Source organism: Ornithodoros turicata, chromosome 5 (assembly GCF_037126465.1).
Source record: "Ornithodoros turicata isolate Travis chromosome 5, ASM3712646v1, whole genome shotgun sequence".
Taxonomy (NCBI): domain Eukaryota; kingdom Metazoa; phylum Arthropoda; class Arachnida; order Ixodida; family Argasidae; genus Ornithodoros; species Ornithodoros turicata.
Window position 1 is genome coordinate 68,981,614 of NC_088205.1, and position 143,097 is coordinate 69,124,710.

At 45.1% G+C, this 143,097-nt stretch overlaps 9 protein-coding genes and 1 non-coding gene across 13 annotated transcripts; 5 read left to right on the forward strand and 5 right to left on the reverse strand.

The window, feature by feature from the left end:
- Nucleotides 1-3,157: 3,157 nt before the first annotated feature.
- LOC135394656 (uncharacterized) lies at nt 3,158-9,143 on the reverse strand. 2 transcript variants are annotated; one of them, XM_064625506.1, is made up of 2 exons: nt 8,771-9,143; nt 3,158-7,387 (listed from the first exon to the last, which is right to left on the reverse strand). In XM_064625506.1, the coding sequence occupies exon 2, from the start codon at nt 7,378-7,380 to the stop codon at nt 3,544-3,546; it is 3,837 nt and encodes a 1,278-aa protein (XP_064481576.1). In that variant the 5' UTR covers nt 7,381-7,387; nt 8,771-9,143; the 3' UTR covers nt 3,158-3,543. The 2 variants fall into 2 exon arrangements, with proteins under 2 accessions (XP_064481576.1, XP_064481575.1); XM_064625505.1 differs by having other exon boundaries at nt 3,158-7,390.
- Nucleotides 9,022-17,822, forward strand: LOC135394657 (N-acetylgalactosamine kinase-like). 2 transcript variants are annotated; one of them, XM_064625507.1, is made up of 7 exons: nt 9,022-9,187; nt 10,205-10,714; nt 10,868-10,977; nt 12,495-12,652; nt 12,734-12,958; nt 14,394-14,632; nt 14,708-17,822. In XM_064625507.1, the coding sequence occupies exons 1-7, from the start codon at nt 9,174-9,176 to the stop codon at nt 14,868-14,870; spliced, it is 1,419 nt and encodes a 472-aa protein (XP_064481577.1). In that variant the 5' UTR covers nt 9,022-9,173; the 3' UTR covers nt 14,871-17,822. The 2 variants fall into 2 exon arrangements, with proteins under 2 accessions (XP_064481577.1, XP_064481578.1); XM_064625508.1 differs by having other exon boundaries at nt 10,246-10,714.
- LOC135394658 (splicing factor YJU2-like) lies at nt 16,148-22,328 on the reverse strand. The gene is made up of 7 exons (XM_064625509.1): nt 22,170-22,328; nt 21,984-22,084; nt 21,766-21,910; nt 21,510-21,644; nt 20,753-20,934; nt 20,513-20,648; nt 16,148-18,374 (listed from the first exon to the last, which is right to left on the reverse strand). Exons 1-7 carry the CDS (start codon nt 22,191-22,193, stop codon nt 18,123-18,125), a joined length of 975 nt encoding a protein of 324 aa, XP_064481579.1. The 5' UTR covers nt 22,194-22,328; the 3' UTR covers nt 16,148-18,122.
- Nucleotides 22,329-22,543: 215 nt separating this feature from the next.
- Nucleotides 22,544-24,228, forward strand: LOC135396167 (small ubiquitin-related modifier 3-like). Its single transcript, XM_064627198.1, has 3 exons — nt 22,544-22,652; nt 22,960-23,085; nt 23,788-24,228. The coding sequence occupies exons 1-3, from the start codon at nt 22,635-22,637 to the stop codon at nt 23,938-23,940; spliced, it is 297 nt and encodes a 98-aa protein (XP_064483268.1). The 5' UTR covers nt 22,544-22,634; the 3' UTR covers nt 23,941-24,228.
- Nucleotides 24,229-27,150: 2,922 nt separating this feature from the next.
- On the reverse strand, nt 27,151-31,117 carry LOC135394659 (WW domain-binding protein 4-like). The gene is made up of 8 exons (XM_064625510.1): nt 30,971-31,117; nt 30,581-30,653; nt 30,447-30,509; nt 30,313-30,384; nt 30,046-30,253; nt 29,284-29,354; nt 29,112-29,200; nt 27,151-27,934 (listed from the first exon to the last, which is right to left on the reverse strand). Coding segments are annotated over exons 1-8 (789 nt in total). The 5' UTR covers nt 30,973-31,117; the 3' UTR covers nt 27,151-27,723.
- A 1,134-nt stretch (nt 31,118-32,251) lies between these two features.
- LOC135394663 (U3 small nucleolar RNA-associated protein 18 homolog) lies at nt 32,252-40,531 on the reverse strand. 2 transcript variants are annotated; one of them, XM_064625513.1, is made up of 14 exons: nt 40,402-40,531; nt 40,060-40,255; nt 39,802-39,998; nt 39,348-39,437; nt 39,221-39,279; nt 39,022-39,140; nt 37,504-37,587; nt 37,256-37,430; nt 35,428-35,528; nt 34,521-34,608; nt 34,323-34,446; nt 33,421-33,595; nt 32,428-32,564; nt 32,252-32,348 (listed from the first exon to the last, which is right to left on the reverse strand). In XM_064625513.1, exons 2-14 carry the CDS (start codon nt 40,243-40,245, stop codon nt 32,324-32,326), a joined length of 1,560 nt encoding a protein of 519 aa, XP_064481583.1. In that variant the 5' UTR covers nt 40,246-40,255; nt 40,402-40,531; the 3' UTR covers nt 32,252-32,323. The 2 variants fall into 2 exon arrangements, with proteins under 2 accessions (XP_064481583.1, XP_064481584.1); XM_064625514.1 differs by having other exon boundaries at nt 40,060-40,266.
- On the forward strand, nt 32,399-62,240 carry LOC135394664 (nuclear pore complex protein Nup58-like). The gene is made up of 3 exons (XM_064625516.1): nt 32,399-32,705; nt 60,546-61,436; nt 62,177-62,240. The coding sequence occupies exon 2, from the start codon at nt 60,547-60,549 to the stop codon at nt 61,429-61,431; it is 885 nt and encodes a 294-aa protein (XP_064481586.1). The 5' UTR covers nt 32,399-32,705; nt 60,546; the 3' UTR covers nt 61,432-61,436; nt 62,177-62,240.
- Nucleotides 40,682-42,163, forward strand: LOC135394662 (COMM domain-containing protein 4-like). The gene has a single exon (XM_064625512.1). It carries the CDS (start codon nt 40,810-40,812, stop codon nt 41,410-41,412), a length of 603 nt encoding a protein of 200 aa, XP_064481582.1. The 5' UTR covers nt 40,682-40,809; the 3' UTR covers nt 41,413-42,163.
- Nucleotides 43,763-50,584, reverse strand: LOC135394660 (zinc finger C3HC-type protein 1-like). The gene is made up of 9 exons (XM_064625511.1): nt 50,386-50,584; nt 50,120-50,235; nt 49,891-50,041; nt 49,725-49,808; nt 48,347-48,474; nt 48,166-48,269; nt 46,802-47,033; nt 45,676-45,822; nt 43,763-43,909 (listed from the first exon to the last, which is right to left on the reverse strand). Exons 1-9 carry the CDS (start codon nt 50,432-50,434, stop codon nt 43,859-43,861), a joined length of 1,062 nt encoding a protein of 353 aa, XP_064481581.1. The 5' UTR covers nt 50,435-50,584; the 3' UTR covers nt 43,763-43,858.
- On the forward strand, nt 61,919-61,991 carry Trnat-ggu (transfer RNA threonine (anticodon GGU)). Its single transcript has one exon. It is a non-coding gene; the product is annotated as a tRNA-Thr (tRNA).
- Nucleotides 62,241-143,097: the final 80,857 nt, after the last annotated feature.

Consider the following 143,097-nt stretch of genomic DNA (forward strand, 5'->3'; position numbering starts at 1 on the left):
AAAGGTGTAAAATAGGTGTATTAACAAAGATCACACTCCTTTCACACCCTATAACTTTGTTTTGGAAGTTCCTGAGGGTGTAACAATGGTGTACTACACCCTCAGGTGAAATGTGGTGATAGTGTGTCGCCAGGGTGTAGAAAGGGAGTATATTTGTTTTCGTTCACATGAACAAAAGTAAATATATACAGGGAACAGGAAGTTACATTACAAAAGTGCATGCCCTGGATTTACAACACGTCTACAATCTGGTAATGCATGCAGATTTAGAAGATCTGTTGAGAGAGTGCTTAAATTTCTTAAAACACGTTGCTCCTCATTGCAAGACAGAACAAATACATGATAGTGCTCATCATACTCAACTGTAGTTAATGTTTGTATGAGAAAAATGGTATCAGAGTTAATAACATGTATGCCTGCAATCTCAATGAACACGGGTAAGTCCTACTCGGAAGATTCTTTGGCAAGCCAACAGCAAATGTGTTATCATTATCAACTGCACTTTTCACATAGACTATAGATTCTGCGTGAATATCACGGTCATGAATGTAACTCTGAATTGCTTCTGGGGCATGTTGAAGTAGTATCTCCTTGGAACCATCAGTAGATGTGGCATTTCTCATGAAGGGCTGCGACCACACATGCATTTGATAAAATTGATGCCTTCTTGCTAATGAAAGTGTTATGTTCTTAAAATGTCAATTTTTTCTAGCAATATCTTTAAAATGCTGGTGTTTCCCTTCGAAACGCGTACAACCATACAGATAGGAAAGGACCAAACATCCTGATGAGTCGCGAATAATGAACAACGTAATGCATTTTACAAGGGTTAGATATTTGTGGGTACAACACTGTAAAGCCTTGAAGAAGCGAATAAATGCAGCGTTCTAAGTAATGAACACGCATAGGGGGGAGGTGCCTGCTCATGAGAAGGTCTACAGTTTCACGAAAAGCTATATACAGCTGTCATGCTTCACTGCCATGCACAGCTGCCACGCCATACATGATTGTCTGTATGTCGGCTGTGCATGTTTACACACATATTTAATCACCTTGATGTGCATACATATATGGACCTCAATGTGATTATACGCAATATGCTGGTAATTGTGAAAACACAGTTACCAGCATATTGCCAGAAACCCAACAGTTTCATTCGGCATTACACCCTGTACACCCCAATTGCCATGAGGGTGTTAAAATACACCTTAAAAGGTGTGCACCATGAACATTTTGATTTACACCCTTTAAGGTGTAAAACAATTTAGAGTGTATCATCATCACGTGCCTATATCATGGATTTCATAAATTTTCACCTAGCAGTGAGACGACGACGTATAGTAAGTATACTTTCAGCGTCTTTTTAACATGTTGAAGCGCAGTTGTCCTTGTGAGCGCCGCGGCTAGCGCCCCACGCACGCGGTGCGGCATCTACTCTTCAGAGAAGAGGTGCCACGCGGACGAATGAAACAGGAATGGAGTAGGCCAGTTATGTAGCTCTAGAGGACGAATATGCGATCAAATAAGCGCCCAAGATTTCCCTTTACACGTGAGCAGTACAAATTAAACAAGTCAGAAACATGAGAAGTGGAGAAGGAGCGTACGCAGAACGGTGCCTGTTTGATTGGTCGTGGCTTGAAAAGTAAACGTGGTTCTGCTTATTGGTAGTGCAGTTGTGTCGTGACATATTGCCTTTGTGTTGTGGATTAACTAGTACACTGCTGTGAGCTCGGACAGAGTAAGGCTGGCAGGCTTATTTTCGACATGCTTCAGTACGGTTTCAGATCGATTCACGTTGCGAAGGCAGTGTGCCGGCTAGTACTGTCGTCTATGTTACGCTGTCCATCTTATTAGGCTTCCTTTAAGTGTATCTTGCTGGCACTGTGCGTGTGAAAAAAAGATTTTGGGAACAGAAAGTAGCAGGACTACACCGCTTCAACAGCGTGGACTCTATTTGCAATAAGTGTTCATCCATTCCTCATTTCTCTCGCTAAAGGGCTACCTCACCGCTAGAGACGTCAATGCAGACAACAACAGTAAGCTATTAGCCACGCATGTCCTGACAAAAGCAGTTTTATGGAACATATAAAACGGAAGCGTTGAACCGGTTCGCGAACCGGTTCGGGGCTGCAAACCGGTTTGCGAACCGGTTCGATTCTTGGCGTGACCGAACCGGAACCGATCCGGAACGAAATCAAAACAACGCGAACCCGAACCGTACCCGTATTTTTTGCGGTTCGACACCCTGCTTGCGTCACATAGTGACGTGTGTGGTGGCGCTCATCACGTGCCTATCGTGAAGGCGAAGGAGGGTGTTTCGCGCACGGGAGGTTCGGGGAGCTATTGCAGGCGTCCCAATTTAGCTACGGTTGCACTAATTGTGGGAAAACTGTTTTCGGCCGCCTAACATTCCATACTGACCAAAAACAGAAAAAAGTTGTGGGCCTCTAGACTGCTCCTTTACTATTGAGAGTTGAAACTACATATCAATATTCAAACGAGTGGCCGTCTCAACCATCTGCCATCGATAGTATGATTGATAGTGTTTCGACAACTATCACTAAAAACTGCCGCTATCAGCCCACCCCACGTGACTCGTCTTTCAACGCCCTCTCCCACTTCTCCGCTCTTCCTTCCTCACCAACTTTACGGGCTTTTTCAGAGGTACCGTGGCAAGAGTTAACTCTTGCTTGAAATGTGGTGTGCCCGTAAAATTTGCGAAAATTAGGGGCTCGCGAAATGAATTTTACAGATTTAATTTTTGATTTGCGGACTTCTTTTGCAATATACTTAGAAGTACGGAAAAATGACAACAGTGCTTGTTTGGGGAGCTGGCACCGCTGCAGTCTCCAGAAAACAGATTGAGCCAATAAACGTGAGGAAATAGCATTGGAAAGGCAGACTTAGTTGCCATTTCTGTAGCTTCCCCATAAGCGTGCTTTCGCTATAGAGAGTGGGAGATTCGCACAGAAATCACAAACACATTTCCTTGCACATGAGATATGCTGATATTTTGTTTGCGTACGTTCATGACAAGGATTCGCACCTTTTTGCGCCAAACTGGTGCACATATGGCATGGTCCAGCCTAGACAATACTTGTTTTCAATATAGAATTTCACACGGATATCCAAGTAGATTGGAATGAGAACGCAAATGTCCGTTTCTCCTTGCCACATTTAACTACACCCATTTACTGCTCCAAATGTGTACAATGCTTCAATCCCAGGCCTGCATGACATGTAGCATATCTATTTGCAACGTGAAAGCAGTGATACAGGTTTTTACATGCAGACTCACTGTACATGCAAACTCGACACAAGGTTCTGCATGCAAAGTTTCACTTTTGCTTCAAAAAGTTTGTTTTCATCAAGCATAAAAATAAACATATTAAAACGGCAAAATCAATTTCAAATCAAGTGCAAAAATAATTACAGAAGGCACTCTTAACACCTGTTCTCGGTGGCTTCCATCTATTACTCATCTAGAACTGAAGGCAAACGGAAGAGGTACTGCCATCATAAGACACTCCCCGTACTGCCAAATCACGATATGAGACACTTGTCTGCACATTTCTTGCATTCGTGCCTTAGTGGATTACCCTGATTGTGTGCACAGGGCAATGAGCACCTGTGTCTGCACTTAGCAATAATATTAGAACACCGCATCTGGCAACTGCTGTTGTCTGAGCACCTCCTAGAAACAGAATGGCCGCATTCTAGCTGTTTCACCACAACCACACTGCACGAGGCGCTTCTCAACTCTGCACCACAATCCATCCACAATTGGTGACCGCAAGCAAGCGTTCTCTCAACACGTTCCTTGCAAGGCAAATCGCACGAAGAGCACGCCCGACGAACTAAATGCCCACAGGGCATACGTTTCTCCACAATTTGTTGGCACGGAAACTTCTTTCTCATGCAGCAAACAACCTCTGCCTTGTGGCCGCAGTCAAGTGTGGCGCCAAGTTCTCTGCACTGGTAATTCAGGCGATCAGTTGATACGGACGAGCAAGGAAACTCCACGTGGTGTTCACAGTCTGGAAGCTTAGTGCGCACTCTTACGTTACAGGACTTTGATTTCCAATAGTTGGAAGTTGCCATCCAGCACTCAAGCACCACGGTGTGGCCACAGGGAAGTTCTTTCTCTACCTCCAGGGTACACATGGATGTATCGCAACAAGTTCTGGTAACACGATGGCCACAAGGGAGTGTCTGGGTAACACGCTGCTGACACAAAAATCTTTTCTGCTCGTGACAGAGGATGGAAGCTGAATGCCCGCAGCTTAGAGTGGACACACGCTCCATGCACTGGTAAGTCAAGCGATCCCTGTCCTTTGAAAAGCAGGGGAACTCTGCATGGTGTTCACAGTTTGGAAGCGTCGCTCGAACCATTACATTACATGGAGGAAGGCGTAGGCTCCTATTTAGATGCAGCAAGGGGTCGGCAGCAGCGTACAATGCTGCATCGCTGCAGCACGCCATTCCTGAGTGTCCGCAAGAGAGGGTGACACTAACTTGTTCTTCGCACCGCTGAATGTGTGCTCCCGTGTGGCATCCACCAGAGCAGGTGTGACCACAATGTAGCGTTTTGCCGCATCGTTCTCTGCAGCTGCCGTTGTCGCTGAACTTTGTCGTAAAGTCTCGAGGGCTTGATATAAAGACAGGCTTCCCTGGGTGCCTGATGCATTCTAAGGTCAGGGGACCCAGTGAGATGTGCCTTGATGCGTTCACAATGTTCTGGAACTCTTCGTCCTCAGGAGGGACATCACCGAAGGCATAAACGGCGCACAGACTACGACTTATTGCAGCAGCAAACATTTTTCCACTAGACTTTGCACTAGCATAGATAACGCTTATCACAGTGCAACGTGGGTACCATGAATGGATGGAAGTGGCCTTAATGTTGACTCCTTTAGCATCCAGAACTGACTGCAAACGATGTAGTGTGTCTCCGTCGGAGTCCAGGGTTAAAACGGCAAGACTACCGTTTCCATATCCATGACTTACAAAGTGAGCTGCAAGCCGAACGAGCATTAACAAGGCCATGTCCCTTTGCTTTATGTTGAAGAACCTTATGGGCTCTTTCACACCCCTTAAAGACAGATCCGTAGAAATGCGTGATACCATGCTTTCACCAGTGCATGCACTTAATACTGTGCAGATGTTCTGTGGCAATACATACTGCATGTTCAGCTCATAGTGCCCAGTAGTACCACCGCTATGATGAACCCGGTGCCACAAAGGGCCATTCACTTGTGCTGCATCAAAGTTGTTTCCAATAAGCACTACTTGCTCGATGCTAGGAAACATGATACCTGGGAGCAGAAAGTCTCCAACCCGTTGGGCTCCAAGTACCATCAGAATCCGTGGGCAGAGTGCCTGTAGTAAAAATCTGTGCTCTACAGCAGCATGGGGGCTTACCACAACAACTGGCTTGCCAACAACTTGAGTTGTCGTGGATTCTTTTGAAAGCCTGTTGTACACTTGACTTTCGCGGGTGACTTGCTCTTGTGCCATGCACAGTTGACGATGGTTAGAACTTCTGAAACGTGATACCCACAAGTTGTACAGAATCCACTTGTCTCTAATGTCGAGGGAGTAGATATCCTTGACGTGCGCCAAATCAGGAAGACACTCGCTTTGAGTGTTGGGAAGCCTCTTCCATAGGTAAATGTTTTTCATGTACACATTCTGCAGGAAGTGCCCTTGCTGCCCTCGCTGCAACTCCATTCTGCCTTGGACCACCCGTTTCCCAAACTTCCTGTTGGAGTTTTCATCATGTTTCAAAATGTCCCAGTAGCGTTTACACACTGCATCATAATTCATTGCTTCAGCATTAGCAACACGCTCGACTTCTTCAGGATTCGTCCCATAAAAGAGCCACTCCCGTACATAATTTCTCTCTTGCCCCAACTTGTGAGAAAATGATCTTGTGAAGTCCTTCAATTCATCTTGATGCAGGACGCGAAGTTCCGGGGCCATAAGGACAGACGCAATGTTGACAACTCTTGCAAGAGCTTCGTCAAGTTGACGTTTCGCATGAACAACATCGGGAGTAGCCGTTGCGGTTTCCCCTAAGGACTTAGGATGCTGAACCACAACGAGATGTTTACCAAGCGTGAAGACTTGCGAGTCAGGGACGCAAGCATTGAAGGGAGAGACGTCTTCTGTGACAATCAATGCCGGCTGCTTTTTTCCGTACCAGACACGTGAGTTGTCCAAAAGCATTCTCACAATGCAGGATGCAAGACGAGTCCCTCCACTTCCAGGCGGTGCATGCACCGTGGTTATGGCGTTCGTAATGGCAGAACGAAGAGCACCGTACTGCCGTTCGTCCAGTGTACTTACGTCGTCTGGCCAGTGACGTCCCGAATGTCCGAGGCTTTCAAAGCGGAGTGGTATCTGGTGCAAAAATATTGAAGATGCCGGAACAGCAGCTGTATACCCACTCAAAATATCGAAGTGTGCTCTCACGGGCTGCTCGCTAAGGGCTGTGGTTAATGCCCAGAAAAAAGAAGCACTCATCCCAGCATCTGCAATCTCCAACTTACTGGCACAGTTCGTGGCAAGCTCAGAATTATACAAAACAGCGAGCACTTCCTTGTTGTGCCTGACCACTTCCCCGTAATAGATCTGCCTCTTTTCGGTGTCTTTTAAGAGTATTACTCTCCCACTGGAGACCTGCGGCTGCGGTTCTAGTGCCCAGCCAAGGCCACGACCTGGTACGAACCTCCGCTCTTTCAAGCAGAAGAAACCAATGGATGTTGCTCCAGTGAGGCACGACCTCAAATGTTCATTAAATGCTCTCAATGACCTGCTGTGCATACCTGTGCCATCAGAGTCTGCACTACGGAGAATTAGTTGCTCATAGGTAGGCAGAAGGAGAGTTGTTCGTTCAGTGTTATTCAGTCTTCCGGGCTCCAAAGTGTCTTGTCCCAAAGTTGATACTTCCAATCCCCGTGAGCGAACGGTTTTTGGTATGGCACCTGCAGAGGTATCCCTCTTACTTGTTCCTGAACCTCCATTTCCTTCGATATCCTCTTCTTGATTTCGATGAAGAGGGCCCCGGCTTCGGCAGGCCGATCCTTGCACTTGAGTCTGTTCAACTGTGGCATCTAGGATGGACGGTGCAGGGCCATCTTCTTGCTGACCACGTTGATAGCTGAAGAGCAATGTGGTATTGGAAGCAGAAGGAATACTAGGTTGGTTTTGAGCTCGGCCTCCGTGCGCCCGTCTCCTCCGTCGTCCTGGCCCGATTTGCTGGTGCTGAAGTGATGTTGCATCATCCCCGGAAGAGCGTTGCTGACCAGAGGTGTGTGCCGCCCTATGTCTGCCGCGGCCACAGCCGCGACCCCGGCCACGTTCGCTGGCAGCAGACATCTATCAGCTGCTGTGGGCAGAGAAAGAACACATTAAAGGATCAAGCAACTGTCATTTAGGACTGCCCGAAACCCTGCTTAGTTCACAGTGCTGCCTGCCACGTAAGATATTTTTATGAATGTTAAGAAATAATTTAATTAAATTAATTAAGCATTATTAATTTAATTAATCAAAATAAATAAAATTAAATATATGAGATATTGTTGATGAATAATGTTTTATCACTGCGAAATCAATCGACCAATCAATCAAATAGAGTTCACTGTTGATCAAAGAAAAATACATAGTGAATATACAGATGGGGGTCCTACAGTTAAAAACCAGTTTCCAATCCAAAAAGTAGTTCCAATCCAACTGAAAAAAACAAACGCTCTGAAAAATTAACATTGTGCTGAGCAGCGAAACCTTGGAGGCAAGGTAGGGAATGACATGGGATGGGCTGGCCCGTAGGCACAGCACAAGCCTATACAGGCTTCTCACAGCTTTTGACCTGGGGATAAGGGACAGCACTTGATCCACTTTATGAGCCTTTATTAGGACTCCCTTTGCTACACCCAAGAACAGAATATGACTGATGACTAAAAAGTCTCCTCGATAGCCTACTAACATCACATAGCCTCCATCTGCTCTCAATGTTCAAAGATGATGAGAGAGTGACCGTGCACCTGGCTGCTTAAGACATGCTGCTGTCTAAAACCAGGCGCTGTGGCTGCCCTCATGAACTAGGCGAGGGCCCAGACCCCGAGGTGGGTTCACGTCCCGTGTGGATTCCCAGCGCCTGGGGGCTAAGCAAGTATCGTGCCCCCAAACAAGACACGTAACAGGAATGCATCAGAACCGCCTCCCTCCAATCCAGCAGACCCCCCAATTCATGGACTTTGCGCTTCAGTTAGCTTCACTTTGGGGCGCCTAGAAAATCGTTCCAACAGCGCCCAACGTTAAAAAGTTGAGATTATTCTTAATTGATAAACAGCTTGACTGTTTTTATTTCCAACTTTCTTTTGTCTCTGTCAATTTGCGCCCAAAAAAAATCTTGGGCTCGGGGTGACCGCCCCTACGGCCCCCCTCACGCTAGCCACTGGTTCTTTGCAAGGCCTACAGTCACTTTATATGAGACCTCTTCACCATTTGCTTCGTGTAGTGTCTGCCTAACTACGCAAATGCGCACAAGAAAAGTTATAGCACAGTTTTCCGTGATACGTGATACTGATTTTTTTTTTAAAATTCCGTATGCAAGGCTCTTTCTCTTCCATGTATTATTTCACTTGTGAACGGGTTCACGAACTTTTTAAAGCCGTAAGCTACACTACACCACACTTGCACCAGTCCATGCACGTGCATGTGCAAAACAAGGTGGCAAAGCAAAGTACTTCAAACATTGTGATCTCACCTGACTTGTGTAAATAGTAATCATATGTGTACAGCGACAAGTTTACTAGGCACCATGCGTGGTGAATACACGAAAGCAACTTGATCGAACTTAGACTGGACCGCTTGGACTTTGACCACTTAGTCACTTGACTTGATTTTCCCACGTTGCCAGCTCTATAGTTTCGGAATAGTTGTCGTGAGACAGCCCTGTTCAGAATCCACAACCCACAACCATGGAGGAACGTCGCCGAGCAACGCAGTAACGCCAGATCGTGTTTTCCTGTCCCTAAGTGACTTCCGGGCGGGAATATCACCGTATCACGTGGAAAGCGCCTGCTGCTCCTGTTTGTGGTGTCAGGGCGTCAACATTCAGATTCAGTTGCTGGTATTTGACTCCGAAGAAGCACTTGAACTGCACAGATATGGGAGAGCCGCAGTGAGCACTTTTTCCTGATGTTATTTAGTTAAACACATCGCAACGCCCACTGAAACATTAGCGTGTAGATGCACACCGTAGGTTGCCAGTTTACGTGTTCGCTTTTTTATGATGGCTTTTGAGCGTGATCGCGTGATGTGCTGGCCTGTAGTGAAAGATCACATTCTACAACAATTCATCGTGTGTCTGTAGTGTATGGCATGCACATAAACGCAAAGATATTCCGAAAGCCGGGACTAGACATAATGATCTAGAAAAGAAATTACACCGACTTCTCATAACAAGCTAACCATTTACTGAAACAGACGTTTCATCTCCCGTCCAGGAGACATCACAACGTGCGTTATAACACGTTACGTTATCAGCCATTGCCCCATTCTCCAGTCCTCAATTGATATGTTGTGAACATATAAAAGCGGTAAAACTTAAGTGCAGAGACAACACGAACCACTGGACTAACAACCACCCTCTACTCGGATTGGCTAATTCTGCAGGAGAATTCTTTAAATCCTCCAGGCATCCTATCGTTTGAGAAAAAACTTGCCACGAAATCTGACATAGATGTTGATGAATGACTTAAAAGTTAATAAAGAAAAACTGACAACGTCAAGTCAAACACGAAAACAAGCTTGCGGAGATCTAGATGTCTCAACTTAAGGATAAAGGAGCACCAGAATCCTCAGGCTTGTGGGTTACAGCAGATTGGCTGAGCACCTCAGACACTGTCATGGATGCATGGCTAAGTTTAAAGAAACAGAAACCCTGTTTAAAAGCAAAAAAAAAGTAGGTGCGCTATCTTTTAAAGAGTGCACTGTCAGTTGTCTTACCTAAAAAAATTGAGCAATTCGTAGTGGAGAGTCTGGTCCGATAGGGATATAAAAATTCACAAAAATAGGGAAAATTGCGACTACGCGTTAGTAACTGCAGTATCCGCCAATTCAAATGGAGGGTGTGGTTTTGGCCATGCTATGTAAGCTGTACGTTTGTTCAGCAGAACTTTTTTTTTCTTGTCTGCAGCGTATCTGACTTCCCTCCTGAAGTTCAACTTCCTTCTGCAGAGAGCAAATATGAGAGCCGAATTTCCGCAGCTCGTTCAGCTTTCCGCAAGGCTTATGGACAGGACCCACTTTTCTTCACTCATGCCCCTGGAAGGGTGAACTTGATTGGGGAACACGTAGACTACTGCGGCTATGCTGTTCTTCCAATGGCCCTGCAGCAGAACATCGTTGTGGCCTGTGCCCCAAATGGCTCCAACACGTTAAACCTTGTCAACGTTGAAGACGGACGTTACCCCAGTCACTCTGAGAAGATGGACTTGTTGAAAATCGACGACATTGCACCGCAGTGGTATCACTATTTTCTTTGCGGCGTCAAAGGAGTCGTAGAAGATGAGGAGGCTGGTGATAGGCCGAGTCGAGTGACTGGGATGGATGTGGTGGCGCATGGCACTGTGCCTCCGTCTGCTGGGCTTTCGAGCTCCAGTGCAGTCGTATGTGTTGCTGCTTTGGCTACACTTTGGTTACAAGGGTAAGTGTGACATGTTCAATGCAGCGCAGATAAAACTACCGCACAGTGTGGATGAGAGTTGCTGTGTTCTCGACAGAGATTGTAATGCTAGAAGCAGTTTGGCTCACTTTTGTAGTGTCGTACTTTATGCTTTTTCTCCTGAAATCCCTCTAGCACCAGAATGAGCAAGATGAGGCTGGCTACGCTGTGCGCAAAAAACGAACGATACATTGGCACTCAAGGGGGAGGCATGGATCAGGCTATTGCATTTTTGGCTGAGCAAGGTTGGTAGAATTTGCCATCTTCACGGGGCAGTGTAATGTTGTCTGTATCCAACCCCATCTAGTAGTGTGCTAGCCAGATTTTTTTTTTGGGGGGGGGGGGGAGGGAGGTTTCTATGGGGACTTTAAATGGGGAAGGAGGATTCTGCCCTTGTTTCCCTCTCCCAAATTTCCTACCGATATGGGGGGGGGGGGTTGAATGCCCTAAACCACCCCTGCTACACCCCTGCCATATCTAGGTAAACAAGACCTGATCACTCGAAAGACGTGACATATGCTGTCTTCGATTGGGGCTGCACTTTTTTGAACTAGTGCAAACTGTGCAAGTTCCTGCATTCGATTCAGTGGTGGTGCAGCCTTTGCGTTACACTTTATTACTCAATTGGAAAAAGTGCAGCTGTAGTGCAGCACGGGTTCACGAAAATGCTGCACCGTCTCCGACGTCCATGCAACGTGGAGCAGACGACATGAAGTACTGTCGTTTTTGGCGATGTTTTGTCACCGATATGGAGCATACTGTCGATAAATGTTTGTTGAGATGGGCCTGTTTTTACTCCTTGAGTCAATTTATAGACAATAATCACTCAGAAAATTGCGATGCAGTGCAGACGTCTGTGAGAAACTATCTGAGGCTTACACTTTTCTATTCGAAAGGGCTCAGCGTACTTTGCACGACAGCAGCACCTGTCGTGCACTTCGTTTGCACTCCTTTGCACTGTCTCTTGCACTTTTTTCGCGTATCGAAGACAGCTATAGTCATTGGGACTCTGTCAATCATGACTGCAGCCGTAGCTATGGAGACAAGCCACTACGAGCTGCACGAACAGCCACCAGTAGCCACAGACAGGCTGAATTTTGAAAACATCAGCGGCAGCGGACCGTCCAGGTAGTCCATGAGCAGTGACAGGAGGCATTAAGCAGGCTTTCTGTATCTAGGCCATGACCTACACGAACTACTAGATTATAACGACCATGTCATAGGAACCCTTCCCAAGTGCCGCATTTGGAGGGTAGCGGTGGCGCTACTCATCGACCCGGTTATTGCTTCCTTAATTTCTGTAATACTTTGTATTTCAGCTCACCTTAGTATTTTTGTACACGCGGTGCACGTCCCACAGGAAATGTTTTCTTGAAAAGTTGATTATCATCATCATTCTACTACGCGTTTTCATAGGAGTGTCCATAGGAGATGTTGCTGTCGTCTGCTTCTGCGTGTTCCAACTTCAATTGTCCAATCATGATGTAGACCTCACGGGCCGATGAGTAGCGCCCCCTAGCGATCCTGCGGATGAGCTTCTCATAGGGGTTCCTGATTATGACATGGTCGTTATCATCTAGTAGGTGGTGTTGGCTGAGCCCATGCATGTTTCCTCTCAGTCTGTAGTGGACAAAGTGTCATGTGTGGTATAGAAGGGCCCCACTTCTGAGGGAGATGGTGGACTGCTGGTCCATTAATTCCAAGTTTTGTATCATTCTTCAATGCAACACTGGTGCTCTAATTTTAAGTTGATACGTTACAGGAAGCGCAAAGCTAATCCAGTTCAACCCCCTAAAAACAACCAACGTTCCCTTACCAAGTGGGGCAACCTTCGTTGTAGCCAATAGCTGCGTCGAAATGAACAAAGCTGCTACCTCCCACTTCAACACTCGTGTTGTCGAGTGCCACCTTGCAGCTAAGGTAACCCATCGAATGAAGCTTTTATGGTTTGAGAATGCTTTCTTTATACTGTAAAATGCTTTTCTCTCCTTTTCCATCCAGCTAATTGCCAAGTCTCAAGGCCTCAATTACGAGAAAAAGCTTCAACTAGCCGATGTTCAGGCAATGCTAAAGACACCTTTGGAAGAAATGGTGGCCTTGGTACAGAACGTGCTGCATCCAGAGCCCTATAAGAGATCAGAGTTGTGCCAACTACTTCAAATGAATGATGCAGAGTTTGAAGCGTTGGTGCTTGGAAAGAACACAAAGCATCTTCAAGAGTTTAAGGCAAGATGTGACAGTAATCTATAGCCTAAACAACTTTCTCAAATCATGGATGGACGTTGTGGTAGTAAAGTACTCCCCTTAGTGCAATGTTTAGGGGTGTGCGAATCCGAATATTTTAAGTCGAATATCGAATCGAACGGGGGGAAAAATTCTGAATACCGAATCGAATATTCGTGCAAAATTTACAATATGTGACTTTCGCACTAAAAGTTTCCATTTTGTGGCCCATGGCTTTAGTGTAATTTTTCTCGCATTAACTGTCACACAAGAGAGACATGCAATTCTTCTGTTTAAAGCCCCTACTCTTTAATTTTACATCAGAGTGCTTCCTGCTTTTCAGGTGAGCATACACTTACTAGAGTGGTTACCTTCATTTCAAAATTTTATGTCAGGCAGTAGCATGTTATACGGATGAGGCTGTAGTTGTTTCAGATGACCACTGGCCATTTGTGAAACAAACGAATTGGCATCCTGCCTCAGCTTTGCCATGAACACCGTTTAGTGTCTTTGCTCTCACCTGAGGAAGTTGCACTGCTGAAATTTTAGACATAAAGGACATCTTTAAAACACCGTTCTTGTTTGTGGGCTGTAGTCATTATTCAAGAGTCCTAACTTTTTAAAGGCAACCTCACAAACATCAAATCAATTGTCTCCCGTCTGCACCGCTAAACTGCACGTGGGAGGGGCGCCACCCCTTCCACAGATGATGTCTACAAAACTAAGTTTGGATACCGTTATCTTAAACTAAACACCGTCTCGCCTGTGTTGGTCCTGCAGCAAGGGCAATTTCGTAAAGCAGGCATCACCTCATGCACGGAAGCATCAGGTGAAGCCTACTTTCGGGTTGTGTCGTTCATATTCGTGGAATAGTCGAATATTCGAAAAATCGAATATTGGATATTCGATTCACGAATCGAATAGTTCGAGCGTGTGATGTTCGATTCGAATTCGAGAACTCGAATATTCGCACACCCCTAGCAATGTTACATTCTTCCATAAAGAAAAAAAAAAAGAAAAAAAACTTGTTGTGATTCGAAGCTATTGGCTGCCACGTGAGTCGCTTGCCATACTACACAGTCCGCTATGACACAATGGGTTAAACTACTGCCACATCACAACATACGTCTGCTTAAATTCTACCTAGTGCTGTGATAGTCTAGTTAGTGAAATTGTTGCTTGCTATTTACTTCAAAAGCATATACGAAGAGGGGAGTCAAGTCCTGTAGATCACATAAACAAAATACAGAAGCTGACACTGAAGATTTTTGTTTAAGTTTAATTTGTACAAGCTTTCGCGTGGAGGTCCACGCGAAAGCTTGTACAAATTAAACTTAAACAAAAATCTTCAGTGTCGGCTTCTGTATTTTGTTTATATTTACTTCAAACTGAAAATACATCTGCCAAGGCTAAAGCAATCAACTGAATTAACTTGCAGCTATACCAGCGAGCGTTGCACGTATACAGTGAAGCAAACCGTGTCTGGCAGTTCAAGGATGTTTGTGACAGGACAGAAACCCTGTCAGAAAATGAGATCCTGACCTCACTGGGCAAGCTCATGAACGAAAGCCACAACAGCTGCCGAGACCTCTACGAATGCAGCCACCCTGATCTAGACCTCTTGGTTCAAACGTCTCTGAGGGCTGGTGCCTTGGGGTCAAGGCTGACAGGCGCAGGGTAAGAATACGTTCGTGGATGAGAGTGCTGCGACAACTAATTGGCGTGCACGTTACTCTTACGCACTATTTTCAGGTGGGGAGGATGTACCGTCACGTTGGTGCCTTCGGAAAAAGTACCCGCGTTTCTGGACCAAGTGAAACAGGAGTTCTACAGAGATAGAGGGATACACGATGCTTTGGACTCCCTAATTTTTGTGACTCAGCCCGGCGAAGGGGCAGCGGTGATTCTTCCCTAGTCTCGAGGGCTCTAATGCTATCTCATACTTTTAAAGGGCATTCCATGTCGAGTCATATAATGTGTGATCATTTTTATTATACACGTTTGTTCTTGAACTTATATCTTGGGGCATTACATACACATCAGTGAGCCTTCAGCAACAATTGCAGAGTGCACAGCCGAAATTCTGTATACAAGACATCCCACTAGGAATGGTATGAAAAGGCAGTCTTTAGTAATATCTAGAGGGTACTTTTACTGCAGATTTTAGAAGGATCAGGGAGCAATTCCTACACAGTGAGGATTTGTGTAAAAGAAACATAAGATTTCAGTACAACTCTGACATGACTCTGAAGTAACAGGCACTTTATGTGTTGGCCCTTAATGTTTTTTTTTTCTTTTTTTTTATCGGGTGGCAAAAAGGTTGGGTTTTATTTCGCGAGCTGTAAAACAGGGTAAAATTGGGTGACACAAGGTGGACAAGAAACAAATTTTCAGGTGAAGGTGCTTCTTGTATTTCAGATGAACATGATCAACACTTCTGAACTGAAATTGAAATGAATAGTGCTTAGCATTCTCCGATGCCCCCATATTGGTGGCTTAATTTGCATTTTTCAAATTTGTATTCGGGGCTTTTTGGGTTTTACCCAGACTGACAGTGGTGCAAATAGGGGTAAAAACGATTTTACTGGGTCAAGCGTTGGAACGCAAAGGCCTATACGTGTGTAATCAAACCCATTTGGGCTAGCACGAGTCCATGTAGATGATCTCAGTGTAGCTTATGCTGTATTCTACAGAAAGGATGGTAGGGTATCCTCACGGAGCATTACAGTAAGTATTTGGTTAATGAGACTCCATAGCAGTCGTCAAGAAAAATGATAAAGGAAGAATGAACCACGAAGTCAGAGTAACTATTTAATACGTAAGCTTTCGGGCAGAGCATGCCATTCTTCAGGTCTGAAGGGAAGAAGGGTCTTCATTCTTTCGTTATTATTATTCTTGACGTCTCAACAAGCAAGCTGGACTGTGTATTACTTTACCCTCTTGATCTCTCCATAGCAGTCAAAGAAAGTACGATATAAACAGTGAGCATGAAGAGTTCCGTGCATGTGAAACATGGACTCTTAATTCTTCCAAAAATAATTTGCACATATAAATTGTATTGAATGAATGGTGCTGGTGCTTTCACACTTAACACGTGTCACGTTGATATAGTCCGTCCCTCTTGTCAGCGAGCCCCACTGGAGGGAGAGCTTAATATCAGCGTGCTGGGGAAAAAACAAAAACTATGCAAACTGCAGCTGTACTGCACAATTTTTATTTTCATCCCAGAGTACATAATTCGAAAATCTCTCAGCCTTGCAATTCAAGTGGACAGTGCTGTACAAAAGTTTACGGAACACTAGCAGCAAACTGGACCATACGGAGTTGCAAGCAGGTAACTGGGTTACCTAGGCACATGTCTGTAAGTCCGTACGGTCCCATTTGCTGCTATTCTGAGTCGAAAGAATGCGTCAGGGATTGTTCTGTAGAATTTTGTCCACCACTGTACAATGCAATGAAACACGGTCAGGTGAATGTGCAGTACCAGTTACATGTTACATTGTCATGCGTTAGTCTGCACGTGTTAGTGTCTTCCTTTAGTGGGGTTCTTTGTCTGGAGTCAACTATGATCATTATCGTTACACTACAAGTTTTTGTGGAGGTAGAGGATGTTGTTAACAAACTCCTCCCAATCCCTACCCCTCTTACCAAGCTTTGCGAATGTGATCGTGAAAGATATGCAAGTATATGTACATGAATGACACAGGCACGCGATGATATAAATGAATAGTCCTGCATTGTGTGAAATTAGGTCTGTGACCCAGCCGAGCCAGACCCTCAGAAACATGCTTATCGGCCCAGGTACGGCCCACAGTGCGGCGTATTTTGTCGGCCTGGAGCACACAGCCAATAAGAAGCCCGGACCAGGCCCGGAGCGCACAGCCAATAAGAAGCCCGGCAGGCCAGGTCAGGCCCGTGCAGGGCTCTAGTTCAGATTTAACAAAGAGACCTCCCATTTGGCGGTTTGTCTCCTCTTTCTGTCCAACGCACCACATTCTTGTTGAAGTTCGTAAGGGATCACTTGACACTGTTCTGCTGACTATCATTATATAGCTTGAACCGATGCAAGAATGAAAACTTTTGCGTGATATGACCCCTGCTGGATGTCTGTTTGACTGCAGTCAGTTTTTGTCAGTGAATAACATTTCAGCAGATAAATTAAGTCTTTAGTGTTAATTAATGTCTGCATGATTTTGTGAGTGCATTTGAAAACTGGTGGTGCAATAGCATGAAAAGGAACATTCCAACTGATCTCGAGCAGATATCGAAGTGTTCTAGCACCATTAGCATGCACTCAGTCCAAATGTGAGACAGGAGATGCTCCATTGCTTGAGTACGACCTTCAAGGCACCTACCTTCAGCTTAGTTTCTGACTGAGCAAAAAGTCTGCGAACAAATTCAGTACCTACCCTCACTACACGATGGCAGCTCCTGTCGTACCACTAAAACCTTCCATGCTAAAACAGCCCCAGTAGGAACAAAAAATCTGTTTGACAACAAGTTTTATGAAAAGCAAGAGCGAGCTATGGGAAGCACTACAGAGATCAAATTAACAAACCAGGAACGAAAGCAAAGTTGCAGATTGGAAAACTAAGTCTTTCTCTGTGGGCATATGAATGGTCTTCTTTGGTTCTGGAATGTTTCCTTGTCCCATATTGTGCATATGAAAGTGAACTTTTCAGGGATTCCCACAAGATCATTAAAAATGGCATACGTGTCTACAAATTCAGTAAAGACTTCCTACTCTGTCAGCCAGAGCATGACGTGCGAAGAGTTTCTTACTAGTCCACCCTTTTTGGTTTTGTGACGTCTTTGAAATTATCTTTCAAATGAGGTTCCAAAAATAAAAATTCAGTGTACATGTTTACTTCTGTTTCTTTGCTCTCAGCTTCATTCCACTATTTTATTCGTTGGCTGTCCCGAAAAATGTGTTGTGGAGAGAGACATATTTGTATTTCTCCTTATCAATTTCCTAACAGCTAGCACATTTGGCAGGAATTAACCTAAAAAAAATACATGAGCATTTTTGGCCTTGGTTTATGAATGGTTTAACCTACATGGGGCAAGGTAAATGTGCTATAGTACTGTTACAGAAAGATAACACTTCTTCTGATAACGAGGCATTCTAAAAATTATATACACAACTATGCAAGATTTTCTCAGGATTTCATTCACTGTCATCACTCCCAGAGTAAGAGCACAAAAGACTGAGACTACTTGTAGACTCCACCTTGGTTATCGCATCACTGCGTACACTATTAGATGTAGCGGGGCAGGGTTCCTCTGGCTTTACCGTCGCTGCAGGCTTAACCTTTACTAGCCCTGCAAGTAACGACTTTGAAGACAGTTTTTTCTTTGAGGCAGTTCCCACAGGTGTTGAAGGAACACCTGGTTCTTGCTTCACTGTAGCTGGGGAACCCTGGAAGAGAAGGTTCGTCAGATTTTGCGGTAGAGCATAGGACAAACTTGTTGCACACACGCAGACCCTGGTGCTTTTGTAAAGCTGTAAAACAGGGTAAAATAATCTGATATCATGTGAAAGAGTAGATCTCCAAGTGAAAAATAATAATAATAATAATTGGGTGTTTACGTCGCGAGACAACTGAGATCATGAGCGACGCCAAGTGAAAAAGGAACAAAAAATGTGGCAAGAAGCAGAGTCCGTGATTAGTGTTCATTCGAGCCTGTATAAGTTCCCACGTTTGCACTTTGTTAGGCTCTCTCGGTTTTCCTGGCTGAACTCAAAGTGACGATGCAAACCGAGGAATAAAAACTGGTTTTACTGGGTCTAACCAACCCTCAAACACGAAGCTCTATGCTCAAATACAGTTGCTGACCGATTTTTCAGACTGCAATTTTTTAGAACAACCACGCAAGCACTATCCAACTCTCCATAGAACCAATCTATTCTTACATTCCGTGTTTTGGAAAACTTCTCTGAGGAACAGCTCAATTTTTCGTATGCTTCGTATGCATGATGATTCTGAGCACACGTCTCCCACAACCGGAGAGAGCCACAACAAGCAGTGTATCTCGAATCATGATACTACATCAAGCAGCTTCAGCAGTTGTTGTGATGCAGTGTGTGTGGCTAATCTTCTTGGTAGTCTGCTGTAACTAACATGCGTGTGCTCAACTGTTCCACTTCAAATGGGTCAAGCTAGTGGGTTTTGGAATGTGAACAATGTAGGTTAATATACGGTCGTGCCCGATTAAAATGGACGCTTTGCCAAAACTGTCCATAAAGCGAGTTATATTAATATCGAATCAACAAGCAATTACAACAAATTAATTGCCACAAAAAATGCGTAGTCGGGGCTTACTCATACATGCAGTGGTGTGCACGATTTGAAGTCGACAAAATGTCAGAATGCCCTCAGAGAAACAGCACGGTTACTAGTAGGCAGGTTGAACCACTGGATCTGTCCCGAACACCTATTTATGTATTTCAGGCATACCGTTAAGACCTGTAGGGCTCTAACAGAAGTTGGTGGGATACAAGGCAAAATGAAAAATAACACGATACAGCTTATGACGTCATGGTGCCCATTGTAGAATCGTTGTTTGCACGTGTCCCCAAACAACACCCTCTCTCTGACCTGACAAAAGAGAGAACCTGAAAGCAAAGGCCTTTCTTGTCCCCCGATAAGATGGAATCCAGACTGTCCTATTTTCTTGTTCTATGCTGGGAAATACTTGCTCAAAGATGACCGAGGCTCCGTCCTTACCGGTGCTGTTCACGATAGCGAGACGGAAACACATTGAACATTTTTTGAACTGCAAAGGTCAAGGTTCTTCAGGTTCAATGGTACGATGAACCTTCAAACTCTTTGACCTATTCGAGCAGGTTCACACACTTCAACACCATTTCAGGGCAATGTGTTTACGGAGATACAGGGCACACATCGGGCGTAAACAAGAAGGCAAACAGGCACGTACCGAATTATTGCATAGCAGTCTGTAGGTAATGATTTAAAAAAAGGGGGGGGGGGACCACATTAACGTTGTAAAGGCATTTTCCGACTTGTCATGGCAATCCTGACAACACCTATCACTATATATATATATATATATAGCTTCAAAAAAGGTAGACTCACAAAGATTTGCCATACGAGTTTTCTCATGTTAATTCACAGTGGAACAGACACAGAAGCGTGTCCGGAAAATGCGTCGGTGACTGTACAGCTAAAACTGAGACTGGGCGCCTCTAAATCTATACGTACTAAATCGTGCCACTCTAATCAGAATCACAGATTAATGCTGCTTAAGTATTTCAGTATACCGCCATGACTCTGCACAGGAGAGAGGGAACTTGAGAAAAACCATGTGACAAAGTGTCTGTCCACTCACAAGGCAGCAATAACGAAGTAAGGGCAATGGTCCACAGCAGTAGCCACATGCACCTCACGTTGAAATGTTGCCCCCCCCCCCCTTTTTTTTTGTGAGAGGGACCAACACGGTCACTCCACGGGTAATAGGGGAAAGAGGGAAACTGGGGAGCTGTGCACACAGCCTGACCTACTTGCATAATGCATCGAGAGTATTAAATTAACGTACCGATATCAATATGTCTGTTGGCTTTTCAAATGGTGCAGCCCACCTTGGCTTTTTGGATACCTCCTCGTCACTTGCATCGTCGTCTTCATCCTTGATTCGTTTCACAATTCCTTCTTCACCTTTTCCAAATACTGATCTTTTGTGAAACGATAGCAATGAAATTAATTCGCTTCTGTTTAGATATTAGGGTCATGTAGCCGTTGTTGCTGCAGATGGAGAGAAAACTGACACACTGTATACCTGACAAATTCTTCATCCTCTTCTTCCTGCCTCTGAAGCATGGTCACCTTATCCTCTCCATATTTCTCGAGCATAGCATCAAAGTTGACGTTTGCCTGCCTCCGGTTGAGGTCCTTCAAATCTTCCAGAGCTTCAATAAGGTCCATTTCTTGCTTGGACATCTCGGTTCTTTTTTCCAACAACTGTGAAGCATACGAGCTGCATAATGTAACTCACGAGACATGGGACTATACACTGACATAGCATATGTTGTCAAAATTAGCATACAATATACATGGGTCAGCGGCGCAGCTAGAAAAATATTTTGGGAGGTGTTCTACGGGGACTTCACATGAGAGAGGAGGATTTCTCTCTCGTTTACCTCTCCCAAATGCACTACCAAAGGTACCATTTTGGGGTATTGCATTGGCAATACCCCAGATGTATATTGTATCCCCCCCCCCGGGTATGTCAGTGCATAGGGTTATGTCATAGATAAAAAAAGGAGGGAAGTGGAAACAGCGTGCTATATTTTGAGCAAAAAATCTGGGAGATATAGATATAGATAGTGAATTCAATTTTGTTTTCCTTTCTTTTTGAAAATGGACGGAACAACCAATAAAGAGAAGCGATAGACGACATATTTACACAACCCACTTCCGCAACTGAAGGGGTACCCACGTAGGAATGTAGCTTCCACAGCCCATATTTTTTTTTTTTTTTTTTTACAAATTCTGAAAAATATGGGGTTCATGGGGTCCATTCGTGTCTCTACTACCTTCATAGGATTGTTCTTTTCTTCTTCCTCTTCTTCTTTCGCCTCTCGCTCGGCTTGCTCCTCTGCCAGCTTCAAAGCCTGGAAGTTTCTGGTTGCACCATGTTCCACGATATAGTCAGCATTTTCAGGATCAGTCTGCAAGACAAGCAAGATCTTCTGTTATGCGGTGTTCCACTGACGTATTGTAATGTAGCACATTCATTAGCATGTAAACTTAAAACGAACACTTACAAAAACGATTACAATGGGGTCAAACCTTGAATGTGATCTCAGCAAGACACCGTGGGCACTTTATGTAAAACCGAAAGATCTTGATGCCGAGGTACTCTTCGTTTTGTACTGTTTCTTTCCTCGAGTTGAACTTCTTCCCTTTGTAAATGTATTCACCGCATGTTGTGCATCTGTTCAAATGAAAGACAATCAAATCACGACTGTTCAGCCCTGTTACAGTAGCTATGGTGCTGAAAATTTTACCGCATATTGCACGGTGCCATTAGACGAACTGTGTACTGCCTGTCCTTTGGAAGTCGAAGCCTCGGGATTTTTCGAGGGTCGAAATCAGGCGGATAATATTTCTGAAATGAGTGAGATGCTCTTACATGTTGAGGTAGCTACCTGATGATTGTCATGGGTCATCAGGCCTTAAAATGTGTCACTTACGTTCAGCACTTTTCTCTCCGACATTGCGCAGTGTTATGCTTAGCTATGCACACGACTACAGAAAGTATTCTTTTGCTTACAACAGTTGTCACAAAACCACAGAACACAAACGGCGATTTTCTAGAACGGCTTGGCTTGGCTAAACAGGCGTTGATGACACATGGTTGGTACCCCATATCGATGTTCTGCCAATGCTCACTCTTGCCAACAGAAAAGAATATATATTTTAAGTGGTTCTTAACAGTACAGTGGTACTTGTGGTAATCTTGCACTTCTTCTTTCGTCATTATCTTTATTTTTATTATTTTGTAATGCTGCAATAATGATATTTTTGCATACATTTTTACTTGGACTGTTAACGACCAATCGCAGCAGCTTTCGTAAATGAGTAAAAGCTGTCACAGTGGTGGTTTGTGATTGTGGAGTTTGATTATCGCAGGTTCACATAATTTATATTACCCGAAAATGTCAGACGATAAAAAGGTAGGGTAGTACATGGACGCTTGCACGCTTTACCGATTTTACCACGTCGTTGAACGTTGTAAATAACACGCACTTCCCGCGCTTCTCCCGGTGCTTTGTGATCGACGTTTGTTAGGCTTAACTACCGCTACTTGAATTTGCTTATTAACAACTATGTTCAGCTCGTTTATGTGATTCTCATGCGGCACAGAGTCCATGCCTTTACTTGTGCTATGCGATTCCACCGTGTCAGCGGTTTGGTAGCAATGGTAGCAGGAGCTTTGTTTACATGCTTCTCACGGTTCCCGGTTTTTCTCGTTTTTTGCAGGACGTCAAACCAGATAACGAACAAATTAACTTGAAAGTCGTAGGTCAAGACGGAAGCGTTGTCCACTTCAAGATCAAGAAGCATACCCCTCTACGGAAACTTATGACAACGTACTGCGACAGAGCTGTAAGTTTTTTTTTTTTTTTTTTATTGCTGGTTCCGTAATTTCTAGCTGTACAATTGTGCACTAATATTGCATGCACCTCAGAGCGGATTTCGCATTGTTGGGTAACTCGGCATGTATCGCGATATCGCATCAGTTAAGTAAAATGTTTCGTTTCGCGCCGAGGAGCGAAATCACTGTCGGGAACATGAACTAGCCATGTCAGCAGAAACATAGCTTTCGTCTGTTCGTATGAGATATGTATGCTACTGGGATAACTTAAAAGTGCTGCATTATTCATATTTCATACCTAGTAGCACTGGAGCTGGATCTCAAAATTTAGTCAGAAATTTCCCAGCAGCAGAAATGAATATGCAACTGTGTGGACGCAAAATATACCCAGAAGCGTAATAAACATTATTCAAAATGGAATATACGATATGGAAGTTTATCCTGCAGTTCCAGCGCAGGTTTACAGTCTCACAAACCTGTAGGACATGGGGCCGCAAAGTGCTGTCGTATTAGAAGTCCTTCAAAGAAAGCGCAACCTCGGGAAGTTCTATAGAAGTCCATGTTACCGTCGTCTGCAATGAGTGTTGTTTTTTGTCACCTTGCAGCTGGACATTTCTGCAGTTAGACCAGACCAGAGCAGTGAAGTAACATTGAACTTGCACTTGCAAGTTCAGTGAAGCATTTGTGGCTGACAGAGCTCCCATCTTTTTCAGGGCCTGAGCGTGCAGAACGTGAGGTTTCGCTTCGATGGTCAACCTATCAATGAAACTGACACACCGGCCGGCTTAGAAATGGAAGACGACGACACAATTGACGTCTTCCAACAACAGACAGGTGGGACACAGCGACCAAACCGTACAATGTGACTGTCGCGCAGCACTTCTCCTCTCAAGGTGTACCATGGGAGAGAACAATTGTAAATATAGGAACACCAAAAGTCTACTGCTTGTTCTGCCTTTCTTTTATACTTCCCACTTGCGAGGGTCGGCATACCTGCCCGAAGGCGGAGTATTCCGACCCGTGTACAGCTTTACCTTGAAAGACATGTCACTGGTGTTAAAGTTGCAGAAAGCCAGGAGCAGTGTGTTGCGTTTTAAAAGTTTTTCGATGTGATGTCGGCCGAAACTGAAAATAAATGTGTCCTGTTGTGTCAACTGGCAGTTGTTCTTTGCACCAGAGGGACATTTACACATTGCAAGTGCATCTAAAATATGTATCTTAAAAACAATTATGTCCAAATCCAGCGCATTAATTTTTTCTTAGGTTTATTTCCCAAGGAGACGGGAAGTAAAAAAAAAAAAAAACTAAAGCATTCAATTATTTCAATTCATTATATTTTTATTGATTAAATTTTTCACAGCAAAATGTGGAAAATCTGTCGAACTCAATGCTGTGTACCAGAAAACTATTGGATACTGTGCTGGTCCTGGAAAAGTAATGCATTGGCTTACGCGTACATTTTTTGCAGGTCTACGCATTTTGCTCTGTTCATGATGCAATGTTTCAATGCGTGTTGCGCCGCACTTGCATATGTGTGCATATCTGGCACTCGTAATAAGACTCAACTTCTCAGTCACTCATAGCAACAAGCCTCTGGACATCAAATTCACACAGTTCTTTTTGCATGTCTCGCCTTTCAGCGGCCACCATTACGCCCAGTTATTTGCAGTCTGCAATAACTAAAAGCAACTTTTGGTTAAGAAAGGCGTCTCATACATCATATTGACTCAGACTATGTATGTCCTGACCCCCCCCCCCCCCCCCCCTCAATTCGAGACTTGAACATAGGGTTCAATGGACCAGTCCCAGCATGCACCTGGCACTTGTCCATAGTGGACCCCCCCCCCCCCCTCGGAAAAATCCTAGATCCGCCCCTGCTCTCCAACTCCTAATAACGAGCTTGTCTCACTCATGAGTGCACACTACTTCGTGATGATGAGCATCTTAATCCACTGGAAAGCGCGACAGTCATAATGATAATCGCACAATTGTTCATAGACCTTTGACATAGTCACAGAGCTCTGCAAACAACACTGGGTTATAGCGAACGCCATATGAGCACGCCTTGTGATTCTTCACACCAAGAAAGTGTGCTCTTGAACTTTTGCAAATGCCCATCTGAACAACTTGTGTATGTCAATATTTCTTGATGTGTCTCAAAGTTTTGGAAATAACCAACTTCTGGAGACGCTACACTTCTAACGGATATTTTGTTTTTGTTAAAACCCACATGTAACACACATGTTCCTCAGACAATCTGAGGAGGAACCCAAAAATGGCAGTTGCTTGGTAACTACTTGTCCATGTTCCACAACACGTGCTATGTGACCCTCCTCCAGCTGATGATCCTTGCTTTGCCTTTCCTTCATTCTCAATCCCCCCTCCCTTGTTCACTCGAACCCAACGTTTGTAAACGAAGCGTGATGACGGAAACTTTCTGCATACTTGAAGTACTTGACTGCTAGTACTGGTAGTACAGCACAGTACGAGATGACCCGCAACCAAAATTATTTCCGCTTTCATGGAGCATCTTAATTTGTGCGTATTAAAAGCCGAAACAGGATGAACATCATGCGCCCAACACCACAGTCCCTGTGCTCAGTAGGCCTGTTTTTGTCCTCCATCTTGGAAGCACAGAGCGCCACCTAGGGTTGCCACCAGGCCGGTATTATGCCGGCACGGGCGGTTATTTGCTCTCTCTGCCGGTTGCTAGTAGGAAGGTGATACCAGCAGCCTTTTGCCGGTATTTGTGGATCAACACCGTTCATAGGGGCTTTTACGGGGTTTTCCTTTCAACATTCCACTGCAACTTGAATAAATCTGGAGCACAGATCCAACTCCGTAGTCACCAGTCGTTTTCTTAGTTATTCATTATTATTATCATTGTTGTCTTGAGCCAGTACGCTCGTTCTTTCTCTCTCTCTCTCTGTATACTGTCCACCCCTCACTTACTTTCCCGCGAATGTTTCCTCCTTTCCCTCTATTCCACCTCCTCTCCCTCAGCCGGTATTTTTCACTACGAAAGGTGGCAACCCTAGCGCCACCTGTGGTTCGTTGCAGTCGGCAGTACGCTGCAACTACGCCTTTGGGCGGGGGAGATGCAGCAAAGTTTGGGGATACTACATGACAGAGTGTCCGTCCACTCACAATGCAGCAATAAGGGGGTATTTGTAGACTGGCGTGGATCTCCGCATGGGCGCGCAGAAGAAGCCATGTGCGCCTCGTGACCTTGAGCTCTTTTGCTCTTGCACACTTCTTTTGGAGTGGGACCTCCAGGAACAACAGGGGAGAGTGGGAAACTGGGGAGCTGTGCATACGACTGACCTACCTCCATTTACGCATGCCCCTAGCGCAGCTCAAGCGGGTATAAGCAGCGCGTGAGCCGAGAAGAAACAAAGAAAGAAAGTTGCAGGGACCTGAAGGCATCATGCAAGGAACCCTGGTATTGTGCAATTTTTACGTGGCTGCTGTTTGTAAATTTGATTGCACAGTGACAATGCACCACACAGTGAAAACATTTTTTTGCATGGTGACTCCCAACGAATAAGCGATGACAACGGTGACGTTAAATGTCAAAGGTGACGTTAAATGTCACCTCACTGCTGGTTTATAAGTACAGCCCGAAGTTTTTGGGAATTGTTTTTTTTTTGTAAATTTGGGGGTTTAAAATTGGGTAAATAAACATGCGCTCTAAATTCATGCGAATTCGGGTAGAAGAACTTCCAATATGCTAAATACGGGGAGAAATCGGGCTCGGTTACTGAAGCTAACTGTACTGGTTTGGTAGAAACGGTGATGTAACTGCATTTGCTGCCAAACGAGTTAGTGTGCATTCCTACAGATGTCTCAGTGAGGGTAATTTGCTGGGTAAAAATCGGGTTTCACCCCAAAGAGGCAACCTTCAATTCGGGGTGCAAATACGGGGAAGAATCGGGCTAAACCATAAAAATTCAGGCGTTATTTATAAGTGTTGTGTTTGTCTCTTACTGCCTCTGCTGCTATGTTATTCGAACATGTACAGTTTGAAAAAGGCAGTCCTACTTGTCTCTGTATTAAAATATCCAAATATGCACACACCCATAAAAATGATTTTTATGTGAGTACCTGAAGGCACGCCACTGCTTGTTAACTACAAGGTCGTATTCACGACGATACGTGTGAACAATAAATAGGGCAAGCTCACAATGCAAACTAAATTTTACAATTTACGCAGCAATTGGGTGTAAATTAGTACACATCCACAAAACCTTTGGACCCCCGTCCCCCAAGGGCTGCTACTCATGCAAAGTGGATAGGCATGTTTTATGGCAAGTGTTCCCTGCTTAAAGCGGTGGTCAGGTGTCGTTGACTGATACTGAGCTTAGACATGTATTTAACTGTGAGTTATGTGTAGATCACATGTGCAAAATTTTATCCAGAGGAGCATTGCATGTTTTGCAATAAACACGAAAAACCTTTCACATCCCATTTCGGTTTTTACAATTACCTAACTGTGAGCTTCTGCTGCGGGGGCCACGAGGCTGTGTGACCAAGATAAAAGTGATTTAAGATTTTGAAGTGAGAATGATATTTACTGTACAATGATGACAACTACAGCTTCGAAGGAAGTTTGTGTTGTTGCCAAAGCTCAGTCAAAACGGGCACAGCTCTCAGTCCGAGTCTGTTCGCTGCCTGACGTTCCTTTTGCCACTTCCGATGAATTTCCTCTTCTTGAACGTTGTCTCCCCATCGCTAGGTAAGCTGAGGCTGTCCACCTTTTTTTCCGTGAACCTTGCCTTGGGCTCATCCTTGGGGACAGTGATCGTCACTTCCTCAACCTCGGGCTTTGATGGAAGCTGCAAGTCCACTTTACGAGGTGCTCTGGAAAGAAACGAGTGTGTGGACAATATCAACGTAATATTCTGACACGGACCACAGCTGTGTGTTCTAGAAAGTCGTCCACATGAAACACAGAAAGGAAAATTTAATTGTTTCTCACGTAGATGTACATGAAAGACTGTAGATTACATCTTCTGCAAAAGAAAACCGAAAGCTAAGGTGTGGAACAGTCTATGGGGAATGGTGCCTTTAGAGCTCAACATAATACCTTTCTGACCTTTCTTTGTTGAATGTGGTAACAGCAGAGAGAATTCACGCTTTTCATGTGCAGAACAAATAACTGCGCAGGTTAGGGCAGAAGAATTCGAAATGCAGAGCTTACTATAGTATGAAACTGCTGCAATATTTCCATTGCGAGAGGGATCATTGCTTGTCATCCTCATTGTCATTTGCATAGTTTTTTGGGTTTTTTTGCCGCCTCGCTCTCGCGCAGCACCATGGTTCCCACTGAATTTTGGAACAAAAATTCAAGGGTCTTTCAAAGACCTTTTAAGGCTCAGCCACCATCTTGCCTGGGATGTAAAACACAGTTTATGGCTTCATTTCACTAAAATATTTATAAGCTACAGTTATCACACGAGCAAATACATGGGAACTGCACATAGTGATCCGTTCACAAACGTGATTGATGACTTCTGAACATTAAAGAACATAGGATAGAAAGGAAGGGGGGGGGGGGATATACTTTTATTATATAGAAAGGAAGGTTGATGAATACAACCATTCATTTCATGCACTTCTGGTTTCTGCTGCTGATTCCTATTGCAATGAGTGTTAACACCTGTGGTTTTGAAGCTTATTACGTCCTGAAGTAACGACTCTGGAAAAGTGCTATTTGCGCCCGCAGCTCCACGAGAATAAGAAAAAGATGCGGTAATCGAGGGTTTTCAAGAACTGCGGGAAAACTCCCGGGTTTTCCAGACCTCGAAAATGGTATTTTCATATTCGAGGGTATTTGAGGGTTTCACGGATCAGTGGGAACCACAAGGAAATGTTAAGCTACTGGCCTGCTCAGACTGCCCTCTATCTGTACTAATTTCTGCTTAACATTGCTGTTATATTTGATCCCCCTTCCCTACTCACAACAAAATTCATCTTGAGTATTGTCTACACTCGAGAATTAATTTATCTGGCAGGATATTGCAAAGAGGGTGTATACTTGGTTTCAACGGTCCTCCACTCTCCGTAGGGATTTCCTCGTGGCTGAGGACCGAAAGTTTCTTCTGTATCTTCAGGCTTTGTGCTCTCCTACAAAGTAAAGTGTGTCCAATATGACTCGGGGTGGAGTGCCACAGTGCTCCGGCAAGCAAATGCGACCGATGCTTCCTTACCTCTGGCACTGCAGTTGGATGCTGTTCCGACAGAGGTATGTACCCCGATGCAGGTACTTCCCAGCTTGATGCTGCAATAGCATTGCACCTTCAATGCTCAACTGCGCCCACTTTTTAGGGTAACCAAAGAAATGATCCGCAAGTTAAACTGGGGTGCTGCTCCTAAAGGATGAGCTTACAGTTTCTGTGCCCTATTACTGAATGTCCTCTAGATTTTGATTGTGATGGTTTTGAATTATGAATGTTTGTTATGCGCTCTGAACACATCTTGGAAACACATCGGATACAACTGCACGTACACGTACGGAGAGCACAGGGAACATTCAACAATGTGTACTATAATTATGGCTGTATTAATCTACAGAAGAGTCTTAATCAATAACTAAACCTTTGATGCACTAGTCACAGTACTTCATTAAAACCTTACTCAAACAATAAATCAGATTTTGCTGGCAGGCATTTTTGGTAAATAGCACTTTCTCATGAAAATACTGGCTTATTTGAAATCTTCATCTTGTATAGACGGCTAAAATAGTTATGTTGCCAGCTTAGTGCTTTCATTAGTCTTCTTAGGCATCCACATTACCCAAGCTTAACCTTAACCTTACGTTACTGGGGACCAGCGATTCTCAGAACAGTTAAATTCGGTAACAACAGGGTCTGGAGTCCATAGCACAATGCCCCTCTGACCAAGATGTATGGAACCAACATCTATAGCTATACATTCTGATGCTTGCTTAAATGTCCATGTTTGACGCTTACTTCCGGTCTCTGAGTTCCAGTAGTATGTCTGCCCCTCTGTAGTCATGGCCTCAAACCATGTCTTGATATTGATGCTCTCTCGCTGGGCCTGCTCTTCAAATTTCTGTGCCCTCCGCTCTTTCAGCTTGCTTGCTTCCTCTAGAAGCTGCATCTTGCCAACGGCTGATCCAGAACTTTCAACGTCTTTGCTGTAGGCATATAATGCAGCCTAAGACGGTATACACAGGGTATTCAAATGCTTTTGGAATTATGTTGGCCATAACACACCTCATTGATTTTGTCCATAATGTTTTCATGCTTTTGTTGGGCCTTCCACATTTTTTGCCCTTTTTTGGAGACCTAGAAGGAAAGAGAAGCTTTCGTTGTCTCCGGGATGGCTTTAATGTGCCATCAACATTTACCTCTCTGATGCGCCGCTGAACATTTGCCTGGTGATTTTTTCCCTTTTCATGAAAGTCGATGCTCTGTCGAAAAGCAATTAGTAATGTTCGTGAGGGTACTGAATAAAACCTTCAGTTAGATTAGCACTGCATACCGATTTGTTGTCTGCGAACCAGCATTTACAGGCTTCGCAGTACTTCCGGGGCTGTGATTTCCAAAAGTCCGCCCTAAAAACAGAGGAAAATAGGCAGGGAAGGCAGTCAAACATCATGCGAGTGCTTTAGCGGTGAATAGAAAGGATCCATCCAGAAAGACTAAAGATCATATTAGACGACCCACAGACACGCACACAAACACCACACAAAAGCGAGTGTGTGCGTGCGGGGGAGGGGGGGGGGTCGTCAAATGATTTTAAGCGCTTTTAAAGGATGTGATGATGTGTGTCGGCGGTCCATACGGCCGGTTTTCGCGGTGTGCGAGAGATCCCGCTTGACAAGCTCGTCAACAGCCAAAACATATGTATACTTAATGTACGTATACTTACATGGCAAACAAACTAGGTGACTATATGAAGGCAACGCAAACTTGATATCACGTAAAATTAGCTTGTTTTCACTCCTTTTCACTCATATTTGCACAAGCAGCAGACAGCGCACCAGCGGACTACCGACTACTGAACGATACGGCTATGGATAGCATTGGATTACGGACACGGTGAATACGGATTAGACTGGCCACTGGCTGTTCCAACCACTCGAAGCGGGGTTGAAATGTTGAAATGCTCTCCCCCACGTAAAGTTTCTGTAGAACCCCTTCCAAAATATTTTTCTGGCAACGTTACGGAGCCAAGTAGGCACTGGCACTTTGCAAGAAAAATAGGAGGATTTCCCCCTCGTTTCCTTCTCACGAATGCACAATCAAAGGTAGGATTTCGGGGGCGAGGATGAATCCCCGAAAAACGAAAGTGGTGACAATGATGTCTTCTGGAAGACCACTAAACCGTGTCGATCCAGGAAAAACATACAACAAGGGCACAATCCGATCATGGTAGAACACTAGAACTGACCTCCTTTGTTCTACACCAAGCCGACCTGGGAATACGGACCACAGGGTTTATGGTGGTTTATGGCGGTTTATGGCCTCAGTCGCGTCGTGTTGCCCGCGGCTTATCTGCCCGAAAATCTTGAAAACGTTCCTAAAAACGGGTCCTGCGGCTTATCTGCGGGGCAGCTTATACGCGTGGAATTAGGGTACTAATAAAACTTTCTCAGTGCTCGGTGAATGCATTGTGCCATGTGGGAATTCTTTTCCTTCATAGACATTCTTTGAAACGTGCGTGACTGAGTTCAGGTAACTGTTTGTGAATAATGCTATGCATCATACAGATCAGTATCATATCAGCATTGCTGCTACTTGCTGAGGAAAATCAATACACACACCTATAATTCTATAAATAAATCAAGATCAATAAATAAATCTATAATACATTTGTCATCTGTTAAAACTGCTGCAGCAGTCATGTTGAAAAACCACTTGGGAGTCACCCTGGCTTCACAAAAATTCCTGTTGACGCTTGTTATTCTTGGGACACAGGACAGATGAGGATCACATGTCTACCCAGGCAGAGTAAACAAACAAAACATGCACTATGGCACTTTTAGTGTTGTTGAATTTCTTTCGAGTTGCAACATCTCAGGCTTTGTGTGTGTGTGTATTGCTGAAAAATATTCAGTTGTGAGCAATGCAATATCGCCATACGAAATGTCCACGATTAGAATGTATTCTTACTACTTTCTAAGAGCATGAAGACACCCAAGAAGCAGTATGACAATGTGAAAATAACTTTATTTTACAAATATTTATCAAACATTGAATAGCTGCATTATCTGTTGGCTTCTCAGAAATTAGAGTAATGCTTCACCCTGTTGGAAAAGGGAAAAAGGTTCACACATACATTTGTACTGATCACCTTTTTGCGACATTAAAGAGTGTGTATCGTACCTGAAAAGATATGCAGTTCCAACATTGTTCCCAACAGCTAGGTACCCACTGTGTGGGGAGATATCAATGCAGTTCGGAAACTTCAAGTCATGCCTACCCGGGAAGTTTGAGAAAGTGGTCATGCTTGGAAAGTGTACCTGGAACAGCAACACAATATCCTGAATTCAGCTGCCAGGAAATGCTTGCACTTCATACAGAGAAAGAAGGTGCCCACTGAATGGAAGCAACGTAAATCTCAGAATCAAAACTTCTCAACACAATCACGGTTTCTTTGAAATGTAAGTTAGTTTTGACTCTTCCCTTATATACCTTCCGCATGATCATAAACACAAATCTTGGTATCAAGATGAGAGATGCAAAATTTCTGGATTTTTTTTATTGCTGAAAAACTTTCTTTTTTTTTTGGCAGGGGGGAATATTTGAAACAACAAAATTCTCACTCTAGTACGATTCACATTTATTAGCAAACATCAGAGGACAACTCACATTGTAATGTAAATTACAAACAGACTATTTGTTTAGCGTGCAGATATAAAATACAGGGTTGCGTGTTACACATTGTGGGTATGATTTATCTGCACACGGCCTGCATAATGAGTTTAGGTCAATGTAATCATTAGTGCAAGGCTCGACTAGAACTAGCAAATGCATAAAGTTGCTGCACGGAGGTACAAAATTATTACATGGAGGTTCCAATATTTCGCAGAACTTTTACGTTGTCGAAGAAAAGAGAGCTTGCGAATTTCGAGAAAATTAGTTCCTCGCAGGAATGACCACTTATAGAATAATTAAAACTGGAAATTTCGGGCTATTTTTCCGAAGCGGAGCAAAGAAACTGTTCCCATCCCAATCTTTCTTTCTTATTTTTTTTAAAGACGCCTCACATGTCTAGTCAAGATACACGGTTTGATCAAATGCTGAGCACAACCACGGTGGCATTAGGCAGCTCTCCCAAGTAGCACTGAAGTAGCACCATTACATCACACTACTCACCAGCTTGGTACCGCTCCGTTTGTGAGATGAGTTCATGACAAGCAGCTCCGAAGTAGAGTTAAATTTGAGTTGGGTCACCTCTGTCGTTAGGTTCATCACTGCTTTCAATGGATTAGGACTTCGGGATTTGAGCAAGTCACCCGTTTCATAGATATTCACAACTCCGCTATCAGATCTGAAAGAGAGACAGATAATGTAATATAATAAAACAACAAAACTGCTCTCTCACTGAACTGCCTGTTATGCTCAAAGTTACAATAAAATCTGGATGGATATATATATCCTCTATTGCCTGATAAACGAGAGTTGAGCTTTAAATAATTCGCATTTTATAATTTGCACGGTTTTGTAAAGCAGTATCTGCCTTAGCACAATGTGTTTCCCAGCATAGCTTCGGCACATCTAGACTAACACGGCTATAAACTACAGCATGCAAACTTTTCCCCTGCGATTTTCCTATCACTTACAATTAGAGCCTGAAGTTTTCGGGAAGTATTTTTTTCTAAATTCGGGGAATAAAAATCGGTAAATAAACATGTGCACTAGATTCATGTGAATTCGGGTGAAAAAACTTCCAGTATGCTAAATTCGGGGTGAAATCGGGCTCAGTTACTCAACTAACTGTAGTGGTTTGGCACAAATAGTGATGTAACTGAATTTTTCTGCCAGACAGGTAAATTAATGCGTTCCTACAGACATCCCAGTGAGGGCAATTTGCCAGGTAAAAATCGGGTTTCACCCTAAAGAGGCAACCTTCGATTCGGGGTGCAAATTCGGTGAAGAATCGGGTAAAACCCTAAAACTTCAGGCTTTACTTACAATCTTATTCTACCAATGCTGGCGACCGTCAATTCAGATACCAGGACATAAACTGTCTACTGTCATGTGATCACTGTACTGACCCTGTTGCCAAGAACTGTCCATTGGGGGAGGTGGCCAAAGCAGTTCCCAGGATGCAACCGTGATCGTAAAACCTGTGCAGACACTGGCGAGCCTTCATGTCCCAAACGTAAACTTCGGATCCACCTTGAACAGCAAACACACACTGCTGTAACTTTCAAATATGATCTCTTGCAGAGTCAGTCACAAGGAGGGCTTACCATGAGTGTACATAACTGAGCCGTCTTCGTTGAATGCAATCGCTCGGACATCCCCATTCATTTTTAGCGTTCCTATGCATTCCTTGGACTGAATAAAATTAAGAATGAGGTAAACAAGGGCTGCTTGACATGTACAAAGTCTTTAAAGGGACTATCACATCCGTCCCGGTTGATTCCGAAACTATAGTGCTGTGTTACTTCATTTCTAACGTTTAACTTCTTTTAACTTCGTTTAACTTACGTTCATAAGCGATATAATGCCAAAAATCAGACGCGAACTGGTGGCTTTGTTCCTGCACAGTTTGATGCCATGGCATGAGCAGACGACGAATATTGAGAGTATTCCGGGTTTCCCTCTCTGGAAACGTCACGCGGACAAGGCCAATCAGTGAGTGGCCTTTGGCACGGATGAGACCAATAAGGGAGCAGCTGGAGGGACATTAGTTGCTTTGGCGACCGCTTGATACTAGGGGACGGCGTCTGCTCTGTGGTGGGTTTGCGGAATGTTGTTTCTGGTTAGCGTCGGACGTGTTCGTACAGCCATGAGCGTAACACCGTGTTTCACGCAACATAGTCACGTCAGAACTCACATTGGTAAGCGAAATGTCAGCATATTCGACGAGGACTTTTCACTTAGTATATTGCAATGCGAACACCAAGCAGACGACCTCGGAGACAATCACCTGCCCTGCGCTTCCATTCGTGTGCCTGGCTCATGTCATCATGGTATTAGCTGCAGAAGGAATGCGAATCTTAAAAACTTATTTATTTAATATGTAAGCTGTTTTCGGAAGAGAAACTTGGCCAAGTTGACCGTGAAGCGGTGACGAACATTGCCGTATCGGTCTCACAGATATGTTCCCGGATGCGATAGTCCTCTTAAGTAGTAATAACACTGCTGGTTCACCTTGCTTGCCAGTATGTGAACTTCACCGAATCTGCCACACAGCAACAAGTGCTTGCCGTCTGGTGACACGTAGAACCGCTTCGTGGTACTCACGTTCAGCCCTTCATGAGAGAGGATTAAACGTTCAAATATCAGAATGATCCAAATTCCAGACCGTATGTCTGTTATCATATGGTTCATGTAAAGATTACAAGCCACAAAATTAGTCCGCATTAAAATTTTTTTCACAATTAACTTAAATTAATTTAACTGATTTTAACTAATTAATTTAATTTAAATTTAATTTTATTTAATTTACATTTATTTAATTTAAATTTAATTTTATTTAATTTACATTTATTTAATTTAAATTTAATATTATTTAATTTAAATTTAAGTAATTTAATTTAAATTATTAAAACTGAAAGACTTATTTCAAAAACCTTCACTCCGAATATTAAAAGTGACTTCAAAAAATAATACGGACGTGTCTGTTTCGCTGCATGCACACGCAGCAACACATTGCGGTGCATTTCGGCAGGTGCGTCATCAATGTAGTCACCACAGCAAGGATTGCTATCATGAAGAGAGTGCATCAACGACATCCTCGTTGCTGACGTCGTTTCTATCTTTTTTTATGTTGTCGATGCCGAAGACGTCGTTGACGCTAATGCTGCTGAAGTGTCAAACGGCGACGTCACGTTAGCCTCAATCGTTGATCAATTTATGCCTTCGCCTCTATTAAACACGCCTATCGTAGTAACATCATCGACATCCTCACCTCAAGAGGAGGTTGGCATTTCACTACTTCCGATACCCGTAGTCGAAAGCACACGCGTTTGAAGATAAGGTCTTGCAACGCGTCTGAAGCGGAGCATTCGGTTTCGGTCGTGCGCTGCACTTCTACGCATGCCTCACGTCGGGAATGGCGAATGGCCTTTGTGTCGTGAAAGCAGTACGAAACATTGGGGCACAGGAGTAGATTTTACTGGGACTTCTAAGATGGTAAATCCCAAAAACATGAAGGTTTGAAGCGAGGTGAGTACGAATAATCAAGAACGTCCTCCGAGGAATTGGCCCGAATTATTTGACGTGGAAATACATCGGCTCTATGGGCATTTGTTTGATGGTGCCCACAGTTTTGTCCAAAAAATTTGAAAGTGCGAATGTTTGGAGTCCAACTTATCAATCGACGACCATATATTTCTCTAGTTTTATTTCATGGCCTAGCTTCGCTAACATAATGATAATAAATACATAGAGCCTGAAGTTTTCGGGAAATACCTTTTTCTAAATTCGGGGGTAAAGATCGAGTAAATAAACATGTGCTATAAATTCATGCGAATTCGGGTGGAAAAACTTCCAGTATGCTAAATTCGGGAATAAATCGGGATCAGTTACTCAAATGAGCTGTACTGGTTTGGTACAAACGGTGGTGTGAGTGCATTTGCTGCCAAACAAGTGAGTGTGCATTCCTATAGACGTCTCAGCGAGGGCAGTTTGCCGGTTAAGAATTGGGTTTCACCCTACAGAGGGAACCTTCCATTCGGAGTGCAAATTCGGGGAATAATCATGTAAAACCCTAAGACTTCAGGCTCTATTCATTGGGGTGTAAAAGCGGGTTTCTCCCAGTTTAACCCCCAAACACAAGGCTCTCTGAATACTACATGAACACATTGAAAGCATCAACCTACTTTGCAGTTTGGGGACGCTAACGTACGAGGACAGAAGGAACCACACAGGACAGGATTCCTGTGTGGTTCCTTCTGTTCACGTCCGTTAGCGTCCCCAAATTGCAGAGTATGCATTTCCACCAACTAGCCCAACTTTCTGCACTTGTTCAACCTACTTTTTGGGAACCTCGTTTGCATGGTCGTACCGACCATCATGTCGTAGGTGTTGAGGTGGCTGTATTCTGTGGAGCCTACCAGCAGCTCCTCCCCGTTGTGAGAAAAATGAGCGCAGTGAATTGGAAAGTTTTGGAAGTGTACAGACTGGATCTTGGGATTCGTCTTTTCGTCCACCTGCGTGCGTTGAAAAGAACAAGGGGCTGTCATACACCTTCCTCTTTTTCCTCCCAATAGAAGTGGCACAAACCTGAAAAATTGTAGCGGTGGAAGACACGCCAGCAACCACAGCCACTTGAGACTTGGGATGAAACTCGACTGCTTTGAGTATCGCCTGAAAGGTGGTCAGACAAATCTTTATTGCATATTTGTATAGCATAGGTACATGCTTGAACAAGCTCGAAATAAGTGCATTTACTAAAAAGCCGACGCACTTCTTTTATGCAAACAGATTGTGTGATAGAGAAAGTGCATGAAATACACACACAAAAGAAAGTGTATAATATATATAGGGAGTGACTTTTTCGGGTTAAACCTGATTCCGCCCGGTTATCCCCCCCCCCCTTCGAACTGACCTCCGACCAATTCGGGTTAAACACAATTACTCCCCGAGTTCCAGTCACTATGAAATCCTCAAGTGACGTTTCTACTGAAGACGAACAAAGGTCGCCACGTGCAACACATGCAAGAATGGGTCACTTACGTTCCCAGCAATGCGTACACCCATGTGTGTCAGCACAGTCTATGACTTCGCGGAATAGTAGGTAAAGGAGTAGGTAGGTGTGCCTTCGCGCTGGTAGGTAAAAAACAACAAAAAAGACTAAGACAAATAGACAAGAGGAGAAACAAAAGCACCCGGTAACACCAGAAGGCACAATTATCGCCCGATTTCTCCCCAAATTACAGGTTTAAAAATGGCGCCCGATTTTTACCCCCCCAATCTGAGAAAGGCATTTAACCCGAAAAAGACACTCCCTAAATTTATATATTATATTGTATTAATTATATTATGTATTATTGAGTATAATATTATATTATATTCAGTTTGGCTACAGCCCTGCCTGCCTCTGAAGCGGTGACCTCATACCCATTAAAGTCCCCCTACATTCCCTTATTCAATCAATCAATCAATCAATTTATTGAGCTCCCAAAAGTCCCGTACGGGCGTTACATGGGAGGAGTGGGCTACAGGAAGTGATGGAAAAGATAATACATAGAAAAAAAAAGGCAGTAAAACAGCAACAACATTATTCAGGGAAATGTATGTAGTAGTTTGTCCTTGATCTATACACATGCCATAATTTGAGAGATTATTGTTGTGGCTAACGAAGGCACGACAAGGTACCCCAATATTTGCACTACCACATCTGAGACCCACCCACGGAAAACAAGGATGGTTACTGCCTTTAGAGAAGGGATTTTTACAGTATCTTTATCGGTTATGATAGCAAAGGTACTGATCTGTGTACAAGGAATAGCTCAAAGCTTGGGTTGCTTTCTATTGCATAAATAGTTGAATTCTGCAACTACGCTCTAAATCCCTTTAATTTTGCGGCGAGTCGAGTAAGGGGTACATATTCGTGCCCACTAAATTTTGCGAATTCTGGACGCCAACATTCGTGCTATGACTGGATTACTTTATGGTGAAAATTGGTGAAAATTTGGGGCTCATGAACAACATTAAGGGTTTTACAGTGCACCATGGATCTCATCAGGGCAAATTTCATGGCTGACGAAAAAAAAAAAAAAAAAAAACTACCCACAGTACCTTTCCTTTTGCTTCTTTGTTCAAGTGCGTACGCCTGTGGATATCAATATTTGTTTGTGGCAGGCTCGTCGACTTTCCAACGAACGTTCCTATCCTTGTAAGCATTTCATCCTCTTCATCTGGAATGCCAGTACAGTGACAGAATTCTCTCGAACAGTACTGCCTTAATTAGTTGCTGCAATAGGCTGTCATTAAATACCTGATCTCTCCTCTTCCTTCTGTTCGGCCCATTTTGGAGCTCCCATTACCTTTTTGAACCTGTAACATGCACCACGATGTATTGACAATGAGTCATCATCAGCATTTGGTAAGCTGCAGCTCACTACCTCTTCTTGAGTAACTCTGAGTACTGCTCGTTTTCGCTGGCGCACATCTCCGCAGGTGGTCTCGTCATCAGGCACAGCTTATCCTTGACCCTGCAGCAGAAAGTGCATGCATCATGCTTCTCTGACACTAACCTACATCAATTATGTCAAGCACTGAAATTAAAAAGCGTTGTTTATCATCATAAATCGGCTATGGTTCACACACAAAAAATGGCCTTTCTGAAGTACAAAACTAAAATATTAACAGTAACATTACATTTATACAGTCTGCAGCTACGAAACACAATTTTGCAAAAAGCTTATTGCAAAAAGACAAACATTGGGTTTGTCCCAAATGGTATGCGACTATCAGCAAAACTAAAAGAAGCTTCATCATCTCTTTATATATTTTGGGCTACAGCTTTGTCTCCTGCAACCTCTATGTCTTATGGCATGCTTAAAAAGCCTCACTCACAATGTTTCCTCATCATCTGCATCTATCCACGCTGGTTTCTTTTTGTTAGTACTTTCCCTGCCAATAAGTTCGATATCATCATCCCGATCCGCTTCTTCATCAGCAGCCGCTCCTGGATCAACTTGAAGTTCGTCGTCCGTTTCTGCACCATCAGTTGATACGCTGGTCTGTTTTCTCCGATGCACGTCAAGCTTTCGCTGTAAAGTGATTACAAGCAATGTATAGTCACCCTGTTCTACAGTCTGTTAGGTAGATTACTTTTTTTGACGCCTTTTCTGCTGTGGCTTTCACAGTCAACTCGCCAAAAACAAGCTCTTCCAATTTAAGTTCAGCGTCATCTTTATCTGAGTCTTCGTCCTGTTCATCGTATGTGATCGCTTTATTGAAGACGAAGGAATCTTCCACGCCTGATTCAGAGTGTTTCCTTCCGCCACGTCGTTCCATGGTGTACTACCTAAGGAATAACCGAGACAAAAAGTTGGCCTATAAGCTACGATTGCGTGTAAGTACTTGTTTGCAACTGCTGTTCACGGTGTATCGTTTCACAAGAGAAGTATCCCGAAGAGAAGAAAAAGCCTGATATTTCACATCACAGTTTACCTTTATGGGGTGTTTTCCGTGTTTTTGTAATACAAACACCACAGACGGAGTGCAAACTCTATGCAATCGCAAACACATGGACAAGCACACGGTCCATGTTGCATCGACGGATGCGCCACCAACGGAATTTAACATAAACGAAATTAAAGCGAATATTTACGGAATCTGCAGATAAAATATTTTTAAAACATCAACGAGCATCGTGTTATATTTGTTAGCTACTTTATTGAACAATATTTACTATTATTTTTCGTTTATCCAACACAATCCAATCCACAGAATGTGGGTGGGTTGCAGACGTCAGTCAGATCGGCTGATGCTTTTTCAGATGCCGATGTTGTGGATGTAGTTGATCTTGTGGTTCTGGTGTTGTGTTGAGACTGAACTGGGAGACCTAAACGTATTATAATGCGGTTCAAATTTTGCGGAGACCGCGACTGTCCAGACTGGCTACTCGCTGAAATTGCATCGATGTCCAAGATGAGTTCCGTGAAGATCAAACTTCTCGGTGTGCAAATAGTCAGCTCCCTCCTCGGAACGGGCATGGATCACGACAAAATTAACAAGCTGACAGCAGACTCTAAATTCACTCACGACGACCTCAAAGGCATCATTGTAGCCCTGGAATACATCTTTCGAAACGCGACAAGATTCGCTGTCGATGAAGAGTCACTCGTGAACGAGCTGCAACAATTAGGGCTTCCCAAAGAGCACTCGACTTCGTTATCTAAAGTGTACGCCGACAAATCGCCGGACATTTTGGAAGTATTGAAGAAGAAGAGCTTGCGATTGTCCTGTCTAGAGGGTAACCCAAGTTGGAGGGTAGACTACGTGCTCGAATCTAGCGTAGCCGGAGAAGTCAATGCACCCTCCATCCAGATGAATTTACGAGTCAAAGAAGAGGACGTTGTGACACCTGTCCACTTTACTCTTCCGACTGAGAAGTGTGGCGTGCTGTTGCATGAGTTGAAGGCAGCTCATAAGTTGATGAAGGAATTGGAACAAACGTGAGACTGGTAGCAACACTGAGTGAAGTTAGTTACTGTCTATAAGAATGACTGTGTCAGCATTCCACTGTGCATGTTTTATACTGAGCGCGGGGGAAAACATTGTTGTGCGTCTTCACAAAGGTGTGCCTCGTTGCCATGGCTGCACACATAAAGATAGTGCTATTAAACATGTAGTTCTGTGTGGCCTTGAAGCAGTAGGATCCTTCTAGATTGCCAGAATTCAAGAATCCCCTTCACTGACACACAAAACGTCATGTGCGAGGACATAGAGGACTGTGCTCAGTGACATAGCTGCACGGTCATGCAATGGTCAGGGGCAATAACCCGTCTGATAAAGTACAGCTCTCGTCAATCTTAATAATAACACTGGAAAAAATATCTCGTTTCCAAACGCGATTGCAGCAAACCTTGGGGCCATAAGGGAATCTTAATTGAACAAAATTATTGTGTTAGTTTAACGCAAGGATTTTGTTCACTTAATATTCCCCCAGTGCCCTCAGGGTGGCTCGCGTTCAGAAGTGAGACCAAATTTTTTTCCAGTGTTATTATTAAGGTTGACGGGAGCTGTACAAGGGGATTGTGCCCTCCTAACAGTATGACTAGCTGTCACAGGCTGACATCACAACTGTTCCTTTCTCTTTTACATTCTAAAATTAATTCAAGGTAATCATTAGTGACTGTACAACAACCTTTTCCTGGTGTTGTTTATTGCCACTTCACTTTGTTTAAATACAAGGGTCGTTCAAGGTTGACCAAGACTCTTTCTTTCTTTAAACACAATGGTAAATTCAGGAAGCACCAAACTACGTCAGTTTTTCGAAGTATTCACCATATGCATCTAGACACCGCTATCGTCACTTTGGAACTTTCTGGAAGGCTTCATTTGTCTTTTATACAAGGTGCTCTTAAATGGCCCAAACAGATGGTAATCGCTAGGGCCCACTAGGGGGCGCTCTTGACCGCATAGCACGCAGTATGCCAATCATCATCGCGGATGATATCGCTCCGTCTCCCGATAAGCTGAGAGAGGGGGCGTGCCCGGTTCTATGTATCAACATTCCTTCCAATCGGAAGATAAAACAATATGGTTCTGAAGGTTGGTTGGCTTAGAATGATTTATCCGACGAAGAGCGCTACCTGCTAGTGCCTAAAAATCTGGGCCCTAGTAATCGCTTGGGGGTCACATTTGGGCTGTAAGGGGCATGGGGCAAAACCTCCCAGCGCATCTAGACCAAGGTTGCTGCCGTCAGGTTCGCCGTGTGAAGCCGGGCATTGTCACGAAAAATAATGACCCTTCCGGATAATGTCCCAGGCCCTTTCTTGGGAACTGCGTTTCGCACGGCACCCTTTATCAACGTGGAATAATACTGGTCATTAATCGGGACCCCTTGCAGCAAGAACGCCGCAAGGACGCCCTACATGGCCCAAAAGACAGTTCCCATGAACTTCCCAGCAGACGGCTGCATCTCGCTTTTCTTTGGTGGCGGGGAAAGCCTTATGTCGCTATTCACGGTGTTTCTTTTTGTCTCTGAGGTGAAATGATGAATCCAGGTTTCATCACGTGATGATTGATTGCAAAAATTCGTCCCCCTCGGAACGAAATCGGTTCAGCAGCTGCTCAGAGACCGCCATGCACGCTCCCTTCTGATCACAATTGAGGTGTCTGGGAAGCAACCTTGCACGTACTTTACGGAACAGTAAGTGCTCCTGAATTATTGTCACATTGCTGACACTAATATTACACTGGGCTGCAATGTCCTGAACTGTTACTCGCCGGCTCTCAAGGATGCTTTTGCAAAGCTTACGATGTTCACTAGCGTGACTGCAGTCGGACGAACGTGTCCACGTGGTCCATTCGGCACCATATCCTGTCCTTCGCCGAACTGTTTGGACAATTCATACACTCCTCCGCTTGACATCGTTTGTTCCCCATACTGTGCCTGTATGTAATCTTTGCAAAATTGAGGCTTGTTTTACATTCTCCTCCATGGGGAACTTGATCATGCATCGCTGTTCCATGGCTACAGACACACTGCTCACCTCCATGATAGCTCCTGCATGTGCACTGCTGTTGACCAGAGAAGGGTTGCATTTCGTCCTCTGAAAGTTTTTTTTCAGTTACATTTACTTGCAGATTTTTCTCGAGCGAAAGTCTCAGTCAACCTTGAACAACCCTTGTATAGAATCCGATGCTGTGCATTCACTATAAAATTCTGCAGTTGCCTTCCCTTTCCACAAGGAAAATATAGTAAGACTGCAGATGCTATGTCAGCAAGCCCTTTACACCATAAGAATTTGCAGTGTCTGAAAATGAAAACTTAAATAAACCACATGAATGCTAATAACTTCAATGCAGGTCCAAACTTGTGTGCACAACTTGCACAACGTTATACAATTTATTTGTACAAAGATGAGGTTATGATATTTGAAGGTAGCAGTATGGACCGTTACTGTGCCAGAACAGCAAGGATTTTGTGCACCTGGACATATACATCACCCTGCAACAAGAACGAGAGAATTACAATAAATATGTGACTTGCAATATGTGAGCTTCCTGCCGCTGGTACAAGTACAGTGCACCCTCGTTAATATGACCACCACCGTTCCTATGGATTTTGGCCACAAAGCCAATTTCCATGCTAACGAGAAACGCAGCTTCCGGACAGACCGCTACACAGAACAAAAGCCTACATAGTTACGAGTTATTTTCTGGAAAAAAGTCGGTTACCAATGTCTACTCGCAGCAATTATCAGTAATGAAGTTTCCTAAATGGACAACACCACCATCCATCAGCGGCGCGCTTGTTATAAATGTCCTTCTACTGCTCAAAGAATAACAGTGCGACCTTTAGTGCTTCGCTTGCCTCCTTCGCAGTGGCGTGTGGGGGCCCACTCAGCCCACCATCAGGCACCCCATCTGTAGCATGATCGGGCGACCTCTGGGTAGACCCAATAAGTCACTCTCGGCAAAGCACTCTGTGACCAGGGGCAGATCCAGACCCTCGGTTTTGGGGGGGGGGGGGGCTCTTTGTTGGAGCGTGTAGTGGGGGGGGGGGGGAGCGGAGAGAGGGAAGTCCCATGTATAAACTGACGTTTGGAGTGGGCAGCCCGTTTTAGGAACGGGTTAAACCCGAACTATTTTGATGTAAATCGAGGGGTAAAAACCGGCTTTATCGGGGTTTACCCGAAAACCGAGGGCCCTAATCATACTCACTCTGCTTAAGACTGGCCACATGACACTACGCGAACCCTCCGGTTCAGGTTCAGGTTCAGGCTCGATTCATCCCTTTTGTAGCAGGGCAGGTATCCTAATATATAGGGCACCACAAGCGAGAGACTAGACAAAACAATGTCTAGAAGGAGGGTTGAACGACAGGGTCGTTCGGGAGATGTCGCTGGTTTTCGGGTTTCCTTTTTTCGTTGGTTGATTCTGATGCGCTTGACTTGGCTGCCGGCGAAGGCATGGGCTTCAGGTCTTCATGCTTTCGCTTTAGTCATGGTTTCGGTTTCGGAATCTGGAGCTGATGTGGGCACTGTACTAGTTGATGCGGTAACGTTCTTCGAGTTGGTTGATGTAGGGTTACTGTTTCTCGTTTTCTGTTGTGTGGCTTTCTCCCAAGTTAGTAGAAGGCGTTTCGTTTTCAGGATGATCTCCTCGCTGGTTGGGTGGAAGCCGAGGAGGGGCGCGGTCGCTTTCGAAGAGGTGGTCGTATGGAGTGCCAGGCATCTTAGCAAGATAAGTTCAATATCCTCTTCTTCTCCTGTGTCGCATAGGATGCATATCGGGGGATCCTTTCCAAAAAGTTCGGAAAGCCTCTTCCTCGTTAGTAGTGAACCCGTTCGGGCCTGAAATAGCAGTCCACTGGCTCTGTCTCCTTTGTAGAATTTCTCTGGGGCTGGTGCCAGCTTGTTTGCCGCGTACTTGCTCATACTCTTCTTTTTTGCTACAGTTGAGTGCCATATGCCCTCCCTGCTGCTCCCCTACTGTTGGCGCACGCATGGTGGCGCTGCAGTATTTATCCTGGCGCGCGTTATTGTTCCGCCTTATCTCCAACAGTGTATGTAGTTGATGGACTAGATTTGTTTTCCTACTGAAGCTGAACACTACTATAGGTCAAGACTTTATTAACAAGTAGAAATTTTTTGTAAGCATTTTGCAGTTTTCGTGGCCACACTCTTGTTCTTTTTTTTCTTTGCAAAATTTGTGAAAATTAATACGTTTACAGTATGCAGACTTCTAAAGCAGCAATAGCACATTTCTCACCACTGGTAAGGAATCTCCGGATGACTTGCTGGATGCAATGTTGTGCAAGAGACTCTCCAGAAAAACTTCCCATCCTTGTTTGTTAGATGCATTTGCTCTCCTCCAGATACACCATGCAAAATGTTCACTGAGTGGATTAAACTTCTCCTAAAACAGACACTTTCGTAAGTCAGTCAAGCACGTGCATACTACTTCAATGCAGGACTAAGAGTCCAGCTTTGGTAAGAAAGTTCTACGAGAGTAACGGAGCTTGAACGGCAAAACGGAGAACGGAAAGAGTTTTGTTGCCTGGAGGTCAGCAAATCTACTTTACACTTCACTCTGATCATAAACTAGACATCAAAGAGCAATACAAGCATATAAAGTTCTCATATAGCATTCTTCATTACTCAAGAAATATATGATATTAATACATTAAGAGATAATCTTACGCTGGTCCAGTGTAGCTATTTTAGTCGCAATAACTTTTTTTTAATTCTGTGTTAACGCCACGAAGCAAGTGTGGCTATGAGCGAAGTACAGACGTGGACAGATGGAGGGAGGACAGCAGGAAGCGAGTGGAAGACAGAGGGGATTAGTATGTGTCCTGGGCCGACTTCTGGAGGAACTGTGCTGACATTCGCCTGGAAAGCCTGCCAGAAAACCTAGGGAGAACCTCAGGCAGCACAGCCAGTGGTAGGATTCGAACCCACGACCTCTTATAATCTTCAGCACGACCCTGGAGCTACAACCAGCGAGCAGATGCAGATGGCCGAGTGGATGGAAGCATCCAAGGTCGCGCTGGAGGTGGTGGGTTGGAATCCTACCACCGTCTGTGCAGTCTGAGGTTTTCCTTGGGTTTTCCAGCAGGCTTTCGAGATGGATGCCGGCACAGTTCCCTATGAACCTTTAACCGAGATTTTCCCTCTGGTTCCTTGAGTTCTGTTACTTGTATGTATTATATGAATGAGTGAAACAAAATGATTGATTGATTGATTGATAGAAGTTGGCCAAGGACACATACCAACACCCCTGTCCCTCTATCCATCTGTATGCCATTACTTACACACTGTTGCTTCGTAACACGGAATCAAAATCAATAAAGGAGACAGATAAACAAGAGAAGGGTGAGGAGAAGAGCACTTACTTCTCCATCGTGTTTCCGTTTCACTCCACCACACACTTTTTCTTTATCTGCATCTTTGCCGTCTACTATTGTGTCCTTTTGGGTGCACACTGGTGAGTCTGCTGTATCTCCTCCGCACATTCCAGCGTTTTTATCGACGCACTTGCTTTCGGTAACAGACAGGTAGAACCAGGTGCCCGTACTCCGCTGGCAGAAATCGCAGGCTATGTACTTGCGTGTTGGACACACTAAACTGTTCAAGAGAGAGAAATGGTTCACTACAACAAGCAGTATTGCAGCTGGATATACATCAGTATACTGAGCGTGAATCAGGCTTGCGTGAATAAATAAAGAGTCTGAAAAGGGGATAAGGCTTGGGGATTCAGCAGCACAAGGATATTGCAAGAGTCATTCCCCCTCCCCCCATCTCTGTGCGAACTGTACACCCTCCTATAGTTTACAACTGATACTACTTGCTATGAGAATTATTCTTTTTGTTACTTGTGGCTCCTAAATGTTTATCTAGCATCAGGTATTGCCTTTTGCAATATTGTGTTCATCTGAAATGTGAGAAACCCTTTCTACCAAAAAAATATTATTATTATTATTACAGCCTGAAGTTTTAGGACTCAGTTTAGGGTGCGATTCCTCCCCGAATTTGCACCCTGAACTGAAGGTTGCCCCTTTAGGGTGAAACACGATTTTAACCCAGCAAACTACTCTCACTGAGATATCTTTAGGAATGCACACTAACTGGTTTGGCAGCAAATGCAGTTACATCACCATTTGTACCAAACCAGTACAGTTAGTTTGAGCAGCTGAGCCCGAATTGTCCCCGAATTTAGCCTAGTGGAGGTTTTTTCACCTGAATTCTCATGAATTTAGAGCACATGTTTTTTTACCCGATTTGTACCTCCCCAAATTTAGAAAAAAAATATTTCCCAAGAACTTCAGGCTCTAAATATTATATATCACCCAATTATACCCCACTTAGAAGCTCCTGATATAAAACGCGATTTCCAGCACCCATCACCCATTCTGAACAAAAGTAAAGCCCAAAAAATTTGCACTGAAATACATAATTGACAATATTACGATGAAACAACATTATTTGTATCTAAATATTTCACCATGTGTCAACAAACTTCGAAATATTCAGAGAGCAACCATCTACCTACAGAAAGCCCCCACGTGTCAGATGTGAGAAAGCAGACTGCAATTTCTCAGCTAAAGCTAATCCATGAGGATATGTATGGATTACAGTGTAACAGACACAAAGTGAGACTCCCTAAAATGAAGCTAAAAAAAAAAAATTGTAGCAAAATGTAATATGAAGACTGTGCTCAAATGTATCGAAACAGCATTTTGAAGAACCATGACCTTACCCTGCCTTCCACCCGAGTATGGCAAGCACTGCAGCAGACCTTGATATGGCATTGTCCTCAGCGTGGCACAATGTTATCAGCTCTGTTACATACTCGGGAACAATCTGTCAAACAGCAATACCACTCAGTGCATGTCAAGTGTGAAAGCTACTACAAAACATCTACTATAAGCACACCACACCTGCTTCTCTACATTCTGCATTTCTGGTGCAGGCAACTTGTCACTGAGACGTAACAATGTTTCAAACCGTCCACGGAACTGCGACAATGCATCTTTCCGGAGTAGCTGTGGCATGATGGTGTACGATTCTGAAAAATACGGTCAAAATAATAAAATTAATAAATATAATAACAAATAAAAATAATAAATAAAAATAAAATTGTGCCAGACATCCGCATTGCCTCGTGGTGATCCACTCAACACCGAAGATATCTCAAGATATAATTTTGCGGTATTAATGATTTGCAAGTTCGCTACACAACGCACTGTGGGAATATTTCATGGGACTTTAATTTTGGATTTTGTAATTTAGCATTTTCTGTGCAGTTACACGATCTTAGCTTATCTCGATCAGAATGCAGGAAATCTGAAGGTTCGCCAGGATATCGGGAATTACTGGTGCTTCTGATACATCCGTGTGGAATCAAACTCTTCTTTGGTGTCCTTGACATTACTGATCAAGCACACCATGTTGAGTTTGGAACAACGGAGGAACAAAAAAATGATGTTCGAATGAGCATGGAATCAATTTTTATTCGGTACCGTAAGTGTTACCGAAGTGGGCTAAATGCATGCTAAAATAGTGCTACATAAACTGCACTCCGTAGGTTGGTTCGACTTCGCTAGCGATCGTCTATAGCGATCCACACTTTGCTGTTGTCAATGTTTTACGGAACTCTAAATTTGCAGAAATACAATGATCGCAAGATTTGCAAAAATTAGGTTCATGCTAAAATTACTACTTTGCAGCATTGGAATTTGTACTATATTGCAAATCTGTAAACTGGTATACAACCCCTTCTCCCAATGGAGATGGGGTCAAGCCAAGTTAAGAGAAACAATCACAAACTCTTTCCATTCATTTCAATGGATTAAATAAGTGAAACTGATTCATTCGACATTGATGTCATGTCCAGAGGCATTGATACAGACAGTGCAAATGCTCACATCATGCAACACGGTACGCCATTCAGCTCCTGTATGGTTTCTGTTTAATCATTGATACAGTTGGCTGCTAGAAGTTCCTATTTACTGCAATCTATTGCTACATCCTGCAAGAACAAGTTGTCCATAACATTGAACAAAATATACCAAAACTGGCTAGCAATTGCTTGGGGCTAGTTTTGCATTTCATTTTTAATGGCAGCCTGTGTTGCTCTTTCCTTTTCTCTCTTGTTATACAAAGCACGATGGTGTGAATGTGTTCTTTAAAAAGCTTTTAAAACCAATCGAAACATGTGAACGGTTTGAGTCGATCACCATCGAACTCCAACACTGTTTCCGAAAATATGTGAAGAAAGACTGTCAGTAAGGAATGACAACGAGACGAAAAGTTTACCTGGACACGGTGCGACCTTCCATGGACAGTGCTTAACATGGGCTTCCTTGAGTGATCGAACCAGCTCTTTTACATGCCTAGTGCCTACGTCCGAAATACAAGTGAGCGTTTAGGTTCGGATTGTGTAAAATTTCAAATCTTATTCTGACAGCAGAACGTTTCTTACGAAGTTGGTTGCTTAGCGAAGCTGAGATCTTGCAGTGAAGGTACTTTTTGCATGAACTGCACACTAACATATCTGCAGACGAACATGTCCATCCAAATTTTGCGCATTCCGGCGGAGAAAGCTCAAGAGGCTTGCAGAACCATTTTGAAAGCTGGATTTGTGGTTAGAGGCAAAAACACACGCAACATTAAAAAATAAAAACTAGCTGTGGAATGCAGGTGAAGGATACAGTGCCAAAGTTATCAGAAAATGTTGAGATCCTATGTTTGAATTCTTGGAAGTTTCTGTCATCGGCTGGCGATGCTGTAGCAAGCGTACTGTCACTCAGCTGTAAACATGAGATATCTGCAAGGAGTTTAACAATAGGTATTAAGCCATAGAAGTGGTTTGAATGTGCATAAGATGTGATAGAAACAGTCGAAACCCCCAAAAATATGTGTCCTGCCGTTCCGAAAATTATTAACCGGGAAAGAAAACTTCGCCTGAACATTGCACCTTCGTTGGTGTTCTTGGCAGGACTGGCAGAAGCTATAACGGTCGACATATTAGAGGCACGGGGATTTTCATCTGTGGTTATAAGACACCCACAGATCTACATAACGTACAATAAGACACAGTGGAATACAATTATTTTACTTCAAGCACAACGAAACGCAACTCAGCCGAATGCGCCATTTTGCCTAGCGCCACCTGCGGTTCAGGATGGGAGGCAACAGAACGCAGAAATCATGGAGGCAAAAAGGCATATGTGAACATTCACTGGTTTCGGTTTTGTTTCCCTGTTTCTAAGCATTATGAATGTTGATTTGCGCTACCTGAAGGGCACAAACATGCATTTCCAACGCTCTTGTGCAATACCTTTTAGCAGTGAAGCTACGCAGTGTCCATATGCTGTAAAACCTTGTCATTTCGCGACACAATTTTTTTTTAAATCGAGCCCAGGTAACATCGATCTAAGCGCTAAAGTTCGTGGCATGGTTGCCTCACTTTGTGATGCGCCTTAAATTGCCGTTCCTATATGTAATTAAGGCGCTATTGCACATATATCGTTTGTGGGTAAAGCAGTTGAAATGCAACCCAGCCAGAAAACACAATAACGCCCTACGGTGGTCACGGGGCCTCCACATTTGCGGGGGGGGGGGGGGGGGGAGACATCACAGTACATCCGCAGAATGCCTCAGGTCATCCTGTTTTGATTTATGTGAGGCGCTTCTGGTACCACCCTTTTGTTCTTAGTGGCTGACCTACATGTGCTGCTAGCACTACTTTTGTACAGTTAAATTTTAAACAAATAACACAAAATATTTGTTTCTCTGCGTGTGTACAAAAGTACGTGAGGATAAAGTATATGCCAGTTCGTGGGAAGAGATGTGCATGGGGCACCACATTTGCGTAGTGTATACAACTTTTCTTCGTTTTTCTCTCTTTTTTTTTAGATATCATGTTGGACAAATTAATCCACGTGTCGACCGCTGTGCCGTCCACCATGTGTATTATTGTTCCGCGACATTATATCATTACCTTTGGTTACATTATCAGCCACGAATTATAATTACCTTCGTTTGTTTCGCGTATCCCCTACAACATACAACGAGAGTGACGTAAAAAAAGAAAATAGAGAAATGCAAAAGCTCGCAAGACAACGAAGTCCAAAAAGCTCATTCAGGAAGGCTTGCCGGTTTCCGCAAATTGGAGGGTCCTGTTCGCCTGCGAGTCAAAATGATAGGTGACGTAATTCGATTACGTATAGCAACTTGTTCCGGGACACTTCATCGAAGTCCATTTCGTCGAAAATGGACGTTTCATCGATTCGGTGGCCGCCACTTTTCTTGCGACAACGTGTGAATTACGTAAAAGGCTCTCCTGACCTAACCTTAGTCAGGCGTCGATGAAACGGCGTACGACGAAAAGGCGTTCGATGAAATGGCGTTGATAAAACGGCGCCGATGAAACGGCGTTCGATGGAATGGGCGGACACCGGAAAAGGAGCTAAAAGAAAGTGATATCTTCCTAATCGAATGTGAAAAATCTGGTAAACCTGGTGTCCTCTCAAAATCAGACACTGAAAGCAAGAAGTGTGACGCTATTGAAAAAGGTGTTTAAACCGTTCACTGGTGACGTCAACGGCATAAAGAAGAGCATCATAATGTGTGTTTTCTAATGGTCAAAGTCCCATTGTCAAGAAACTTTCACAATGCAAGGTGCTGTCTTTACCGGTAAAATTCTTGTTAAAAGATCACAAGGTTGACATAACCCTTAGGGTTGTTGTAGTAAGCGAAATCGACTCATGGCAGAGAGCCATGTCAACTTTTTTGCAGAACTCCTTCACACTCCTTCGGAATGTACTCGTCTCCCACACAGCTTAGTTCTAAGAGATTCTGAAGAGCGTCTGTTCCTTGTTGATCCACTTGATGGTGCTTCTGGCCATATCATGTCTTTGGACATAAAAGGTTTGTACTACTCCCTGACCATCCATCTGCAACCTAGGCGAACTTCGGACCTTATTGAACAGTCCTTGAGTCAACGGCTATTTTTGTAAATCATAAGCTTGTAATACGAGAGGATGGCGTGTGTATATTGCTTCTAAGGTAACACCAGTGTTGTCTGAAATTTATTTGAGTACACATGATTATGCTGTCACAGAGTTTTTGTTATTGTAAATTATTTTTTATATTGTAAATTAATGGAACGCGATGTCGTTGTAAAACAGTTTGTTGTTGATATTACTATAATATCCCCTTATTCTTCTCTTGCTGATCAAATCGTTCACGTCATATAGTCCTCATCGCATGAATTTTTACAGAGCACTTGTGTGATAACATGCTTCATGTTTTGGACGTCAGATGTATACTTTCCCCATAGCAGGATTATGTCGGTACTATATGGCAAAATGAATCCAGGGCATGAAAGAACTGACGTTCTGAGTCTGGAACAACATAGAAAGGACAAATACATACAAAGCCTCAATTTGCCTAAGAAATCCAGGAATCCAGGACCAGTTCTTTGGGCAAATAATGGACACTCTAAGGTTGTCAACGCTGGTGTCATCTCGTCGCTGCTGCAGTGCACGACTAAAAAGAGTTGTTATCATAGATTGAGAAGTTACCCATCAAAAAGAACTCGTTACAAGTTAAGTTACCGTGTGTAACTAAGTTAACAGCGAAGTTCTTCAGCATGAAATGTAATTCGCAGTTACTGAGTTACTTAAAAAAAAAGAACGAGTTACTTCCAAGTTACTCCGGACACAAAATAGCATTACGCAGGTGCAGCGCGCATGAGCAGTTGAGTTAGACCTTAGTTGCCTGCGGAGGAGTGCCACACGCTTAGATCGTTTTCGTTTATGTCCAACAATAGACCTCTCCCTGTTTGTAAACAAATGACGTCATAGTGTTCGACAGCGCCAAAATTTGGTAGAATTGAACTGCGCTCGAAACTACAGGTGAACAAGGTCGCTCCCGAAAGCCACGGTCTTGCGGGGATTACGACATGGCCCCTTAAAGGGACGCGATCCTCGATCCTACTTTTCTTTTGAATGGGAGACAGCGAACAAGTGCCCGTTCGTGGAACCCAGCCCTCCTGCCTATTTGTTTCGGTTTGAGTCTGTCTACCAATGTCATAATGACGTTTCTGTGGTAGAGGTCTATTCGAACGCTTTGCATCTTAGCCCCTGTGGGCGCAAATGGTTCAGCTTCATTTGAGTGGCAGCGGTTCTTCCTTCCTAAATAAAATACTGTCATTGATTGAATATTACGTTTTATGGCCAAAAATAGTAACATAATAAATAATACAATAAAAAATAATAATAAAAGTAACTTGGAACTTAACTTAAGTCACTTTGGCAAAGTTACCTGAAAAAGGAACGAGTTCCTCTGAAAGTTACCACAGCGCAAAGGTACCGAGTAAAGTTACAAGTTACCAAAAAAATGAACTTAGTTACAGTAACGAATTACTTGCAACGAGTTACCTCGAACTCTGGTTGTTATCACTTTGTGCACAAGAGCCTCATGCCTACACTGCGGAATGCAGGCTATCGTCAAAATCAATTGTTTTCGAAACGCTACAAGATATTTGTTTCTATACTTGCGAAATCTAAGGGTAGAAGTGTGGAAGAAATGCCTGGAGTTTGCATCTCCTACCATCATGCTGTTTCCCATCTGTCTGCCCATTTCATCGAACGCCGTTTCATCGACGCCGTTTTATCGAACGCCGTTTCGTCGAACGCCGTTTCACCGGCGCCGTTTTATCGAATGCAATTTCATCTAATGCCGCTCCACTCAACGCGTTAAGACACATGCAGATATACAAGGATATATACAAGTAAGCAGGGATATATACAAGTATACAGGTAAGCAGGAAATGTTCGTGTTTCTGCACAATAACTTTGACAGTTGTCAGTCATTGCCGATTGAACTCTGTTCCTGACCGTTGCTACGATCTAGTGCAGGGTAGTCGATAGAGTAAATTACTGTGAGGCTATTTCCATATGAATGTCTTATTTACTCGTCAGTCAAACCGATTTCTAACCACACAAAAAAATGAGGAGTGGTCTTGATAAAATCATCCACTGGTGCCTATACTGGTACATGATAATTAGATCTGATCAAACTATCTATTGCCAGACTACAAAAAATATACGTGTATTTTGGAAATGAATTGAAGGCTACAGTGTAAGCAGTTGAAGAACGTTGATTATTATAAATGCTTGGGTGTCATTATTAGAAACGATCTAAAATTGGATAGCCATATTAAGCACATGTGTTCCAAAGCTACCCGACGACTTTGGATGTGAAAAAGGAAATTTGGCTTTGGAGCAACGAAACAAATTATCAACATATAAATCACTAGATGTCCTTTGGAATATATGTATCAGCAGTCTATGATCCATAAAATAGGGCGCTGTCCGAAAATATAAATAAGATACAAAGGTCTACTGCACGGTTCATATTGTCCAGGTGCAGAAGCACTTCCCCAGTAACATCTACACGGTAATTGCATTGAAATATTAAAAATGAATATTGCGAAAGCTTTGTTTCATTTGGAGAGTGCGGAGGCCCCATGGATGGCCTCTGAATATTTTAGGCTCAGCACTGCTAAAAAATGCGTCGCCAGACCTATCAACAAACAGCTGGTATCTAGGTATCATTCATTGAAGCCGTTACCCGTGAGACGGGAAAACGGATCCATACCTGTGAACGGTACGAGTATGTCAAAGACTAAAAAATTATTGGATTCATCAGCATACACCAGCAAAAAAGCAGGACTATCAATTAAATTTATTATATTTCATGAATGTTATGATACGCGTATGTCATTTCAGGCATTTTATTGCAATAAAAATATAATGTGAAATAAGCGATGTGCTCCCTGGGTTTCCGGTCGCCGCGGTTTCGATTCCGGCTCATTTGCATATAAAAATTCGGGGATGGATATTTTAACGCACCCGTGCGTGTCTCAGGTTTCTTTGAACTTTTAACGAAGATGGTTTTCTTCTTTTTCGTTCGTTCTGCTATCTGCTGTTCGTTCTGCTAAAAGATCGTTCTGCTATCTCGCTTTTGCCCGAAATCCCCTAATTAAAGAGTTAATTAGTGAATTTAGGTAACTAATCATTTTTTAGTTGCATACTTTCTTCCAGCTGATGTCCGCCTGGCTCTATGACTCAACTACAAAAAACGACATCTATGCTTTCTGTTCCCTTTCATAAAAACTCTGTAAAGGGCAAAATAAACACCCTGTATAGTAATACTCATATAATAATAACAACAACAACAAATACATGTAGAGACGACGAGGGAGGGAATTAACCCAGTATAGTAAATAGTTGACAGTTAATCGAGAAGACGTTTACATAGTTGCTAATAGTTGATCAGTTGAAGAAATACTTAACCAAACGGGTCCGAAGGGCTGAGCTGAAGAGTATTGTTGGGGACTGCAATGAAAACTTCATGTAGCACGACCGATTTATTACATGTCAGCGAGCAGTGTCCATTCATACATGAGCACTGGAATCTGGTATGCCGTCCTATGCCGTATAAACTAAGGACGGCACCTCTCAAACGTGATAACGGGAGGATAGAGAGGTAGCAAGCGAGCTGGCGGTATAGACCCATAACTTAAAAACCCGAGACTAGGGGACAAAGTCTCAAGGTCTCAAGCACAGCTGTGCTTGAGACCTTGTCTGTGTTTGTCGTTTTTAAGTTATGGAGCGATAACGGAGCCGCGCAATGGATGTCCCCCCCCATTTATGAGACCACTAGTCTCTAAGGCCCACTTATGTGTGTGCGTGTGTATTTGTTTGTTTTGTTTATCTCCTTTCCTTTTCTTTTTCCTTTTCTTTCTTCTTCTTTTTCTTTTTAAGGAATAGCAAGTCGGCGAACGCCGGTCTATCCTTTCCTCCCCTTCTTTTTTTTAAATACACATATTCCCCCCACCAGCCTGAACAGAGTCATGACTCATGAGGCATGGAACGTAGTTTTGATTGAATTTCTCAGCTCGAATATCCAGATACTTCTCGAAAGATTCAGTTTTGGGCTGTCGAAGTAAAATGTGAAAAGAAAGGGGGAAAGGAAAGAAAGAAAGGAAATAAAGAAGAAAGATGGGGAAAAAAAAAACGCATGCCGGAAACACATCTGCACTTCCTTGTTGCATGCAGGATACGTACACCCCTCCCTCCTCCCCCCCATACAATACAAGCGCAGTCAGTCGTTTTAGGGATAAGGGATAATCGTGTATAGGCGAAAGAAGAAAAAGTAGCACCTTCTCTTGGGGGTTGACCATGAATTTGGAGGGTGTGGGAGCTCGTCTTTCATGGGCACACTTAGGCAGTGGTTGTCAGAGCCGGCGGTTGTGGTATGCAGTACAGCCAAAGGGCATATTCCAAAACCACGTGTCCACAGCAATCCATAAGAGGACGACAGCTGCTACGAGCCGTCGGCGGTTCGTAAGCGTGACAAAAATGCAATGGGGAGTTGACCGCCGGAACTGGACAGAATTATAATAAAACATAACACTCGTGATATGTGTTTCTATTTTGTTTACGAACACGTTAATATATAAAAATAGCTTTTGTCGAAAAAAAAAAATACTGTAAACGTATTTTTATTCGTGATGTATTAATTTTCGCCAATTGCGCATTCAGTCCCCATGTCATCGTCATCACGTATCTCTTTCTCTCTCTCTCTTTCTCTCATTTGCGAAATTATTCGCGAGTATTTAATTTCGTGATTCCAGGGATGTTTCCTTTCGCGGGATAAACGCCAAGCTGTGTTCGCGAGTGAAAAGTTTTTGAGATTTTTTAGCGCTCGCGACATTCGCGAAAATTAATACATCGCGAATAAAAAAAACGTCTACAGTACTTGTAAGCTGAGGATAGAAGTAAACGGTAATATGAAATTCCACATGTTGACAGGGTTGTTGAGAGGGTATTTCTGTTACCCGGTTTCTTTCTTGCATAGAGCCTAAGATAGGTATTTAAAGAGATTCAAACATTTATTTTACTGAAAAACTAGCTTTCGGACGGAGTCCGTCCTTCATCGGGTGCGATACATTGAACACTTGGTAGAGATATTTATACTAAGTGTTCCATGTTCTCTACCAAGTGTTTAACGTCCGAAAGCTTGTTTTTCGGTAAAATAAATGTTTCAATCTCTTTAAATACATATCTTATTCACTGGCGAGTGCTAGACTTCTCCCATTTTTTGCCTGTTGTGTTGAGTTCATGAGAGAGAAAAAAAAGGTGTGTGTGGACAGTGTGTGTGTGACAGCGTGTGTAAGTGACTGACTGAGAGTCTTTGTCACTCATTTGTGTTTTCCTAAGTGATCTGGGGTAGCCGGCGCTCGTAATGAGTGCATATTTATCAATTTTTTGCCTGTTCGTTTGCATAGACCCTATACGAATCTCTCCAGGGTATACGGCAAGATTGGCCTGTTAGCGTGAATCATGTTGGCCTCTCCAACACAGTAAAATACTTCTGCAGATATAACGAGTCACGTAAAGGTGTATTGCTCCACCTCTCGCAACCTGATAGAAAACATTTATAATACTCATGCGATGGTTGCGGTCGTATTGTGTCGTATTTTCTATTTCAGATACTGATTGTGACACGCCCGTGCTCTATTTTGAGACTTTTTTAAATCAGAGGAGCACAGACTAAATATTGGCGGTGTTCTCCGCGTAATACTTCTTCATATATGCGTATAGCATTTGGTGCGTTGTAAGTAGAAATGAGCATAAGTGTTTTAGACCCATCAAATAACCTTGGTGCTTGTTACAAAAAGGCCGCGGTAAGATCATTTATTCGGCACAGGTTTTAACCATAGTTTATAAACTCGACTTGCGAAACACATGCGCGCCGCATCCTGCGCAGGACTTGTACCGAGATGCACGCCCGTGCTCAGAGATGTTCATGTACGGAGATGCCCGTGTACCGAGATGTCCATGTACCAAGATGCCCGTGTACCGAAAAGTCAGCGTACAGAAATGTACAGTGCGGGATAACAACAACAACAATACGGGACAACAGTGCTGGACAAAAGTTTACGGAACACGCTCCTGCGCATTCCTTCCTCAGAGTGACACACCAGCAGCGAATGGGACCGTACGGAGTTACAGACATGTGTAACCCAATCACCTGTTTGTAAGTCTGTACGGTACCATTCGCTGCTAGCACGTCACTCTGACGAAGGAATGCGCCGGAGCGAGTTCTGTAAACTTTTGTCCAGCACTGTACCAGAATGTCCTGTATCGAAACGTCCTTATACCGTAAACGAGGTAGAATGTTCGTATGCTCACTCTCCCCTCCAAAGCGAGCGACCAATATCCTTGTTATATTAAATTAAATATAATTTCTAACCTAACTACTTTACGTTTGTTACTACGAGTACCACGGATCATCTGTACTGATCAATTATCACTCATTGTGATAGCCGCCTCGTGACTCCACGATTATGATTATTGTGTACTATCGTGATTATGAATTTAATTGGTAAATTACTTTCCAAATTTATTTTTAATTAATGAAATTATTACGCATTATTAAATTAGTCTTATTTTATTTATTTTAATCGCTTTTAATTCGTTTTATAACCTTTTTATTGTTACCAGTTTGATGTACGGTGTCGGAGCTTCCTAGCCTCCATTGGCGCTGCGACAAGAAGTTCTTGCATTGTAGTAATGGTCTACTGGACGGAATCAGTAATATTTCACAGCCCTGCAGCCTTTGGACCGCTAGAATTCCGAAGAGAAGCACCTCATTTTATTCCTCCTCACGTTTCGCTTTCGTGCGTTACTATAATATGCAGAAGACAGATTGAGTGATTGATTGAAGACGAGAGCGAGAAACGCATTCCGATTTGATGGCAAGAGAAATCATTGTACAAGCTTCAGCTTTGTTTCAGCTTTGCTCCTCCGCATAACATGTTCGAATCACAGTTCGAACTACGATGCACATCTTTTGTGGTTCGGTCCCAAAGTGCCCACTAAGAGTTTGGGGGTGTACCTTGAAATAAAGTGTGGTTCCTGTCCAGCGAAAAATAGGTGTTTTTCTTTTGTTTCCGTGTTTTTAGTTTGGAAACCGGCTACGATCTTTGGTTCCAGGTATTCGAGTCCTATACGCAGGAACACAAAAGCCAAAGAAGTATTCCATGAATCTTCATTGTAACTCTAACGCGACATAGTAGATGATATATATTATTCACACAGCCGTTGTTTTCAGAAATAAAAATGCAGAAATGTATATGTACATATATATATATATATATATATATATAATTGATAAGTTTTTTTTATTTCATCCACAAAGAACCAAACTGCCCATTTAGGTGTGATTGCTTTGTGTTAAAAAATTGGGTGATAAAAAAGTGTAAAGAGCGCAAGTCCGTACGCTTGCCTTAGCAGTAACAAACATTCACAACCAGAAAGGGGTGTCTGGAGGGTCAGTCTCAAGGTTAATCGCTAAGTCGTCCCCAGGCAAGACAATTTTGAACGGAAGGGTTTGAATCTCTCCCAGACGTCCTTGGTAGAGGACCTCCCTCCTTTCCCGTGAGCTTATTTAAAAGACCACGAATGGCCTTCTGACCTTTAGTATTCGTTCTACCCCCCTGTTGTCTGCAAGCACAGGTACGTAAAGCTTCCTTGTTCTCTGGTGTTGGCTATGTCACCGACCGTGTGTTGCACCTTGTCGTGAACCTGTCCATTTCTCTAGCAACAAAAAGGTATCGGGTTTTTATGCGCAGTTGTCTTATAGTGATGCTAGTGAGTTCAATTTAGCTCGCCAACCGTATTTGTGAGATGCTGCTACCACGTTTCCTGTCACAAGCTTGAAAATGGAGACGCATTAGGTCACTGAATGCTGAGACGCAGCGCCATGTATTTTATTTTATTGTAGAGCTAGAGTACTGAAGCCTTCTTCTACCAACTTCGCTACTATAACGTACGCTTGCGATGCACAATATTATTATCGTGATTATTCAGGATATCTTATTGTTGGAGCTGTGCATTATTGATGGCTGACGAACGTTAGTATGTTTATGTCGCGTGTATGGTTGTGAGCTTTCATCTAAACTTGATGATGAACACACGTACTTCAATGCCTGCTAGTGATGTGGAGGTGACAATAAATAAATAAAATAACTTGTATTTCTTTAACAAAAAAAAACAGAATGCAGCTGGCCCGCACTGCTATCCTCTTCGTGAGCATCTGCCTCATTGGAGCACATGCCACTAACGGAGTCAACAACATCGTACGCGTCGGCGGTGCTCTCCTGGGCACTAAGCTCCTGGCAGCCAAGGCTACCGGAGGAGTCACCGCACTCGGTGCAGCCGCTGTTGCTCCTGTTCTGGTGAAGAAGCTCGTTAAGCCTCTGTTTGCACTTCCGCTGTTCAAGAAGGTCATCCCTGTCCCACTTTTGAAGCCAGTACCAATTCCGTTCCCCCTGAAGAGCTTCAAGGAAGCTTGGCCGCAGCAGAAAGTTTGGCCCGCTGCTTGGCCAACTGCTTGGCCCTCTGCCTGGCCTTCCGCAGCCTGGCCCAAGGTCACCCCAGCTCTGCCTCCAACTGAAAAGTGGTGGCCATCAGCTTCCTTCGCTGGGTCCGCTTCATTCTCTTCCTTCCCGACTTCCTTCTCCTCTCTGCCCTCAGCGGTTCCGGCTCCAGCTTACTCTCTCCCATGGTCTTCCCCATCTGCCGCTGTGTCTGCTGTTGCTCCTGCTGCTGCTCCAGTTTACAGCGCACCAGAGTCTCTCCCACCTGCGCCATCTGCTGCTGTGTCTGCTGCCGCTTCGGCCGTGCCTTCGACTCCGGTCTACAGTGCACCGGCCCCTCAGTATTCCGTGGCTTCAGCTCCAGTTGACAGCGCCGTGCAGGCTCCAGCATATTCCGGTACGGCTGCAACACACGCTTACAGTGCACCAGTAGCCTCGGCTTCCGCGCTGCAGGCTGCATGGCCAGCGACTTCCGTGTCTGTCTGGAAAGCAGTTTGGCCAGCATACGCGGGCAAGACACACGCCAGGGTTGCCGTGACAGGACCTGCAGTCAAGCTGTGGTAACGCAAGTAAGGAACATTATTTTGTATTTCATTGTATTTCATTGCAATTCAACGAAGCCAACACGTGAGCTCTCTTTCCTTTTGTGTAATGAGACGGTCCCGAAGAGCGCTTCCCTGCTTGTCCAGAGCACTATAATTGTACATGAACGAATAATTATGCGACTCATTCTGTAGCAATAATACGCTCAAACAAATTCTTTCCGCGATTACTATTATATACTGGAATTCCCTCCCGAAAACCACATTGTCGTGCTTCCAACACATGCTACTCGAAGTTTTTCCAATAACTGTTAAATTGTTTATGAGTACACGCGCTGATTTTTCATTGTATGCATAAGAGAGAAACTGATGTTCTGAGGCTGGAACAACATAGAAGGGACAGAGAGTGAGTGGCTGGTTTGTCGTCCCTTCAGATGACGCACCCCGAAAGTCGCAGGAGAGGCGTGTTAGGTGGAAAAGGTGGAAAAGAAAAAAAAAAAGAGAGGCGTGTTAGCTTAGCTCAATTGGTAGAGCCCTGGACTGGTAATCCAGAAGATGTGGGTTCAATCCCTACAGCTGGCTAACCTTTTCAGTGACTTTCATCTTTCATCATTGTATGCATGGTTTATGTTGTATACGGCATCCCACGGATGAGAGTATTATCATTAAATAAACGAATAAATAAATAATACCGGCTTCGCATGGTTGTTCATCGCGGAGGACAGCTGGGATTATTGTGTTAACGTCGCTAAATTCTCCCTTCGCAGGTACCTCAAGAGAATGCAGCCACTTTTCTGTACAAAGTTCCTCTATCGTCTCATTCACCTCTGAAGCATATCGCCGTTTATGTGTAATGGCATCCAGTTTCCTGGCTGCCCCCGTAGGCGTATCGATTGTATTGTAGTGTAACGTTTCTTCGTTACCATTACAATGCTATACTTGTTTTGGAAATAAATGTGTTCTGTGTTGCGCTATTTATGTGCTCACTTTGCTCTGAAGGCGTTTTTTTTTTTCATATCAAATGCGATTTTTAAAAGTACTTTAGGCCTGAAAAATTTATTTAACGCGTTTTCTATCGGAGGGTAGAGTATTGGTTGCCGGCATTTGGGGACTATGGAGAGCATTAGAACTTTGGCTAGGCAAGGCGTTACTATACGGCAGTGATGGCCAGTAGTTAACTACATGTAGTTAAACTACTAGTTAAACTACCTGATTGTAGTTAAAAAGTAGTTATCAACTACTTGCAGAAATGTAGTGGCAACTACTAGTTAAACTACTATTTTAAGTAGTTAACTATAGTAGTTAGGTTACTGAAGGCGCCAACTACTTCCGATTTTGCCGTAACCTTTACGGCACGATTGTGCTTCCGACTTTTACCTTGAGCTACTTGTTTGATGAGAACGGAGGTGCAGAGCAATTGTGTCGTGCATGTGTACTAAATCTTCACTTTTAATGCTTTAAAACAGGTTGCTTTAAAACAATGTTTAAAACAGGTTGTTGAACGTACACCATAGCTGATCTGTTCTGTTTCCCACCACTGTACTACCGCACATGCTTTATCTGTTGTTTTTTTGTAACGTCCGCAGTTTGATTCCAAAGCGTAAGGATTTGTGTAGTTTGTTGCAATCCTGTGAATGTGACCCTGTTGCACTTACTGAAACTTGGTTATCGCCAGATATAAGAGACAGTGAGCTGTTACCACAGTGTCCTGGCTTTACCTTCTATCGCTGTGATCGCGTAAATAGACGAGAAGGTGGTGTTTGACTCGCCGTTAAAAACTGTTTTAAATCATATGCTGTTCAATGTACACTTCCTATCGAAGTAACGTGGGTATTGATTGACTGCGTCACGTGTAGATTAGTAGTTGGTGCATGCTATCGACCTCCCTCAAGCAATGCATTCATCCCAGAATTACACAAATCACTACATCATATATTTCCCAAATTCCCAAATTCAAAGGTTATTCTTCTTGGTGATTTCAACTACCCCTCAATTAATTGGAGATCCACCTCAGCCTCTGGCAGTGAAGAACGTTCTTTCATTGATTTGTGTCATGTGTTTGACCTTCATCAGGTGGTTCATGAACCCACCCGTGTAACTCCCACCTCATCAAACATCCTAGACCTAATCCTCACTAACGACCCAGATATAGTAGGTTCTGTATTTTCTCCATGCGCCTTGAGTGATCACAAAGTACTACACTTTACAATACCTGTCCCCAGCGTGCCCCGTCGTTCCTCGTGCAAACGCATAAGATCGATAAGGGTAACTACGACCAAATAAATTCTGAATTATCCAATTACTTGGCTAAATTTCTCGCTAATTTTGAAGTACGGACAGTTGAGGAAAACTGGAATTTATACAAATCCAAGATTAATGCACTTATTGAAGCCTATATACCCTCCATTATCATCAAGACACATTGTCATGCCCCATGGTACAATAATGAAATCAAACTGCTCGCCCGTAAAAAGAAACGTCTGTACAGGCTTGCTAAGCGCTGTAAGTCTGCATCATCACTGCTAATATCAAGAGTGCGCCCGGAAATATATCTCATTGGTGACTTCTTCAAAACGCAGGTTCTATAGCGAGGGCCTCGTTAACCTCTTGAAGCACAACCCCAAAGCATTCTACAAAGTTATAAACCCAAAATCTCCATCGGTAAACATCCAACTGAAAGATCGTGATGGTAATTTTGTTAGAGATAACCAATGCTCTCTTATCTTTAATAACGCATTTGCAAGCGTGTTCACCAACGAAGACACAACTCCCCCTGCCGCGCCTCCCACATCCATCTTCAATAGCATGTCACCGATAGCGATATCTCCTGCTGGCATTGAAAAGATTATCTCTTCCATCAAGGTTTCCTCCTCTGCTGGTTTCGATTGAGTAAACAGCAAAATTCTTAAAAACACAAAGGCTCACTCGAGCAGATTTCTTGCTGCAATATTCCAACAATCACTTAATAGTTCATAGATGGGTAGAAATCCAGCGAACCGGTAGAGATGTAGGAAGGGAGTTGCCTCAGGACAGAAGCCGCCGATATTTCGAACAGAGACTGTTCTTCTTCTGGGCACCGTCCTCATCATTGGCATGATTTAAAGGGACAATTCGCATGAACCTTTGAACACGTCACACCTAACCCTTTATATACCATGCCAATGATGAGGACGGTGCCCAGAAAAAGAACAGTCTCTGTTCGAAATATCGGCGGCTCCTCTCCTGAGGCAACTCCCTTCCTACTTAATAGTTCAGTTTCTATTCCAGAAGACTGGCGTCGGGGAATGATAATACCAGTGCATAAAAGTGGTGTCACTCATTCACCGTTGAACTATAGACCAATCTCCATTACCCGCGTCCCCTGCAAAATAATAATAATAATAATAATAATAATAATTTTATTCCACCAATGACACTTGGTGGGGGGATGCAGACAAAAAGCTGCAAAAACTGCAGCTTGACGAGGTCTGACCCCCCTTTGTACACTCGACATATAAAGCAATGACAAAACAGCAAACCAGACAATGCAAAGGGAACAGCAATGACAAATAGCAAGCCAGATGAATCACGGAGTTAGACAATGGTAAATGAACACAATGCATTAAGATGCATAAAAACAAAAAAAGCTATGAGAACACACGAAATAATATGACTATCCTAGTGAACATACATGGCCTTTATTGAGCGAATTGAAAGACAGCTGATGTTAATGTTGTTTTGGATATGGGAATTAATATGTCGTGGAAGATTATATGAAACCAACTGTGTGCCATAGTTAGTTCGTGCACACGGTGTGAAGTAGGGCTCATTGTAGCGTAGTGAATAAGAGGTTAATCTCATGGTTAAATTGGCTAGGGCTAGAAAGATGTGATTATTTTGCTTTACTGAACTTGCATATGTAATGGACATACGGTACTTATAGAGATCCATAATTCTGATTATGCTAAATTTCGCGAAGAGGGATCCTGTTGGATGTAAAAAAAATCATCAACACATGGAAACAAAATCATGGAACACATTATATATTCGCAGGTAATCAACTTCCTAGAGTCAAATGCTTACTTTTCCCCCTGCCAGCATGGCTTCCGTAAAAATTTCTCACAACTATATTGCTGGTTTTATCCACGACCTCCACTCAAATATGGACAGTTCTACTCAAACAGATGCCGTGTTCCTGGACTTTGCTAAAGCCTTTGATTCTGTACCGCACGCTAGATTAATGGTTAAACTCTCACAACTAGGCCTTGATGCACATGTTCTCTCCTGGATTAATATGTTCTTAACTGACCGCCTCCAGTCCACTTTCGTGAACAACCATTCCTCGTCCTTTTGTCACGTATCAACTGGTGTCCCCCAGGGTATGGCATTTGGGGTATGTGAATAAATAAATAAATGATGCTTGTCTAGTGAAGCCTCATTTGCTGTGAAATAATTCTGCAATTTAGTTTATCGCGTAGGCACAAAAAGAATTTCGCCGCAAGCTTTGTGTTTGACGATCGTAGCAATGGCTTGAGCCAAAGTTTATCATTGCTTGTGATTCATATTTAGGTGTCCAAGAACACTACAAGGGATTGGTGTTGATGGACAACGTTAAGTAGTTATAGATGTAGTTAAACTACATTGCAGTAGTTAAAGAAGTAGTTTTAACTACTCCCCTGAAAAGTAGTTGAACTACTAGTTAAACTACTCAATCGCAAAGTAGTTAGTAGTTATAGTTAAACTACTGTAGAAGTAGTTAGTGGCCATCACTGCTATACGGCAAGGATGTTAAATGCTTTCCACATGCCATTCCTGTTGAGAACAATATATGATGCTATTACTAGTTCATAGCTATGGTGTCACACCCTCGAAATCTTTAGAGTACAGTTTATACGATCTTTGGATGTGTTTAATTCGCATTCTGAAGTTTGCTTTCAAAATTTATCAAATTTCAAGCCAGCCTGCTGTAAGGGAGATGGAAGATGGCCTCACGATCTTGGGACCGCAACCGGGGCATACGTGAAAGAGCCATTTTTGAGATTAGTCGCACGAATAGAAAATGTAAATGTAACATAACACAAAAAGTGAAGAAAACGCACAAATGTTTTTAAGTGGCTTTTTTTTTCACACTACTGCTCGGCGCCTAGTGAGAATTACGAGATCTTGGTGGACGTCAAACTGGTCATATGGGAACTATGTTGGCAACAGAACGAGGGCATGAGACGCGACGTTACTCCCATTGCTGTCTCTTCCATTTCTTTAGGCATTAGCGCGCGCAAATAAAAGATAAATTTAACATTTTAGTGTCTTTACTTAGGTATTATCTACCGTTTATTTATTTATTATATATTTACTTAGGTATTAATTATTTTTCCATAAAAAGAGAATGCGTACGCTATTATGTATAGAAATCTGTGTACCTATATGTACACCTGAGACGCCCGTGTTTCTGTGCGAGGCTTCGGTTGACGACAATGTTGCCGAACGGAATTAATAGAATGTTGACGAGAGCGCGAGTGTGGCATGTTGGTAGAACTCCTCCCGACGACCAGGTGTTGGTTCGAGTCCCGCAACCAGCATTCGCTGACTTTCGCCAACTGCATGCTGTCCTTGAGATCAGAAATGGCAGTTTATTACATATTGACGAAGTTCTCTCTTGTTCCGTTGTGCGTACTGCAGCAAACACGAACGTCACGGACTTACACTGTAACCTAGTCAGGAAGTGAAAGAAAGCATCCAAAGTTATACAAATAAGTTTCACGGCATTTTTCTTTTAATATACGGCTAGGTCAATCGCAGAATATAGTTTCGATTTCGCACAGCCTCGACATCGGTACCAGCCCTGCACACTTCTAACGTCGTACACGGCCGAAGCCAACGTTGGCCGAAGCAGTGTTTACAAGCAGAAATTGTACACTGCTTGCCATGGCAAGCGGTGCACTATATTTTACTGTATTTTAACATTCATACATTTTAATATGCTATCATAAGCCATTTCTGGTGTTAACCGGCCAAAATACAGCGGATAGCGTTGCAGACGACAGTGTAGACAAGCGGTCTAACGCAGACGACACTCTCGTCTGGTTGCAGACGACAGGTTCCTCTCTCTGTGTGCCAACGACAGGTGAGTTTCATATCCGGTTTATTGCTGTTTAAAATATTCTGTTTCGCCCATTCTTTTACTATAATTGGTCGACTGTTGGAAGGGTTACAGAAGATGTTCAATATATTAGCCGGTCCCTACCATTCTCGAGCTCTTTGCATTTAACAGGGCTCGAGTGTTTTTCGTATTTACCGCAGCTGGTATAGCCCTCTTTTGCACGTTATGTTGTCTCGCATGCGATCATGATCCCCTCATTTGCCTGCAGACTCCAGGACTAAAAAATAAAGTTCATTCTTTGTGTCCGTCTGTGCGTCTTTTAGGGTCCTCTCTTAGGTGAGTTCTGAGCTCTTTAAAGGAAAGACTCCGAAAAACGGCTATGCTAAGCGTTGGAAGCCCGACAATAACCAACATAATCTAATTGTGTCAACACTCCTGCGCGTTGTCCGGCGGCTGTTCCTATCTACAATGAGGCATCGCGACTCCATAGAGGAAGGGTAGGGGATACACGTTGAGCGGTTCCCTCCACGAGATTGTCAAAGTCAAAAGATACACTGTATCGTTCATTCTCTCAGAAGGCGCCTCGAAGTGGACAAGTGTCTGGCACCTACAGAGGTTCCCCACAGACAGTGTCGTATGGGGAGAGTTTGGCCATGGGGAGGAGCCTATTCTAAAGCGCGTCATTTGACGTCACACGACGTGTGAAAATGATAATTCCCCTACATTTTTGATGCAGAAGCCCGGGAAGCGTGTAGCCTCCTCATTGACGAAAGGACTCCATGAACGGGAACATATTGTAGTAACGTTAGCTTATGGTAATGGTTCCGGTATGATGGTTCCGGTTGTTTTCAGTCAGAAGAGAGCCGCGCATGCGCTGTGGATTCGGAGGAAAACGGTCCATTTTGGAGCGTTTTGAAATCTCCGCGTGCCGCCGCCATTCGTCTTTTCATTTTGGCGAAGTGGGCGCAGCCACGACGGGTGTAACGTCACGGCAAGCCCCATCAACGGGCGGCAAAAGACAAAAGGATTGCCCAACTCTCCCCAAAAACGGCTCTGCCTCCAAAAACCTTACAACGTCCACAAGACCCTTCCAAAGAAAGTGGTGACGTAAAGCCTTGCCCGTCGTCGGACGCCAAAAAGGGTCTACGACCAAGATGAGCATGATTGAGGACCGTATAGAGATGTCAAACGTGATCAAAAAGTTTTATCTCAAGTGGGTGGCTTGATTCCTTCGTAGAATAACGACCAGAAAAATAACTCGCAATGATGTCAGTGCAACGAAAGGGCTGGCCAGAAAACTCAATTTTAAATAATGGACATCCAATTTAATTGAAATATTTTGCATTGTGAGTCTGAGCATTATAAGAAAGCTTGTGGCAGCGCTGTTTACATTTGGTTTTAGTTGAAGGTGTTGCCTTAAAACGAACTTGGGGAAACAGCATCAGCATGTAATATTTGTAGGAGACCGATGTTCAAGTTTCGAAAGAGGAGCGTGGTCCGTGAAGTCGTAGTAGTAATTAACTGGTAAAAAAAGAAGAAAGGGGGTTCATGAAGTATTAGTAGTAGTAATTAACTGCTAAAAAATATAAAGAAAGGGGCGACATGCCGCAGGGTATGCGAGCGAACTTATTGTTTGTTTCATTTTGCTGTTGTTTAACGTCGGTTACTGGAACATACCTTGTTCGCCCATGAGTCCGATGACTGTATGGCCGCGCATGTGTACAAGCTCCAGCTTTGTGAATACGAAGCAGCCAAAACATCATCTGCTGCCATATAGTTTCGGTTTCGCACAGCCTTTCGACGCAGCTACCACTTCGTACTCTCCATTTTATGTAAGGTAACTTACATATCCAGCACCGGTATAAGTTATGAGATCTACATCATTTGAGTTAACGGAATAAAGCATAAAACTCCGCACTTTTAACCTTGCAGGAACACAACTGATCCAGTCGCAGACGACAGGCTATGCAGACAGCGGTACAATGCAGACGACATCCATGTTCGCCCGCCGATGAAATCTGATGTTCGCACACCCAAGACTCGTAACAGGTGAGGTTCACAAGTCTTTTGTGTGTGGATCTAGATGGTTTATTATCGGTATTTTTGCATAGCCGTTGTTTGGCTGACGTATCATTACGTTTCTTATTAGGTGGCCCTGGTCCCTAGTTTTCAGCATGTAAAACGGCATTTGTTATCTGTGGCTAAAGATGGGAAACCGAAAAAGCAAATTTCAAGCAAAAACACAGTGTAGTGAAAGTTTTGTTATCTCGCAGGAAGAGCACAAGATGCCAAGGCCAGAAGCATGGAAGCCCGGCACATATATAGCACTGCGCCTCCTTGTTACACTGCCTTGTGTTTATTTATGGGCTGTCTTGTATATTAATGGAGCGTTAAGCATCATTATTTCACACGTTGCTCTCCGTTGTTGTTAGTGGGCGGTGCTTGCTTCATACACTATCAATTACCTGTTTACTGTTTCTTAGATTGCTCTTGCTGGCTGGCAAGTTTTATGCATGCGTGTTTGTTGCTGTGCCTCTTGGTGTATTCATTGGTAGTGATGTGTACTAACCGAGCGTTAAGCAACATTAGTTCGCAGGTTACTCGCGGGTGTTGGTAAGTGTGCGGTACTTGCTTCACACACTATCACTTACCTGTTTACTGTTTCCTAGATTGCTCTGGATGGCTGGCAATTTTTATGATGCGTGTTTGTTGCTATGCGGTTGGGTGTATTCATTGATGGTGATGTCTACTAATCGAACGTTAAGCAACATTAATTCGCAGATTGCTCGCGGGTGTTGGTAAGTGTGCGGTACTTGCTTCACACACTATCACTTACCTGTTTACTGTTTCCTAGATTGCTCTGAATGGCTGGCAATTTTTATGATGCGTGTTTGTTGCTATGCGGTTGGGTGTATTCATTGATGGTGATGTGTACTAATCGAACGTTAAGCAACATTAATTCGCAGATTGCTCGCGGGTGTTGGTAAGTGTGCGGTACTTGCTTCACACACTATCACTTACCTGTTTACTGTTTCCTAGATTGTTCTGGATGGCTGGCAATTTTTATGATGCGTGTTTGTTGCTATGCGGTTGGGTGTATTCATTGATGGTGATGTGTACTAATCGAACGTTAAGCAACATTAATTCGCAGCTTGCTCGCGGGTGTTGGTAAGTGTGCGGTACTTGCTTCACACACTATCACTTACCTGTTTACTGTTTCCTAGATTGTTCTGGATGGCTGGCAATTTTTATGATGCGTGTTTGTTGCTATGCGGTTGGGTGTATTCATTGATGGTGATGTGTACTAATCGAACGTTAAGCAACATTAATTCGCAGATTGCTCGCGGGTATTGGTAAGTGTGCGGTACTTGCTTGACACACTATCACTTACCTGTTTACAGTTTCCTAGATTGCTCTGGATGGCTGGCAGTTTTTATGATGCGTGTTTGTTGCTATGCGGTTGGGTGTATTCATTGATGGTGATGTGTACTAATCGAACGTTAAGCAACATTAATTCGCAGATTGCTCGCGGGTGTTGGTAAGTGTGCGGTACTTGCTTCACACACTATCACTTACCTGTTTACTGTTTCCTAGATTGCTCTGGATGGCTGGCAATTTTTATGATGCGTGTTTGTTGCTATGCGGTTGGGTGTATTCATTGATGGTGATGTGTACTAATCGAACGTTAAGCAACATTAATTCGCAGATTGCTCGCGGGTATTGGTAAGTGTGCGGTACTTGCTTGACACACTATCACTTACCTGTTTACTGTTTCCTAGATTGCTCTGGATGGCTGGCAATTTTTATGATGCGTGTTTGTTGCTATGCGGTTGGGTGTATTCATTGATGGTGATGTGTACTAATCGAACGTTAAGCAACATTAATTCGCAGATTGCTCGCGGGTGTTGGTAAGTGTGCGGTACTTGCTTCACACACTATCACTTACCTGTTTACTGTTTCCTAGATTGCTCTGGATGGCTGGCAATTTTTATGATGCGTGTTTGTTGCTATGCGGTTGGGTGTATTCATTGATGGTGATGTGTACTAATCGAACGTTAAGCAACATTAATTCGCAGATTGCTCGCGAGTGTTGGTAAGTGTGCGGTACTTGCTTCACACACTATCATTTACCTGTTTACTGTTTCCTAGATTGTTCTGGATGGCTGGCAATTTTTATGATGCGTGTTTGTTGCTATGCGGTTGGGTGTATTCATTGATGGTGATGTGTACTAATCGAACGTTAAGCAACATTAATTCGCAGATTGCTCGCGGGTATTGGTAAGTGTGCGGTACTTGCTTGACACACTATCACTTACCTGTTTACTGTTTCCTAGATTGCTCTGGATGGCTGGCAATTTTTATGATGCGTGTTTGTTGCTATGCGGTTGGGTGTATTCATTGATGGTGATGTGTACTAATCGAACGTTAAGCAACATTAATTCGCAGATTGCTCGCGGGTGTTGGTAAGTGTGCGGTACTTGCTTCACACACTATCACTTACCTGTTTACTGTTTCCTAGATTGTTCTGGATGGCTGGCAATTTTTATGATGCGTGTTTGTTGCTATGCGGTTGGGTGTATTCATTGATGGTGATGTGTACTAATCGAACGTTAAGCAACATTAATTCGCAGATTGCTCGCGGGTGTTGGTAAGTGTGCGGTACTTGCTTCACACACTATCACTTACCTGTTTACTGTTTCCTAGATTGTTCTGGATGGCTGGCAATTTTTATGATGCGTGTTTGTTGCTATGCGGTTGGGTGTATTCATTGATGGTGATGTGTACTAATCGAACGTTAAGCAACATTAATTCGCAGATTGCTCGCGGGTATTGGTAAGTGTGCGGTACTTGCTTGACACACTATCACTTACCTGTTTACTGTTTCCTAGATTGCTCTGGATGGCTGGCAAGTTTTATGATGCGTGTTTGTCGCTGTGCCTCTTGTGTGCATTCATTGGTGGTCACGTGTACTAACCGAGCGTTAAGCAACATTAATTCACATGATACTGGCGGATGTCGGTAAGTGTGCGGTACTTGCTTCACATACTATCATGCAGTTACGTGATTATTGTTTCCTAGATTGCCCAGGCTGGCTGGCAATTTTTATGCATCCGTGTTTGTTGCTATGCCTCTTGTGTGTATTCATTGGTGGTGATGTGTACTAATCGAGCGTTAAGTAATATTAATTCGCAGGTTGCTCGCGAATGTTGGTAAGTGTGCAGTACTTGCTTCACACACTATCAGTTAGCTGTTTCTTGTTTCCTAGATTGCTCTGGCTGGCTGGCAATTTTTATGCATGCGTTCTTGTTGCTGTGCCTCTTGTGTGTATTCATTGGTGGTGATGTGTACAAATCGACCGTTAAGCATTCGCAGATTGCTCTCTGACGCTTGTAAGTGTGGCACTTGCTTCACACACTATCATGCAGTTACCTGATTATTGTTTCCTAGATTGCTCTGGCTGGCTGGCAATTTTTATGCATGCGTGCTTGTTGCTGTGCCTCTTGTGTGTATTCATTGGTGGTGATGTGTACAAATCGACCGTTAAGCATTCGCAGATTGCTCTCTGACGCTTGTAAGTGTGGCACTTGCTTCACACACTATCATGCAGTTACCTGATTATTGTTTCCTAGATTGCTCTGGCTGGCTGGCAATTTTTATGCATGCGTGCTTGTTGCTATGCCTCTTGTGTGTATTCATTGGTGGTGAAGTGTACTAACCGAGCGTTAAGCAACATTAGTTCGCAGGTTACTCGCGGATGTTGGTAAGTGTGCGGTACTTGCTTCACACACTATTATGCTGTTATCTAATTATTGTTTCCTAGATTGCTCTGGCTGGCTGGCAATTTTTATGCATGCGTGCTTGTTGCTATGCCTCTTGTGTGTATTCATTGGTGGTGATGTGTACTAATCGAGCGTTAAGCAATATTAATTCGCAGGTTGCTCGCGAATGTTGGTAAGTGTGCGGTACTTGCTTCACACACTATCATGCAGTTACCTGATTATTGTTTCCTAGATTGCTCTGGCTGGCTGGCAATTTTTATGCATGCGTGCTTGTTGCTATGCCTCTTGTGTGTATTCATTGGTGGTGATGTGTACTAATCGAGCGTTAAGCAATATTAATTCGCAGGTTGCTCGCGAATGTTGGTAAGTGTGCGGTACTTACTTCACACACTATCACTTACCTGTTTACTGTTTCCTAGATTGCTGTGGATGGCTGGCAATTTTTATGATGCGTGTTTGTTGCTATGCGGTTGGGTGTATTCATTGATGGTGATGTGTACTAATCGAACGTTAAGCAACATTAATTCGCAGATTGCTCGCGGGTGTTGGTAAGTGTGCGGTACTTGCTTCACACACTATCACTTACCTGTTTACTGTTTCCTAGATTGCTCTGGATGGCTGGCAATTTTTATGATGCGTGTTTGTTGCTATGCGGTTGGGTGTATTCATTGATGGTGATGTGTACTAATCGAACGTTAAGCAACATTAATCCGCAGATTGCTCGCGGGTGTTGGTAAGTGTGCGGTACTTGCTTCACACACTATCACTTACCTGCTTACTGTTTCCTAGATTGCTCTGGATGGCTGGCAATTTTTATGATGCGTGTTTGTTGCTATGCGGTTGGGTGTATTCATTGATGGTGATGCGTACTAATCGAACGTTAAGCAACATTAATTCGCAGATTGCTGGCGGGTGTTGGTAAGTGTGCGGTACTTGCTTCACGCACTATCACTTACCTGTTTACTGTTTCCTAGATTGCTCTGGATGGCTGGCAATTTTTATGATGCGTGTTTGTTGCTATGCGGTTGGGTGTATTCATTGATGGTGATGTGTACTAATCGAACGTTAAGCAACATTAATTCGCAGATTGCTCGCGGATGTTGGTAAGTGTGCGGTATTTGCTTCATACACCATCATGCATTTACCTGTTCCTAGATTGCTTGGCTGGCTGGCAAGTTTTATGATGCGTGTTTGTCGCTGTGCCTCTTGTGTGCATTCATTGGTGGTCACGTGTACTAACCGAGCATTAAGCAACATTAATTCGCATGATACTCGCGGATGTCGGTAAGTGTGCGGTACTTGCTTCACATACTATCATGCAGTTACGTGATTATTGTTTCCTAGATTGCCCTGGCTGGCTGGCAATTTTTATGCATCCGTGTTTGTTGCTATGCCTCTTGTGTGTATTCATTGGTGGTGATGTGTACTAATCGAGCGTTAAGTAATATTAATTCGCAGGTTGCTCGCGAATGTTGGTAAGTGTGCAGTACTTGCTTCACACACTATCGGTTAGCTGTTTCTTGTTTCCTAGATTGCTCTGGCTGGCTGGCAATTTTTATGCATGCGTTCTTGTTGCTATGCCTCTTGTGTGTATTCATTGGTGGTGATGTGTACAAATCGACCGTTAAGCATTCGCAGATTGCTCTCTGACGCTTGTAAGTGCGGTACTTGCTTCACACACTATCATGCAGTTACCTGATTATTGTTTCCTAGATTGCTCTGGCTGGCTGGCAATTTTTATGCATGCGTGCTTGTTGCTATGCCTCTTGTGTGTATTCATTGGTGGTGAAGTGTACTAACCGAGCGTTAAGCAACATTAGTTCGCAGGTTACTCGCGGATGTTGGTAAGTGTGCGGTACTTGCTTCACACACTATTATGCTGTTATCTAATTATTGTTTCCTAGATTGCTCTGGCTGGCTGGCAATTTTTATGCATGCGTGCTTGTTGCTATGCATCTTGTGTGTATTCATTGGTGGTGATGTGTACTAATCGAGCGTTAAGCAATATTAATTCGCAGGTTGCTCGCGAATGTTGGTAAGTGTGCGGTACTTGCTTCACACACTATCATGCAGTTACCTGATTATTGTTTCCTAGATTGCTCTGGCTGGCTGGCAATTTTTATGCATGCGTGCTTGTTGCTATGCCTCTTGTGTGTATTCATTGGTGGTGATGTGTACTAATCGAGCGTTAAGCAATGTTAATTCGCAGGTTGCTCGCGAATGTTGGTAAGTGTGCGGTACTTACTTCACACACTATCACTTACCTGTTTACTGTTTCCTAGATTGCTCTGGATGGCTGGCAATTTTTATGATGCGTGTTTGTTGCTATGCGGTTGGGTGTATTCATTGATGGTGATGTGTACTAATCGAACGTTAAGCAACATTAATTCGCAGATTGCTCGCGGGTGTTGGTAAGTGTGCGGTACTTGCTTCACACACTATCATGCAGTTACCTGATTATTGTTTCATAGATTGCTCTGGCTGGCTGGCAATTTTTATGCATGCGTGTTTTGCTATGCCTCCTGTGTGTATTCATTGGTGGTGATGTGTACTAATCGACCGTTAAGCAATATTAATTCTTAGGTTACTCGCGGATGTTGGTAAGTGTGCGGTACTTGCTTCACACGCTATCATGCAGTTACCTGATTATTGTTTCCTAGATTGCTCTGGCTGGCTGGCAATTTTTATGCATGCGTGTTTTGCTATGCCTCCTGTGTGTATTCATTGGTGGTGATGTGTACTAATCGAGCGTTAAGCAACATTAATTCTTAGGTTACTCGCGGATGTTGGTAAGTGTGCGGTACTTGCTTCACACGCTATCATGCAGTTACCTGATTATTGTTTCCTAGATTGCTCTGGCTGGCTGGCAATTTTTATGCATGCGTGTTTTGCTATGCCTCCTGTGTGTATTCATTGGTGGTGATATGTACTAATCGAGCGTTAAGCAATATTAATTCTTAGGTTACTCGCGGATGTTGGTAAGTGTGCGGTACTTGCTTCACACACTATCATGCTGTTACCTAATTATTGTTTCCCAGATTGCTCTGGCTGCAATTTTTATGCGTGCGTGATTGTTGCTGTGCCTCTTGTGTGTACTCATTGGTGGTGATGTGTACTAATCGAGCGTTAAGTAATATTAATTCGCAAGTTGCTCGCGGATGTTGGTAAGTGTGCAGTACTTGCTTCACACGCTATCATGCAGTTACCTGATTATTGTTTCCTAGATTGCTCTGGCTGTCTGGCAATTTTTATGCATGCGTGTTTTGGTATGCCTCCTGTGTGTATTCATTGGTGGTGATGTGTACTAATCGAGCGTTAAGCAATATTAATTCTTAGGTTACTCGCGGATGTTGGTAAGTGTGCGGTACTTGCTTCACACGCTATCATGCAGTTACCTGATTATTGTTTCCTAGATTGCTCTGGCTGGCTGGCAATTTTTATGCATGCGTGTTTTGCTATGCCTCCTGTGTGTATTCATTGGTGGTGATATGTACTAATCGAGCGTTAAGCAATATTAATTCTTAGGTTACTCGCGGATGTTGGTAAGTGTGCGGTACTTGCTTCACACACTATCATGCTGTTACCTAATTATTGTTTCCCAGATTGCTCTGGCTGCAATTTTTATGCGTGCGTGATTGTTGCTGTGCCTCTTGTGTGTACTCATTGGTGGTGATGTGTACTAATCGAGCGTTAAGTAATATTAATTCGCAAGTTGCTCGCGGATGTTGGTAAGTGTGCAGTACTTGCTTCACACGCTATCATGCAGTTACCTGATTATTGTTTCCTAGATTGCTCTGGCTGGCTGGCAATTTTTATGCATGCGTGTTTTGCTATGCCTCCTGTGTGTATTCATTGGTGGTGATGTGTACTAATCGAGCGTTAAGCAATATTAATTCTTAGGTTACTCGCGGATGTTGGTAAGTGTGCGGTATTTGCTTCACACACTATCATGGAGTTACCTGATTATTGTTTCCTAGATTGCTCTGGCTGGCTGGCAATTTTTATGCATGCGTGTTTTGCTATGCCTCCTGTGTGTATTCATTGGTGGTGATGTGTACTAATCGAGCGTTAAACAATATTAATTCTTAGGTTACTCGCGGATGTTGGTAAGTGTGCGGTACTTGCTTCACACACTATCATGCAGTTACCTGATTATTGTTTCCTAGATTGCTCTGGCTGGCTGGCAATTTTTATGCATGCGTGTTTTGCTATGCCTCCTGTGTGTATTCATTGGTGGTGATGTGTACTAATCGAGCGTTAAACAATATTAATTCTTAGGTTACTCGCGGATGTTGGTAAGTGTGCGGTACTTGCTTCACACACTATCATGCACTTACCCGATTATTGTTTCCTAGATTGCTCTGGCTGGCTGGCAATTTTTATGCATGCGTGTTTTGCTATGCCTCCTGTGTGTATTCATTGGTGGTGATGTGTACTAATCGAGCGTTAAGCAATATTAATTCTTAGGTTACTCGCGGATGTTGCTAAGTGTGCGGTACTTGCTTCACACACTATCATGCAGTTACCTGATTATTGTTTCCTAGATTGCTCTGGCTGGCTGGCAATTTTTATGCATGCGTGTTTTGCTATGCCTCCTGTGTGTATTCATTGGTGGTGATGTGTACTAATCGAGCGTTAAGCAATATTAATTCTTAGGTTACTCGCGGATGTTGGTAAGTGTGCGGTACTTGCTTCACACACTATCATGCAGTTACCTGATTATTGTTTCCTAGATTGCTCTGGCTATCTGGCAATTTTTATGATACGTGTTTGTTGCTATGCCTCTTGTGTGTATTCATTGGTGGTGATGTGTACTAACCGAGCGTTAAGCAACATTATTTCGCAGGTTACTCGCGGATGTTGGTAAGTGTGCGGTACTTGCTTCACACACTATCATGCAGTTACCTGATTATTGTTTCCTAGGTTGCTCTGGCTAGCTGGCAATTTTTATGATACGTGTTTGTTGCTATGCCTCTTGTGTGTATTCATTGGTGGTGATGTGTACTAATCGAGCGTTAAGCAATATTAATTCTTAGGTTACTCGCGGATGTTGGTAAGTGTGCGGTACTTGCTTCACACACTATCATGGAGTTACCTGATTATTGTTTCCTAGATTGCTCTGAGTGGCTGGCAATTTTTATGCATGCGTGTTTTGCTATGCCTCCTGTGTGTATTCATTGGTGGTGATGCGTACTAATCGAGCGTTAAACAATATTAATTCTTAGGTTACTCGCGGATGTTGGTAAGTGTGCGGTACTTGCTTCACACACTATCATGCAGTTACCCGATTATTGTTTCCTAGATTGCTCTGGCTGGCTGGCAATTTTTATGCATGCGTGTTTTGCTATGCCTCCTGTGTGTATTCATTGGTGGTGATGTGTACTAATCGAGCGTTAAGCAATATTAATTCTTAGGTTACTCGCGGATGTTGGTAAGTGTGCGGTACTTGCTTCACACACTATCATGCAGTTACCTGATTATTGTTTCCTAGATTGCTCTGGCTGGCTGGCAATTTTTATGCATGCGTGTTTTGCTATGCCTCCTGTGTGCATTCATTGGTGGTGATGTGTACTAATCGAGCGTTAAGCAATATTAATTCTTAGGTTACTCGCGGATGTTGGTAAGTGTGCGGTACTTGCTTCACACACTATCATGCAGTTACCTGATTATTGTTTCCTAGATTGCTCTGGCTGGCTGGTAATTTTTATGCATGCGTGTTTTGCTATGCCTCCTGTGTGTATTCATTGGTGGTGATGTGTACTGATCGAGCGTTAAGCAATATTAATTCTTAGGTTACTCGCGGATGTTGGTAAGTGTGCGGTACTTGCTTCACACACTATCATGCAGTTACCTGATTATTGTTTCCTAGATTGCTCTGGCTGGCTGGCAATTTTTATGCATTCGTGTTTTGCTATGCCTCCTGTGTGTATTCATTGGTGGTGATGTGTACTAATCGAGCGTTAAGCAATATTAATTCTTAGGTTACTCGCGGATGTTGGTAAGTGTGCGGTACTTGCTTCACACACTATCATGCAGTTACCTGATTATTGTTTCCTAGATTGCTCTGACTAGCTGGCAATTTTTATGATACGTGTTTGTTGCTATGCCTCGTGTGTGTATTCATTGGTGGTGATGTGTACTAACCGAGCGTTAAGCAACATTATTTCGCAGGTTACTCGCGGATGTTGGTAAGTGTGCGGTGCTTGCTTCACACACTATCATGCTGTTACCTAATTATTGTTTCCCAGATTGCTCTGGCTGCAATTTTTATGCGTGCGTGGTTGTTGCTGTGCCTCTTGTGTGTACTCAGTGGTGGTGATGTGTACTAATCGAGCGTTAAGTAATATTAATTCGCAAGTTGCTCGCGGATGTTGGTAAGTGTGCAGTACTTGCTTCACACACTATCATGCAGTTACCTGATTATTGTTTGCTATAGATTGCTCTGGCTGCCTGGCAATTTCTATGCATGCGTGTTTGTTGCTGTGCCTCTGTGTGTATTCATTGGTGGTGATGTGTACTAACCGAGCGTCAAGCAACATTATTTCGCAGGCTACTCGCGGATGTTGGTAAGTGTGCGGTACTTGCTTCACACGCTATCATGCAGTTACCTGATTATTGTTTCCTAGATTGCTCTGGCTGGCTGGCAATTTTTATGCATGCGTGTTTTGCTATGCCTCCTGTGTGTATTCATTGGTGGTGATGTGTACTAATCGAGCGTTAAGCAATATTAATTCTTAGGTTACTCGCGGATGTTGGTAAGTGTGCGGTACTTGCTTCACACACTATCATGCAGTTACCTGATTATTGTTTCCTAGATTGCTCTGGCTGGCTGGCAATTTTTATGCATTCGTGTTTTGCTATGCCTCCTGTGTGTATTCATTGGTGGTGATGTGTACTAATCGAGCGTTAAGCAATATTAATTCTTAGGTTACTCGCGGATGTTGGTAAGTGTGCGGTACTTGCTTCACACACTATCACTCAGTTACCTGATTATTGTGTCCTAGATTGCTCTGGCTGGCTGGCAATTTTTATGCATGCGTGTTTTGCTATGCCTCCTGTGTGTACTCATTGGTGGTGATGTGTACTAATCGAGCGTTAAGTAATATTAATTCGCAAGTTGCTCGCGGATGTTAGTAAGTGTGCAGTGCGTGCTTCACACACTATCATGCAGTTACCTGATTACTGTTTCCTATAGATTGCTCTGGCTGCCTGGCAATTTCTATGCATGCGTGTTTGTTGCTGTGCCTCTGTGTGTATTCATTGGTGGTGATGTGTACTAACCGAGCGTCAAGCAACATTATTTCGCAGGCTACTCGCGGATGTTGGTAAGTGTTGTGATGTTATGTGATAAGGAAAAATGGGATGTGAGTTTCGACGAACTGGCTACCTCAGTACACTTACACACAGTGCAAACAGATGAGATAATGAGAAACCAAAGAGATGCTGTCCAGAGAAGAGCCTAGATGATAATATAGTTCAACATGTAGTTCAAAAGTTTCGACCAAGTGAGAGTAAAATGTCGGAATCGCTGGGGGCACACACAGGACATATCAAACATTCAGCGTGTCATAGAATGTCCATATGCTCGGTTTATGCAGAAAGGCTTCAAGTGCCCTTAGCGCCTTGTCGGACGACGGAGGGCCTAAGAGTTTCGCGCTGTCGAAGTCTCGGGAGTCCACACGGGAGAGGCTCGTCTCTAATGCCCTTCGAGGATGAACGTATTTCTGACACCTGAGAGGGATGTGTTCTACATCCTCTACAACGCCACAATCACTACAGTTCGGGGAGTCTCGCTTTCCAAGCTTGAAGAGAAGACGTGCGCTGTACGGTACATTGAGCCGTAGCCTATGTAGGACAGTCGTCGTTTGTCGCGTGAAGGAAGGTGGTACTCGAAAGCGTAACTCTGGCTCGACCTTGTACAGAAGCGAATCCCGAGCCGATCCTGTTAACCAGGAGGTGCTGCACATTTGTTGCCTGAGCTCGTTCAGCATTTGCCCCGCGTCGCCTTGGTGAAAGTGAGCGGTAGTGCATTCAGTTAAGTTACTGACTGATACTAACTGACTTAAGGTAGTAACTGACTGCATTAACTTAAGAGGCCAGCGCCTCCAGAGACACTTTACTGTCGGTGATGATCGACCAGGCCCTGGGCGCACACGAGGAGACATGTCTCAAAGCGGCCGGTAGTGCGAATGCCTCGGCCTCAGCAGATGACATAAGAGGGAGCTTGAAGCCGTGCTCAGCTCCATCCTCTGGGATGCAGAAGGCAGCAGACGACCCAACTAAACAAACTGAAGTATCGGTGTATATTTGGGTTCGATGCCGGTGGTGACTGTAGATGTGGTACAAGGTCAGTTGGCAGGCCACAACTGTTGGCACAACCTTCTTTTTCCTAAGGCCCGGAATTGACGTTTGTACAGTGGGGTACCGAAGTGTCCACATGGGTGTCGCAAAGAAGGTCCGGGCGGAGGTTGAGGTTGAGGGGATGTTGCTTCGTAAACGGCAAATAGCTTGACCGAATGCAGATGCGGGATAACGTTGCGCAATGTCACAGAGGTAATGGGCTGGATGGCGGGCAAGATAACGTGTGTACGCGTGTAAGGCGACACTATCGCGAATAATAAGCACCGATGGCTCGCGTGCCTCCGCCAAAACAAAGGAGGTTTCCGTTGTCTTTGGCACTCCCAAACAGAGACGGAGGCTTCTGGCTTGAATATTGAGCAGCTCCAGCTCGTGAGTGTTGGAGATCCCATAAAGGACAGGCAGGCTATAGCGCATAACGCCAAGCAACAGGGAGCAGTGCACACGATGGAGGTCAGCACAGGACGGGCCCCATGTGGATCCACAGAGGTGCCGGAGCACATTACAGTAGATGCTGGCACTAGCAGAAAGGTAGTTGATCTGCCGCGACCATGTCAGTCCCCTAGCAATGATGATGCCTAGATACCGATAATGTGAGACGTATAGGGCATCAAATGTGATGTCTTATGTTTCTGTTCTCCTTTCCCGTGGGGGGCGTGGGGGTTGTCTTCACTCTCTGCGGAATGGTACAAAGTAGGGGTGTGCGAATCCGAATATTTTAAGTCGAACCGAATATCGAATCGAATGGGGGGAAAAATTCCGAATACCGAATCGAATATCGAATATTTGTGCAAAATTTACAATATGTGACTTTCGCACTAAAAGTTTCCATTTTGTAGCCCATGGCTTTAGTGCAATTTTTCTGGCATTAACTGTCACAAGATAGACACGCAATTCTTCTGTTTAAAGCCCCTACTCTTTAATTTGACATGAGAGTGCTTCCTGCTTTTCAGGTGAGCCTACACTTACTGGAGTACTGGAGTGGTTACCTTCAAAATTTTATGTCAGGCAGTGGCATGTTATACGGATGAAGCTGTAATTGTTTTAGACAACCACAGGCCATTTGTGAAACAAACGAATTGGCATCCTGCCTCAGCTTTGCCATGAACACTCCTTAGTTTCTTTGCACTCGTCCTAGGAAGTTGCACTACTGAAATTTTAGATGTGAAGGACATCTTTAAGACACCCTTCTTGTTCATGGGCTGTAGTCATTATTCAAGAGTCCTAACTTTTTAAAGGCAACCTCACAGACATCAAATCAACATCCCTCGCCGGCACCGCTAAACTGCATGTGGGAGGGGCGCCGCCCCTTCCACAGACGATGTCTACAAAACTAACTTTGGATAACGTTATCTTAAACTAAACACCGCCTGGCCTGTGTTGGTCCTGCAGCAAGGGCAGTTTCGTAAAGGAGGCTTCACCTCATGCACGGAAGCATCAGGTGAAGCCCACTTTCGGGTTGTGTCGTTCATATTCGTGGAATAGTCGAACATTCGAAAAATCGAATATTGAATATTCGATTCGCGAATCGAATAGTTCGAGCGCTTGATATTCGATTCGATTCGAGAATTCGAATATTCGCACACCCCTAGTAAAAAGCGAAAGGGGGAATGTATTGAAAGATCACAAAAATGGGTTGCAGGAAATAATGCTTGTTAAACAACTTCACATAAAATTATGCGTCAGAAATAGCCGAACGGGCAAAACATGGGATATCCATATTATTTGAGACACGCAAAAGACTTTGAAGGTCGACTTTGGAATGAAATGGAATAACAAGCATGCTTGTTCTATTCCATTCCAAAATCGACCTTCGTGGTCGCCCAAAATAGCATAAACGCAGGATAGCTGGTGGACGAAATCCACGATGAAGCATTGTGTATATTCGTCTAATTCGTGTAGCCCATGCTCAGACCTGTTTCATCACGAACAAGCATGTGAGATTACCAATACATGTGCAGCAGTAAGTCTTTCAGACCTTGCGCTGAGCGTTGTCCTTGAGCGACCTAGAAGACTATTTAAAACTTTGCAGATCACATTAACAGGAAAAGACGAAAATCTGGAGTACTTGTATCTCCAAGGGGGTTCCCATCAACGTAAGATCAGCAAACGTGATCACCTGCGTTCAACACAAAACAGGCAGGACCAAGAGCTAACTTGGTAACAAAATAGAAAAAGAAGACCGAAACAAAAAAAGAAGCAGCTAAGAATGCAGGGAGCCCATGGATCATGGAAGGGTGGGCTTCCTGAGAGGAGCTGCCCGTTAAGATTGGATGGAAAAAGTCATTAACGAATGGCTTCACGTCTTGCAAACACGTCCAATGCTCCGGTTAATTTGATGGCGGTGGCCGGATATAAATCTTGGGATGCGCTCTAAAATGGATTTGCTGTTACGTCGCCTTCTTTTTTTCTCACGGCAGAGACCTGGAAAGTTCGTGGCGATGTTGTTAAGAACATCGATCGCTTTGCAGCGTACGCTGGAATGCCATAGTGCTTACTTGTTTCGAGTTCTTACGCTGTGTTTGTTCAAAGGTGATGGCGTTGTTTTTAAAGATTAGGCTATTTATTTTTAGAGCATAAAATGTGACTGCCGTTATGAAGCTGAATTCATGTACCCCTCTTGCTGTGGGTAGTCAGATGTGATCTTTTGTTGCAATGAGCCGGTGGCGGAGATGCGATGTCTGTCGCTCACAATGGTAGTATACTTCCCGTCATGTGTCTTTGCTGTTGCTCCTCGTACTCACGGAATATGTTGCTTACGAGAAAATCAAGTTATAGTGGTAGTCAATGCAAGAAAGGCAGGTTTAAGCCCCTCCCTACGCTCTTTCCTATTGGTTATAATAGCTAGCCGCACCACTCTACTCCGCGACAAGTACTGCGCCGACACCGAAACTATAGGGATTCTATAGGAATGGTGGTGGTGGCACCTGGTGGTGGTGCAATATAATTTCACCGACGAAGAAGCCCTGTAGGGTTGACACTGTACATTTCGTGCCGGGCTTTGGTTGAACACAGGTATAGGGAATGCCTTCATATTTTTCTCAGGGGCACTCTTGGTTTGCTAAATGAAGTTTTATCTGCAGTTCTCGGAGAACAAACGTGTTAGATTAGATTAGATTAGATTAGATAAAAACTCAACAAGGTTAGTTACGTTGATACCTTAATGGAAGCAGACCGTACGACGCGTGGTACATTCCGATACTCCCTATAGGTCGAGGGGGACATTGTACCTGCAGCGACTTCGGCACTTTGCCCAGGTGCTTGTAAATACATCTGCATAGAATACCATGATTTGCCACAGTTTTGATAATTTTAAGTTCATACGGACACGTGGCAAGTGATTTCCACTAGTGATGATCATATGCTGATCTTTTGCCTACTTGCTACTCTCCACCTCCACCACCGTCCACTCTCCTTTTCATTCTCATTTCTCTAAATTATTACAAAGTAGGAGAACCAGAGAAGCCAACCCAACCTTACCGCGAATTATGCCTCTATTTTTTCTTACTGTCATTATCACTATCACTTATTGTCACTCCCAGGAAACACTATAAGGAATTGTAATTCGAGGCGACATTTTAAAGTTCCTCCTCCATCGATCAGTCTAACGCCAAAGGTTCAGGCATTGTTCTCTTCATACAACACAGTTTTGGCTGGCATTATAGCTACGATAATACGCTGTGCTCTTCAACTGCCGTTACACAGTGATGACAATGAGCGAAATGATAACACGGCGCGAGCTTCTTGTGACATCATTACGCTCTGGTAACATGAGGCACTAAAGTGGGTCGTCCTATAGGAGAACGACGTTCAACTGAGTTAAATGGACCTAGCGGGACGATAAAACTCGCGGGAAAACGTGTCACCCCCAGTGAAGCCGTGATAGGTTGCGAGCCTAAGCGATCCAGATAAAATTGATGAAGCCATAGTAAACGCGAGTGGAACGACAATATTTATGCTCGTCGTCAGGTCACAATGTTTATCCTGTGAGCTATTGAGCGAAGTATGTAAATGGAATATCATTTTTATGTCGCAGAGCGTTTAGTGTTACGGAACATACGGGTGTGCGTGCTTGGCGCGAAAATGTCTTCCATTCAGCGCTGGGCATTGCGGCGCTGCATTTGATAGGCTTGCGTGTGTTTGTTGATAACACGGTGACGCCATAATTCTTTTGAATCGCAACAACTACATTATGAATGATGATGTCATGAGGTGCTTCCCCACGTAGACTGCGGGACGCTTCCCAGTGCGTGTTGCTAAAAATGAGTTTGGTAAGTTATTAGCATTACACGCACGCGAAAACATGGCAACGGCTTGAGTTTGCCCAGTAGGCCTGTGGCGGTTAAAATTCATAAGCGATCGAAGAGCCCAGCGTTGGTGTGTAGGATTGTGCCCAAGAATCTTGGAAATACTGAACGGTCTGATGTCGATGGCTTCTAGATATAGCCTAAGTACGTGCTGTTCCCCCGTGTAGCGATGGCAGGTCATGGGGATGTTCTCAATGGTAGCTGGGATAGTGCACATTGTGCAAGCATTGTGTTGCTGACGCCCAACGTATACCGAAACAAAGGTATAGGGTGACGTTCAGCCGCAGTAGACGTACGAGGGGCGTGAAGTGACAGGGAAGGCCGCTTGGCGCGCTGAAGGAGAGCGTGGGGCCCACATTATGAACGTCGCCTTTTACGCTAAGCTTCTCACTGTGAGATTACCAAGAGATTTAGTGATACGGTACTCTGGGGGCACTGAGACTAAGCAGACAAGTGTTTGGTGTCGAGTAAGGTGAGGTGAGGTGTAGGGAAGAAAATCATGGAAATGTTGGCCCACACAATCGAGGAGCTGGCTCTTTCGAACTGCTTGAAAATAATATTGAATGTGGCCATGTTTGTATATGCATGTCTGTGCTTGTGAACGAGGAAAGCTAATTATATGTGTAAGGAGCCGCGTTGTTCACAAGAAATTTCAGTGAGGATTCGTAGCCCTAGCTCAGCAGGCCATGTTTCTAACGGCTTGTTCAGGTCGAATATTGGTAGTGGTCTGGTCTTTGTAGTGGAGCTCTAAGGTCACTTTGACAGAGACGCTATCAGGAGTAAGAAAGCAAAACACGGTTCTGTGTTTTCCGCTTCGCCGCATGCGCGATGATTTGCAGGTTCGCCTTCTCAAGTGGCTTGTAGACCAATGCGCGACCATCAGGCGCGACTAAAGGGCCATCAAGGGCGCCGAGTAAAATGATACAGATATTATAGGTAGGTTGTTGCCGCAGGTCGTTGCCATAGAACTCTCATAATACCAAGAAACCAAGCCAACGAATGGGAGCATCTCAACATGTGAGCCGCATGTGAGCAACATGATCGATACGGTAGGCCTAGCGTGTTACAAACGGTGGCTCCTACAAGTATGGGCGCTGTTCCCTACAAAATCCAAGCGCACAGGTGATGGCAGACAAAACAAACACACTCCGCACGCAGTGTGGCATGCGGAGCCCAATGGAAGCGGAAGCGACTTGCATTGGATTGGATACCATTACGCCGAATGCGCCTGGTCTTCACACGTGGAAAGGCTGCGGCCGAATCCGGCCGAATCCACAATATTAATCATGACACTTCCCGGACTTGGACATTGGGAGAGGGTATTTCCTCCGTACAACTCCTTTGCTCTTCCCCATCACTATCTCTCCCAGCTTTTCTTCTAGCCCTTCTACTTATGATTTTTATGGTTATTGGAGATTGTCAGTCTCGGAGGACAATGTGAAGAGATGCTCTCGGCAATCGTAGTCATGCACGTTACCAAATGTGATTACGTTGCAGACTGCGACAAAAGACTGCAGAGAGGGCATTTCGCTATATTTTCAAAGTCGTCTTGTTCTTGAAGTCGTCGTGTGTTTGGTGGACTATGCGCCTTGCTGCAACGGTTTGCGTTGCATGTCAGAGTCACTAATTTGAAGCAATCAACGAGTCAAGAACCTTATCATCGAACGAACGCGCACCACAAGAGATATATTTCACGCTGCACGTGATAGTGCTTTTGTCTTGGCACGGGCCCCTCGACGATGACACCATACGAGACAGAGAGGGAATAGAGTGCGCAACCGCCTTGGCGAGGCTCCAAGCTTTGATGCCAGTAGGCAACCCCCTCCTTTCTCTCTCGCACTCCTTCTGTCAAGGCAAAAACGAACCAAAGGGAACCGAAGGACCGATGAAACGCAGGTGCGCAACGCAGATTTGGTTCAAGCGGCCGTGGGACATGCACGCTCGAGCCAGTGCAACTTTTTCTGTACGAAAACAATCAACTGAATTCGCTATAAAGCCGGTTCCTTATCAGACAGCCCCAAAGTCGAGGTGCTGACACACGACGTTCCAAATTCCGCTGTCTTTCGGCCTCAATGATTTCTCTGTTGGTCTTATTCATACACCTCGTTATCACACTGTTTGGTTATGTGACTATTGTAGTATCTCTTCCGTAGGCTTGGGAAAAATTGTTGGCGGCATTACGGAACCAATAAATGCCACGGAATTTCGAAGCGTACGCGCGCAAAGGCGCTCACACCGTGTAACACACCGCTTGGATGGACGCAGCATGGCTGCATGTGTCGTCAGTGCTCTCGTTTGTCGTTCGCGGCGTGCGTTGTCAAGTGGGCTTGTGAAGACTGTGTCTGAAGAATGTTTTCATGCCGTCGTGGGATACCAGTGTTTCACGTCGACGGGACAGTGGTGGAAAAGGAGCGTCGTTGTCGTCAGATGGAGTGGTCTGTTCCCAAAAAGGTAAACTATACAAGCAAACAGAGGTTGTATACCAGACACGGACCTACTGCGCGTGTGTGTGTGTGTGGGGGGGGGTCTGGATATTTTGACCCCTCTCGATTACTGTCGTTACATAGAGTTTCGATTGAGCTTTGGTAGTGTTGTGGCATGCTGTCCAAGGCAGGATCCCCCCCCCCTCCCTCAGAAAAAAGGCTGTACTATCCGCCCCTGGGTGATCTGCGCAAAAGCTATACGTGTAGAAAACATTGCCAATGCTGTGTCGAAGCCCCCTAGGCTTGTCAGTTTTCTAGAGGAGCTGTATTAGTGTACAGTCGCATTTGCACCAAGAAGGGCCACATATTGAGTATGCGACACTAAATCGGACATTCAGGTACGCAGTTTGTGTCGTCGCATAGCAAGCCTCGCTGAGGTCCCATTAAATGAACGCGACAGAGGCGTTCTCGGATTCATATTTAATGAGTTTGTTGATAATTTCCTTGGTTTTGTCATCCAGTATTCGATATCCTTGACTAAGACGTGCATGACCAGTCGTTCAATACTGTGCTCCATCCCGTGGTGTACGGACGGAGTGACTGCTAACACCACGAACTGCGCCATGTGAGCTTGAATGTGACGTGACAGTCATAACATACTTGGCAGGGGGGGGGGGCTATTACGTTGCCGACGCGTTCGTGGGCTGTGAATCAGTGAGCACCTGTCCGATACCAGCCCCGTCTTATCGCATACTGGTAACTCCTGAGTCATGGTGGATGCCTATCACTGCAGCAGCGTTATTTGTAGGCTTTGCAATGGGAGGAACGACGCGTTTTTGGTGTGCTGCTGCGCTTCAATGCTAAAATGTACAATATATTTTCTTTTTCCAGTTGCATAACGTAAGTGCACCGCTGCATTTGCAACTCTACATGCTTCGCTCCAAGCATATCAAATAAAACTAATTACTATGATCTGAAGACGTCACATACCGGCGCACAGAGACAGCAGTCGCGTTATTTACAGACGGTTTGGCAGCCGATGATGGGCGCCGCCATTCTTATGATCACGTGTGCGCGGCTGTATGCAATGTCACGTGGCCACGACCGGTCCAGAATTCATTGGTTTTGGGGGTAAATGACGAGTACACACCACACAAGCAATTTCACATCAGGAAAGTTGTAGGAACGTAGAATCGGCAGAAACGTGCCTTCATCTTGCATAGTCCTGCTGAAATTGTGTGTTCAGCAGCTGTACTAGGGTACAACCAGACCTCCTTGCAAAGTCGCACCCACAGAGGGACGCTACCAAAGCAGTACCGTTATGCCAGGTTGAAACGGAACGGTCATAAGCACGCGTCCTCGTACTATGTCGGAGAATCTGTTGTGTGGACTACACATTTGCATGTGTTTCCAAAGAAGAGAGATTCAAGCCATGGATGCACCCTGATGATCCCATGTTGCGTTTTCCATGCTGCCGCGTGGTATCGGGGGGGGGGGGTATATGTTTATTGAAAAAAGAAGGGAGAAAAGGTCAGTCAGGCGTAGGCCGACTTGCTATTCTCTAAAAAAAGAAAAACTCACATACACACACAAAAGGGGGCCTTGGAGGCTGGTCGAGAGGCCGGATGGCATGAAGAAAGCTCACGAGGGCAGTCGTAACCGCCCCCTGGTTGTGCAGGACTGGGCCGAGCAGAGTGGCCAAAGAGAAGTTGGGGTAACCAAGTTGTCGCAAGTTGCGTTGGAGGACGAGTCGTTGAGAGAGATACCGGTTGCAGGATAATAGATAGTGCTCAATGTCGGCTTCCATGCAACAAATTGTGCAATTGGGGGAGTTCTTCTGGCGCATTTTATACAGGAGTGAAGGTGCGCGTGTAACATTCATTCGAAGACGATGGAGGAATGACTCTTCAGCTCTATTGCAACGGCAGGCAATAGTAAAGTCCTGCAGGGGGTCAATGAGACGTAAGATATGATCATATGAGGTAGATTCCGCTCGGAACTGGCAGGTACGGACACAACGCCAACGGCGAATGTGCAGGGAACAGGCAGAGGTCGTTAGGGGTATAGGGGTAGCAGATAGAGCTCTGGTAGATGGTGTCAGGGCATATACTATAGGGAATGGAGTAATCATCAGAAGAAAACAATAACGCCGCCACAACACTAATAGCTCTAACCCGAATTCAATATCAAGTGATTTTTCACGTGGTATTTCAGACACATTTCGTTGTTTATAAAACAATGATTCAATACCTCACAAAGAAGTGTATGTAAAGTTAAGCTTTTTGTATGCTGAGCCACTTAACGATAAATAATTTCGAAATAAGACCTCAGATGTATGTTTTTGGTGTAAAGCGAGCTCGCGCAATCCGCATGACTCTGATCTGATAGGTGAGGGAGCGATCTACTTGGTGTAGAACGACCAATGGTAGACCCTTCCTAACCGCTTTTCAAATCAATTAACCGTATACGTAGTACATAATGTGGACTGGAGCTACGAGCCTAGAGGAAAGCATAGATGTTACTCATAGTGTGCAGTACCAATCTTCCCCGCCAGGACTCCTTGGCCTTTTACACTCATTAAACAGCCATCACATAATCATCCCCACCAACCCCTGGTGGCCTGTGATATGAACGGCATTCTAGCGGTACAGATGCACTGGAGTAGCCGGTTCCACTTGTGGAGCTACAATATCCATATTTTTTTTTCAACCCAGTCCAATCCAATCCGACTCCTTCAGAGCCACTCAAAGCTCCCAGGCTTACTTGAGCCGCCGCTCCGAATGCAACATCTGCTCCTCATTTAAGAAGTCATCGCGCTATAGCGTGCAACGTATAAAGCGTACCTCTATCTCACGCAGTCCCGCTGTGTCCCATCTTTCGTCGGGTCTTCTTCTCTATGCTTTCGGCATTGCCATAGCAACGAGTAATAAGCGTACCTTCCGTATCTACTTGTTCGCCGGTAAAAGGACCGTAGAAGTAACACTCGCATCAATAGATCCACATGTGCAGCACGCATTACAGTCGTTTCGTACGCGACGTCCCGCTGAAGGATTTGCGCCATCTTAGGAGCACCGCGCACATATTCAGTGCTCAAAGAAATCATGTGGAATACGAGGCTGTTTAAAGCCAGTTCTTTTTTTATCTATTCCCTTTCCTGGAGAGATGTGTACCTTTTCATTGCAGTAAGTAACAATTGAAGTAAACTACAGGGAGATTCATCTGGAAAAGAGCACGGCAAATAGGAAATGAAACGGAATTACTAATCTGCCGCCTTCAATCGTAAGTGTGACCATGAGCGCCGCCGCGCCGATTTCTCGGTGGACTAACTTCGCCCCCATATGCACAACGTAGTAATAGTAATAATTTTTGTCAATGAGGGTAGATTTACTCGCCGGCACACCGCGTTTGATTTCATTTAGTACTCGTGCGTTAAAGAATTGGAAGGATTTGTGCAGAATGAAATGCGAGCCGCTGCGGCACGGGGATATTTCAAGGTACCTCCGTTCCACAGTGGCGGAACTGGCCTTGGCGCGGAGGCGTTACTAGGAGGGTCCTTCTATACTCCTCGAAGGACCTTGCTTGCAGCATGACCTGTTGCCCAGTGTTGTCGTTCTGTGAGCGTTTTTTTCTCCTATCTCTAGCGTGAGAGCATGAGTTCGGCACTGTCTTCCTACGCATCACCAGAGCGTCAGATCCTGCGCACTACGTTCTTCCTCCTGCATTCTGTTATCAGGTTTGCCTAATTCCTATTAAAGCAGGGCGAATACCGACGGCATGATATCACTGGCGAAAACAAGACATCCAATCGTCTCATCGAAGTCGATCGTTTTACCGAATGAAATGCGTATTCTATAGCGACGGTTGGGCTCAGTAGGGCGGACGAAGCGACGTTGGTTCGTTAATGGTTAGTTGAGCATAGCTACAGTGTCTGTAGCGAGAAGGTTAGTTCAAGTATCTTGAATACAATTCCCCCGCGTCTTGTAGGCGGTGCCAGCATTAGACTCTGGAGAAGCAGAGAAGCAAATGTTTCGACTGTATTTTGCCCTAGATTACGCTGGTGCGTAATCCGGCTACATGACGTCAAAAAACGTCATTAATGACGACGCTGCTACTGGCGCATGCGCTATTTGCACCAATCATTCCGCGAGCAACGTCTCGCGCCTTGGCGCCGCGCGCCGCCGTCAACTGACGCGCATTAAAACAGGCTCCTCCCAAACTACCAATAAACGGCTGTGGTCCATGAATGGCCCAATAAACGGCTCTGGTTCAATAGTCATTGGTTTCAACTATAACTGAAGACGGCGGACGGGTATACGTCACTTCAGCGCTTGAATCAGCTTTCGATTAAACGCCATCTGTGAGACGTCTAGGATGATTACGTGTATAGTCGACGTTCAGGAGAATACAATCTCCTTCAATGAGGAGGACCTTACTCTTTTTCGCTCGCTAGTCGGGGTGGCGTCTGAACTGCTTTGTTGGGTGCCAAACAATCAAAAGCAAAAGTAATTGATTTCAAAGACAGTGCAATTTTGTGCCCGTCATGACGTGAAAAACAAGATCTGTTTCCTCCTTTCAGAGACGAGTCCCAGTTTGATCTTCACATTGGGGAGTAGACATTCCAACTTCACTTCCCGACCTCCCCCGACACACACATACACATAGTGGCCCTACCACCCGCTGGGGAAACCAGAAATAATGACCCCTTATAAATCAATACGGTGCTCATAACCCCGTTAGCAAAACGCAGTTTGTGGGAATAGTTCTCGCAGATGTCGCCTTGACTGATATCTCGCAACATTTACTCCTTATGAGACGATTATCCAGCAAGGGAAGATGTACGGTGTTTGCGAGGATTGCCGAGAGAAAGTAATATTGTGTGCAAATACACATTATCGGTAACATAGGCACATACACAAAGAGAGAAGAAAGAAGCAAAACTCAGGATAGTCCCATTCGTCATAACTTGCAAGTCAGCTGCGGCGGATACATCCTTTTTTTTTGTTTTATTTGAACGCTAGCTTGGTAATGGCAGGCATAAAGAAGGCTGCGGATTATTTATCTCAGCGAGCCACGAAAAAGGCAATGACCTCGCTAATAATGGCGCACGTTTTAACATGCAGCGGTGATCAGCTGTGGGGCACTGGAATTATAACAAAATAAATAACAGTGCTACAGGAGTGCAACAGTACTACAACGAAGGGCAATCAAAGAGCAAGCCGTGACGCATTCGAAAAGCGTGTTTTACCGCCGATGGAAGCAGCAAAATAGTCCGCTGGGGAACAAAGATGCTGTCATTTGCTCAACATTTTGGGCCCCCCTTGGTAGTGGTGATATAGATAGCAGCAAATATAAAGGATGTTGCTGACTGGTTCTTGCACAATCTAACATTCGAGAGGAATTTGTTGACTGCACCAACACCGGCGGCCCGTAACAATTAAGCTGGCCGTTGTTGACGACAACGCCGTTCACGGCCCACGGGTTTGTGAATAGCCAAATTCAAATCTCCTCCTTCAAGTTGAAGGCTCGATAGTATGACCCAGAGCAGTCTCACGAACAAGCGTCAAGCACATGCTGTGCTTGACCATGACTTGTGCCATGCGCTGTGCATTCCTCGTGTTCCTACGTGAGGCTGCTACTTGTACTCAAAGCATGTTGAGCCTAAGCTACCGTAAAATGCTTTCCTAAGGCCCGGTATCACCAATGCGAGTTGATAGAATTTTAGTGCATCGTAGGCGACCGCCTTTGCGTACGTTAGGGATAGCGTGGTGGTTCTGCGCAATGCGCCAAGCTCTGTTTATGTTTTGCTCGTGTGCAGAACCACCAACGCTATCCCTTACGTACGCAAATGCGATAGCGTACGATATACTAAAACGCTCCTAATGGCAGCGTGCGTGACTCAGGCCCGGTTTCAACAACGCCGCTTAACACTTGAACAAAGATCAAAGGTCCCTTAACTTGAATTTAACGCTTAACTGAGCTTCAGAAAAGGGAGTTATTGTTACTGAAATATTCAGCACGTCACTAACTAACGTTTACAAAAAAGAATTGAGAGTGAACTTCAAGTTTTAACAGAGCTTGATCTCGGTTCACAGTTAACCGGCGTTGGTGAAACCGGGCCTCAGAATCTTATCCTTTAATTGGGTGTGGTAGACGCTGTAGCCTACCAGGCTCCTGGTAGCTGTATACTAAAACTCGATAATACTGCATGGAACCGAGATAAGGCTTCCCTAAATTTGGTGTGAATCGTGATAAAACCCTGATTCATCAACGCGGGATAGCGAGATTTTCCGTCAAACAGGGTCACACAGAACTATTGGTAACACAGGGTTGATTAACGGTAAAAGTGCTAGGGTGCCGGCGAGATGGTATACACTGTTACACGATTAAAGTGCCACTCCAGACTCGCACAACAGCTTTTATTTTATTTAGTCCATGAAAAAAAAAAACTGTCTCAAGGATTCCATACGCGAAATTTCAATCGTGTTAACGAACGCTGTGCATTTTTGCCAATTTTTGACTGAGCCTCCACAAGTTTCGATGACGCAGAGAGCGGGTGACGTAATCATAAGCCGACAAATTGTCATGATGTCATGTTCTGGAGAGGACACTCGGCTCCTTGCAGCGACGCCGGCGTCAGGGGAGCGTCACGTGACGCTGATAGAAAGATGGGAAATGGGAGAGATTTCTTCTCCCTCCTCTGTATTTTCTCGGGGATAGGAGAGGCCTGAGGATATGTCACGTGGGACACCGCTAACGGAGTGCAAGAAGTGAGCTCCCCGGAAGACGCGAAGGGCGACAACGTTGCCAGATAAGAGCCGGGTGCTCCGTCAGAGCCTAACATGACGTTAGGCTGACATGACAGTTCCCAAAAATAACTCTAGCTTTCGCATCACGTAGAGCCAAAGTATTTTACAGGAATGTAAAGTCAGACAAGAAGATTTCAGCAACATAACTTTGGTAGTATTCTGAAGACACGAGACTTAGTCCGTAGTGGCACTTTAACACCAAGTTTAGGGAACTCTAAGCTCGGTTCGAATGTTAACTGGCGTTGGCGACACACCGGTCCAAGTGTGTTCCGATTTCTTTGCTCTTTCCGTGACATCTGGTAATTGCATTTGACTTTCTTACGAGTCTTGATAATTGTTGTTGTCTCCAACGTGCGGCATCGGGACTAACCCCTCTATAATTTTCTTTCTTTTTCCAGTCTAATCCGTCGTACAGTTGTGATCTTTTTAAAGCTTTAGAAGCAATCTGGCCATGTATGGTGAAGTAGAGTTACACGTTACCCAAGTATTCGTAGGACGCAGATCCGATTTACTGCACAAAGCCTATACAGCGAGATGTAGTGTGTCCCCCAGCGTTTACGCTAGGGCGTTTTCGAGTTGTCCAAGGTCTACTGCGAGGCACACTGAAATAACTCCGATTTTCGTGCTTTGTAATGTTGAATTCCAATGACAGATTCGGAGCGTTTCCAGAGCAAGTTTTGTTGCTCCGCCGAGAGCAAGTCTGCTCGATTGGCAGATTGGGAACAGTTCTGGAGTCTTCCAATGGGAGCTTCGGAGCGGCATTCGAGCCAGGTCGCTCCAGGGAGCAACCCAGACTGCTCCGCCAAAATAGGCAGATTCAACCGGAACTCTACGTGACGTGTCACTTGTCGCTCGTGCTTCCTATTTCCTGTCTCTGCTTCGGCAACATGGCCGCTTCCCGACGCGTCTTCGCCGTGACTAGTATTTCGCGTCGTACGTTAGCAATTTTGTTTCTTGAAGAAAGCAATAAGACAGACATCACCAGGGCAACGTTAGGAGATTAGGAGAACCTTGATGTTGCAAAACATGGCGTTGTATTGAAACATGAGTACAATCTTCTTCTTCTTCTTCCTCCGTCTCTGGCCGCCATCCACCAAGGAAGATTGGCCAGGGCTAAACTCCAAGTTGGGCGCAAGTGTTCCAGTCGCAGATTCGGATCACTTGCTCTAGGCCAGGTTAAGCCGCTCCACTGCGGAGTGTGCCACTTGCTCCGACTCTGACATTGGAATTCAACATAAGAGAGTCAGACATTGAGGGAAAGTGTTGCAGGAATTCGTCCCAGCGGAAGATACAGACGAGGCATACTTGGTACGACAACCTGATTCAATGCAACCACCATATTCGTATACTACAGCTATGTGGCGCATGTAGCGTGGCGCATGTGGCGCATGCTAGCGCCACATGACGGAGGAAAAGGTCGCTACTTTATCGATTCGCGAAAGTAACTGATAGAGCAGAAAGAGGCCGCTCGTTTTCTGTGTGGGAAAACAGGGAGCTCGCCTTTCAGGGGAATGTAATTTGTATGCAAATTTTCCGTTTAATTGTACTCACGTGATTAGAGGCGTGTTCGTTCACTGGCGGATTCACAGAGTGAATCGTTGCAAACGCATCACGAACGAGGACTTTCCGTATTTCCAGCCTTGTAACTTGAGAAGAAATCAGGAACATTAGTCAGAATAATGATCTCTTCATTATAATAAGTGCACCAAGAATTAAACGTTCTGCGGCTATTGCATCTACTTTTCGCTCGGTGATTCGCGTGTGGGGGGGATATATTTATTAGAACAAAGAAAGAAATAAAGGGGAGGAAAGGGGAGCCAAACGGCGTGCCGGTGGTTCGCGGGTTGTACAGCTCCGGTCAACCTTAATAATAACACTGGAAAAAATTCGGTCTCATTTCCCAGCGCAATAACAGCCACCCTTGGGGCACTGGGGGAATGTTAAGTGAACAAAATCCTTGCGTTAAACTAACAGAATAATTTTGTTCAATTAAGATTTCCTCACGGCCCTAAGGGTTGCCGTAATCGCGCTCGGGAACAAGACCACATTTTTTTTCCAGTGTTACTATTAATGTTGACCGGAGCTGTACTACTTTGTTTGGGAAAACAATGAGGAATATCGATGTTGGTGCTGGTGAAAAGGGCTCGACGTTGTCGGCCTCGCAGAGGTGGGCAACGTCACGACTGACGCCCCTGGGGGAATGTGCGTCCTGGGCCGACTTCTAAGGGATCTGTGCCAACATATGTGTGAAAGCGTCTGAGGAAAACCCAGGGTAAACTCCAGACAGCACAGACGGCATTGGGATTCGAGCCCGGGTACCTTCCAGTCTCGACGTGACAAATATCGATGTCCCATGGGCTATCTTGTACGAGCAAGATTAGTCCACGTATACCGACCACTGAGGCATCGCTCATGATCGTAGTTGTTTCATCATCTGCTTTAGGATGTCAGTTACACTATGGAAAGCGGCTCAGAGCATACTCCACAAAATACTTCAGTATACTTTAAGTATACTTAAATGTGCATACTTTGTGCATTACAATTTTATGCATTACAATTGGAACTGCATATCTGTAATCTTTGACCGCAATAAAGCCACCCAAACAAAATACCCAAACTGGCATTACCACCAACCACTGTTCGTACGCAACTGAATCTTTACAACGTCTCAAAGTCTAAACCGTTCACACGGTCACAAGACTGCAACTTTTCAGTCACAGGGTGATCTGAGACTCTGAATAGCCGCGCTTGGACGTTGCAACTAAACTCCATGCAAAGTTTCGGCTCGAGTTAGGTACTTACCTATTATACACGGTATTATTGCTCTCCGTGCAACGCTACCCTTTCTCGTCATCCCCAAACCAACCCCCCCCTTCCTCCCACTCTGCAATGTTGCCTACTTGCACAGTGCTGATGAAGTTAGAATAATGCTGAAACAGTTATATGATGCTGTGGCGACGTTGCAGCCACTGAGCTTCGGCTTTCTCGTGCTGATGTTAACTACATAAACATATCACAGGAATACTGTTTACACCTCGGTTGGACATTAAATGAACTTGGATTGGATTGGAAAAGAAAGAAAAAGATGGAGAGGTTAGTCCCGACCCAGTCAGAACTGGCTACTCCAAAACGCGTTTGTGGGTGAAAAAAAAAAGAAAAGAAAAGGTGAGCCACGAAAAAGAGAAGAACAAAGAAACTTGCTTATGAAGCTTGCTTGCAAGCTCTGTGTGGAGAACTTTCCGCCTCCTCTGAACTTGCTTATGAAGATCAGAGGAGGCGCAACGTTCTCCACACAGAGGTACTGGCATGACACCATTGTATGGTTCATCATCAAGTTGTTATATTGTTTGCCGTTTGCCATTGTATGCCTATTGTTTGCCACAGTCCTTTGACTAAGGCGCTTAGGTTTATACTAAATTTTGAAGCGTATGCAAAATCACGTCTATGTTTATCAAGAAATTGCAAATCCTGCCTGAGTTTTTGGCATGGCATATTATGAGGTGTTTCTGCGACAAGAAATTGCGCTTCATCACACGACAGTAGACTTATAAGACAGCACGGTGGTCTTATAAATTTACTGCCATCGCGACAATGCTTCAGCAATGGAAGCGAGCTGGACTTCAGTGCGGCATATATTCACCAATTAGCGCAGATACCAATCACACTTGAGCCACCTTTTATGCTCTGATCTATTGTCTCCCCTGGCGTGTCTGTACGTACACGAGTTCTCAATCTTCACATAAACCTAGCCGAAACAGAGCCAATCCCCCATGCCATCAAGTCGACAACAGAGTCATCTGCTGACGCCTATATATATATATATATATATATATATATACCTTTCACTTCAAGTCATTGCGGTAGTCACTCTGCCTTATCTGAAACACACTCCCCCCCCCCTTTCACCCTCGGTTCATTCGCTTCAATGACCCCGATCGTAAATTTTCACACCTAAGCCCCGAGAAAAGATCGTCGGAAACAGAAGTTAAGAAAGGCAAAGCCCAGTAAAGTAGCCAGGTGAAGGGGGTTCTCCCTTCCAAATCCCGCTGAAATAGTGTACCGCCTTACTCGGTAAACAGAGTACAGATAGTGGCCTTGGCTCAATACAGAGCTGTCAATTGATTGGGATGGAAACCGAGCCGTGTTTGGAGGCGAGCTGTCGCAGTGGGGACATCCATCGCAATTTGCGAACGTGTAACCAGCGGTAACCGTCGTTTTGTGGCTGTCGAGGTTAGTAGGATAAAGGGGGTACAGGGGACCGGTATAAGGCAGGGCGAACTCTCGCTGCATGGTTGCAGGAGTTTGTCCTTGTCACAGGTTCTTTGTCGACGCCGGTATCTGAACACGATTACGCTCTGGCAAGTGCGATTACTTGATAGTGAATAACCCAGGCACTTAATGCCAATGTGATGAGCGACGCGAAAAAAGAGGCCCCTAGGTGTTCGAGCTAAAGGCGCCGTAAGCAACAAGGAAGCAGATTATACATGTTTGGTCTCATTGGATTGCTTGTTAATACCTCGCAACCATTACCTACTAGACCATACCGACCATGTCATAATCGGAAACCCTTATATGAGGAGCCCGTCTGCGCGACACGCTAAGAGCGCTACACATCGGCCCACGAAATCTACGTCATGATTGGACAATGGAAATTTGAATTTTGAACGCGCAGAAGGGGACGTGCGACTAGCAGATGACGCAGACGAGAGCAACAGCTCCTGTGAAAACACGTAGAATGATGATGAGAATCAACTTTAGAGAGAAGCACCTCCCGTGGCACATCCACCGCTTGTAGAAAACTACTAAGGTAAGCTGAAGTATACAAAGTACTGTAGAAACTGTGGAAGCAATAAATGGGCCGATGAGTAGCGCCACGTTTCCAAATGCGGCGCTAGGAAGGGATGCGAATCATATGGTCGGTCACTTTAATGCAGTAGGTCGTGCTCGCAACATGACGGATCACGCTATTGAATGAACTTATTTTATGAAATTGCGCCTCAACTTCTTTCCGATACATTTAACGCTTGTGTGCCACGTATCGAGTACTTCTCTGGGCCACTGAGTGTGCCTGTAACTTGTGCGTAGTCTATACTGAGATGTTTGTAACGTTTTTCTAAGACGAAATCGTTTGAAATGTAGCATGATTTGCTATCATGTGGGAGCATGTTCATATACTATGTTCGCAAAAGGTATACGTACTAGAATCACTTGATTTTCGTAACCTCTTTGTGTATACCGTACGTTCTGGAGCAGACACCAAACTTTCATCGTTGAAACCCCGTCGTTGCCGGATAAAAATTTTTACCAGATTTTTTACCAGTTACAATCGTTTCACAGTTGTTTACTGCCATGCAGTTCTCTTCGTAATGCAAAGTTTTCACTTTGATATAGATATAATTTAATTATCAGTATTGTCGGAAAGTCATTTCTAAATATTCGTTGCACACCGAGCAATGAAATTTGACAAAAGCTAAGGCAGTGTCATTTTGAAGAAAGTAGTACAGGGAATTTGAAATATTTGCTATAGATTTTATGATGCAGCATCTTATTAGAAACAATGAATTGAATTATTGAATTGAACCAGTCCCAATTGGTCATCGGTGGACAGCGGATGAAAACATTAGCAGCGAGTTCGCTGTGCTACTTTATTTCTTTTTCTGCATAGTGAACCGAGGACCGTGCACTTGCAAAGAAAAAAAAAATAGAAGAAATAGTCATGGCGGTATTCCTGGACGTCAAGAGGTCCTACGACACCGTCAGTCATGGCAACGTTCTGCATCTATTGCTGCAAGCAGGTGTTCCCGACAGAATGTTCTTGTGGCTGGCTGATTTTTTGGCGACACGGAACACTTTCTGTTCGCACGCAAGAAGGGATCACGTCGAAAGTTGTCTTGACTCATGGCGTACCACAAGGCAGCGTTTTAAGTCCTATCCTTTTTAACCTTGTAATGGCAGGCCGGAAGTCCTCTATTGCCCCTAAAGTCAATATATCTATCTATGCCGATGACGTCTGCATTTGGACTGTTGGAAAACCGAGACCAGCAATCCTGCGTCGTCTTCAGCATTCCCTGGATAACATTTTGCGGTACCTAACACAGGCAGGCATGGACATAGCAACTGAGAAAATAGCAGCCTTGGCTTTTACTCGGAAGCATTGGCATCGGTATTAGCTCTTCCTTGGCAATACAGATCTTAGGGCAAGTAACGCATCATAGATTCCTTGGTGCCATCCTAGACTTCAACTTTTCCTGGAAGAAACATATCGATCACCTGGACACAAAGGCACACCGGTAGATTTTTGTCATTCGTCACTTTGCTGGGTCCAAGTGGGGAATGAATGAGAAGTCTCTTCTGGCCATCCAAAAAGCTCTAGTTCGAGGGGCTCTACTGTATAGCCTACCGGTTTTGCACGGAATTTCACAGACGCAAGAAGAACGACTGGGGTGTATTCTAGCACGGAGCTTAAGGGTGTGTCTCTGCGTCCCGAGAGCTGCGGAAACGCGGATGGTGATAGCAGAAGCTGGTGAAATACCCATTAAAGTCTTAGAGCAGGGAGACCATTCGTGCTACTTGCGCCTCAGAGCTCACCACCACTGACGCCATCCACTGACAGCAAAAGTTTGTTGCCGAAAGCAAAGTAATGCATACAACTATTTCATGGAAGTGAAACCTAGGGTTCCCCCGTTTTCTGCCTAATAATCAGCGGTGTCCACGACGCCTCCGTGGTCGCTTCCATTACCATCGATCGCACTGTCAATTCCTGGTCTTAACGTAAAAAAAAACCGAGTGCCTACATCAGTTCTCAAACAGCTAGTAGCGGATGTGATAGTCGATATACTGACCGCACAGCGGTTTTCACTGACCGATCCACCAGCCATAAATGTTCATCGTCTGCGTTTGTTATCGCAACGGACGATGTGTCGCATGGATACTGTCTCTCACGCCGCACAACATCAACGTCGCCTGAGCTATATGCTATCCCGTTGTTTTTGCATAAGACATCGTGTGACGCTCCGCTCATCCCCTTCTAGCTAAAACTTAGCCAAGTGCTGTCTTCAAGTGTCTAATGAAAGTGAGGCCCAAGCTTCCTCCGTCCACAACCCCTCCGTGGTCGCTTGCGCTCCCCTCACTCTATTACGCCTTTTTAGCTCCCTCCTGCGTAGATTCCGGCTCAATGTGGCTTTCACCCCGCAATTCAAGTGCATGCTCAGATGGTGTGACACAAGCCTCTGTTCCACCTGCGGTGTCGTGGCGACCGCCCAGCCCGCAAAGTCGGATATTGTGTAATGAGCTTGCCCGTATCAGCAAGAGGCCGCTCACCTTAGCTGCACTCATTGGCCCCTATGAAGATCTTGTGCTCCTTTCCCCCTTTTTCCTTTTCGTCTAATAAATATATCCCCCCCCCCCCGTGCTCCATCGTCGGGTTCTTCACCTGTTCATGAACTTCCTGTCGTCCACTGGATTGCTACAGACGCTTGAGTTCTTTCTTGTATTTTCATCCTTCCGTCATCATCTTCACATAATGTTCGACGTGCAATGGGGTAGGGTACCACACCAGCGCGGTGAAACACCCCATCTCCTCGTCATCATTTATTGTTGTTGTTGTTGTGCTCCGCGGACCTAGGTCGTTTACTCAGACTCAAAGGCTGCTGTTCAATGTATGTATAGCCAACATTGGGATACGTGGATAGCTCGGCCCAGTCGTCACTGATAGACTCCATCAAGTTCAGCGTCCAAGCGATAACGGTTATCATATCCCTGCAGTGGATCCCGGGCCACTGTGGTTTGAGCTGAAACGAAGATGCCGACAGGGGGGGGGGGGGAGGGGGGGCAACCGCTGCCAACAGTCTCGGACGGTTGTACCAATAGTGTTGTCAAGAGGAGAGAGGCTCCTGCACAGGCTCCATCTCAATGTAGCCTTCACTCCCCTGTTCAGGTACCGGATCAGATACTGTGACAGCAACCTATGCTCCAAATGTGGCGTCGTAGCGAACATTGAGCACGTCCTAACAGAATGTGAACTCTACGAAACGGAGAGGCGGCAACTCTGTGCTCAGTTGAGTACTGCTAGCCGACAGAAACTTAACATGTCTGCAATTCTTGGCCCATGTCAGAGCCACGTGCAACACCGTTGATGCCTTCTGATGTTCTTGGAGTTTCTCTTCTCTACCGGTTTGCTCCAGACGCTGGGTCATACTCTGCATCTCCGTGACCATTGGTGCTTCTTTCATGTGTGCTTTTCTTTGTTCATCTTTCTTTTGCGGCGTAGCGCAACCAGTGGAGGACAGCTCAATTGTTGTACTTGTACATAACTTAAACTTCATTCTCATGTCTCACATCTAATGTTTCCGCGTGTAATGGGGTAGTGTACGGCTCTCCAGTGGTGAATCACCCCATGTCATAGTCACGATTTATTTGTTGTCGTTGTTGTGCAGTTGTAAATAGCATGAAACGAAACTTCCTTGAAATAAATATACTTCGCGTGGTGATAAAGAATGCCCTTTGAAACAACAACGGGGACCCAAAATTGTAAGTTCGATGTTTTTCGACCGCATAATGTATTCCTAAAAAAAAAACAAAAAAAAACTCGCTCTCTACTCAAATAAGAAGTGACAGAGCTACATCATTTGCGTTGAACATCGATACGCACGGCATGTTATGAGGTGAAGTTCAGTTTTTAAGGGTGTAGAAAGTGACAACGGTGCGCTTCATGAATAGTGTGCTCGCTTGCAGAACATTAAAGTACAGTGGCGAAGTGCACATTTTTGCTTTTCAGAGGCGCACTGTTCTTGGGGCTGCCATCACGCATTGCTACATCTTACTGTCCCTCGCTGTTTTTGGTGAAACACTTAGTTTCTTCGCTATAGCATCCTGACAAGGCATCGTTGAAGATGGCTGCGCTTATCGCACATCTCAAAGACAGGATAGTCGGTCCCACACGGGCTATTCTTCGATCCTGTGATGACAGGATGTGGCCCTGGGGACCTTTCTTGGGACGAGAAATCGATTGCCGCATGGTAAGATAGATTGACATCCACGTATTGGAATAACGACAAAAGCGCGAAAGAAAAACACGTCAACGCGAATATTTTGTCCCTTCGTGGATTTTGTGCTTTCCATTCAAGCCGTCCTGTACGTCACTTCTACCAACCATCAATCTACCAATATTGAGTTTAGATGAAATATTTTTCCAAGGAACTCTTCCGGAGATAGGAAAAGAGAGCCACTCCTTGTAGGCCATTTTCAAGCTTGCTGCATGGTTGAACAATAGCCTGGCTGTGTACGTTCAAACCAGACCTGCACGTAACTGAAACGCTGTTATACTCAAGTTACTCCGTCTCAAAATACTTTTGGGTGTAACTTGGTACCTTAAAAATACTTTTAAAAGCGAGTATTTAGTATTCTATCTCAAATACACTTTAGAAGTAACTTGTGCTCATTTCGTAAGCTACTCCTAAGATACTTCCTTCCAGTTTTCTTTTACGGGAAACAGGAAAGATGAGAAAATGATGAACTTCGTGTCTTCTTGTTGAGCCCTATGCCATTTACATACACATACATGGAGTGAGGAGGGCGGTATTCACCAGGAAGATATCGCAGGAAAACAAGAGTATCCAAACGAGTAGCTGTTATTATTCCCATTCTGTTTTTATGTGTTTGAAAGTGAATTTCACAAATTGTAAATTGATAGTGCATTGAAAATAATGTGTTACTTTTGCGAGTATTTAGTATTCCACTAAAATACTTTCTGAGGCTGAGTATTTTGTACTCTATTCAGCTAGTTTTTGCCTGGTACTCAATAATTTAACTTAAATAATTTATTTTAGTACCTTGTACATGCGTGCTTCGAACGTGACGTTCAATTCGGATCTTGGCATACCGGAATAGAAAAATGTGATTTCGTTGAATCAAGGCTGAAATGGACTACAATATACCACCGCAATGATTTTACAGCTGGGAGAAAAATAAGCACTAATTATACTGGAACTTTCTGGCAGTTTTCATCCTTATTCAACCTTTTTTAACAAATGCGGGCAGTGAAGTCGGGAGCTCATCCGCTACGTTAGGTGGTTTGTCGATCAGTGTCGTTTGTGTGCGCCGGCGTTGACCCCGAGTGCTGCAGCTTTCTTCTGCTCAATGAGCACCTCATTGCGTCCCGTAGTTTGTCTGCTGTCTTCCAACACCCGATTCTTCTATCTTTTTGCGTATTTTCTTTGCATATCATGTGACATATCGAAGTGAACAAATTTTTGACACTTTCGCCACCTTTGAACTGCGCTAGGTTTAGTGCTGCACTGTTATACTGTTTTTGCATATCGTAGAACACGGAATTACGAATCGCTTGGACAGTCAAACACGCCTGTAGAAGACACTCCGATTGCTGAGCCATGACTAAGGCCCCGGGTTTTCCGCGATTCCGCGAAATTTCGCGGAATCCGGAATCTATCGCGGAATCCTTTGTTTGGTACGGAATTTCAAGGAATCCCTTATTTTTAGGGGTATGCGGACGTTCGAGTTCTCGAATTCGAATCAAATATAAATCACTCGAAGCATTCGATTCGCGAACCGAATACACAGTATTAGGGTTTCCGAATATTCGACGACGTGACAATAAAATTCACAATTTATTTCGCCGAATATGAACGACACCTCCCGAAAGTGGGCTTCACCTGACGCTTCCCTACATGAGGTGTAGCCTGCTTTACAAAATTGAAGCCTGCTCTACCAAATTGCCCGTGCTGCAGGACCAACACAGGCAGATTGTAATTTAGCTTAAGATAACGTTAGCCCAAGTTTATTGTGCATACTTCGCCTGAGGAAGGGTCGGTGTCTCTCCCGTGCGCAGTTTAGCGGTGGCACTGGGGGATTTTGATTTGATGCCTGGGAGATTGCCTTTAAAAAGTCTCTTAAATAATGCCTGCAGCCCAGTAACAACAAGGCTGCCCTAAACATGTAACTTCCCCAGGTTACTCCTTCCCTTCACTTCACTTCCCCAGACACTGCAGCAAAGATGCTAAAAGGTGCTAAAACCGACACTATTTTGTATTAACGACAAAGCTGAAGCAGGATGCCAATTTGTTTGTTTCACAGGTGACCTATGGATGTTCAGAAACAATTGCAGCCTATCTCTGTAACATGCCACTGCCAGATATCAAATTTTGAAATCAAGATAATTATCCCAGTATGTATTCACCTGACAAGAGGAAACACTATCATGTAACATTAAGGAGTAGGGGCCCACAGAAGGATTACATATGTGTCTCTTGTGACAGTTAATGCCATAAAAAATTACACTAAAGCCATGGGCTAGAAATTCCAAACTTTTAATGCAAAATGCATCTATTGTATACACTTCCTATAAACTTGCTATAGAGTTCCTATAAATTATGTAGACGCTGAAAGATCTTTCAGCAGGAATAAAATGATTGCAGGTGACAGAGTGCATTCGTTGTCAGAGGAGGGGGAGGGGGGGGGGATGTACGTTTATTTCGGAAAGGTCAGCCTGACCGAAGGTCGGCTTGCTATTCCTGGAACAAAACTTAAGCAAAATCAAATATAAGATAACGAAGATAGGGTGAAGTGTAGATGGTTTGAAAGATCAACTCATAATTTGTTCATGAGGTCTGTCGTCTGGAGGAAGTCGAGCAAAGCTCGAGTGACGCACCACTGATGGGAGTGGCGCACAGGGCCAAGTAATACAGAAAGGTCTATGTGTGCGTGTCCCAGAGCAGTCAGGCGTCCTTTGAGGGTGTCGCGGGTAGTGTCGTAACGTCTGCAGTGCAGTAGTAGATGCGCTGTGTCTGCTTCCACCCTGCAGGTTGCGCATGCTGCGGAAAACACGAGATACCATGTGAGCCACAACAATGCTTTGAATCTGCAATTTTATATTTTTGTTCACATTGTCCAAGAAGATGAAGTGTTTCCCATTCCAAGCAGCCGTTAACTCTTTGCAGCGCGATATCGCGTAATTTACAAGTCGGTGCCGCAGAATTTGCCGCAGCAGAAAACCATCAGGGGCCTTAGTCATGACTATACCGCAACGGCGCGTGATAGGCATCATTTTTGCCTCGTCTCCGTCTCAAAGTCGGGATGAGTCGCAGTAAGTATAACGCTTACGTCTACGACATGTCAAGTGATATTATTCCCATGTGCTTCTGATTATGTAGCAGGAAGCATTTTAGATCCATCCTTACGTTGTTACGATTGATTTCTCGGAGATACCCCCCGTGCTAGCTACAGAAAAGTGCGTACTCTACTTCAAAATTAAACTTAGAATGATCGCACAAATCCGTTTACGTCCAGTAAAATATGTTGGAGAGCGTGCACAGATGCGTTTGCTCAGCGGAGGCAATTTGAGGCCCGAGCCATTTTGGAGCGACCATTTGCCGGACGTTTTCATATTGTAGCGTGAATGGCATTTTCACAGCTTTACCGGATATCCGTCTCTTCTTGCCTTTTAGAACAAGAGCTGCGCAGAGTGAAATATGCGATCACGAAATTGTCCTTTTGATGTGTGGCGCTCGGTGGAGCAGCTGGGGTGAGAATATATATCTCTAGCGTATGTCCCACTGTAAATGTATGTCTGTGTGTGCGGAGCAGAGGGTATTTTGCCTGGTACGATATAGTGGCAATCCGCGATGGTTGGCATTGCGTCCATTCGGCAGCGGGGAAGGTTTTTGTTTGTGCGTTTGAGTCAGCTCGAAGCGTAGCTCGTGAACCGAGCAATCGGTAGAAAATCTGCGCCGTTGGGGAAAGAGTACGGCGTGCAGATGTAGACGTTGTAAAAAAAAAGTTCGCAGTTTTGTTGGCTTTCGGATTTTTTTTTCTTTTACGAACTCGAGAGTTTCGCAACGCAAGCGGAGTGTATATATATATAGTCTGTGGGTGTAGGCAATCAGGTAAGATTAGAAATCGAAAGAAACGAAAATGAAGACTACAAGGAGAATCGTTGAGAAGGATTGAGATGAGAAAAGGGACTACAAAAAAAAAAAAAAAAAAGAAAAGAAAGGATTGAAAGCGCAAGGTTGTTTTTTTCCTGCGAATCTCTGCAGAATTGCTTACTGATAAGAATTACGTGTTTTCGGCGTTTATTTTCTCTGGGTATATTCGGGAGGGTGTTTTTCGGCGCATATTACTTCCCGACAATTCGGAGTTTTTCTGTATTCATTTTTTAAAACTCAGTTCATATCCGAAATTCGGAGAAAAAGCGACGCGTGTGAAGATACATACATCCAAAAAGAATAAGAAGCTGCCTAGCAAAAAAATGCTTTCTGGTGTATGACAGAACTTGCAGACGACGACATTGGTACCACGATCACCTGGCGACCTGAACGTCTCCACATCGGGATATTCCACAGTCGCAAGACAGCTTTCGTTTGCATCCCGTCATACTGTGCACGCTGCGGAGAAGTGGAAGTACGATTCACAGAAAAAGGGAGAGGAAAAACATATGCGCTGGACGCTTCCCAAGCAGACATGGGAAATAGCCGAAATGACCCTAAAATGCCTTTATGTCGAGTATAGTCACTAATTAAAAGGTACCTAGCTGTTTAATTGCATCCAATGTCGAGGCGAGGATAAAGTTCACCCGCGTTACACGGATGTTTCGCGCATAGGTCAGAGAAAGTTTAGCCATAGTGTTTAGCCAAATCCAAATCCAAGCCAAATCCAAGCGAAGCACCTTTCTTTGCCGCGGAGGCCTTGTAATCAGTGATGCAATGCAATCTCGACCAAAAATGAAGCGAACTCCACCAACCTGTCATAAGGGCATGCCTTCTATTGCTTTGCTGTCGGTTACTGCAACCCTGAAAAGCGGTATTTTTCGGATAAATCGGAATGGCCTTGAAATGTACTGTCGTATGCTTTTCGGATTTTTTTTCCCGGATAAATTCGAAAACCCTACTACCAGTGGCATGGTCACGTGGGTAAAAACATCTGCTCGTTCGTGGTGGCCAAGGTCGTGCTAAAGACTGGGAGGTGGTGGTTTCGTATCCTACCACCGGCTATGCTCTCTGTGATTTTCCCTCTGTTATGTCAAAGTTCCCAGTTGAAGCCGGCCCAGGATGCATACTAACCCACTGTCTCCCAGTTCTTCCTGATGTCCTCTCTCCATCTGTTCAAGTCTGTACGCCGCTCACAACCACAGTTGCTTGGCGCCATGCTAACACAGAACGAAAAATAAAAATAAAGATGAGATGACCTGCCAGCCACCTCTGCGCACCTGAACATTCAGCTCGTTCTGCAATTGAATTCTTTTACACCTTTCGCGTGTAAAATGGGTTTGTTTTTGAAAATAAACACCCTGTTTTACTCCGCGTCTCATCTGAAAGGTGTAGTAACAGCGTTCGAAATGGAAAACCCCCTTCCCTCCTTCCCTCAAAAGGGGTTTTCTGTAGAATATGCCGTTTGAAATGATGCTTTTTGTAGAATACACCATTCGGAAGGGTGTTCTACAAAAACCCGTTTTGTATGGTGTGAAACTTACACTGCGAACGTGTGCCATGGGCCAAAACATTTACACCCGAAAGGTGTAAAAAAAATTACTGCGTACTGTTTGGGCGCATAACTTTTGCATAGCATCCCAAGCAGCACAATGTACTGAAAGTCAAGTGCAATAGGGGTGGCCGGTATGTGTCTTATCAATGTTCTTTAGTTTCAGAATTCTGCTCAAGGCCTTCCACCTACCCGTTTACCCCTATTGCACTCGACTTTCAGTACATTGTGCTGCTTGGGATAATAAGAAGTAAGATAACACTGTATTGCACAGAGATGCAAGCAACAGAATTCACTAAAGACTAGAACAATAGTGCGCCACGTATTACGGGCGAATGAGTGGATGTAGCTACATGGAAATATCGCCGAAATAATAATCATCATAATAATAATAATAAATCGAGGATTTAGGTTGCGAGACAAGTGTGATCATGAGCGACGCCACGGTTGTTCTGTGGATTAATTTTGCCCAACTGGGATTCTTCAACGTGTGCTGAAATCTCAGCACACGGACACCATATTTAACGTCCCTCGCGGAAGACGGCGTGTCAAAGCACCTTACCCTGCCGCCAAGTTGCTGGCGTCGTCGGCCGGGCTCCAGCACGCTACCAACTGAGCCACCGAGGCATTAGTCGAATGAGTAACCAGATCGTACTATGATGAGCTACCACGCACAAAGTTTATCCTACTAGGATGGAATGTTTCTTACTTTATTGCAGCTTTTTCTCGGTCCTCCTTTCATCACATGATGGAAAATAAAGCGATTGATTGATTGATTGATTGATTGATTTGGAAACGACGCATCTCTTACACGCTTGGAAAATAGGAAATACGGCATTGTGTTACCGTGTCGAATTCGCTTCCGTATTCCGCTCAGATTTTAGGCAGCCTCATCGGTCACTGTTTAAATACGCAATAACACGCCAACGCATTTTATTGACTGGAGCAGAAAATAGCGTAGCTGAACACTACGTACAGAATAGATAGAGAATTGGAGCAATCTCCATTCATACCTGGGTAAACCAATATATCCCCATTCTTGCCACACTGAATGCTGCGTGCAGCATCCTTTTGTACTGCCTGCAGGGTGCAGCTATACATTTCTCTATGTATCTCTATACAGCTCTCTGTTCGATTGTATGACGGAAAAAAAAAGTATCCGATTGCGGTGTTCCTCTTAGCCTGTTAAACACCGTATGGCTCTCATGCGTTTCAAATTTCATCGTGTAGGCACATAAAAGAACGAAATATTGCCCTACGAGTTCTCACGGAAACGTCTTTATTGATATTCGGCTTTATTCGTCATACAACGACCTCAAAATATTTTTTTTGTTATAATACGAGGGTGACTCAAATGGGTACGAAGACGAGTTTGTACTAAATGCTCGTTCCATGTGGATGAAATTACATGGGCGTATTTTTGAAAAATAATCACCTCCGATGTCAACCCACTTGCACGAACGGTGCACTAAAGTATCCTGTGGAAATGAAGTCCTTAGGACGTGTGCATTGGTCATGAATGATTAGTGCATAGAATTGAAGCATACGCTGATTGGCGGTCGTTCCAAGGTCATGCTGTAGACTACGAGGTGGTGCGTTCGAATCCTAGCGACGGCTGTTCTGTCCGAGGTTTCCCCTTGGGTTTTTCGGCAGGCTTTCCGGACTGATATCGGTAGAGTTCCCCATGAAATCGTCCCAGGACGCATACTGACACCATTGTCTCCCATTCCTCCCTGCAATCCTCTCTCCATCTGTCCACATCTGTACGCCGCACTCAGAGTCACAGTTGCTTCGCGGCGCGAACACAAAATAATAAAAGAAAACTTCTGTCTCCGGCTGGCACCGGCTGACCCAGCTCTCATCTTTAGTCACGACACGAGTCAAAAAGCTCTGCCATTCGATCTTATAACGCTGCAATAACTCATGAGAATCGTCCAGTCCCAGTTCTCACAGTTCGTGTACCAGCCGGCCGGCTCATGGACGATGTCGTGGCTGAGCCAAGTGTACACCCATCTGAAACATGTCGACCATTTCCACCACGGTGATGCATCGGTTCGCACCAGTAAGCCCGTTCAGACCTGTTCAGTTTTCGAGGGGGGGGGGGGGGGTCGAGGTAGCTTGCCGTTGTTGGCCGCACACAAGTGGGCATCGTCACGACTATAGCAAAAAAAAAAAAAAAAGAAGAGAGTGGGAGGGGAGAGTTGAGGACTTCAAAGTGATGTAGAGGCAGGATGACCGATACTGATGGGACGGAAGCACACTGTAGGTGAGAGGTGCACTAGAGTGGTCTCTCCGCTAGGCCCGTTTCAGTTTTCGAGGAACAGAAGCAGCAATGCCCGGCTAACGAATTATCTTTATCTGACGAATCTATGCTCCAAGCAGTACAACAGATATGATGCAGGAACATTCTTCAGCAAGGGGGGGGGGGGGTTATATTTATTAGACGAAAAGGAAAAAAAAAAACGGGGGAAAGGTCAGCCAAACGGGACGTCGTCTTGCTATTCCGGAAAGAAAAAAATAATAAATAAATAAAAGAAAAGAAACGAATGAAGGAAAGAAAGAAATAAGAAGGAATAATAAATAAATAAGTAAAATTATGAAATAAGAAATAAATAAAAAGAAAAGAAAAGGACTTAGGAAATAAAGGATAAACTAACAAAGGATGAAAGAAGGATGAGATAGATTAAAGACAAAGATGACAAAAAAAAGATGACTAACAAACGGCGAAAGAATGATGAGATGGATCACAGAAGATGACTTTAAAAGGAAAGAATGAGGTTAATGCGTTGAGGGTGAGAGTGGGGCACTGAAGAATGAGAGTGCACGACTGGAGTTCACAGGCTGTTCATAAGACCTGAATCGCTCAAGAAAGTCAGACCTGCTTTGGTCACAGACCGCTGTGTGTGATATCGTACTGGGTCGAGCAGAGTGGCCAGATAAAAGTCCGTGCACCGCAGCTCGAGTAGGCGTCGTCTGAGCGTGGCTCGAAGGGTGTCGAATCTGTGACAGTCGAGGAGAAGGTGTGGAATATCAGCTTCAACAGCGCAAGTGGGGTATTTGGGAGACTGGAGAAGACCCATTTTACAGAGAAGTAGAGGTGTCCTGGCGGCATTAAGTCGTAGTCGGCGTATAATGGACGCTTCTTGACGCGGCAAGGGTTTATAAGTCATCCATAGCGTTGGACCAGTCACCATGAACGGTAGGCGGATCACGTTGCGTGTAACCTCGTCACTCCCCTACAGAACACGGTTACTACTTTCCTCGGGTTCCGATCATTGGGACACAGCTCCTAACCGAAGAAAGCAAGCAAATTCTTCACGTCTTATAGACACACTTAAGTCTGTTTTCCTCCAGCGGAGTTTACGACAAAGCACAGCATATACCATAGATCCCCCTCTCAGGATCTGTACCATTATCAGGGAGAGCCGTAGGGATATACAATAGGTAATCGCCGGTTTTTAAAGAGGCTGTTGCGAGTCTGCTAGAAAGCGGCATAATTACACCACCACTAACGTCACCGTCACTACATAGTCACTACTTCTCAGCTGGTGTAGTGAGTGACTCAGTGTGCCTTCCCCGGAGGGCGATCGTCCGCCGTAGTACTCACACCATTCCTGCACTTGTTAGCCCTCTCTCGTACACTTGCTTCTGAGACATGCCACGACGAACCGTCCTGCCTCGCTATCCGACGGTAAATTTTCTGCAGTTTGACATCTTTCGCGGTGAGAAACCTGGTGACAGAACGTTGCCCTTCATGCGTGCACACTTCCAAAGAAGCGGCCATTTTCAATGATTTCGTCACACTTCTTTGGGGCAGGGTGGCCATTGTGGGATGACGTCGGGATTTGGGGTTGCCTATCGGTTACGAGATTACGGGTACCAACGCTTCCATCGAAGTTAGGAGTTTGGTGCATGGTGGAAGTTTGCTTATATACGATCCAAGGTCGGTTTTCGTCGCTTCACCTCAGCTGCTGGCAGTCTTCCAGCGTATAGGGAGCACGGAGTATAAAGGAGACCGAACTCGACGAGCAACATGGTTCCTAATGCGGTGCATAAGTTACGACCGCGCCGTGGAGCACGGGTGCCCTGGGGAGGCTGGATTCCGAAACCAGGGCAGCGTAATATTGACGACCTCATAGTGCTTTATTATTGTCCACAATTAATTCAAAGTGCAAGCTAAACGGTACTTGAGCGCACAAGGAAGAATTCGCATGCGTTTTTTTATCGTTACTATTAGCGCTATTTAAGGGTGGTTCAATAAGTTTCCGGCCCGAGGTAGACAATGCGCTCGAATTTGAAAATGCGATTAAGGACGCGTGGCGCCATCTGTTGGAGGGCCGGAGCACCACCCTCAACCCTCTCCATGCTTTTGTCGGTTGGAGAGCAGCATTTCAAACAGTCAGGGTGCACTCTTCAGTTAAAATGGGAAAAATCGAGTACCGCGCTGTGATAAAATTCTTGACAAAAGAGGGACTTTCGCCTAAAGAAATTAAAGCGCGACTGGACAACGTGTACAGGGAAGCCTCTCCGTCGTACACAACGGTAAAAGACTGGGCTAAGCAGTTTCGACTGGGGCGAGAGTCCATTGAAGATGATCCACGCGATGGTCGTCCAGTGGAAGTGGTGACACAAGAAAATTTGTCTCTTGTCGAGGAGGAAGTGCTGAGCGACAGGCGTCTGAAGGTGAAGAAATCTCAGAAAGGTTGGGGCATTCCAAAACAACCGTTTTTCGCATCATCGGCGAGGGCCTTCACATGAAAAACGACAGTGCGAGATGGGTGTCACGACTTCTCTCGTCAGTTCAAAAGCAACAGCGCGTCGTCTGTGCCAAAGAGTTTTTGGAGCTCTGTCAAGAGAACGAAGAAGAAATATTGAAGTCAATTGTCACAGGGGATGAGACTATGGTGCTCTACTATGATCCCCTTTCGAAAAAGGAGTCGATGGAATGGCGCAAACCAGGAAAAGCACCCCCAAGAAAAACCAAGGTCACACAATCCACAAAGAAGATCATGGCAACAATATTTTGGGATTGTCACGGGATCTTCCTCATCGACTTCAAAGAGAGGAACACCACAGTGAATGCGACTTATTATGCTTCACTCCTGCACCGACTGCGAGAAGCCATCAAGGAAAAGAGGCGCGGCAGGTTGAGTCGAGGTGTCCGGTTGCTCCAGGACAATGCCTCTCGAATTTCTGCAAAGTTTCGCAGTATTGCGCAATGTTCTCACGATCTGAAAATATAAAGTCCGCGTGGCTATCCCCTGACCGTTACTGGTACATGCTACCAAACACTGCATAGTTATCTTGATAGACAATTTAGTTTATCAAGATTTACACACGTAAATCATTCTCCAACGCTTCACAACTTCAGAGGTCGCGCACACAATAGAAAAGTTTTGGTTTCATGCAACCAGCTGGCTACGGCGTCACATATCCAGTGCTGCCGATAGATCTAAAAGTACCTAAGAGCAAACCAAATAAATCTTATGGAGGCTAATACTCCTGCGAATTTATATCCTAATTCACCTGATATACAAGAACCAAAACACGCAGCACTTGGAGAGCTATTTGGAACGCTACTTTCATGAATTTCGCAAACACAAATACTGTAGACTCATACTTGTGCATTATCACCGCCGAATCTAGCAAGCACTGTAAGTCGAATTTCTTATAAAACCAATCCTTTCTTCTACTTCGAGCACAAGCTGACATATTCGGACAACTGCAAATGTAAATAATCACTCAATTCAGTTTAGTTGCACGTAGACAAACAATAACTACTTCACGTTCGATAAATAAACCACAATATCGCAAAATTCTAATGGTCTTGCCAAAATCAAGCACAATACATACATGCGCAATGTCAACAAACATGGCCGCCTTTGACGTCGCTGCAGTAAAATGTGTCCTCCGTAGGCTAAAGAAATACTGAGAGGGCATGCAAAAAAAAAAAAAAAGATTAAATGAAGGTACTTTTCAGGGTACAACAAGTGGATCTGCAAATTTGTTTGTACCATTGTTTTGATGACAACGTTCTCAAAATAATGCACTGTCAAGGCTATAGGTTTCGGAATCTGCTCTCCCAGGGCACACGAACGTCAGAATTGATGAGGCGAATTATAGGGGCCATAACTCCTGCTTGGAGAGAGGCCGAGATCGGGCTCCTTCTTTCTATCCGTGGTTGGGAGGAGAGCGGAGACGCGCTGTTGCTTGGAGGCGGACGCCACAGCTCCTGGTGACGTCACCTACTCTTGGAGAAACCGAAACTATGAAGACTTCCGGGTTCTTTGGAAAAATTGTAGAAGCGCGTAATGCGAATAAAGTTTGTAATACGAAACAAAATAAATATAATTTGTTTAGTTCGTAGCAACACTTTAAAGAACCGTGAGTTGGGGTGATGTAATCCACGTTCCATCCACTTAATTAATTAATTGATTAATCCACTATATTGCATCACTCGTGGTCGTAGTTGCTTGGAGGCGTGCGATCCCCAAATACCAATGAATCGATCGAACGAAGACGAGTGAGAAGAAGCAAACAAACGAGGCCCAGCGGGATTTAATTTCAATATGAGTTACGCGTGCGGCTTGGAAGGCCGTCTTCATTGCTGCGATACCGATCATTCCAGCGCATAATCCATAACTCGGCTCCGACGAACCATGATAATTCTGATGCTGCGATGGAAATTCCTTTTGCTTGCTGTGCGCGGCTCTAGTCAAACAATCTATAGAATTATGATCACGGCGTGTAACTAAATCGCCATCTATATTCATTAATTACGAGAGGCAATTAAACTACATCGAAAGTACGGGAGGAAATGTAAGACAGCGGCACGAATGCGAGATCGGCAATCGTTGCTTTTCCTTTGGGTTCAGGGATGAGAAGGTATGTCTTGCGAGGTGTTTCGATGTAAAATGTTCTCTATCAGTATACCATTAGTAATTTCTGAACTGCAATATAAAAGGGTACGATATAAAATAATTGGGAGAAGATTTACACGTTAGGTAAGTTGGCATACTGCACATGCTGCTCTGTAGGACCACTTGTGATTTTTAGGAAATCTTCGTTACACGGTTTACTTCTCCCATATTGCTACCGATGAGATATTCTGAAGCAGGTGTTATAATTGGCATTGAACGCAATAATATTTCTGAATATTACTGTGGGATACCCTTTAACAACAAGCACTTACCAACCAGATCAAACAGAAGAACCGTGGTCCGGCCGCGGCCGTTGTGCCACAGAAAGTCTTTGTCGGTTCTTGTATCCCTCCTTTAAATTACTTTGTCCGGTACAAGTCCGATGTGTTACATGTCTTTGCTCTTTTGCATGTTCCAAAGGTCCAGATTCATCGTAGAAACGACCTTTGCTGTTGCTGCCCCAGAAAACATCAAATCGATCAATCAACAATCATCGTAGAAACAATTACACCGACTTCACGTAACGAGGAAAATAATTTAATCAGACGTTTCGTCTCCCATACTTACTTCGCTTTACTTACTTTATCCGTTCGTGTAGCTTTATAAGATCACGTGACAGTGACAAGAACAGAAGAATACCGTTAAAGACGGCCCTATAAAGCTACGCATTTAAACGCGTTTGGCACAATGCCCAAAGATGCGGCCAATTTAAAAAAAAATAAAAATTGAAGTTGTTCGCTAAGGGTACAATGAATGCCGACACAAAGCTTTGGACCCCTCCGATCAATGATTGCCGGCCTCGGGGCGTTGGAGGATTATTTAAGCGTTTGTGTTGACCCTAGATCGTATTATGGGGATCAAGTACTCGCATCTCCGGGGTGCTTTATCCATATGGGTTGCGCGTTGTTGACATATAATAAGATGTAATAACAATAATAAAATCGGATGAAAATTCGTGGCTTGACGTCGCCAGAGGACTATGATTATGAGTGACGCAATAGTGGTCGGTCTGTGGATTAAATTTCCTCACCTGAGGGTTCAGCAGTGCGGCTCACCGTATTTAACGTCCCTCGCCGAAGACGGCGTGTCTAAGCAGCTTGTACAGCTTGAAACAGAGTTAACTTTAACGCGTCTCCAACCTACGGAGCTATAGAGCACTAGAAAAACAAGTTTCCGAGTACCGCCAGCTTTTTCCCTCGCCGCCGCGATGGTTATTGGCCTAATTCACCCACGTGACCGTGATCCGTCATATACCTTCCATTTATTTATTTATTTGGGTATCTCTTGTAAAGGTAATTGTCTATGTTCATATATCTATACACAGAGTAGTTTCTGTACCGTCCAGGATCGTCTGCACAGGTAATCTCACGCGAGTTTACATAAAATTCCATTTGTCGCAGAGCGTTAACACAGCGGGCCCATTTGGCGTGGAAGAGAAATGACGGCGTTGCCTGATTACGTGAGGCGAAGCCAAGTCAAGCCAAGCAGTTCGCGGCACTCTGAAACTTGTTTTGCTAGTGCTCTATGCGGAGCGGGAGGAGAGCCACCATCGCGGCGCTTAGGAGAAATAAAGGGAAAGAGTGTTTCGACTGTCCCACTTGTGCTGCGGGGGAGTCCGCCTTGCCACGAGCTGTGGACTCGGCATTACCCTCAGCTGTGGCTGTCATCGCAACGTTTGTTTGTGTTTGCGGTGATTATGTAAAGGTGCATCCTCATTTGTTTTGTCGCGATGCCGAAAATGCCCCACTCAGTGACACCTTCGCCTATATCATTGAGATAATGGCATCGCATACCGCCTGACTGGAAGCATGCTAGGGTGATACCAGTCCTCAAGAAGGGTAGACCCCCGTAGCAGTTATCCTCCTACCGTCCTATTGCTCTAACCTTATGTGTCAGCAAGCTATTGGAACGGATAATTCACAAGAGGCTGTGTTGGGTCCTGGAGCGCGACAATCACTTCCCCGAACACATTACAGCTTTTTGAAAGGGTTGGACTGCTTCTGGCGCCATTGCAGAAGTGACTACATCGCTTAAAGAGGCGAGGGAGTCAAATGCATTTGCCCTCGCATTGTTCCTTGATGTAAAGCAGGCCTATGTCAATGGGCGCATGAGCTCAAAGAAAAAGTTCGAACGTGGGGTCCCACAGGGCAGTGTTCTTTCGCCCAATCTATTCAACCTGATCATGGCCGGAGTCCACCGCAGGATTCACCCATCTCCGTATACCCTTCAGCTTACCATCTACGCGGACGATATCTGCCTCCACGTTGTGGGAGACAACAAGGAGAAGCTTCGTGATACCGCCGAAATTGCACTGAACGGCCTCAGTGCGGCACTTCTTGAAAGGGGGCTAGTTGTATCTCCAGAAAAGTCTCAATGCTTGGTTTGCATTCCCCGCCGAAAGTATGTGGGCAAGGATTTCCCTAATCTTTCCATCAACAGCACTCCCATCCCAAGATGTTAGGTTTGCCGTTAGCTTGGCGTCACCATTGATAGCTCTTTACGCTGGTCTAGGCTAGTGAACCAAACGGTGTGTAAAGGCAAGAAGACTCTTAATTTACTCCGAAGGATCAGTGGCAAGTCATGGGGCTGCAGTTCAGGTTCGCTGCTCACGCTACACAAAGCTCTCATTCCCTCGCGTATCCTGTACGTGCCACCGTACGTACTCGTAGATCTGGGACCGCCACAATGGTAAGCTCTTGAGCGGCTCCGTCGGGCAGGAATAAGAACGGCGCTTGGAATACCCAGCTTCTCTGGAATTATCCAGACTTACCTGGAAGCTAAGAAAAGTCGACGTCCCGTTTGGCTGACCTTTCCTCCGTTTTTTTTCCTTTTCGTCTAATAAATATACCCCCCCCCCCCAAGAAAAGCCCGTTAGTATTCATTCCGAGCTTAGGGGGCTCCGCTACTTAGACAACTTGGCAACGTCCGGAACCAAGCACTCTCTTTTTTCTGCCCTCGTAAAAAGGTCAGACACGTCCCTCGGCCGCTTGGCCAGCGAATACGCTACTCGCGCCCTGGCCCACAGTGAGCGACCGCCTCAACATCCTGCTGGGTTACCTTCGGTGTAATGGCGGGAGTCTGTACCGGGTGTAACGCTCTACGTTACGGGCCATTCATAAAAAGAGAGAATGTACCCCCCTGGTCGCTAGAACAGCGTCTGAGAACCTTATAACTAACGTCTACCACTCACATACTCTAGTATTCACTGATGGCTCTATTGACGACTGTACCAAAAGTGCTACTTGTGCCTTCCACATCCCATCGGTGAACGTAGGCTGGCAAGGAAGATCATCGCGTTACCCGATATCCTCCACGACTGCTGAACTCCTGGCTCTCCTGCATGCAGCTGCTGCGGTCCAGGTGCGAGGGTTCGCCAGGGCAGTCCTACTCACAGACTCGAGAAGCGCTCTGTGGGACGTGATGAGCCCCATGTGGGACAACATCTTAGCGCGAAGCATCAGAAGATCATGCGCTCAGCATTACCAAAGCGGAGGCGATATCGTCTTCCAATGGATCCCGTCCCACGTCGGTGTCGGCGGCAACGAAAGGACGGACCAGCTGGCATCCTTGGCACACCTTGGCTGCAGCCATATTTTGCCAACTCCGGACGACACCGACAGGCAGATGGCCGTTCAGCAGCTTGTTGAACTGCGCCACCCTGGGATACGGGACATCATGCACCATCATCGCCCCCTTCTTCACATGAAAAACATTCCTCAAAGCATACAGACCATGCCCCATAGGCTCCGCAGTGGGTGTGCGTTCACCAACTCTCAACTATTCAAGATCGGCTCTAGGGGTAACGCCTGCTGTGGCCCCTGTCAACAACCCGAAACAATCGAACACATCCTGCGAGACTGCCGAGCATACCCTTCTGCGCGCAAAGCCCATCTCCCTCGCTCCACCTCGGGCGCGCTAGCGGACATCCTCTACCCCACTGGTTCTTCTGCCGAACGTTCCGCCAAAGCAAGAAACCCCATTCTCTTTCTGCAGGCCTTGCTCAACGACCCATCTAATACTTTGCTCTCTCCGACGAACTCGTGCACCCTCACTGCATCCCCATCCTTCATCCTCCTCTATCATCCATCCGTCCGTCCTTTCTTTGTGTTTTGTTTGAGTTTTGTGTTCTCTCTCTTTTTTTTTTTTGCTATAGTCGTGACGACGCCCACTTCTGTGTGGCCAAGAACGGCGAGCCTATCCTGCCATTACCTCCCCCCCCTCCTTCGTAACAGACGGCTACCGGTATGAACTTTTAGTCATCTAACGTAAGTAGATGGAATCAAAAATGTCCAAAGATGTATGTGTAAATAAAATTCAACTATATAAAATGCAAAATCTTACGCATCAGTGGCGTCGTTCGTGCTAATTTTTTGATATGACTGATTGATGATTCATTCTCCTGACTCGCTCCTTTTCACATCTTTGTGAATAAAGGTATTATTATTATTATGTCGCGGTCTTCATTAGGCCTAACGGTAGCGACGACACATTTCCCGTAACATTTCATTTTCGCGTTAATAATGATGTCGGAGCGGAAGTTGAAGCCCATTTTGCAGCTAGTTACAAGAGGACATACACTCACAGAATAAAATTAGACCAGTTCATGAAAAAAAAAAACATTGCCACAAAATCTCCGCGTCGCCGCTCCAAGCACCATCCTCCATTGTGGAGAAATTTGGGTGTCATGGTGGCCCCCGTGGAAAACGGCAACCAATGAAATGCGCCCAAGTTTGATTGACAGATCAAGCCTCTTTTTTAGGCCCCTCCAAATGCACGGCACTGTTGGATGTTAATCGGTAGTGCCCCTAGCGGTACCTGCACACAACTCTCCTGAGACCGCCATACTGACATCGATACAGGCTATTTTCTAATGCACGGAAGCACAAGTTTTCGTTGCTAGATTTATTTTGTTACACCGAGTTTAATTGCCACGATTTTTCTGCAGGTTTCTTTCTCATAAGTCCGTCGTCGTGTGCCACTGGTACGTCCGATAACCAGGAGATGAGTTATGTTTACAAATGCCACTTAGGTTTATATGCACACACCCTGCATAGTTGTTGTTTGTCACGACCGCGGCTCGGATGACGAAGTACTCTTGCGTTTAGTGGGAGTGCGGACCACTGGACCGTCTCGGTGCTACTTCGGTGTCGTGCGACCTGGAATGTCTTAGCGCTAGTCACGAATAAAATGGGCCTGTGATGACTGAAGCAAGGGAAGTACACAGGCTCCCACTCTGGCTTCTTCATTTAGACGCTGCGGTCTTACTTGTATTCCGATTCGGCCATCTTCGTTTTAAATTGCAATGCATTATTGCCTTCGCCGGATGTGGATCGAAGCAAACCGGATGGGCCCTTTTTAACTATCGCCACAATACCGTTACAATGGCGTAGCAACGTTACGCCTGCTCGCTGAAAGAGCTACAGAGAGATATATTGGTTGGTTGCCTTTCCTGCATACATTATGATAGTGCAGTGAAAGCACGCTTCGCAGGAGACAACCACGGACAGACTGATATACGCTTTCTCTGATTTCGCTCTCTCTTTATAGAATCCACTTCACGTGTCATGACTTCCGAGGTGCGGAGACTTGAACGCACTGTACCTCTGCGGTATGAATGATGTCAAATAAGCGCCTCGGTTCCCTAGTGGTTCTCACACGTGACCCTTACCACGGCCACTGCGCGTTGACACCGGCAGCTTCTCTGGCAGAGGGCCAAGCTGTGATGTCACAGCTTCATCAACTAGTTTCGATTTTTCATCAACAGGCGTTACTAAGCACTGTTTCCTACGTGGGTGTTACTCTGTAATGCTTTGAAACCTGAGTTTTCAGGGTCACCTCTCTGCAAAAAGACACCGCTTGCCTGTATCTAATTCAACTTGAGGGGGCAAGTGTCACGACCACTTTAACTAATATTCTGACGTATTGCGACCCTTTTTAATAGAGTTATGTACACTCACAGCTCCTTATTTTATTAGTGAACGGTCCGCGAAACGTCAAAAACGCATAGTGCGGCTCGAGAAGTCATGATTATGTCGAAGAAAATATTGAATTAGGGTTTAGGTTATATACGCCTGTGCTGTTCATTGGAACCCGCTGAAAGACAAGTGGCCTGATATCAGCGAATACAGGCAACGTTAAGCCAACGATGAAAGATGAAAGTCACTGAACTAAGTCACTATGTTGTCCCAGCCTCAGAACATCAGTTTCTCTCTTGTTCAACGTTAAGCCGCCTACATAGCTCGATGTGTTGTAAGTAACCCGTTAGAGGCTCATCACTAGAAATAATGCTACTACTACTTTATTTCATATTTACCTCCTTCACAAGTCACTCTTCCATCGTAACCAGCTCCCGTGGTGTAGTGGTTGAGATGATCGCTTTCCACGCCGAGACTGGGAGGTGACACGGGTTCGAATCCTGTCACCAGCTGTCACTGTCTGAGGTTTTCCCTGGGTTTTCCGAATACTTTCCAGACGAATGTCGGCACAGTTCTCCCTGAAGTCGGCCCAGGACGCATACTAACCCCCCTGTCCCCTACTCCTTCCTGCTGTCCTCTCTCCATCTGTCCTCGTCTGTACGCCGCTCATAGCCACAGTTGCTTCGCGGCGCTAACATAGAACTAAAAAAAAACTCTTCCATCGTAGAACACGAGGCATAACGAATTCTGAAACTCTTCTACAAGACACTATATCCTCTCACTATGCTAGGATACTGCGTCGCCCTGCTGTTACCTATTACAGAGACCTCGCATAAACTTAGTAGCCCCACCACCACCGGTACCACGACGAACGTGTTGCACGTGACTCACCGCAAAACCTAATTTAGAACTGCGCGCTATTTCTTGGTCCAGTAGAGAATGAGGGCTAACGAGCCCCCGTGTGTACACGTCGACTTTGCAGGTGCGTTCATTCGTCACGCGCTAATTTTCCGAAAGTGCCCCTTTAATTCCATTGGGCGGTTCCTGTCACGCGCCGTTCCAAGCTTAACATCCTTGATTCGGTGTTTGGCTGGCGTGTCATGGGTCAGCGTGCATTTAAAAGAGTTCGCGATTCGTATAGTCGCGAAGGGTCTCACAAACGCTCTCCTTGCAGTCGATAGTACTCCTTTTCCTGGACCCTCTGTTACCTTTTTTGACAGTGTTCAATAATCTGTGTTAGAAGAATCAAAATTCTAGTTCGATTTAGACGAAAAATAGGAGGGAAACATTAGCTCCTGTTCGGGGGTGAGTGCGTACAGAACTTCCATAGTATACGTATTTAAATAGAAACAACAGTACTAGAGCTATGAACTGGGGTAGTTGGTATTGACGCATGTCAAGTGGCAATTCGCAACAATGAGTATACACAGACTAAGGACACACACATACAAACTCACTCTGTTCACAACAACGAAGGTAGTGAACAGGTACTATCTCGGACGAAACAAATCCAGTTACAGCCTACTCATGCATGTATGCGGTCCATCTTCTGTAATGAGGAATGTTCGTTCGTGCCGAAGGCATCATGTTCGTCGCTGAAGGCAGGAAGAACAAGCTCATGGGAACCTCGCAGGAACACTCACGGGACGAAACTCATGGCAGATCGTTGATAGTCGGCGCGTGTGACTGATTACTCTCCCATATCTTTACAAATGCCAATGATGAAATGATTCGTTATCTTGTCTTGATAGGTAGCCCTCACATCAGTGTGATCGAATGCAGACATAATTTCTAACATGTGCAGGCAGGTGTCCTGAAGGAGCAGTGCATCTTATAGAGAGCGTGTGCTTCCTAAGCATGACATTACAAAAACAGTCCTGTTGTGTAAAAGATGCACGTGTTTGTGCTTCAAATACCACCACCATAATAACGATATATGAACAGTGTCGCACTTCCAATGTCGTACACAATATGTAATCGGTAAACACACTTTTTTCGATGTGCAGTCTTTGCACTCAAAACCAAAATGTCGTCACAGTGAACGATCATCGTATCATTCAACACTACGACATCACAGTTCTCTTTTTCTCCCTTGCGCGCCGAAAAAAAACTAAATAAAGGGCAGAAAGGAACAGTGTTGCTAATCGCAGCGAGCAGCCAATAGGAGGGAAGTGAGCTGAAAGGAGAAAGAGCCAATTGGGCCATTCCTTTCAAGTGCAAGATTGCCTGCTTCTTCTTCCATTCCTTCCAGAAGGCAATGCGAGACAAAAGCCCGGCTTATCGGAAACGTTTCAGACAGGGTTGCGTCGTCTTCCTTCTCTTTGCTCTGTAGTGCGTAGGCCGCTGGCTGAGATTTAGTGCGGCGACAGAGCATAAGGAGGTTCGTACAGGCAGCAAATCGTTAGCTGTGGAGGATTGGATCTGGCAACCATATTGAGTCCAGCGATTTGAAAATGCGATGTGCGACTGTTTTCGCGCTGTCAACAGTCCGCTGTGTCCCTGCGTCTGACGTCAAGAATAAGCAAGGCAACTTGCCGTACGTGTAGATACTGACATCTCTCGCTGAAGGCAGGAAGAACAAACTCATGGGAACCCCGCAGGAACACTCACGGGACGAAACTCATGGCAGATCGTTGATAGTCGGCACGTGCTACTGATATCTTTCCCATATCTTTACAAATTCCAAGAACAAAGGGTTATCAAAGAAAGCGGTGTCCTTGAGTTTGTTCCTCAAACTCAAGCAAATGTTGCCTCTTTCTGCAGTACACCAGCTCGTTGCTTGCACCGTACTAGGTTGTTCGTCAGGATTAATTCTCATAATCTTTTATCATTATGAATTATATGAAAAACTCATTATGTCTCAAGTAGTCTCAATGTACTTAAAAATCAATCAATCAAAATATTTTATTTGATATAACAAACACGCAAAGTTAAATGTGGGACTGCGAGGGCAGGCGTTGGATGCAGTCCCAAATAAATACATGGTTCCAAAACACTGATAACATACAGTAGCACATCTTGTGGGAATCATTTAACAGCTACCTTTATGTAAAAAAAGCAGAGGGGTAAAAGAGAAAGAAAAATAGATAAATACCAAACATAGGCTCATTTGTACCAATCAACCCAAGCAAATGAGAACAAAAAAAGATGAAAATGCTCAGCAACACTACAAGCGTGACACACAAAGGAATTTCAGTCGCTTTTTGAATAAAAACGTCTCATTCAGCTTAATCAATTCCAGCGGCAACAAATTCCATATCTTAGATCCAATAAAAGTTAGCTCCTGTTTACTTAGATGGATACTTCGGAACGATCGAAAAAAGAAAAAATGCTACACATCGTAGCTGGAGCATAACATCCACTGCATAACTGCCATAAACGTTGTCTCTTCGTCCTGTGACGACGCCTCAAATCAGAAAGGAATCAATCCGAAACAGGAAAGTGGAGAGGAGGTCGCAGAAATTTTTCCTTCCCAAGGACACCGCGTTGATGTCACTCTGCATGGAACGGAGAAGTAGTATATACCTCGCCGGTCGCAGCCGCTGTGTTACATTCCCGAAACAAAACAATGAACGAAGATACGGGACCAGATTACACAGACACGGATGGAAAGAAACAGCGGTCAGCTGCTTCCCTCAGAGTTAGGAAACAGCGCAGGAATGGTATGATTAGTGCACGGTGACGTTGGCCGACCAGAGAGAGAACGAACGGAGTACTTCCGTCTACGCTCGGTGGTCGTAGCCAGACTTTTTCAAATTTCAAAACTCGTTTTTATGATGCCCCCTTCGTTTTCATGTGAGATATTTCATAACTATATTCTGTTCGTGTAAATGATTGTGAGAGTACCCCAAGCTTGAGATCTGAAAGTCCCACTTTAAAGGACGGAGCTGACATAAAGAAGAAACATGAGGTGTTGCACGAGCTTAGGTACAAGCACACCACATAAATCTAAGCACACGGTGGTTGTGTTTGCATACTTTGCGGACGACGTGCTTGATCAACCTGGACTGTGCCATCCCGCTGCTGGCGTTCGGTCGGGTTCGAGCCCTCGACTTTGTGATCGGTACGCGGAAATGGTATACTACCCTATTTACTGAAGTTGGCATAGCGGATGCGCATTGCATACAGAAAGGAACTACTCGCGTCTCACTACAGGGCGAACTATGTGAATTAGCGAGACATCACCACCATGAGACATCACCAATCCAGGGCGGCTGAACAACCGTCCCTTCGATATTCGCAAGGAGTTGCACAGCGTCGTCAAAAACTAAGTGACTGTGCCAACCAAGGAGTATTCTACACAGACTTACTTCCCACTTGAGTTATCGACTCTGCAGACGAATGTCGGCACAGTTCCCCTTGAAGTCGGCCCAGGACGCGTAACCCAATGTGCTCCACTCCTTTCTGCTATACTCTTTCCATCTGTACGCCGCTCAATGCCACAGTTGCTTCGCGGGGCTAACACGGAATGCAAAAGTAATCTAGTTACCTTTAAATTTACTCCACAGCACTGCAAATAGTCGCCAAACTTTACATAAACATCAGTGCGTTTAGTCTCGAAAGGGAGTAACGGTTCTCACCAGTGATTTATCCAGACCCCTCTACACCCCCCCTAACACCCCCCCCCTCCAAATCTGGAGGAGACCCCCCAAAAGGTGTAAAATTACTCCTTCTTATCAGGGTGCAGAATAACGTGGAACACCTGCACCCTAGGACTAAGGAAATAGACCCCAATTTATTTATTTTTTATAGCGTAGGTGAGTGAAGCAGCGTGAACTGGGTCGCAGAAGACCGATAAATGCGTCCTTTGGCGACTTCTTTCGAGCACCGAAGGAAAACGGAAAAGTGTCATCCCAGGAAAGAGGATCCATACTGGGTATTCATTTCTTTACTTTACAACCGGCGCCTTGGCATTTTACCGAACATCATTATTTCTGAGCTATAAAAGATCGATTTATTTCTCATTTCGCACATCGGCGCACATTCTCGACTGTTCCATTTCTCAGCGGAATAATGTTCTCGTTCTTGAATGCAATCCAATCTCATCATTTACCTGAGCGCTTCGTTTGATTGTCTCTGAAGTTTCCGCAAGAATTTCTGCCTCGGCCACATCGTATGTTCGCCATTCATCAAAATGATCGATAACGCTGTACACTTTTTTTTGCTCAATTTGAGAACAGAATTTTGGTGCGTGCCGCTTCGTTTTGTGACAACGTTTCGTTCAGAGTTCGAGGTAACTCGTTACTGTAACTAACTAAGTTCCTTTTTTTTCGTAACTTGTAACTTAACTCGGTACTTTTACGCCGTGGTAACTTTCAGAGGAACTCGTTTCTTTTTCAGGTAACTTTGCCAAAGTAACTTAAGCTAAGTTCCAAGTTACTTTTAATTCGCTTTTCACTCACGTTAACTTATTTTCCTGCTTTCTCTCCGTTTCTTTCATGGCATTTTATGCCGCAAAACGTGGCATTCAATCTATGACAGCATTATATTCAGGAAATAAGAACCGCTGCCATTTTAATGAAGCTGAACCATTGTGCGCCCGCAGGGAGTGAGATGCAAAGCGTTCGAATTGTTGGACATAAACAAAAACGATCTAAGCGTGTTGCACTCCTTCGCAGGCAGCTCAAGGTCGAACTTAACTGCTCACGCGCGCTGCACCTGTGTAGTGCTATTTTGTTTCCGACGTAACTTGGACGTAACTCGTTCTTTTTATTGGGTAACTCCGTAACTGCGAGTTAGATTTCGGGCTGAAGAACTTCGTTAACTTAGTTACATTATTCACACGGTAACTTAACTCTTAGCGAGTTCTTTTTGACGGGTAACTTCTCGATCTATGGTTTCGTTCGTGCAAGTGGAGCAGGAGGGTTCCACCACGTGACGAGCTTCTGGGTAACGGGTAAACCGCGGAGCGCACCAGATTGCGGTAGTCGAAGAGCTCACTTCCAAGGGTTTCTAAAACGGTTGCAACAGAAGAGTGGGGGGGAAATGTTGCCCTTCGCCCTCGTAGAAGGCAACGAGTGTCGGTATTGGCTCGCCGTAGTTGACCAGACGCTAGCGTCCATAGTCACGCGACTGTAGCCAGCAAGGGGTGAAGAGATGGAGGGTGAAGGGTGAAATGGTGGTGGTGGTGGTGGCGGTGCTTCTGAAAGAGTTCGCCGTTGTCGGCCTCACGGATGTGGGCAACATCACGACTAACGCTCTGTGGGAATGTGCATCCTGGGCCGACTTCTAAGGGAACTGAAGGGTGAAATGGACTTCCCCTTTCATCACCTTTTCCACCCACCACTCAAAAAAAAAAAAAAATGTAGCACGATATTCTTGGTTGCGTGCGACAACAACGTCGATCTTAATTAATTGCGCAGTTAAATGGGTGTATCTTCATTTATTTCTGTGCTCACTATGTTGATCGACAAAACGATCTGCACACGCAATTCCTTTACCAGAAACATTGGCAAATGACAAAATTCGTAACCGTGACTACGCATATCATGACAGCCCCATTTTTTTTTCTTTATCACATTACCATCACCATCATCAGGGGTGCATGAAAGTAAAGGAGGTAATAAATAAAGGAACGGACAATATTTTATTAGTCCTTACAGGCTGCGACAGGCTACTCTGCGCTAATATCGTAAGTTAAAGGTGACTAACGCTCGTAAGTGGAATGTGCTTTGAATTCGAATTGATCTTTAATGTATATACCGCCTCAGTCAGCTAGGTACTTTGGCACAACAGTTTGGCAGTTTGGCCCGCAGTTTGGCACAGCATATCAAACGTCCACACTGCTTGCATATTCCTTTTTTTCCTTGTTTTATGAAGCAAAGCGAACGCGTGTACTTCTGCGCCCCTTGTGCTCGTGGGTGTTCATTGCGAGCGATTTTTCTGGAAAATTTATAGATTAGGAGAAGCCTAATCTGAAAAGTCCAGACGGGGCCAACAAGCTGTTCTCCAATTTTCTCCCGGAACCCCAACAACACTGAATATCCTCTGGATGTACGAATAATGTCCTAACGAATTCGTACGTCCGACGGATGTTTGAGGGATACTTATCGGACGTACGAATTCGTTAGGACATTATTCGTAGATCCAGAGGATATTCGTTGTTGTTGGGGAAGGAATCGTTTTTGGTTGTCCATTGTCTGAGAACCGGAAGGCGGGTTAGGTACGGCTCCTTTAGGCTCCAGTGTTAAATGTATAGGACTGCTGCAGCGAAGTTTGCACAGCGCCATTTCGGGCCCAAGTGGCCACGGATCCAACAGTAGGTAGTTCCATCAGGTTCTGCATGGTGTTTCAAGCGGCTTGGCGCCAAGGAAAGCTACAAATCCTGTAGGAAACCCACAGAAAAAGCGGTGCATCTTGCCAAGTGCGAATAACTCAAGTAACTCGAGACCACGTATATTAAAGTGCCGCCGTCGTCTGCTAAACTACCACGCGTTGCATGTTTTGGGGCGCTGACGTTACTGCTCGCTCGCGCCAGCTGTCCCACAGAAAGAGGTGTATAGAAATGTCGACTACATTGTCAGCGGCAATGATTTCAATGACGAGAGTCCGAGTGTACACTTGCCCACTATGTACCTGAGGTTTGGGCTTTTGATTTTCTCATGTTTTTTTCCCCCCAGTGCACCCACTGCGATAAACATCGAAATCATCTTCGGCCGCTTCAATAGAGGATACCACGTACATACGCACATAATAAGGAATATTAAGGACCACATACATAAGGAATCTTTATAGAGTTTATAAACTCTACAAAGAAAAGTGTGTTACCTCAAGACTAATTTAATGTAGACGTTCTTCCGGAACACAAGGTATAAAAGTTTGCATTATGATAAAGGAAAAAAACTGATCGCGTTTCTTCACCCCTTTTTCTATAATATACGCTCGGCCTTTTGATCTCTACTTTTATGTATATGTTTGAGCTTTTGCGGTCGCGGTTTCACAGAGACGTGACTTCTTGACAAGCAACCGTGCGACCAAGCTACTTCATTTGATGTGCACGCAGAAAGAAATGCCTCTGAAAAGAGGAAGGAATAAGGCCTTATGAGATTACATTCCGTGTTGGAAACAAGTAACTGAACAAAATGAATTCGGATGCATACACTAAGGAGAAGAGAGGGAGCACGGCTTTGTCCTCTTCAGTTATCCAGCTTTTTTTTTCCCTTCTTTTTTGAAGATTGTGCACTGGATTACGGGGGCGCTTGGAAGTGATGCTACATATGATGCGTAAAAGGGGTTATGGAATATCAGAAGATTGTAACGCAGCAAAGTCTGGCCTGTTTAGGGTGACGTCGTCTGATGCAGTTCAAGGAAGCTAGAAAGAGGGCTGAAAGAAGCAGCAACGAAATCGTGAAACTGGCTCGCTTGTTGTTCGTTCATGCCTGTTCGATATGCCACAATTGGTTACTTACTTTACAGTGTTTCTTCTCGAAGCGGTATGTAGACGTCACATGAGTCTTGTAGCCACAACACAAATAGTTTTCCTGTCGCGGGGCGTCGCCACCTTATGTGGAATTGACGAGACTGAGGGCTTTCCGTGTCCAGCAGACGACATTCCTTCTCCATCCTTAGGAACGTTTCAGACACTCGGCAATGTTAAGGTTGATTTTTAGAGCCGGAGGAGCGCTTTGATACGCTGGTCACGAAGGCCGACGATGAAACCCAGTGTCGAAGACATTTCCCAGTTTCCGTTTTGTAGTCACAGAGGGCGATAGAATAGCTGTGAGCAACACTGTTTCCTGTTACTCCTTGACGAGAGGGGAAAAGCTTTGCACGTTCACACTCCCTCTAGCACTTTGTCGAGAAAAGTTCGTTCAGTTTGTATCGACACGTGGCAGGCCAAGGAAAGGAACATCAGCGACAAGCTGCGGCTGCGTCGGAGTTCTGAATATCTCCCTTCCCAAATGCGCCATCAGTTTTCCTTCTGATTCGCCCGATTCAGTCGTCGACTCCACTCGAACAGTCGACGCAGGATTGCAGTCGAATGCGATGTACTCTCCCATCTCCCTTCTCATGATTAAAAGTACCTGAATCCATGAATCTTGAACTCGTAGTTAGTGCACGTGCTTCCGGATCTCCCAGGAACACCAAAATTTAGTACGTACCTGGATCGCTCTTACCTGTGGAACTTCAGGCTCCCTCGCTCGCATTACCATGCATGCTAGAATAAAGCAGTAGAGACTAGTATGCAGTAAATCCGACATTTTGCGATGTGCTTCCCATGTATTACAGGCTGACACCAGCGCTTAGAAACGCGAAAAAAGAATAAGTACACCCGACAGACGCGGGGGAGTCAGTTATGTCTGTTCGCATCCCTATTGTCATTCGCAACGTCATCGCAAAGTTACCTTTGCCGCAACTCGTAGCTTCGCCCAGATCTTGTACAGACGTGGGGGAAACTTGTCATCCAAACTTTCAAAATCTCGAAAATATCGCATGCATGCAGCAAGCCGTTTTCTGTCTGTTGCAACTTCCTTTGCGGAGCACAGGAGATGACTGCTTTCACGCTTTGATGATGTAATAAAGAACGCGCCCAATACTGTCGCCGGCGCAAAGCAGCTCGGAAACATCTATACTTCTGCCACAGAGACTGTAGCTCATTCAGTATGTCGTCACTCTTCCGGCTTGGGTTTCGAAATGCAGAGTCTTTGCCAGATATCGTCCGTTTCAAGTGGAGGATATCAGGTATATTTCCTCAAAGTCGATTTTGCTGACGACCATCGAAAGTATGCCCCTGCTAGGAAGGTGTTTTTGATGACTATCTCCAGCAGGGTGAAACAGTGAATGCAGTACACTAAATGAGGCCTTAAAAGAGTAGAAATATGACAGTCGTAAAAAAAAAAAAAAAAAATCTGCAGGTCAAGTGCTCTGCCAATTAGACCACGCTGGCATCTTTTTTTTTTCCAAACTGATCCACGCTGACATCTGCTTTCCCACGAGTCTCATTTAACTAACGGGACACACACTCACTCCCATCATGGTCTCGCTACATATTTATTTATTTATTTATTTATTTACAATACCCCAAAGGCTCTTGCGAGCATTGCATGGGGGAGTGGGGTTCTACAGATATTAGGTATAACAATAAATGCACTTGACAAATAAGGGTGCGAAAAGAAAGGAATCAATTGATTTTTAGTGAATGGTTAAATGGTAGATGATATCTTCGTATGAAACGTGGTGTGATCAGTGAGCTCCGCAATATTCAAGGGAAGATCATTCCAGTTAATAGTAGTCTTACAAAAAAATTATTTAGCAAAGATATCAGTGTGGCAGACGAAACGAGTTACCTTGTACAAATGGTTGAAGCGGGGAAAGATTGTGGAAGAACGAGTGATAGGGGAAATGCTATGCGGAATGGTATGAATGAACTTGTGAAACAGAGACAACCTTGCAATGTATCGACGTCTTTCTAGGTTAGGGGGTTGAAGTTGTTGTTTAATTACCGAGACTGAAGAATGACGTGAGTAATCACCAACGATGAAACGGGCTGCTCTATTCTGGATGGCTTCAAGAGCGGAGGATAAGTATTGTTGAGGAGGGTGTCCCACAAAGCTGAGGCATACTCCAGTTTTGAACGTACTAGTGATAAGTATGCTAGTTTCCTAATTTCCTGGGGTGCGAGTTTCAGGTTACGTCGAATATAGCCAAGAGTCCGGTTAGCATTGCCAGCAATGAATTCAATGTGCTTGATCCAAGTTAGGTCTTGGGAGAGATGAATGCCAAGACACTTGTAAGAGCTTACTTTAGTAAGAGCAATGTCGTTTAATGACATGACTGGTATCTTCCGTCTCTCGCATCTGACGTCGTCAACATGTGCTGAGCTACATGCTTTGCTCTTTGCCATGCGCAAGATCCTGCAGTGTTCAGCTCGGCCATGGGTCTTCTACACAGACTCGAAAGCTGCTATCCAATGCCTCGCAACAATGGGCATTCGAGGTCCTCTCATGTCCATTGTTGCTGACGTGCTTGAAACTTACAAGGAGCTGATGGACCTGGGCCACTGCATAGTATTACAGTGGGTACCTGGTCATGTCGGCGTACCCGGCAATGAAGAGGCCGACCTTGCGGCCCTGCGGGGTCATCATGTCGCTTCAGCCCACTCTATCATCTTGCCCAAAGGTGATCGTCAGGCCCTCGTCCGTGCTCTCTCTGCAGACAAGACAAGATCACAGTGGCTGCATGACATTACACCCTACTCTCTGCTCCACGCAGTGGATCCTTCCCTTTCACTGTCGCTTCCTCATCGCCTTCCGCGACACTACGCATCCCTGCTTCACCGCATGCGGCTGAATGTTGCATTTACACCGGTTATGAGGCAGCGTCTTGGCCGTGCGTCCTCGGACCTTTGTGCAGCATGCAGTGTGCGTGCAGACCTGCACCACCTACTTATGGACTGCCCGGACTACCAGCGGGAGCGTGCGATCTTGCAGCACGAACTGCATGCGATCGATCATCGCCCATATACCATAGGCAAGGTGCTGGGCCCATGGTCCAGTCCAGCTCATACACGCCAAGGTCTGCGTCACCTTTGGGACTTCTTGTCATCAACAGGCCTCTCCACCCTGCTTTGATTACCGGACCCCTTATCATATCCATAATCATCTCTCATAACGTACAAGTGGCACTGGGGCAGCGCCCAGCCTGCTGGCCGGCATCAGCCCCATCTCATCATCGTATCTCTATTTGTGTGTGTGTGTGTGTGTGTGTGTGTGAGTATGGATATGGAGAAAAACGGCCGTAATTGCGACGGGCAAAAGTAATAACATTACATTTGTTAAGGTTAAGATGCATCTGCCAGGTTAAACTCCACGAGATATCTTCTCTCTCTATATCTCTGTCTCACACACACACACACACACACACACATACACACATACACATACACACACACATACACACACATACACACACACACACACATACACACCCACACACATACACACCCACATACATACACACCCACATACATACACACCCACATACATACACACCCACATACATACACACCCACATACATACACACCCACATACATACACACCCACATACATACACACCCACACACATACACACCCACATACACACCCACACACACATACACGCACACATACACGCACACATACACGCACGCATACACGCACGCATACACGCACGCACACACGCACGCACACACACACGCACACACACACGCACACACATACATACATACATACATACATACATACATACATACATACATACATACATACAACACAAGTACGAGGCAGCGGCATCTGTTGGTGGTACTGAAAGAGCTTGCCGTTGTCGGCCTGATAGAGGTGGGCAGCATTGGTCACGACTAACGACTATTTCTACTGTTCGTATTCTAAGGCATTGAGGCTTGTGCTCCAACCTCTCAGCAGTTGCTTTCCAATGTGTTCGTCGTGAAAGAGAACAAGTTGGAAAGCAACTGCTGAGACGAGTTTAATTTCTCCTTTTTTTCCCCTTACAAACAACTAAACAGAACACCAAAAATTATATTCTGACGATGAAGTGGAGAGGTTTTATATGATCTAATAAATATGGTCTAATATGGAGGTCTAATATGAGTGATGATGATGATGATGATGATGAGAGGCGAAGAAGATGAGAGATGACGGTGATGATCGGAGAGAAAGAGAAACGGCGCGGGAAGCCACGGAAAGGCGTTTTCCTTTTGAAGAGGAATGCACCGGCTCGCAAAGCAGGCAAGACAGCAGGTTCTGAAGGACTTGCGATTTCAATGTACTGAACATCTTCCGTACTCGCCGGATCTTGCTCCATCGGATTATACGTTGTTTCCAAACCTGAAAAGAGTTTGAATGGAAAGAGGTTCTGGAGGACTTGGGCGTGTTAGGAGCAGGCGAAGCATATTTCGGGGATCAGACTTTGGATTTCTTTTTTTTTTCTTTGGGGGGGGGCGATAACTTTTCAGCTCCCCCTCGCACATGCTATAGCAGGGAATATTATATTAGGTTAGCAATACACAAGAGCCACGTCCTCGTCACGTCCACACCATGGGCTGTTTAGGTATGCCATAGCCTTGATGCGTTAATCGCAACGCCCTTCCCATCGGGCAGTCACAACTAGCATGGACTGCGGGTTTTTGTGAGTTCCTTCGCAATGAAATCAGTGTTGTTCCATCTCACTTCTCTGTCGACGTTGCTGTCGAATTCGTCGAGCAGGAGGTGAACCATGTTATGCTTTCGCCCGGTGTTCACCGTTACTGATTGCGTCCTTCCCTGTCCCGCTAAGCGAGCAACAGCAACGGTCACAGTAATGGCCGTCTGGAATTAAATTCAGGTAAGGACTGTTCCTGTTATGCAATATTAGTTGATCTGTGTTGCTCTTAATTTTCCGAGGTCTGTATCCTGGATACACGTGCGCTGAATGTATCTACCACACGACCGCATGGAAAATGTAACATGGGGCATCCGTCGCTCGCTCGTGCCAGTCTGCATTATTGACGCAAACACATACAAAATGTATTTACACAGCACGCGGACGCGCGACTACGACTTTTACATGACAGTACCACGTCTGTGCGTGCTATAGCCTTGAAGGAGGCGTGTGGCGCGCCCGTGTAGAGTTGTTGAGCCGATAATCCCAGCACTGTAGACACTATGCAGGATGAAGACGCGTTCCTGCAGTTTTTTTTTTTTAATATCGCGAAAGATGCGGGATTTCGCGGTAGCGAAATTACTTATGTGGTGTGCGTGTATACATTCTGAAACAGCACTCACACATAAGGGGATGCTTACAGTGCTGAAGAGGGCGTCCACTTGCAACTGAACCAGAGCCGTTCCAATACCGGAGACACATAGGGTAGCAATGTGGGGGAGGTAAAGATTGCTTCCAGCACCGTGTGTCGGAGACTTCTGGTACACGTCAAAAGGATCCCAGGTGGTCCAACTTATCCGCAGTCCTACCCTGCGGCATGTGCAACACGTCGCCATACTATAGGCAGAGAAACCTTACGTACAGCATCACGGTACCATTATTATTACCGGAAACAGTAGCGGAAACGGAAATATGGAAATGCGGGAGTAAGAGAGATAGAAACGGTAACGAGAACACGCCCGTTACGCTGCTTTGGTGCCAGTGTTGTACCCGTTACCGAAATATGGTATCGCGATACCGATACTCGTTACTTGAGTAGAAAGTATCGAAATACCGATATCGATACTTCTTTTTTAAAGTAACGGAGTACCGCTACCGTTAATAACAAAAAGTAACGCGATACTTTGGGCGATACTTTTGTTTGAAATACGGAGATGACGCATCACAGAAATATCGCTTACGTGAACAGTTTTGCACTGAAAAGACGGCATATTTCATATGTATCTCGGAAACGTTATGCTTGACTTTTATCAATAACTGGTTCTTGAAATCGTCTTCTGCGATCTTTGCAAGCCGTGGTCTCTCCGGCAGCTGACACAGGCCAGTGTGACAATTACGTTGTGTCAAGCACACGCATACCATCGAGTCCAATATCCAAGGAATCCTATCCGAAATTAACAATGCTACAGTATACGTGAGCGTTACTCAGTGCGACACGGCAGCTTAGCAGTGGAATCCAGAGCGCATTGTCAAGTCTTGACCTCTGTTCGTTGACCTCAACTCTTTTGTTGAACACAGCGTGGTTATTTCCTTTAGTTTCAAAGAAAAACGGTGAACACGTGATTGGTATAATTCCACAATTCCGGTTACGGAGCACGTATGCGTGTCCACAAGCTTCTTGTCGAGGGCTAGGCGGACCATTGACAATGAATAAGAGTGAGAAATATGGTCGGTGAAGAAAGGGTGGGGATCTAAAAAGTATCGGTGACGATACAGAGATCGCGTTACCATAAGTTTGTAACGGAAATACTTTTCCGATACCGACTTCAGAGAGTATCGCGATACGCACTCCGATACCGAAAAAGTCGATTACTGTAACGGCGATACGTACAACAACACTGCAAGTTGGTGCTAAAAAAATTCCGGCAGTAGATCGCTCTGTATCCTTACACAGTGATTTGCTTGGAAACTCTCTCTCCCGCACCTTCAAAGGGCGATTCAATGCTCCTCACCATGGACTCGACATCAGTCTCGGACGCGCCCGATAGTGTGGATAACTTTGCAGCGTCGTGCCACAGCGTGCAAAGCAGCGGGTCGTCCACGGATCTCTACACTGTCGAGATCTCAGACCACGACATGCTTGAAGTGCAGGGCTCCCTCGAGCCCCAAGCGGGAAAGCACGCGCCTCGTCCGGTGATACGTCCTCGTCTGATGTCCCAAAGAAGAAGCCTAAACGCAACCGGAAGAAGTCCCGCTCGAGGTCCCCACCGGATGTCCACACAGTGATTCCTGAGAACGACTTATGAACAAGTTTCACTGTATATTAATATTTGCCTTCATGGCTCTCCAAGTTATGACTCTCAATGTTCAGGGCTTCCGGTCTGCAGCCAAGCAAGCGGCAGTCGTTCAGTTTGCGCGTAGCACCGGTTGTGATTTACTGTTCTTGCAAGAGACCCACTTTACGCGGTATGCGGATGTCATTGCCTTTACCCAGCGATGCGACGTTCGCGCTTTCTTCAGCTTCGGGACGACTCATCGAAGTGGTGTAGGTGTAGTCATTCTCAACAGGGCCTTGGCATCTCAGTGCTTTGCAAGATATGACGCAGTGGGGCGTGTACTACTCTTGGACCTCTTTTTGCCAGGGCGAAAATTAACATTTATTACTCTGTATGCGCCGGCTCGTGCAAGCGAATCCAACGCTTTCTTTCATAACCTTGACACCTGTTTCATCTCTTCTCGTGAGGCTGTGCTGTGTGGGGACTTCAACTGCGTCATCGATTCGGACCGAGATGTCCGTGGTCCTGGCCGCGGACGACCGACGTGGAACGCTCGGGAACTACGTCAGCTGCTGCATCAGCGCCATCTTATTGACGCATGGGTGGACCTACATGGGCCCACTTTTGGGGCTACGTGGACAAGGGGACAGTCTTCAAGCAGGCTCGATCGTTTTTACGTCCCTCACAGCCTGCGCCCACATATTACCGGGTGCAGTATCGTCGGTACGAACCACCTCGGTCTCCACATAAGTGACCATGACGCCGTGATCCTGTCCCTTGATACGTCGGCGTTTGGGAACAGCCGTGCCGATCGTTGGCGTTTGGATACCTCCCTACTGTACGACGAAGGGGTTGTGTCCGACGTGAGGGCGAAGATAGAAGGATTTCTTGCAGCTCGGCGACCGGTAGCAGGGGAGTGGGAGAACTTCAAGCACTGGGTTCGAGAGTTGTTTCAATCTTGGGGGCGGAGGCGCGCCCGTGAGCGCACTGCCCTCCTCCGCCGTTTGGCAGCGAAGATCCGCATTGTAAGGAGGGGCGCTCCGTTAACGCCGGTAATGCAGGAGTACCTGGAGACGCTACAGGCTCGTTACGACCTGCTACTTCAATCACCTTCTGGAAGGGCGAAGCAACGCTTCTCAAGATCTCAGGCTTTTGCCGGTCCTGGTGCAGCTCGGTTCCTTGACTCTGCGCGGTTGGTTGACCAGCGGCAAGCCACTGAGTTCCGGCGTCCTGACGGATCTGTTACGGAAAATCCCGACGAGGTGCTCACCGGCTTTGAAGAGTTCTTCAGCAGTCTGTATGCTCGGGCCCCTGTCAATACCGAGACAGCTGCCTTCCTGGATGGCCTCCCGGCTCTATCCCAGTCTGATCGGCGTTGTCTTGAAGAGCCGTTGCGCATAGAAGAACTGGACATCGCAGTGCGTCGGGCATCGTCCCGAAAAAGTCCTGGGCCGGACGGACTCCCCCCTGAGTTTTATGCGACGTTTTGGCGACACATTCGAACATTCCTCTTTGAAGTCTTGTGTAGCTGCTTGGGCGGCGCGGATTTCCCGACATCTTTCGGATACGGCCATATTATTCTGCTACCCAAGAACTCCGGTGACCTTTCTAACCCTGAAAACTGACGACCGATAACACTACTCAATTGTGACTATAAGATCGTAACTTCCGTGCTGGCAAGCAGGATGCAATGTGTGTTCCCGTCAGTCATCCACCACTCGCAGACGTGCTCCGTCCCGGGACGCACAATGTACGACACCTTATCCGGTCTGCGGGATGCCTTGCACTACGTGGCCCCGACCGTTCCCAACGGCTGCCTGCTGTCTCTCGACCAAAAGAAGGCATTCGATCGTGTCGCCCACAGCTACATGTTCACTGTGCTGGAGGTATACGGTTTCCCAGAGTGGATGGTTGGTGTCATCAAGAAATTGTACAGTAATCACCGGAGCAGCCTGTACCTCCTCCAGCGTTTTTCCAGACAGTTTTCGGTGTCTATAGGTGTGCGGCAAGGTTGTCCCCTTTCGCCAGCCTTGTTCACCTTGGCAATCGATCCCTTACTGTGGAGCATCGACACAGCTGAGCGAATTCGTGGTTTTCCCCTCCCCTTCTCTGGGGAATGGAAAGTGGCCGCATATGCGGATGATATAACCTTGCTTCTGCGTGACGAAAGCGCAGCAGTCGAGGTTATGCGCGTATACGAATCCTACGCAGCTGTCTCTGGTGGAGCGTTGAATTATCGGAAGACGAAGTGTATGCCACTCGGTAGTCCGGCGCAGTATATGTCATTGCCGTTCGTGTGCGCCTCATCGCTTAAGATCCTTGGTGTGGTGTTTAACACACGCGGGCCAACTGCTGACAATTGGTCAGCGGCTCTCGAAAAGGTGCAAATGAAATGCGAGTCTGCAAGCTGCTATGAACTATCGTATCACGAGCGGTCCTACCTGGTGCGTAGTGTTCTGCTCGGGCGCGTGTGGCATCTCAGTCATGTTTCGATCGCCCCACACGCTGCTGTGACGCGCATCCATTCATGCCTCTCGTCGTTCTTCTGGAAGAAGCGAAGGGGGGGGGGGGGGTATATGTTTATTCACACAGGGGTGATGTCAGCCAGGCAAGTGCCGGCTTGCTACTCCTTAAAAAAAAGGAAAGAGAAAGAGGAAAAAACAGGTGCGGGAGAAGCCGCGATGGGAACGATGTGCTGCGGGCGGTGAGGCTTGCCGCCTGTGCTTCAGAGGGCGGTCATCATTTCTGTGGCCTTGAGGTACTCGAAGAGTGCCTTGGTAACATCCCGTTGCCCAGGGCGCGGGACAGGCCCGAGGAGTGTAGCGAGCGAGAGGGGGTGGTGGCCCAAGGCTTGGAGGCGTCGGGCGAGGGCGGCACGGGGCGCCGAGAACGTCGGGCACGTTAGCAGGAGGTGGGCTACGTCAGCGATGGCGCCGCAGGCATCGCAGTTTGCGTTGCCGCGTCTGCCCATCTTGTGCAGGAGTGACGGAGTGTAGGCGACGTTAAGGCGGAGGCGATGAAGGAGGGTTTCCTCGGCCCTGGTAAGGTGTTGGGAGGGGTAAAGTTGCATCGCGGGGTCGATGGCTCGGAGAAATGTGTTGCATCGAATAGCGTCTGCAATGAAGTGGCGGGTTTCAGAGGCAGACCATCGACGGATTTTAAGGTGACAAGCTGATGCCGTGAGCGGTAGGTTTGCGATGGGGCTGTCACAGCTATGTGCGCGCCTTGCAGCAGCGTCGGCACGGGTATTCCCAGGGAGGCCTATGTGGCTGGGAACCCACTGGAGCCAGACGGTATGACCGGAGGCGAGAACGGAGTTGTATGACGAGATAGTCGATAAGCGAAGGGGACCGGTCTCGCGAATCATGCTTTCGTTCCCGCAGTCTGCTGGCGGAGTCAACCTTCCCGATGTTGGGCTGATGAACCGGGGCATTGCGCTCAGCACCACACTGCGAATTCTCAATGGGGCGGACTCTCCAACTAAAGTCTTGCTCGGCCTCTGGTGGGACGCCCTCCAACATGGCCATCGTGCAGCTCCTCACCGTTTTCACGCGGCGGTTCGGGCTTACTATCAGAAGGTCTCGTCTCTGCTCCCCGCTGCTTCCAGTTTGCAATCCACTTCGCCTTCAACGATGACCAAACTAGTTTTGCTGGACTCTGCCGCAACCACTGAGAGCCTTAGAAGACGGGTGGACTATGCTTCAGGCATCTCTTGGACATCGTTCGTCGGCCCGTGGCTTCCTGGTCAACTGCGCGACATCATTTGGTCCTTTGCCTGGCGGATACTTCCCACACGCGACCGGCTGCATGCGTGGGACATCACATCAACGGAGGCCTGCCCGTACTGCGGCAGGGCAGAAACAAACTACCACGTACTATTCGAGTGCCGCATTTCCCGCACCTTCTGGCACTTGGTTAGACGTTGCACGAATGTGCTTTGTCCCGTGCAGTGTGATCAAAGGTGCCCAAACAGGCTGAGTGTGCTATTCACTGCGTGTGGTGCTGCAGTGTTGTGGAAGGCCCGTTGCAAGGCTGTCGCTCAACGGCGGCGGAACATCCCCGTTTTCCTGCTTGTTCGTCAATTGCGCATTCTCGTGTCTAGTAGCTTGCAATAAGAACTCTTTGCACTCGGCGGCGACGAGTTTCTGCAGCGGTGGCGGTTCCACCCTTCGCTTTCGGTGCAAGGGGGCTCCGTGTCTGTCCGAGGTGTCCCTCCGTGAACAGTACCCCTCCCATCTCTCATCACTCCCATTACTCGTCTCATGCTCCATCGAATGTAAATAGTGCATATCCCCCCTGTATCATGAAGTGTAGCAATGTATATATCGCCCCTCATAGCCTCATAGCTCATAAATTGTAAATATTGTTTTGAGGCGCTGTCTATGTACTGACCGTTCCACGTCGTATTAAATTTTCCTACAACAACTATCTTGGTCTCGACTCCGCCGCTCAAAGAGACACATGTCTTGTAACGAGATTGCATGGACGTTATAAGGCCATTGCTCTCCTATGTGGAATATGACAAATATATATTGGATCTCTTGTTGAATCCGGTTGCGATGCTTGCCGATATCATGCCAGTTCCGCCTTGGTGGACTACAGTTGTTGGAGCCCGGAGAACTTCCACTATGCCTCGACTTTGCTCATACAGTTCCTACCTTCGCCTTTTATTCTTGATGCAAGATCTCATGACTTCACGCTGCTCAGTATGGCGGTTGGCGAAAAAGCGAGACACCTGCGGGGATCGAACCAGGCAGCTCTCGATCTCTTTGTCTAGGGTCTCGTTTTTCTGACGCGAAACATAATGCTTCTTCGAGAGCTGTTTCTCATTCCGTTATGCGCGGTGGGGGGTAGGGTTGGGGGGTTGTGGGGACATGTAGAGTTAAAATACGCGAAGTGTTTGGTCGTAACTACGGGGAACTGCACACAGAGTACAAATCTGTCATTGGTGCCAAGAAGCTCCCTTCTCGAGTGCTTCCACTTCGTGAGGAGACCGGATATATGCAAGGGAACGTTGTATTAGGAAAAGAAACAACGGAAAAGTGGGCGCACGTCTGAACGGCACGGCATAAAGAAAACGTTTTACCGTCACGCTTCATTTCGTATAAGCCGACTGTAAGAGCCGTAATTCTACTCCCTGTCCTTTTTCTTTCTTTTTTTTTAAGGAATAGCAAGTCGACTCTTTGCCTGGCTAATCTCTCCTTTTCTTATTTTTCCCTTTTTAATAAGCATATCCTCCCCTTCTATCACTGTGAA

Bases quoted from the DNA above. Each gene is read 5' to 3' on its own strand.
- LOC135394659 (XM_064625510.1), bottom strand. The intron at 30,254-30,312 runs GTGTGTTATGGC...ATACCGTCTTAG, and splicing joins TTATGGACAAAATCAATGAG to GCTGCATTATATGCCTACAG. The intron at 27,935-29,111 runs GTATACACCCTC...GTTTCTTTCCAG, and splicing joins TGGAGGACCGTTGAAACCAA to AGCACCTCGTAAAGTGGACT.
- LOC135394663 (XM_064625513.1), bottom strand. From the start codon at position 40,245: ATGGAACGACGTGGCGGAAGGAAACACTCTGAATCAGGCGTGGAAGAT. The intron at 39,280-39,347 runs GTAGTGAGCTGC...TGCATGTTACAG, and splicing joins TCAGAGTTACTCAAGAAGAG to GTTCAAAAAGGTAATGGGAG. The intron at 32,565-33,420 runs GTGAGTAGTGTG...TTGCTGTTCCAG, and splicing joins AACGGAGCGGTACCAAGCTG to GTACACTTTCCAAGCATGAC.
- LOC135394656 (XM_064625506.1), bottom strand. From the start codon at position 7,380: ATGTCTGCTGCCAGCGAACGTGGCCGGGGTCGCGGCTGTGGCCGCGGC.
- LOC135394662 (XM_064625512.1), top strand. From the start codon at position 40,810: ATGCGGTTCAAATTTTGCGGAGACCGCGACTGTCCAGACTGGCTACTC.
- LOC135396167 (XM_064627198.1), top strand. The intron at 23,086-23,787 runs GTAAGTTTTTTT...CATCTTTTTCAG, and splicing joins CAACGTACTGCGACAGAGCT to GGCCTGAGCGTGCAGAACGT.
- LOC135394660 (XM_064625511.1), bottom strand. From the start codon at position 50,434: ATGTCGACCGTTATAGCTTCTGCCAGTCCTGCCAAGAACACCAACGAA. The intron at 49,809-49,890 runs GTAAGAAACGTT...TTTCGGACGTAG, and splicing joins TTCGCTAAGCAACCAACTTC to GCACTAGGCATGTAAAAGAG. The intron at 48,475-49,724 runs GTAAACTTTTCG...CGTATTTTTCAG, and splicing joins GAAGGTCGCACCGTGTCCAG to AATCGTACACCATCATGCCA.
- LOC135394657 (XM_064625507.1), top strand. The intron at 10,715-10,867 runs GTAAGTGTGACA...AAATCCCTCTAG, and splicing joins GCTACACTTTGGTTACAAGG to CACCAGAATGAGCAAGATGA. The intron at 12,653-12,733 runs GTAACCCATCGA...TTTTCCATCCAG, and splicing joins AGTGCCACCTTGCAGCTAAG to CTAATTGCCAAGTCTCAAGG.
- LOC135394664 (XM_064625516.1), top strand. From the start codon at position 60,547: ATGCAGCTGGCCCGCACTGCTATCCTCTTCGTGAGCATCTGCCTCATT.
- LOC135394658 (XM_064625509.1), bottom strand. From the start codon at position 22,193: ATGTCGGAGAGAAAAGTGCTGAAC. The intron at 20,935-21,509 runs GTAGTAGAGACA...TATGCTTCACAG, and splicing joins AAAAGAACAATCCTATGAAG to TTGTTGGAAAAAAGAACCGA. The intron at 20,649-20,752 runs GTATACAGTGTG...GTTTCACAAAAG, and splicing joins GAGGATGAAGAATTTGTCAG to ATCAGTATTTGGAAAAGGTG.